The 144179-nt window shown below is 40.4% G+C and overlaps 3 protein-coding genes and 1 long non-coding RNA gene across 15 annotated transcripts in view; 3 read left to right on the forward strand and 1 right to left on the reverse strand.

Moving 5' to 3' along the window:
• Positions 1 to 11255: 11255 nt before the first annotated feature.
• cspg5a (chondroitin sulfate proteoglycan 5a) lies at positions 11256 to 70666 on the forward strand. 11 transcript variants are annotated; one of them, XM_037785214.1, is made up of 7 exons: positions 11263 to 11847; positions 35054 to 36044; positions 49997 to 50185; positions 58242 to 58320; positions 62737 to 62793; positions 66480 to 66581; positions 69598 to 69698. In XM_037785214.1, the coding sequence occupies exons 1-6, from the start codon at positions 11748 to 11750 to the stop codon at positions 66564 to 66566; spliced, it is 1503 nt and encodes a 500-aa protein (XP_037641142.1). In that variant the 5' UTR covers positions 11263 to 11747; the 3' UTR covers positions 66567 to 66581; positions 69598 to 69698. The 11 variants fall into 11 exon arrangements, with proteins under 11 accessions (XP_037641143.1, XP_037641146.1, XP_037641145.1 ...); XM_037785216.1 differs by lacking the exons at positions 62737 to 62793; positions 66480 to 66581 and adding an exon at positions 58508 to 58517 and having other exon boundaries at positions 11266 to 11847; XM_037785210.1 differs by lacking the exon at positions 66480 to 66581 and having other exon boundaries at positions 11268 to 11847; positions 69598 to 70666.
• LOC119497246 lies at positions 64685 to 66473 on the reverse strand. Its single transcript, XR_005208891.1, has 2 exons — positions 64878 to 66473; positions 64685 to 64827 (listed from the first exon to the last, which is right to left on the reverse strand). It is a non-coding gene; the product is annotated as an uncharacterized LOC119497246 (long non-coding RNA).
• Positions 70667 to 83428: 12762 nt separating the features above from the next.
• elp6 (elongator acetyltransferase complex subunit 6) lies at positions 83429 to 87034 on the forward strand. The gene is made up of 7 exons (XM_037783457.1): positions 83429 to 83919; positions 84057 to 84135; positions 84355 to 84425; positions 84656 to 84780; positions 85050 to 85257; positions 85523 to 85684; positions 86564 to 87034. The coding sequence occupies exons 1-7, from the start codon at positions 83866 to 83868 to the stop codon at positions 86687 to 86689; spliced, it is 825 nt and encodes a 274-aa protein (XP_037639385.1). The 5' UTR covers positions 83429 to 83865; the 3' UTR covers positions 86690 to 87034.
• An 803-nt stretch (positions 87035 to 87837) lies between these two features.
• LOC119497040 (SREBF chaperone) overlaps positions 87838 to 144179 on the forward strand; it is a 56358-nt gene continuing 16 nt past the window's right edge. Inside the window, exons 1-23 of one of the 2 annotated variants that reach the window (XM_037784819.1) lie at positions 87838 to 88343; positions 96872 to 97072; positions 100727 to 100847; positions 101285 to 101442; positions 102538 to 102758; positions 103783 to 103888; positions 104465 to 104637; positions 105664 to 105790; positions 108190 to 108302; positions 108497 to 108591; positions 109080 to 109178; positions 110434 to 110646; positions 111251 to 111639; positions 111968 to 112117; positions 124853 to 125054; positions 125563 to 125678; positions 126655 to 127201; positions 128145 to 128230; positions 128520 to 128602; positions 129118 to 129284; positions 129491 to 129571; positions 140364 to 140570; positions 140746 to 144179. The exon at positions 140746 to 144179 is cut by the window's right edge and continues 16 nt beyond it. In XM_037784819.1, coding sequence (XP_037640747.1) covers positions 96951 to 97072; positions 100727 to 100847; positions 101285 to 101442; positions 102538 to 102758; positions 103783 to 103888; positions 104465 to 104637; positions 105664 to 105790; positions 108190 to 108302; positions 108497 to 108591; positions 109080 to 109178; positions 110434 to 110646; positions 111251 to 111639; positions 111968 to 112117; positions 124853 to 125054; positions 125563 to 125678; positions 126655 to 127201; positions 128145 to 128230; positions 128520 to 128602; positions 129118 to 129284; positions 129491 to 129571; positions 140364 to 140570; positions 140746 to 140991 — 3822 coding nt within the window. In that variant the 5' untranslated portion in view covers positions 87838 to 88343; positions 96872 to 96950 and the 3' untranslated portion in view covers positions 140992 to 144179. Of the gene's footprint in view, positions 88344 to 92050; positions 92546 to 96871; positions 97073 to 100726; positions 100848 to 101284; positions 101443 to 102537; positions 102759 to 103782; positions 103889 to 104464; positions 104638 to 105663; positions 105791 to 108189; positions 108303 to 108496; positions 108592 to 109079; positions 109179 to 110433; positions 110647 to 111250; positions 111640 to 111967; positions 112118 to 124852; positions 125055 to 125562; positions 125679 to 126654; positions 127202 to 128144; positions 128231 to 128519; positions 128603 to 129117; positions 129285 to 129490; positions 129572 to 140363; positions 140571 to 140745 lie in introns of those variants that run through there. The other variant, XM_037784818.1, reaches the window with a different exon arrangement.

Genomic DNA, 144179 nt, shown 5'->3' on the forward strand with positions numbered 1-144179 from the left:
TTGAATTGCGACATGAATCACACATATGATGTTTGTCAATTTAAAAGATAATTTTACAAGTCAAGAAAGTTGCAGTTTGTCGTAGTATCGTTTAGTTTTGTGTGAAACCGCTCGGTGAATTACATCTCTCGTCTCGCATAATAAACGTCACCAACAATAGCTAGCTAACTAACTTAGCTAAGTTCCACGCAATGTTATCTTTCCTGATGTGTTTTATCCAGCGACTCCTGGTCTTTTTATCAGCCAGTAGTACGAAACACACAGGCATCATAGCTTCAGCGAGAGAGACGTCACTTACGTGACTTTTGGGTGTGTCGTCTTTCTAATTACGTATTTTCACAGTCTTATACTTCAACAGTTTTACAACAAACTGAGACTTTCTTGACTTGCAAAATGATCTTCTAAATCGACAAACGTGTTTAATTCATGGTGTAATTCAAACAGGATCAAAACAATATTTGTCTCTCTCCGTTGACTACCATTCAATAAGGTCCCATTGGGTCCACCGGAAGGGGCGGGACTTCGCCTTTCTACCAAAAAATAAGGATGCATTTGCAAGAGAGATACTTGTTATGTTGCAGTTTGTGCAGGCTTGCAGCCAAAAATGTTTTGCACACTAGTTGATAATTAGATTAACTTAATTTCTGTATTCCTCTTCTTAATTTTTCATGTTTTTGTCGACGTTAGAGACGGTAAACAACAGTTCAATTCTTAAATTCCCTCGGCTGTATTCTTTCTGGTCATTGCTCATTCCCTTACATTTTTCAGTCCTTTTGACTTCTTCATCATGCAGCCCCCCGCTGGTGTAGCGTGTAAATAAATGAACAAAGCAAAGATCATTTTTTAATAGGCTATAGCTGGGACCACACATACAACTATATAAATACAGATTCATCAGCACTCGTGGTGCTGTACGATCATTTGAGCTCTTCACCTCTTCCTCAACTAAAGACATGAATAGTTGTGACTTGATATGTTCACACGTGAGCTTGTGTGCACTCTGAGCGTGTCTGTACAGTGTGTGTGTGTGTGCGTGTGTGTGTGTGTGTGTGTGTGTGTGTGTGTGTAAGTGAACACACTCCTTCGCCAGAATGTTTTATAATTAACATGGCCGCTCCCTCCGGCCTCCCACATCTGCACTGAATCTGCCACTCCTGATGAGCTTTACACTTTACAGCTCAACCGTTCTCATGTGCCTCTTTCTCTATATTTTATCGGTCAGATCTCAACAACTCCCTCTGCTTTGTACCGTCTCTGACTCACTCACCTCCGATTTCACCTTTTCTCCTCACTTGCCTCTTCAACAAACCAATGGGTGATGTCACCGTGACTATGTCCACTTGTTATATATAATTTATATACAAACTATGGTCGTTGCTCCCAACTGAAATGTAAACTCAAAGTGCTAAAACCATGAATCCAATCTCGGCTGATAATATAAGCACCGTTTGTGTGTGTTCCACATGTAACTGTTTCTGCATTTCATCGTGTATGTGTGTGTGTCTTTTGATCCTGCAGCAGCTGAAACGCCGCAGGTCCTTGCCCTTTTGTTAGAGGAGCCTGTTGCTATAGCGATGGCTCCATAGTTACAGTTTGATGAGCCTGTGGCACCCAGCGTTCTGTCTGGCAGGTCGGTGTTCGAGGCCACTGCCTCGGTGATGATGACTGTAGATGTTTTGAAATCATAACCTCATCCACCTGCACCACCATAGAGAGTTTAACCAGAATTGTGTTGCTAGGAAACAGCTGGGTCCAATTTTGTTTCTAGCCAGCTGTTGACATTCACAAAACCTGCAAATAAAATGAACCTATTTAATGTTTATGTTGTTTATTGTTCTGTATTGGTGGCTAATAACACACAACATGTACTGTAAATATGGCAGTTTTTCCCGTTATTCCAAGACTGATTATCTCCATCGCTAGCTTTTTAGTCACACCAGTTCAATTGAAATGGTCTAAATAAGCTTTTTATTTCATGTTTCATATGTTTGTAGCAGTTTGTTAACCATTAAACAAAGTGTATAGCTCCTTTATGAATAGCTGAATTGATTGAATCAGTGTTATATTTTATGTCGATGTGCCAGTGTGGTGGCTTTGCAGAGATTTTGTCACCGCCTTGTGGACACGTTTGCACAGAAGGTATATTGCCAAGAAGTGAAAGTTCGTTCCATTGCAACATCAGCTCCCGTCAGCAAAGCTACGCTTCCGCCATTTTGGACTGAAAACGACTACCGGACGCCAGTGAAACGTCCGCCTAAAAAGTGCTGTCCAAAAGTAAAACTAAAACTACTGTAATGCCTATTTCTCACCTCAAATGTTTTCAGAAACATCTTGTAGTGTACTGTAGCACTGTAAAATGAGAAAGTTTGCTCCGGCTGGGTACATATAGAATATTAAATATATGTATATATATATATCACATGTATCGTACACCTGCACAGAGAGCTGACTCTGCGAAATACTGTTTTAATATGTCAATATTGCAGGTTGTGTGTGGTCATGCATGTTCTCATAGTTGACATTTCACTGCTGTGTATGCATGCTTATGAGGGCATGAATGTGTGTGTGTGTGTGTGTGTGTGTGTGTGTGTGCACGTCGCACTGACAGGTTGCAGTCTTACCTCGCTGCATTGTGATGGCTGTGTGTGTGTTCAGTGCTTATAAATGTGTGTGCGTCAATAAGTGAGTGTGTGTGTGTGTGTGTGTGTGTCATAAAAAATGGAGAAGGCTAAAGTAGGCCAGCGGTTCACAGCATCACATGGGCTTGAAGGAGCCGTGCAAAGACATCTTCCTTCCCTCCCACGCTGTCTTCCTCTTTGTCCTCCTCTTCTGCCTCCTTCTTCCATCCCTCCTCGCCTCCCATCCTATCCTCTTGGCTCCTCACCTCTCTCCTCGTCTCCCCTCCTCCTCGAAGCCATTGTTCCCTCATTGTCCTTTGTCTGACTCGTTCGGCAGTACAGTGAGCAGCAAGGACCAAAAAAGACGACATTACACTCTAAAAGCACAATGATGTCCGTTATCATAAATAAAATCACAGTTTACAACAATAATGAACCTGATATATCTGTTTTGTGATTTATTCTTTGCTCTGAGATGAAATAAGACATCTGATTAATGGTGACAACGATGATGGTCGTCATGATAATGATGATGATAATAGTGACAAAGATGATGATGGTGATTATGATGATTGAAATAATGACGAATAATAATCACTAACCTTTTATCTATTGTGGTTCAGCGATGTAATAGATCCTTAAGAATAGATTTACACAATCATAGGGTCATCTCTGCATGAGTTATCCAAAGTGAGGCTGTAAATAAACTGGGAAAAAAAGTTTGGAAACTTGTGTTTGGTGGATTATTGCTCTGTTGTTACAATGCTAATTGGCATTGTATTTTATATCGTTGGAAAGCCTCTTTATTTACCTTCACAATGATGTCCAACTTGTAAGGATCATGCATTTGTTGGATGAGCAATAATTATTGTTTTAAACAATAATAATTGTTTAAAACAATAACCTAAAAGAGACGGAAAGGCTCTGTATAGCTGCAGGGGTTTGGCACCATGACTGACCCTTTCACATTAATAAAAATATTGATTACTGCAGGTTTAAAGTAGTCTGAATACAGACATTGTTAGGGGGATAGTTTGGATTGTTTGAAGTGGGGTTGTATGAGGTACTTATCCATAGCTAGTGTATTACCTACAGTAGATGGCGGCCGGCACAGAAGCAGAATCAATATCAGTTTAAGTGTATGCTATATTTAGAATATTCCCTCCGCTTTACGTTGTCGTCAGACATCCCTTTGTGACGGGGAACTGGAGCCGTTATCTATGCTCTCTTCAAAGGCACCAGACTCCTTTGACAAAAACAGTAATTTTACCTCACAGAACACGGGGGTTGCTGGTCTACCGCTGCCATGATCTGTTCATTTGTTTGTGCTATTGTGTCACTTTGGTGACTCCGAACTAACCCTTTAAAACACCAAAGTCACATAGACATAGAGCATAGATAATGTTCCTCATCAGAAAGGGCTGTCTGACAGCAAGGTAAAGCAGTGAAAATATTCTCAATAATAGTGTTCACTTAAACTGATATTGATTCTTTTAGGTGGCTAAAATACATGTTGGTGCTGCCCCCCATCCACAGCAGTACATTGCTTTGCTTCTGTGCAGCTTAGTACCTCATACAACCCCACGTCAAAATATCCGAACTATCCCTTTAAGTCACGGTCGCAGAAGAAGCAGTTTTTGGAAACTCTTTGGCTCTCATGTAGTCTGGCTTTGAGAAACATAGACTGGATTAGACTTGGACAAATATTAACGAGAGCAAAGTTTGGATATATTTTGGCCTCTATGGAGCAGTGGTGGTAAAACCAGTCCTGAAGACAGGGTGAAAACCTGCCCTCATTAATGCCAGCACGACAGAACTCATCACAGAGTCCACCTTTGACTGATGGGACAGTATTAGACATCAACAAATATTAACATGCTCACAGTTGGGCTTTATTTTGAGCTACAAATTTGAGAAGAAGCTGTCGAGGACGTGTCTGGTCAGATGTCAGAGAAAGAGAAAGAAATGTGTGTCGTTTTTGAGACACTTGTATTGCATTAGGAAAACGGGAAATAACAACAGGCTATGTATTTTGTGAGACTGTATGTGTTTAGCAAGGTTTTTTGAGGGAGTGGGAGGAAGCCTAATATTTAAGGGAGACAGAAATGGGAGGGGTTGATTATGAAGTCGGGGGACAAACAGTTTATTTCTGCTCTGGTTAGCAAACACAGCAGCCTGCAGCCTCTGAGACAAGAAAAGACAGTAAAAAAGAGACGAGATGAAGGGATATTCATGGGAAAAGGGTGGAGGAATGGAGGAAGAATGAGAATGGAGGAATGAAAAAAGATAAAAGAGGGAATAATGGATCTATAAAAGACAGTCATTGTTTGAACAAGACTTAAAGTACAAGCCAAGCTAGTGTTATAGGCTTTTCCTAAATGACAAGTCAAAATGTTTGCTGTGAAAAAGGCTTATTGTGACACTTGGCTCAACTGTCATCAGGTGCCTCAGGTGTATGCTAAATGACTACATGCTACTGTACATGTGGGTTGGTGCTCGCCATATAGAGATCTCCATGGTGTATTTTTGTAGGCCAACCAGGAAGTTTTGGATTATTGCAGGAAATAAGCTTTTGCTAAGAACAAAACGTTAAAATTTCTTAAACTTGTGTTAACCACAAACCTTATTTCAGGCATCTGACTAAAAACCCATTCAAGAAACTCAATGACTTCGAGGCGAGGGAACTGGAAGTGCTAAAATGCTAACTCATTTACGGGTTTTAGGACTCATTCCTGTAGCTCTCTATTCTAATGTGATATTTAGACTTTTTAAGTGGAAAGTTATTTAATTATTTACAGTAGGCCTATATCTTATTTTTTATTTTTTTGGTCTACTACTTAAAGCAAAGGCAACAAGACAAAGTCAACTTAACTTCCCATGAAGCCTCATTAATTTGAAGACACCTGATGTAGCATTTAGCATGTTAGCATGGCTCAGCTTTCATTGATGCCAGTGTACTTTTGTCAGCCTCAGGTATGCTAACATCATGGTAACATATAAGTTAGCATGCTTATATGCAAATGCCACATTTATGGAATTTGACTTTTGTGTGTGTCGTCTTTCTCTGTAGTCTTATTCTTCAACAGTTTGACGACAAACTGAGACTTTATTAACTTGCCAAATTATATTTGAAATTGACACACATCATATGTGTGATTCATGGCACAATTCAAACGGGATCAAAAAAATGATTTGTCTTTCGCCTTTAACGACATGTTTTTAGTTTTTTTTCCAAAATAAGATGCCTTGGTGGTCGACCAGTAGGGGAGGGACTTTGCCTCGCTATAATTAGGATTCATCTCATTGGACTGTGAATGGCCTTTTACACATTTTTAACAATCACTGTAGGAAAAGCACAGGTGTAAATAATAAAAAGGATAATGGCTGAATTACATGCAGCTGCTTCAGTTTCTGGGTCCTGGTGTTGTTGTGCACGCTGGTTCACTGTCACACTGTTTAACTTCAACAGACACCGTTAGTGTTATTAGTAACACCTGTGTGTGTTTCCTACCACAACAACTCCAAACGTCTGCTGTGAAAAGGTCTACTCAGGGGCATTTTACATTAATAAGACTCATTTTACAACATACCTACCTTATTTGGCCGACTCAGACTGTCGAGGACTCACGTTAGCTTTGGCTTTGGCTCGCAGCCAGTATGGAGAGGAAGAATGACTACAGCAACCGGTAACTCTGCCAATGAACATAAGGGCATGTGAGTAAAATCTGAACCTATATCTTTTAATTTAACAATAAACCAGGGCACAACATCTCATTTCCATATGTGCAGCAAACAAGCTCCAAGGCCAGATTGTGTTCTCGTTACCACGTATTTGTTCACTAATTAGACTTGATACAATTTCTGCTGCACGTATAGAGATATAGGTCATAAAATGACCCCAGGTCTGCTGGTACCCCCTTGCAGACTGGCTGTATGTGTTGGTTCCAGGGAGTTTCAGTTGTTTGAACTGTGAATGATGAAACGACATTGAATTTACACTAGTGAGCAATTTGACTTGTGCACGGGTCACTCTATTCAGTTCTAAGAGGTTTTAATTGCATCTATCCTGTACAGCTGCTAACATAAACTGGCAAACTAAGGCTGTGTCTCAATTCACGTTCTTGCTGTTTTGAGTGCGTAAGTGTGTTCACACTGACAAGTATGGCAAAATGCAGTATGAGTACCCGGATGGTGTACTCATAACAGTCAAAAAGTTGAGCGAGGAACGCTGAACACTTCTCACCCTGAATGTTCGCCATCTTGGCTACATAGCGGAAGGGGAGGGGCCACCAAACTTGTGAAAATGGCGGCGTATTTTCCACCGCGCATGAAACAGGGGGTACACACACACGCAGGTAAAAGTAAAATCACTTTAATTTGTATTCAGTTTTAATACAATTGTCAAGTGAGCAAACAAGCAGGCAGATATTTTGGCGGGCGACAATCGCGGTCAAATGGCGGCAGTAATGCTCCGTTTGGTTGCAATTTTAAAAAGAAGAAGCAATCTAATAAGTAAGCAAGTAAGTACACAGCATAGACTGTATTAAAGAAGTGGATGTAGTCAGCCGAATGCTGAATAAGACATTTCTAGGCGACCAAAAAGGTTCTTATTAACTTTCATGAACTGAATCCTCTCTGTGAAAGGGTTAAAGTTCTACGACAAAAACATGGACAACTCCCAGACCGGACAATGCTGTGGTAGCGACCTGTCAATCACAAGGTGGCCACGACCTAAAGCATCCCCTGCTTTATGGTCTATTTGACTCTAAATGGGACATAATTTACTAAATGAACATCATGCTGTATTGAAGAAGACTTGAAACTAGCGACTGAGACCATAAACTCATGTTTACAATGTTTACTGAAATAATAAATCAAGAGAGAAGTAGGCTCATTTTCTCATAGACTTCTATACAATCGGACTTCTTTTTGCAACCAGAGGAGTCGCCCCCTGCTGGATATTAGAAAGAATGCAAGTTGAAGGCACTTCAGCATTTGTTTCACTTTTCAGACCCTGGAGTTGCCCACTAGTATATAGTGTACACATTGTACTATATGGATGTTGGAAGTATCCAAAATGAAACACAGCATATGTTCTTGCTGCTCTAGTGTTGCCTTTCACACCCAACCATTCACTTGTTCCCTAATTTCTCAGAAAAGGAAATTTGGAAAGCTGTTCGTCGCTGTAACTTTTTATTCCTTTTCACACTTCCTGTGGAAAACAATGAAATTGCATTTGTAGGAAAACAAAATCACAGAAATTTGATTGTTTATATTGTTTGACTATGACGGGTGCAGCTGTAGCCAAATGTGGGATCCCTTGTTTGTTCAACTTTATTGGAAATTTTTTATTATAGTGCTTGCAGTATGAAGTATGCAGTAGAGGAGAGAAGGTACCGGAGTGGGTGATGAGGGATGTAATAAGTGTTTATTATGCTCAAGGTGGCATATCATGCTTATTCTCTCTGAGATGCAGGGAGGGGGGGGGGGGGTCTTTATGTATTGGAGGTGAACAAGAGGGATTAAATGGACCCTAATCCACACTGTCCCCTATGTAATATCACTATAGCATTTGGCCTGGACTGTCACAACAACAGCATGTGACCCTCAATCGGACATGATAGCTGCTAGAAGAATTAACCTCAAAATACTGGAAGACCCCATGCTGCCAGACAGAACTAGGCTGAGGTGTGCGTGTGTGTGTACAGGGAACACAGGGAGAATAAAAACATAACCATTTCCAATGTTTTTGAACTCCAAATTATATAAATTGATGATGATTGATAGTAATGAATGATGCTGCTATATTACAGTAATGAATAGGGCTGGGTTTCAGTAATCGATACCTTTTAAGGTACCGAAATATCCCAGTACTAAGTAGTATCTTTCCAGTCAAACCATGCTAAGCATTGATTGTGAGTTTAATTATGATGATTCACCTGAGATGAGACGACAGTTCAGTTGAGTCCGAATAAGCAGAAACAACAGTGAGACAAAATGAGGACATGAAAAGACAAATATCCCACTTTATTAGATTTGGTGGATTGGAAGATACGACGGAAAGAAATGTGCCTGAAAATTTTAAGTTCATAACAGATGGGATGTCTTTTGTTATTGTCCCCCTGTCCAACACTGCTGTCAGCTCATATTGGCATCACACAGTGGAACAGATCAAATCAGTCGTCCAGTGAAATCAGGAAAGGTCGGTAGTGTGAATGTAATCTTATTGTGCTCATAACGAATACACTGATGGTTGTGTGGATCTGTGAAAGGAGGCAGAAAGACAGAGAAGTGACAGGTGCTTAGTACTCATTCAACATTGTTTTTGGCAAAACATTTTTGGTAGGATGCACATTGTTCATATAGAGTGTCCCCAAAAAAATGTCTCTGCCAGAAAGGGACCATATTTTATAAGATTTAAATGGAAGCCACCAAAATGTCCACTTGACCTACTTTTCATAATTCACCAAACACATTTTCTATTCCACTAAACATTTTGGATTTCATTTCATTGGCATTGCTACTGCTTTCACATGCACACGTACACATAAACAACCAACTGCAGACACACACATGCACACACACACACACACACACACACACGCACACACACACACACACACACATACACACACACACACACACACACATACAAAACATCTCCTGTTGCCCAGCCCCTCTCTCTTTATGCTTTTTTTGTGTGTGTGGAAGAATGCCCACGACCCCCCACCACCACCACCATTACCCCCGGGGCCCTTGGGCATTCATCACCGTGTGCATCCCCCCATCTACCCCTCCAACACACCCTCCTTTCACCCAGACACCCCCACGCCTCCCCTCCTCCTCCTCCTCCTCCTCCTCCTGATCCTCCCCCCTTTTGTTTGCTTCTCTGTGTCACACCATTAAACAAAGCTGGTTGTTTTGACGGCATCAAACACCACACTTATTTTTTTATTTTTTTACATAATCTCAAACTGCTTCATCCTCTCCGACACACACACACACACACACACACACACACACACACACACACATGCAGAACGATGAAGGGAAGTTAAGCTCCTTCGACCGATTTCCCTTGAGGAGAAAAAAAAAGTGTCCAGAGCAGAGTGTGCACTCCTATTGAGATCCAACACTCTCGGCTGAATAGCAAATAACTGAGAGCTTTGGGAAAGAGAGCGAGGAGGAGGAGGAGGAAGAGGAGGAAAAGTTTTAGGAAAGGAAAATAGGAAGTGGAAAAGTCTCTCAAAAGTTGGAGTCTGAGAGGAGGAGGAAGAAGAGGGAGTACTCCTTGGGTTGCATGTTGAGGAAGGAAGAAGAGGAGGAGGGGGAATGTGTTTCCAGAAAGGAAGAGGAGGAATGTTTTTAGGGAAAGAATAAAGTGGAAGAAGACAAGGATGGGAGGAGGGGAAGTAAAGGAGGAGGAAAAGGAAGGAAAACCTCTTTGGAGAGAGAGGACAAAAGGTTTTCTGGAAACAAAAAAGGAAAAGTAGGAAGTCTTGGAAGATTAAGGAATAAGTGAAGAGGAAGAGGAATGTCTATGGGAAAGAGGAAGAAGAGGGAAGAAAATAAAAGAAGAAAAAAGTTTTACGAAAAAAAGGAAGGATGATAGAGGAGGGAGGGAGGATGATAGAGGAGGGAGGGAAGTGTCTTGGGAAGGGGAGGCAGGGAATAGTTAGAGGAGGAACAGTTTTGGGAGATGGGGACAGATATGAAGATTTGAGATGAGAAAATGATTGGAAACATCTTTTACGAGGTGCAAGAGAGGACAAAACGTTTTGTGGAAGAAAAACAAAAGAACATTTTGGAAAGTGAAGCGGAAGAAGAGGAGGAGAAACGTGAACACTTTGAGGGACGACAAAGTAGGAAAAAAGAAAGAAAAAGTAGGAATATGGGAATTTGAGAGGAGGGTAAGGAAGGGAAACATCTTTGGAAAAGAGGACAAGGAGGTTAAAAGTCATGGAAGATGAAGAAAGTGAAAGATAAATGTCTGGGAAAGAGAGAAGAGGACAAAAAGTCTACTGGAAGAGGAAAGATGTGGACGCTTTGAACGACAAAAAATGGGAAAAAGTTTGAGGGAAAAAGGAAGGAGGATAGAGGAGGGAGGGAAGTGTCTTGGGAAGGGCAGGCAGGGAATAGTTAGAGGAGGAACAGTTTTGGGAGGATGGAAAGAAAGGATGGAAGATGGGGACAGATAAGAAGATTTGAGATGAGAAAATGATTGGAAACATCTTTGACGAGGTGCAAGAGAGGACAAAACAGTTTGTGGAAGAAAAACAAAAGAACATTTTGGGAAGTGAAGCAGAAGAAGAGGAGGAGAAACGTGGATACTTTGAAGGATGACAAAAGTAGGAAAAAAGAAAGAAAAAGTAGGAATATGGGAATTTTAGAGGAGGGTAAGGAAAGGAAACATCTTTGGAAACATCTTTGGAAAAGAGGACAAGGAGGTTAAAAGTCATGGAAGATGAAGGAAAGTGAAAAAGATAAATGTCTGGAAAAGAGAGGAGGAAAGATGTGGATGACAAAAAATGACAAAAAATGGGAAAAAGTTTTAGGAAAAGGAAGGATGGATGGAGATGGAGAAGGGAGGAGGAGGGAAGCGTCTTAGGAAAGGGGGGAGGAGGGATGAAGAGGAGGAGGAGGAGTGGTGTGGGGGGCATCAACAACCCTCTTTCTCCTCCTCTGATGATGTGAAGGCTGCAGAGCGCGCTGCACTCCGCCGTGCGTTTGTTTCCCAAAAGCACCGATCTGTTCCGAGCCCAAACCAAACCAAGCTGACCCAAGCCAAACCACGGCGTGCGTCTGCGCCTCCACAACACCTCCTCCTCCACCACCACCCCACCCTCGCCTCGCCGTCTCCAGACCGCCGTTTCTGTGGCAATGGAGCCGTAAACCAACCAAACCTCAGTGTGTTTTAAACTGAGCCGAGCAGCGTGTGAAACAGCAGCGAGGATCCGAGGAGAGACAGCTGAGAGACCAAGCGGCTATGGAGGAGAAGCGCAGGGAGGCTGGAGTCTAGACTGCAAATCAACACCAACACCACCAGGATTACTTTTTTTTTGCAACATTTTTTTGAACTCTTAATATCTCTATTTTCCCCTCATCTTATTCTCTCATTACACGGTGAGGATGCAGAGGAAGGAGGCGAGCTTCTTCTGCACAGGATGCTGGAGAGTAGTGCTGCTGTCGTGCGTAATGGCTCTGCACTTGATCCCACTGTCTGTCCACGGTAAGAAAGAAAACTGTCCTTTTTCACTGTGCACTTTAATAATCATGCAAAAAACAAAAAACAAAAAAAACGCCCACTTTTATTTTGCTTAATTTTCATTTTTGCTGCAGCAGCATGTCTGTCTGTGTGGATTCAGGGTACCTTTAAACACACTCCCACAGGGGCAGCCAGAAAGGAGGTCAGAAACTGTCCTTTTCCACTGTGCACTTTAATAATCATGCAAAAAAAAAAAAAACGCCCACTTTTATTTGCTTAATTTCTTTTTAATTTCTGCAGCAGCAGCATGTCTGTCTGTTTCTGTGGATTCAGGGTACCTTTAAACACACTCCCACAGGGCAGCCAGAAAGGAGGTCAGTGAGGCTCGGATTGTAGGTTATGGAGGCACTCAACTGGTATTGATAGACTCATGGTTAGTGCAATTTTGGTGACATCATTCCACACATTATATTGGTTTTGACATTTCCCAATCTGTGCAATAGACTGGAATAATAAATTGGATTTAGGAGAATCTGTCCTTAAAAAAAAATCTGAATAATACACATTTTTGTATGAATAGTAGAGCAAATATCACTTAATATCACACAGTAGTAATATCAAATTTCATAGGAGTCTTGTATAGATGCCTACAGGGGACATTATTGAACACTATGTCCCTGCCGGAGTATTTTAGAGATGTCACAGGAGACAAAACCGAAATTAGGTCACACTAAAGACACAAGTAGACAATATGAATACTATAGAGACACAAGGAGGCAACAATGAGGTCAACGTATACTCATTGGACACCATAGCCACACTGCAAGACAGAATATTAGGACATTGATTGCAAATATTGGACTAATATAGAGATATGTTAAGATATGAACATACAATAAGGTCGAGCACAATGCTGAGTATTGCAGACATTTAACTTACTCCATACATTAAAGGAGCACTAGTGGCATTTTAGAAGCAGCAAAATCAGGTCACTGAAATCAACACTCGTAGTATTGCAGGCGCATTATTGGAGAAATCACAGAGATGTGTGACAGTGACAGCGTCCAGCCGATGCAGTAAACCAGATCCCTGGAGGCGCACTGGCACTACAGCGACACAAAGGCGAGGATTAGGGCTGGGGGACTTTATGAATAATTCATGAAGGGATCTGGACGGACATTCTGATACACACAGAGAGAGAGAAAAAACACACCAGAGTAAACATTAAAAAAAAAGACACAGAGGCTCTCTTTCTGTCTCTTTGTCTGAGATTCATTGCGCGCGACGGGCTACGTTTTACCGTCAGATTAATAATGCAGGAGCGTGCACGAGACGAAATCAGTCTGGCGTTATAATCCAATATAATCTGGCGGATTCTTTTCATCGCACTGGCTGAAATTCATGGAGAGTGATTTCAAGGTGAAGTCCCCCCTCCAAAAAAAGATGTGTGTTTTATTTGGAGCGCAAAAATCTGTCTGGACGTCTTCTAAAGAGGAACATCCAAGAGCAATGCTCCCTGTCAGCTGCACACATCAGCCAAATATATAATGATTTATAGCACACAGACCAATTTGTGTCCTTTCAATCATCAGCCTTTGCTTCAGTTTTCCCTTCAAATTGAACACATGAGGGTTTCTTCTTTTCTTTTTAAAGGGGCAAGTGCATTTGTTCACAAGTTACACCCCTAATGCCTTTAATGCCTTATGTAACATATGAGAGCATCTAACCAATTTGTAAAGGACTCTATGTAAGAATCAGAAATTGCTTGTTAACAGTGACACCTGGCTGTTGAGCCAACAACAGTCAGTGTCCTGTTGATGGCGTCCGCGCTTGTGTTCGCATTACGTAGACGCGATCAAGCGCTGGTTGAAACAGTGAGGCGACACACACAAGACTGAACGTGATTGACAGCTTCACTAGATATTTTTTTGTGTTGCCATGGAGTTTGTGTTGGAGTCTGAGTTGTGGTGATGGCTGGTTGTTTGTCGTAGTTAGCAGACTCTATTTCTAACAGAACGTTAGCTATGGTTGCACACTGTAGGCCCTGAAGCGGAGCTGAAAATAAAAGCACTCGTGAGCACGCATGACGTCACATCTGTTGGATTTTCCCGGAAAAAAACGGCCCACATTCTTCACATTAAGATTGAAACCCAGAAAGTAGCGGAAGGTCTCATTTCATAGGTTAGGTTACAACCTGATTCACACATTGGAAATAAAGAACAATTAAAAAACGTTTATACGTGTAAAAACTTACATACAGTCCCTTTAAAAGGCTTGTCCTGGCAGTGTAATGCATATGATGCATATAATAACACTGTGTAGATTATTTCCCTTTAAGCAATAGTTTGACATCTAACACTCATGTCTGTAGGTTAAATATGAAGCTATAGCCAGAAGGCGGTTAGCTTAGCTTGGAAGCAGGGGCAAATAGCTAGCATGGAGTGAAAAAACATGCAAAGAACATGCAAAAACAGGACCAAACCAGCAGAGATCAGGCTTCAGACTTCATCTGATGAGAACAACCGACACCAATTCCATAAAAAAAAAAAAAAAATCCACCTACTACTACCTTTAAATGTGACTTATTAACATGTAGATTATATCTTGGTAGTTGGGGTGGTGTAGTTGTTAGTGCTGTCGCCTCACAGCAGGAAGGCTTAGGGTTTGAACCTGCCGGCAGGCTGTGTGGCTTTCCTCCAGGTGCTCTGGCTTCCTCCAGTCCAAAAACATGCAGGTTAGCTTAAATGGTGGCTCTAAGTTGTCTGTAGGTTGGTTGTCTTTCTCTATAACATTTCAGGCAATGCTTGTAATTTTCTCTAGTCACTGACATCATGGCGATGCTGGAATAGATGGGGCAAGGGACAGTCCAGTGGTAATGCAAAACTTATGGATGCCAACGGCCATAAAACTCCACAGAAGAAGAAGAAGACATTTCTTATTATTTTCAGGAGCTGTTTTTGTCAGGTGCCAATATTCTTGTAATGTATTTAATATTCAACAAGTTTGTGAGACAAGTCAAATCAGCTGCGAAAGCATCGGCATAAATACAAAACAAGTTGCATCAGCGGAGTCTTGTGATTCAAAGGCATCTTTCGTCAGACGGACGTAGCCCTTTACGTGCTCGTCCCTGCAATGTTACCGCTTTCATTCACAACTCAGCCGTACCGGCATTTTCCCTCAAATGTTACGAGGTCTTGAGGTGGGAAATTGGCGGTACAGATTTCCCTGAATATCGATCCCTGCTCCCTTTCACACATAACCCCATGCAGGAAATGTTCCTGAACATTTCAGGGATGGACTGCATGTGTGAAAGAGACTCATGTGTCACCCCTGTGATTGACTGGTGACCTGTCCAGGGTGTAACCCGCCTCTCTGGACCAAACTGGTTGACCAACCGACAGACATTGCCTTCCATAGAGCCATGCGGCTATATTGGCTAAACTGTGAGAAAAAAGATGGAGATTTTTGCAGTATTTGGTAGATCAATACAGGATATTAAAACCATTAAATATCATATCTTAATCAGGGCTGTCAAAGTTTAACGCAAATTTGTTTTAACGCCACTAATTTCGTTAACACATTAGAGCAACTTGTGATTTTTAGGTTGTAGCGGGCTCAGTTTTAAAGCTAGAGTATCATATGAAAGTAGAAAACATAAGGAAACCAACGGTACCAACCATGTTGTTACAAGCTTGTTGCGAAGGACGCTAAATAATGCTCCAAACTTGTGTCTAAATTTTGGCGAGGAAAAACTGGCATGGCTGTTTTTCAAAGGGGTCCCTGCAGCTGTTGCTGCCTGTTGGGCTTGAGTTTGCCATGTTTTTTTTTCTAAATGCAGTACCTGTGAGGGTTTCTGGACAATATTTGTCATTGTTTTGTGTGGTTAATTGCTTTCCAATAATAATTATATACATACATTTGCATGAATCAAGCATATTTGCCCACTCCCATGTTGATAAGAGTATTAAATACAAATCCTTTTAAGGTACATTTTGAACAGATAAAAAAAAAAGTGCGATTAATTACGATTAACTGTGATGAAACAATCATGCAATTAATCGTGATTAAATATTTTATCGATTGACAGCCCTACTACTCACCTTTGAGCACTAATAAGCACTTCATAACTCTCCTTCAGGAATATTTGTGTCACTTCTCATCAATGCTGCAGCAGGGAGTTTTGTGTCAACTTGAACTCAGGTGGATATTTAACAAAAAGAGGTTGGCAGATCTGGTGCAGACGCCTTAAAACAACCTTGGGCTAACCCTCCTCCTCCTCCTCCTCCTCCTCCATCCACTTCACACACACACACACATCTTCTCGCTTCACCGGTGAAGTGTGGAGGCGGCAGCTTGCCCCACATCTGTGAATGATGCTCAGACGACCAAGGCCAACCGCCCCGAACTGACAATAGCCGACCAGAATACCGTCAGTCATTTCCCGTCGCCTTTTTCTCCGGTGGCCATTTGCAACCCTCCTCCTTCTGTGTGTTTAATACAGATGATATGCCGCCGTCCCTCCCGTCCTCCCCTCCTGTCCTCCCCTCCCCCCCATGCACGGTTAAGCTGGTAGATAGGTGATTGACGGACTAATGGTGTCTGCACTGAAACTCATAGCCTCTTCTATGTCCTTCTCCTCCCTTCCTCCTCCTCCTCCTCTCCTCTGGCCTGCTGACACATATCTGCTTGCTGGCAGATTATCTTTGATGTGCAGTGGGTTAATCTTCAAGCCAAATTCCCCCCTCCATGACTCCACTAACCCAATCCAGCCTTTTTTTTATAGCAGCATGCGGGAGGAAAAAGAAAGAAAAAAAAAAGTCATGAAGATTTATGCCGTCTACAGCTCTGGTTATTGGTGAACAATGGCTTTGCAGTCTCTCCTTTGCATCTTCTCTGTCGCCACGGAAACCACCCACCATCCACTGACACCGGCTGGCAGACGAGTGTGTTCGTGTCGCCGCCATAATGTGTTCACGCCTTGAATTTCATTAGGGCTCAAAATGTTGGTTGGATTTTTGCACACGCTGAAATGTCTTGCCAAGTCTGGTGGCTCTACGCCTGCTGACCATGCGTGTGTGTGTGTGTGTGTGTGTGTGTGTGTGTGTGTGTGTGTGTGCGCGTGTCCAAACCAACTGGCAATGGGTGTAGTCCATCATTACCAGCTCTAATTTGTAGATGATATCATTATTTGTACTGGTGTATTCATTATTTCTGTAATATGATTTCATGTGCGGCATACTGTGTTTGTGATCTTCAGCAGATGTAATGTGCACATTTCACTGTTGGCAGTGCAAACATCAGCGTTCTGACTCTGATTTTAATGAAAGGAGAAAAGATGTAAGCATGTTCAGAGAAAATCTGTCAACGTCGGTATACTCATAATTTTTTTTTTGTGCATTTTCAACCTGATGTCATGGGAAGGCGTATAAATAGCACGACATTACAAGGACATTCCGCCATTCATGATGATGCATTTTAGTAGAGATGTTTCGATTACATTTTTTCCTTCCCGATACCTATTCCGATACCTGAACTTGCGGTATCGGCCGATACAGAGTACCAATTCGATGTGATAAAGCGTGATCTAGTTATTTTTATTATTATTATTATTATTATTATTATTAAACAGCTGTTTACTACTGACCATGTATGGATATATGATTACTATCTTTGTTGTATGGCCTGGCTCAGGTTAAACCCCTTGTAAAAACATGGACAACGCGAGCGAGCGTCAGTGACAAAGACATCGCATTGTTTTCTATTGGAATGAACTAACTTGCTGCAAGCTACGAAGTGTTGTGCAGCGTGCCATTTTGAGCTGAACTTTTGTCCGACGCTCTGTTTCTATTTATTCCTGTCGATTGTTTTGAAAGCGCTGCAACGGACAAGGAACGGCTGATTGGTGAAGTTGAAGGAGTTATAAACGATACCTCCTCATTTCACTACAAACACCTAAATAAGGTGACAGCAGGCTGGAGGGATTGCCAGGAGCTTGAAAGTTTACTTAGGCTACTGTTGGCTGTATTGTTTGTCATTTTCAGTAAATATCGCAGTATAAAACCTGTGTCTTCTGTTTAAAAAACAAAGGTCAGAAGAGAGCAAGTAGCCTACTTCTCACCCATCTTTTAAGTGGTTACGTCAGCACTAAATTGGGATCTGTAGTGGCTATTATGTCCCTCATCCCAGATAAATCTGTTTGTTGGAAACCTACGTGATCCTAATCTCATTTGTGACATCCCCCCACCTGGATCTGCCTGCAGGCCAACTTTAGAATACTTATGTGGCCACAGGCTTGACCCAACCAGCTGCTGGCTTCTACTCTGTTTTAAAACAAAAACAATCTCCAACCAAGACAAGAGTTTTAGGGCCATTTGAGAAATAACCTCCGTCCATACTACCACGCCTGAAAATGCATATCACATGACCATCCACGTACACTGGGCATGTGCGTGCCGGTGTAAACGGGAAGCAACGTTGGACACAGGAATTGGAATTGCAAAGCGCTCAAATAATATCTCCCCTCCTGCGTATGTAGGCAGTAGTAACATTATAAAACGCAGAATTTAACTGCAGAACAGCTGATAGCAGAGACAACAAGGTCAGCAACGCTTGTAACTCGTTATCCATGTTGAAATTAACCACTGGTGGTCGAGGCTGATGTCGTTTGTTTTCTTCCGGAAAAGGTTCACGTATTGGGACGTGACGGATCTGGGAAGGACACGTCATAACTGATGAGACACAATCAAGAAAAAAAGCAACCCCGGAGTTTTAAAACTAAAACGGGGTCAGCAGCTTTTTCAAACGTCTCCGTTTTAGCGGCTCAAACATTGACGCTAGGCATAAACGTAGCAAAAGTTCGGCGTTTTTAAACCAAAACGTATGTGGATGTAGCCTTTCCTATACTGTACGTGTGTGAGTGTGTGTTTAGCCTCCTCTGAGGTGCAAATGTCCTCATATAACAAAGTTGTAGTTTATTTTTCATTATCTGGAATATGTGATGACAGAAATGAGCAGGATTTGTTAACAGAGCTATAGCTCAGAGGTTTTACTTAGTGTGCATCGTTATCACATAAAAGCACTGCAGCCAGTCGGAGTGGTCTCCACCTGAGGATCCTCTCCAACAACACCGACAGAAAACCTACAATCAGATGTGATTTTCCATCTCTTTAGTCATTAACGCTACCTCTTAGTTGAAAAGTTTTCATGTATCTTAGAGCTTCTCTACCAGTCAGTTAATTTCTTCCTCCTTCGAACAGCTGTTAACCCTAAAAAAAAATCTAATTATCCTGCGTTTCAGTGGGAGATTTTAGTGCCCCATTATGGTCCAATGTAGTGTGGCTGACTAACACACTGATTGCATAGGAAGCTTTGAATGATCAGTAATAATGATCCCCTTGATCAATTTATGGATTGATTTTATTTGATGATTTAAAAACTGCAAACACGGCAGTATACAGTCATTGAGGATTAAAACACGATGGAGCCTTGTGACATGTTTCCATTGCGGTCCAACAAACAACAACAACATATTAAGGCCGTGTGGCAAATCGTTCTCTTCTCTCTTTGTGGTTTAAAACATCTGCTACAAATTACTTTATTTATTCTCTACTACTCGACTACGATGTAACTCAAGTTGAGGACACACTCAGGCAATCCGCAGACAATGATCAAAAAACAGGATATGGTGTTAACAGCCACAGTGTCCCTGTTTTTTATCAGAGTAGTCCAGTAGTACTGGCAGTAGGGCGTATTTAGGTCTCTAAAACTACAATATGATGTTCACATGTGCTAACACATAACTGAGACAACTTTGAGAAAGTCAGCAAAAGAAAATGTCAATGAATGCTTGTTTTTATCCACTTCCATTATGTGATTATTAGGAGTTGGTTCCTAGAGATGAGCAGTTGGAAAGCCATTGTACCATTGCAGAAGAAGAGGGTGCAACACGGTGATGTCATTAAAAGAGCACCAGTCGAACCTCAAACTGCGAAAAGGAGGAAAAGGAAGGTTACATCAGATCTGTGTGGAGCGATGAGGAGACTGTTCTTCGTCTCGTCAGCAGAGCGGAAGCTTCAGTGGACGTTGAAGTCACATGCTTCATATACGTCATCGCTTATTTGCTAAATCTGTTTCCGTTGAATAATTCAAGATTTTTTGGGCATTTTCTGCGTTTCCGCTCAGGTTTTTTTATGTGCAAAGTGAAAATGCGCACAAAAAAAGGTGGATGAAAACGTACCTGGTGTCACTCTTCTGACATATATAAGATTCAGTCAAACATGCACACCGTACAGCGTCTGTCATCCTAGTGTTTGCAGTGTCTCCCACTCTGTTGGCATTAGTCTGCCAGTGTCGGAGGCTTTTTGGCCGATTCAGCATGTTGAATCGGCGGCGGAGCCCATCGCTGAGAGAAATCACTCTGATTGGCTGCTCAGCTTAAATGAATCGGTGCACGAGAAGAGAAATGGAAGTGAGGAAAGCAAGACAACGAGTAAAGTCAAGAGGGCACACACAGAAGGATCTTCTCATTCATCATCTTCATCTCATCTGATCATTATAACACACAGATATTTTCAAATTTTCAAGTAGCGAGTGTGAGTGGTGTGAAAATGTTCGGCAAACGCCGCTTCGTTTCATGTACGTATCATAACAACGGCTTGTATATCCGCAGTCCTCCGTCTTCTGGTTTCCCTTTTTGAATGTCGAATACAGACTACCGCAAACTGCTGGTCTCACACAGGCGCAGAACGTACGTGGTAGTTGTCCGTTGGCTGTACTCTTTGCGTTGTGTTCGAGTGCAACATTTTTGGCCAAGACAAAGGCGACCTGAGCCAACGCAACACTCGGCCTCCGTCGCCGCTAGTTCTTTGATGTCGGCTTGGTGTGTCTGGGCCTTTAGCATAAAAATAATCTATATATCTTACAAGATAAAAAAAAGTCAGTAGCAGCCTTCTAAAACTCACTTAAGCACATTGTAATTTAAGAAGTAAGTGTCCCTTCGCGCCGGTGTTTCTCATCGTCCTTGTCAGCGTCCAGGTGTTTTTCGCTGCCGCTCTGACTCACAGGTGTGACAGTTGTTGAGGATGTCATTGTCGCCGTCCTCGGCGGTGGTCGTCCAGAAGTTTTTGCCGCAGGTGGAGAAGGTCATCGCCAAAGTTTCATGAGCAGCCTGACAGTGAAGGGCTCCTTCTGTCCTTCCTGCTCAAAGACGAAACAATTAGTGTACAGTAGTGTGTGTTTTTTTTTAGCAGTGCTGAGTTGGCGTTGTTCTCAAACTCTGGGTGCCCTTGAACAGTAATTTACATGTTTGTGTGCGTGTTCATGTAGGCGGTATGTGAGAGAGACATGGTGAGAAAAAGATGGAAGATGCAATAAAAGCATATATTTCTGTTTGTGCGTAGGCTTGCACCTGTCTCTCTCTGTGTGTGTGCTACAGTACGGCTGCTTTAGACTTGTCTCTGAATCAGTGTGTCCTTGGTAAAGCGAGTCATTGAGTTCATAATCGTGCACGAGCTCCCCTCTCCTCTCCGGCTGGCGCTGCACGTTCCACGTTCCTCCCCAGCCCTCTTCTTCTGCTGCAGACTGTCATATTAGCATTCAGACCGCCCATCACATGCTTATGCGCACATACACACACACACACACACACACACCTCTCATGGCACCAAACCAGGTTCAGCAGAAAGAAATTAGAGAAGAGGATTTATTTGGTTTGTGTGTTTGATGTTTTCTCTTGCGGGATGCGTTTGCTTCAAAGATTATGTTCAGATTTGCACAATAGAGCGAAATCGACTACAAAAAAAACAGTCGGAGCTATAATGATTCGTCGATTGATTAGTCAATCGAGAGAAATGCTTCTCAAATGTGAATATTTTGTGGTGTACTTTTAGTCTTTTATGATAGTAAACTCAATGTCTTTGGGTTTTGACTGTTGGTCGTAGGAACGAGTCATTTCAGAAAGTCAACTTGGGCTTTTGGAAATTGTGATGGGCATTTTTTTTCATTTGTTTTTTGACATATACTAACTGATTAATCGAGAAAAACTTTGACACCTGAGACCTTTTTCTCATCTATTTCAAGCAATTTATGTGTGAATAACCAAGTGCAACACTATGAAGGTCTCCCAGGGAAGACTGTCTGAAAGTGTTTGACATTGCCACCATATTTAAAACAAATATTGTATGTCAAGTCCGTTCAGGACAGCTATAAACACTTTTGCTGTCCGACAACCCGTCGAATGATCTTTTACTAACCAACCCGTTACCATAACGATGTCAGGTCAGTAAACGTTCAGTAAAGAGTCATTGTAACCATTTTGAGAAGCACAGACAAACGATGTCGTCCTACTGATTAGAAAACATTCTGGATCACAATTACAAACCAGTGCGGTGTTTACACTTGTGTTTTCAATGAAACTTTTATGATCGGATGCGCCAGATTGTGTCCACACGTGTGTACGCACTTGACCCCTCAATGCGACCTGCCTGATTGGAGATATTTTGTGGTCAAAGGAGCGGCTGTAAAACGGTGGATAAACACATTTAATTTCCTATAAATTCTTCATAATAAATGCCTCCCGTTATTTTTACTGCTTACTCCTTCTCCATTTTTGAGGCAGTAAAATCAGGAAATGTTGGGTGTTCATCAGCAGCAACTGAACACGAGTCAGACAGCGGGTCACAGCTGTGCTCCAGAGGAACTCCCGTGTGGGGGGGGGGAGATGATGCAAGATGATATACGTCTGATATATTGTCCGGATTGCGCCCACATGCTGTCCACACCTCACTTGGAACCGAACTCAATGCGAGCCAGGCCACCTCGGCATGTGGTCTGGCTGATCGTATCCCATTGCGAGCAAGATCCGATCTCGAAGCGTACAGACTTGACCGTCCTGGCATGATCGGATGACAAAAGTGTAACCACAGCCAATGTATCTTTCATTTAAGTTGGAGGAAGACTTGTATATGAGGCATATTGTTTATAGTCATTTTTACAATTTTACATTTTTACCAATTTTCACTGAAAGATTTTTTTAAAAGGAGCATATTTATTCAAACAATTTTCACCCAGATTTCATGTCTCCACACATCCAAAGGCTGTCAGCTGTTTGCTGCAAGAAGATGCTGACCTCCACCATTTCTGTTATAGTAAAGTCCTCTTGAGATTAGCACGGCCGATTATTATGCATGAGTCCCTTTGAATGGTTGGGTTGGGGATAGTATTTTCAAAAAACTATTTATCTCGGATTCAAGTATTTTTTTCCATCCAATTGTTACCCGTTCGTGTTCAAACTAAACGCCGATCATTTTAAAATAGAAACGGAAAATAATGAGCGCGACGTGTAGCCTACTGTAGATGTCAGACTAACTACTTAAAGATCAGTTGTAGTGTAAGAGGGGAGATGGGAAGAGAGAGTGTGTGTGGGTGTGTTTTCACAGCCATACATACATGCTTATGCACTTAAATTTTAATTGACTGACCGTTCAAAATCAGGTCACAGGGGAGGAAAAAAACAGGCTGTGTAGATGCGTGGATGCACACATACAGTATGCATGCACTTAACATACACACACGCACACACACTCACAAAGCTGATCAGTGTGGCCTCATACACGTGCATGCATGCACACGTGCCCACAGGAATTGCACAGTATCACATTTTTCAACCTCATAAAAGCGCAGTTCTTCAAAGATAACCACATTATTATTAGGTGTGTGTGTGTGTGTGTGTGTGTGTGTGCACGAGTGTGTGCGGATGCAGATCTTGTCGGGTTTTGCAGCGCCGCATCGGCTCTAGCGAGGCCGAGGCAGAGAGCGTTTCCATGGCAACACATCCTTCCTCCATCCCACCACCTGTGGAGTCAGAAAATGAAAGGATTTATGTGATGGAAGGAGACAACAGAGAAAGAGGAGGGGAGAAACAGAGACAGAAAATGCTTGGAGAAAAAAGAGAAGATGAGGATTGAAAGGATTTATTTGACGAGACGGATGAGATGACAAGACAGGGAGAACAAGAAAGAAAGAAAAGATGAATGAAAGAAGGAGAGATTTAGGAGGAGTGAGAGCGGCTGGTATAAAATCGATGGAGAGGTTTTCAATTAGAGCTGAATGAAGATCTGTGCATTTCCTCTTTATATCGATGTTAATGAGCAGCGTTGAGTAAAGATGAAAAAGCCTCATGTCTTATTCATTAGTGAGTGAGTGTGGGAACGAGAAACGAGCGTGTGTGTGTGTGTGTGTGTGTGTGTGTGTGTGGGGTTCTCTTGAGGTTCAGGTATTTGAAGCTAAAATCAATGAGAATGACTTGAAGAGGCTCTCTCTCGCTCTGCTTCATCTCCGTTCACTCAGCTTCGCCGGTCCGCACAAAACGGCCATTTTCATAAACGTTAATTAAATCATCCCTCCTGTGTGTTTTAATGTCCCCACACTGCAAGAAATACAGGAAACTGTCACACTCAAGTCAGTTGTTCAGTTTAATAAGCAGAGAAGGCTGAACCAACACTAATCGTTGATGCCTAGTCTCCAGATCAAATGTTTCTATCACATTATATGAATGTGTTCATTTGCAAATATTTGAGTGAATATTGACGATTCTTTATTCAACTGATTTGGTTTATTAATTTGCACAAATAAGAAAACTGTTACTAATACCTACTAAAAATAGATTATAGTGAAAAAGCATCTCACCCAGAAAGAAATAAAACAGTAATTTTTAAATGAGATTTTATCAATAATGAAAGTGACATTACTAAAGTTGGCTGTTGCCAACTAAAGGACGGGGAATGCTTGAAAGTATCTAGTTCGTACACTGTGTCATCTTGCCGTATTTAAAGACAAAAAGGTTTATATCTGATCTGAATGGCCACAGTTCAAGGCAGGGTGAAAAGTCCATCTTATACCCTTTTCCCACCAAAATTAGTGCGTATATGCAGGTTTTTTAAACACAGGAAAACCCGCTAGAAATCGAAACTCGTCAAATACCGCCACTTGGTCAGTGCCCCTCGGCATGGGAGACCGACACACGGGGTACCCCTATTGCATTACTTTTGGATGGACCAGGGACGGCTTGTCAATATATGCTCGTTACATGCATAGTGTCCTCTCAAAAATACACTCCCGTTCACTTCCTTCACAGGAAGTTAGGTTGAGGCAACACAACCACTTAGTTAGGGTTAGGAAACGGTCATGGTTGACGTTAACTTCACTGACTAGCGACTCACGTCACTGATGATATGTGACTCACGAGACTGACGATACGAATAAGTCACGTGGCTATAGACTGACTTGACAAAATAAGTCGACATTACTTTTAGTTTCACACGGGACACAAACAGCGGCCTCCTGGTTGAAAGTCTTGTGTTTGTTTAGCCGATCTATCTTCTCCTCCCACCCACCCTATTTGGAATTTCTCACTCTACATCAGTTGCACTGAGCGTTTAATAATGACGTGGTTGGGTTTACATTGGAGTTAGTTTAAATCCTGATGCATCTCATACAGATGCTCGATGCGTCGGGATCAGACGCCGACGGGCACTGACCACACAAACGTCGGTATTTGAAGAGTTGGGAGTGAAAACAGGTTGTGTAAATAGTGGAAAGTGCATATTTGAATACTTAATAGATCATTTGAGATATGACGCCATATTGAAATGAGATTTTACCCGTAATGTAATCAGTGAAATTAAAACACATTTATGGAGATTTCACCGCCGCGTCGTACAAGACAGAACCTCCATATTGTTTCTACGGGAAGCTTTTGTTTGTTTGCCATTCAGTGTCCAACCTTTCCCCATCTCTTTCCAGTCTGGGTCAGCAAATTGGCTGGCGGGCCCTAACTGTCACGACCAATCAGGTTCCTCTTTACAGTCTGTCACAGCCAGTCAGGGTACCCCGGGTCTGTGGGTCGCTTTAGTGGCTTCCCCTCTCCAAGCTGATCTGGGGTGAACAAAAGGCGAGGCCTGAGGGTCGGCGGCTCGCCAGCGAAGGCTAACAAGCCTTGGCCTTGAGGCATCATCACCCCCAAACAATCAGTCTGACTGTTACGTTCCCACCCCTCCCCCCGTTTAAGGTCCAGGGGATGGAGGGAGTAACAATACATTTTAACCCCAAGAATGAGAGAGACTGGCAACGGATTGTGTGCAAAACAATTATACAATTTATTAACAAAAAATGAAAAGTGTAGAAAACACCAACTTAAAACTACTGCTCCACAGAGGCAGCGAACAATCAGGGAGGCACCTGAGGAGACAGAGGAGAGGGCACAAAAACACAGCACGGCACGTAACACCGACACACACACCCACACACAAGAAGACAAGAAGACAAGCCAAACTCTTCTCATTATGACCATCCACACCCTTCAACAGAGGAGCTGGAAGCCACCCCAATTACCAGTGGGTTATACTGGCAAAGAGACAACACACACACACACACACACACGCAAATATAAACAAACACACAGACATGCAGTTTGAGGAATCTCCTTATGTAAGACTGTTTGATTATCTCATGTTGAGTGGGAGGGAAACAAACAAAGACTCTTTTATTCCTTTAGTTTTGTCTCATTTAAGCCTCAGTCTGTCCTCAGTCTGTCCTGGACCCAGACTGAGACTGAAACCCTGAACCAACTCGTCCTGATTCAACCCGACCCCGACCCGCCAGCTGGTGTCTAGTCTGCCAGGTCTGTGGCTCAAATAGGGTCAAAGACTCTGGTCATTGTTGGTTTAAACAACCTGTTTTACGGACTCATTTATTGAGTCCTAGATTGTTATTTTGTTTAGAATAGTCAAAGAAGCTACCACAAAGTTGAGCTTATGCTGCGTACGACTCTGCTGGACTCGACTCACTTTTTGGTACCTGTACTTTTCTCGATGCTGTGTTATTAATGTATATTAATTTTCCTATTTTTTCTGATCCTTTTATCTTATCTCCAACACTGTAGTGTGTCAGTAACCAGCAGAAATCTCTCTTCAGAACAGGCTTTTTATGAATTACAGTATGTGAGTTTCACAACACATGGGACCTTGAATTCATTTAAAACCCCGCTGTACAGTATAATTTCACAGACACAAGGGCTTTAATGAGATAGGGCATTTGTTTACTTTGTGTACTACTTAAAATTATCTGAATTCAAAAAACACAACTGAATTTCCAATCATCATAAACCATCTTAAACTTGTGATTCATCTCCTCTTATATATAATATTATTATTGTACAGAACCTAGAGAAATATAGGAACATTTTTCAGATGCATTAATAATTTAGTTGGTACGACTCGTGGCACCTTTAATAAATTTGACAAACAATAATTGACAGACGGACATCACTTCATTCTGTATGGACTGTATATTTTCTACCGTAACTATAGAGCATCAAATCGATCTGTTGTGTAACAGTGTGATGCAGAATTTACTTTCTCGAGCTGCCACAGAGCCGCCACGCTGCTCCTAAACCAGCTGTCTGTCAGAATGTTCCTTCTCGTTAATCCAATTAGGCTAACGAGGCAGTGAAAGGGAGACAACCCCACTTAATTGGAGCTCCATCCAGAGATGCACAGTGAGGCTTCTGGCACACTGACACCGCTGTGGTCTCCTCCAGCAGACCACCTGAGTTCTGATGAGTGTGAATGTGTGTACGTACCCGTGTACTGTATGTGTGGAAAGTTTGTTTTACAAGACATGTCAGGGCAGTGAGAGACTGAGGACATCTCTAGCTCATAATACATATTTTACAGATCTTATTTTTTTTATTTGCTCCTGGTTAATGATGGTGGGAATATGGATTCACTGTTGTTGTGATGGGTTTAGTTTCCTTGACTAGACTAATGAGTCTACAGACAGGTTAGCAGCTCTGTGAGGCTGCACTACTGAATGCGGTAAAACTTTTACAGGTCCGCAAATGCCATGATAATTAGGTGATAATTAGCAAGTTTGGAATTACAACCTTTTTTTGGTATCTACTTTACTTACTTACTGTTTTTTTTACACGGTACTGCTACATTTACTTTAGTCAAGATCTGAATACTTCTTCCACTACTGTGAATATGCATGTAAACATAGTGTAGTACACTCAGCAGTTCATCTTGAGGATTTGGTGTTAAAGATGTTGAACATGCAGACTCCTCTTGCAGATTGAGAAGCCTGTGTTGACGTCTGCAAGCCACATTTTGGATGCTTGCATTAAACCAGAGTCATGCATTGACTTTTAGCAAATGTTGCCTCTTGTACCAGGAGCATCATACTGTAATATAACCCGGCTGAAGCGGCGTGAGATTTGAGGCCACTGATAATAGAGGCAGTACACAGAGGATTGAAGATCTCTGTAGTGTTCCCCCTCAGGTCCAGACAGACTGGTAGAGTGGGAGTAAGTGTCCAAAAGTCTTTCATGGATCATGAAAGCGTCTCCCTTCCTCTCTGTCACTCTTTGTCACCGTCTCTCTCCGTCCCTCACTTTGTCACATCCTCTCTCAGTTTTTCTCTCTGGCTTTTCTTCTCTCTGTCACAATGTGTCACTTCTCCCTGTTCCCTCGTTACCATCTCTCCTCATCACCCCCTGTCATTCGCTCTGGTTGTGCGGCAGCCATTACTGTCACTTTTCCAGTCTGTGCAGTTTGTATTCATCAGGCTTGTTTGCAGCAGCAGCAGGAGGAGGAGGTAGTTGTGTTGCGCTCATCCGGACAAACTGTCACCTAATGAGTGTATTGCTGTCAGGTGTGAGGGTGTGTGTGTGTGTGTGTGTGTCGTCGTGAAAACACAAGACGAAGGCGAGTGTTACGTGCCTAAGAGAGAGGCGGACGTTCACGGTCTGAAATCTTGATTTCCTGGTGAGCATCAAGCATTCAGTGTGTAAAATGCTTATGTGTAGTTATAGTAAAGCCTGTGTGTGTGTGTGTGTGTGTGAGCGTGGTTTTGGCACATCATCCTTAGGCTGCTCAGTAGATGTGTTAAACAGCAGTGGATTGTGGGACTGCCGGAAGGATTAGCCCGAGAATGACCCCGGCTTCAAAGACGCAGCTCGTTGTTGCTGCAACAGAAAACCAAACTCTTCCACCTGTCAAGCGCCTCGTGGCTAAAGTGACAGCCTCACGCCTAACGATGACAGGAAGGTTTTCATGAAACCATAACATGCATGCATTCATAAGGAATCTCTACTGATCTAGTGTTTATTCAGGAAATATTACAGGCACACTGACATAAAGAACTATATGATCCTCTTCTCTGGGAAGAGGAGCAGCCACTGGTAGGGAATAATATGCAGACCGCAGCAGAAGTATTTTGTTTTATACAATGAGTTATCGCACTGAAACGCAGAATTCATTTCTTTAAAATGGAAAATAGAAGCTGAGCCAATATCTCCTGTATGAGTATTACACAGACCATAATGCTTCTATGGTGCTAAATCTTGAGTTTCTGGTAAGGCTGCACAATTAATCGAAATTTGATTGAAATCTACTGCAGTTTTCAAACTGCAAGAAGCACAATATTTGTTGAAGGTGAAATGTGTGTATACAAATGAAACATCTTTGTTACAGATCCCTGCAAAAATCACAGCATACTTATGTAAGGGATAATGTACAGCTAGTGGGTCATTTTGTGAAAGAAAACCCGACAGGGCGATGCCGCACCTGACGCGAAGCGGAGGGGTCTCTCATCGCCCTGAAGGGGTTTCTTTCACAACAATGACCTGCTAGCTGTACATTATCCCGCTTATTACATGGCTACTTACTGAAGAAATCAATAATTTGACACAAATACGGTCCGCCAGAGTCCAATATCAGTACTGCGCCCATAGCAACGGTCTGCTGTAAAGAAATAACAGACCGCAGAACCGTGATTAACCAATCAGAATCTAACTAAAAAAGGCAAATTGTGTTAATGCGTTAAAGAAATTAGTGGCGTTAAAACGAATTTACGTTAACGCGTTATCACGTAAACTTTGACAGGCCTAATATCAATGTTAGTGTTTTAACTGCTTGTGGTGCTTTTGCCGTTACGAAAGTACTTTCTCAATTACGTTTAGACAACGAAATTACTTGGTTTGGTTAGTAAAAGATCGTGTTTTGGGTTAAAATAAGTACGTAACCTTTGGTTAAGTAACTTTTGGTTAAGTTGTACTTTTGGTTTCAACTTATGGACACAAACACCGTCCTGTGTTTGATCCACCCACCCCCACCTCCTCCCTATGTGGACATACGTAGACTTTGATTCAACATATTTGTGATACGTCAACTACAAATATAATCCAAGAGAAAATATGTTCCCTCAAAACGTAATTGACAATGCAGTTTTGTTGTATGGGAACGCCATTTTTAGGAGACCAGGCTGGTGATAAGCGTATGTTAGGAGTTTTTTCTTGTTTTATTGGGCTGGTTGAGAATTCTGTTAAACCCATTAAGACATTGTATATATTGGGCTACACAAGTAAAGTTGAGTTTATTTGACATCAGTGATTAAAGGTCAGGTATGTGATCTATGGGCCATCTTCACTAACTGGTTTCCTGATTGTTCTGCTGCAGTTTAATAAGTGATGAAGTCATTAGCTGCCTGACTCGTTACTATTTGAGGGTGTGTACCTTGTTTGCTCTCAAATCAGACATCACGTCATGTAAGACATAAAACTTTGGTGGAAGTCATAATAAATGATGAACTACTGCCTGTGTAAATGGAGCCTCACTGGGAGTTGCAGAGACATTAAGAGATGGACAGATTAAAATCTCAGAGGGTCGGGATCAGAGCTTATCTTCCGTCAGCAAAGATCCTCACAGATATCCTCACATATGCCATTTGGTGGAGGCTGTTTACCAAAGCTCCTTATACGACCACAAGTACACTCATTTATTGACCGTGGGTGATCAGGTTGGCGGTTGACCCCCAACCCAGAAGACATGTTGTCTGAAACAAAACGTATAAATTTAATGTGAACCCTTTTCATGAGCGTAGATGACATTGATGAGGCCACTGACTGTATATAAAATGATGGGTTAATTTATCATTTTATTATTAAAGATAAGTTGATAAGATTTCTCTGCTGATTAATGCTGTCACCTTTTTACTAAATGCATCCTGGGATATGCAGTAGTAGTGTCAACCGAGGTCTGATATGGAGCCACTTTCTGGTTGGCGATGCACTGACCCGACCTGGTTTCACTCCCACGGCGTCAAATACCGACCTTGGTCAGTCCCCCTCGGCGTCTCATACCAACGCACTGAGGCGCACTTCTCACACTTCTCACACTTCACATACAACTCCAATGTAAACCCATCCACATCATTATTAGACGCTGAGAACAACTGACGTAGTATAAAGAACGAGGAAGTCCGCTAACGGCAGGAGGTCGGGGAGGTGGATGGGTCAAACAAGCACAGGGCTTTCACTCAGGGGACCAGCGTTCGTGTTACGTTAGGTCAAGTGACTTTACCTCACTGAGTCACATGAGTAGCCTGTATATCAGAAGTGGACATAGTCACCGTGACGTCACCCATTGGTTTGTGGACTGCAGTTTTGAAGCCTCAAGTTTGGCGTTTTGGTTGTCGCCATCTTGGTTTTTGCAACCACAAGTGACACGAGAGGGTGGAGCTAAGTACAACCAAACCAAACACTGAATAAGAAATTTTAGACGACCAAAAAGGTTACAGTTAACTTTCATGAACTGAAAACACACAAAGGGTTAAAGTTCTAAGACGAAAAACATGGACATCTCCCAGACCAGACAACGTTGTGGATCAAGACTACTTTGAGCTCAGCGTTCAGGACCTTTACTTGAACATTATCAGCAGTTGCATGTTCCATGCGTGACTCGTTACACTTCGGCCCCACGCCGAGCCTGACCCAGAAATATATTGAGCCCGCCCCATGACATCCTCCACACGTCACACGACAAGCTGATTACATTACACCACAGTAGCGACCTGTCAATCACAAGGTAGCCAGGCCCTAAAGCATACCCTGCTTTATGGTCTATTTGACTCTAAATGGGACCATCATTTTCTAAATGAACATCATGCTGTATTGAAGAAGACTTGAAAGTATTGATTGAGACCATTACATCTGTAACTCAAGTTACGTAACACATACTAGTACTTATTTTAACCCACACCATGATGTTTCTTATAACCTTAACCAAGCCTAATCGAGCTGTGTTTCACAATGTTAACCACGCGTGAACCCTTCGCATCAATATACAATGCCGGGGGCTGCTGCCCAAGCGGGTAAAATATGACAAGTAGGGATGAGATCACGTTGACAATGCAGTCATGGAGTTGTTTCAGCATAAAGTACACTCACTGTGTTGGTGACAATGAAACAACCCAATGCAGCAGTTTCTTATGTGGATTTCTGTTAGTGCGATAATCAGGCTGAATTGTCATTCAGTCTTACGTCGTTTATTTTGCTCTAGCCAATCAGTGGTGACCGGCATATCCGTCCCTTCAACATCAATGTCAGTCTACACTGAAATTGCAGTAGTGGTTGCTAGGGGCAACTAAACGTTTGTCATGTCGGTCAAATAAATATTTCAATTTAAGAGTTGTTATTTCTGTAAATGAACTTATAACAACCTCTATAGCCGTATCGATCTCATCCAAGCTTGTCGCCATGTTTATATCCATTTTTCTGTGCTCTCCATAACCCAAAAACCAATAGTGACAGTTTGAGCCAAGTGGGCGAGGTTTCCCCTCCAACAAACAACACAGACTAACAAACACATATTTCTCTTGGCTGGTAGTGGCTGAATCCAAATGGAACAAGGTACTGTAGTGTTTCTGCCATCACAAAGTGAAATTACAGTTTACCACCACTACCTACTGCTCGATTATCAGCAGATAGAGCTTTAACGTCATACCTGCTGCTTCATATACCGCCTTCAGTCCAGCCAACTGGGGTGCAGCTATTGAAAACAACACCAGGCCTGTTGATTGCTGAAAAAATGTAGGAGATTCAGCCATTCAGAAGTCTGGAACCGGGCCAGATATCTGTGGCATAACGGTATATAGTAGCTGGCTTTGGGTACACAGACTTGTTAGCAGGATAGATACAGTTTTAGTCTGTTAAGAGAAACTTTTGATGATGATAAAAAGAAAAAAACTCAACAAATTGTTTGTTTAATTTGTAGATAAAAACAACATTAGTGTTATTGTAAAGTTTATTTCAGCTCAGGCTTGTCTCTCCTTCAGAAAAAAACAGTTTTCATGATGAACAGTCTCTTCTTCATCTTCACATATTTAAAGCTTTCTTACAATTATCGGGACGCTGTCTTGTCTGCGTCTCCTCATGATCATCACCTCCCCCCCTGCAGGGCACCCCCGACATCTCCCAAATCCCTCCTTCTCAAACCCCATAATCCGTAATCCCTGCTCCTCGCCATTCAAGTACATTAGTGTATTATTCCTTTAATCCAAAGGGGGAGCAACCGTAAAGCAGCTCTTTGCATGAGTCAACCATCCGCCCTCGGATGAAGTAATCGACCGGAGGATAAGTACACGGCCAATCACGTCTCGTTTTAATTTGTTTCACCCATCGGGTTCAGTGCCAGACTCCTTGAGCCCAATTTGTCCGTCACATAATGCAGAAAGACGTCAGTTTGTGATGTCATTGTGTGGCAATGGACCACTGGTGTGTCTTTGGAAATAGTGACCTAAACAAGTTGGTGATTGTATGTGTATGTTTGTATTTAAAGATCCTTTTTGGGGGATAAATTTGCATTCAATATATACCACTGAGATTAAATGAGATGTCTTTACTTCTGGGAACTGACAGCAAGCCTTACAGAAGATGCTGTTTTCACCACTCTGTCGCCACCCAGTTTATTTTCAACCCCTCGATTGTTGAATTTTTCATAGTAATGGTTGCTGCATCTTCTGATGTCATGGTGCGTTGTCTAGGATCAGCATTTTTTTCTACTGCTGGCTGCGCAGAGGGACATTTTTTCGACAGTTAAAGCTGTGTACATGTTTCCTGAGCAGTTTGATTTGTCATACACATGTTTTAGATTCAGTGTCACTTACACTTTCCAAGGATATCATTATCTCCGATATCCATTGGGAAAAAAATTCCATAAAATCACAAGAAGAGAGAAATCATACATATATTGACAGGCAAATTGACATTACAGGACAAAATCACCTTGAGATTATACATATACGTACGAAAATAAAATGTAGGCCTACATCTAAACCATTAAATACAGAAATCCCTATTAAGATAGTCAATAACTGATGTCCATCTTCTTAGAAAAATAGGCATTTTTAGTTGTAGCTGGGCAGTCATGAGTTCCAGCATGTAAACATGTTTGACTTTTTGTATCCATTGATCCATTCATTCAATTAATAGTAATTATTTTTCCTACAACCATCAACAAAATATGTAATATATAACAATCCGAACAATAGCGGGTACAGGGGAATGTCCAGAATATTCTCTATTTCTTCATTGATGTTCTAGCATCACGTTTTAAAAATTCTCTTCAGTACTGAAGTAATCCAGTGATAGTTGTCTGTACATCCATGGGTACTTTGCAAAAAGGAGCTGCTAATAGCTAATTCGAAATACGTTTAATGGCAAATGATACTTCATGTTGTTACCTCCAAATTATGGGAAATGTAGTTTCAAAACTTAGAGTATGATTATCCGCCAAATAGAAGTAAGACAAAGAATAATAACTTGTTCATCGGTGGTGCCCAATTGAGGACATTCAGTAGCTGCATTCACGACAAATACAATGTGAACAAAGCGAAATACTTGTTTTTTTTTTATTTCATAGATATTTTATATATATCCAGGAGTATTTTCTGTCTATTTTATAGATACAATCTCTCAGAGTCAGTATTTAACAATGTTGGTGCTTTAAATCAAACCAATTACTTTCTCCCTAATGAGCCCAACAACACTCCGGTTACTGGAGAGCATTAAAGAGCTTAAAGTTTTTCCTGAGCTGATCGATACAAACTGAGCTCTGTTTTTCTCTGTTTTGTCTAAGTGAAACCATTTTCACCTCATTAAATTTGCTGAAGTTCTGTGTTTCCTCTACTGAGAGGAAAAAAATCTGGCTTTATAATCAGTCCGTGGGGCTTGGTGAAAGGTTTACAAAGATAACACCTTCATGGTTTAATGGGAACGATTTAGATTTTGGTGTATGGGATTGATTACAAAGCTAGTGTTTTCCTTTGAAAACTTTAAAACAAATCACTTTTCATTTGTTATATTTGTACTAAGAAACTTTTTTGTGTGTGTCTGTAGGAAACGTGGGGACCAATACCACCGAACCGGACAGTGTGGCCAATGTTACCTCCCTGCTTAGCGAGGAGGAGGGGCCTGTCAAGGTCAATGAGGTCGTCGTCGCGGTAACCGGGATAAGCACCTCAGCCAGTCCAGACACTGTGACCCAGAGGGCGGGCCGGATCCCCCGTGCCGGCGAGGAGGACGAGCAGAGCAGCGGCATGTTCGGTGAAACGGTGGTCCCTGCGTTGGAGGAAGTGGGCGTGGCAGCCCCGCCCCAGCTCAGCCCTGATTCGGCTGAGACGGAGCACCTGCTGCCGAGCAACCCACGCGGATCGGACGTCATGGACGTCAGCGAGGAGGAGGAGGAGGATGAGGAGCGTCTGCCGCACACCGACCCGCCTTGGATCCACGCCAAGGACACAGCCGTGTTTGACCTGGATCGCCTCTTCACCACCACCGCCCAGCCCTCGGCCCCCACCAACCCCTCCAACCCCGACGTCCTCCACGTGGACTTCTTCGACCCCTCCTCTCGTGGTCGCGGCCTTGACCTAGCCCCGCCCTCTCCTTCATCACTGGCCCATGAGCTGCAGGGAGGCGACCCGACCTCCTGGGCGATGCCGGACAACTACGACTACCTCACACCCTACGAGGATGGCGTGTCCCCCACCGCTGACGAGTACACCTACAGCACCACGACCGACGCCTACGAGAGCGACGAAGACCTCCGGCTCTCCGCTGGGTCTCCGGCTCGCTCCAAGCCCCGGGGCCCAGGGTCTGGCCCCCTCATCCCTGGGGCGGCACTTCCTGGTGCGGGAGCTCCGGTACCAAACGTCCCTGTGGCGGCTCCTCCAGTGGCCTCACCGGTGGACGGGTCAGACGGGATGGGCGGATGTCGCGTGGGCTACCAGATGGTGAACGGAAGTTGCCGCTCGCCCTGCGACATGCTGCCCAACTACTGCTTCAACGGGGGACAGTGTTACCTGCTGGAGGGCATGGGAGTCTTCTGCAGGTACGACGCCACATAAACACAAACACAAAGAATATAATGCACAGTTCATTCACAACACAAGCCAATACCACTCAGCAGTCCTCCAAGTTGCACTATTCTAACTAAATCATATAAAAAACAGTACTCAGGCCAAAATGCATAACTTGAAGCTTCAAAACGTAAGTCCACAAACCATTGGGTGACGTCATGGTGACTACGTCCACTTCTTATATACAGTACAGTCTATACAAACCTATATATCATATGTCTAGAAACATATTTACAAAACATGTAGTGACTTACTAAGACTGTAAATGAAAGGAGTAAGAAAACAAGCACAAACAGCCTACAGTTCAAAGGGTTAATCAAGAAAAAGCAGAAAAAAATCAGTCATTTTTGTTGAAAGATGTACACTTTACAAAATGTTAAAAAACCAAAGGGTTGCAGCTGCGTAAGGCTTCACCGGGGTCAATCATTTGCATGTATAATCAATGATAAATATACTCTGCAGCATCCACAATGGGTTCCACACAGCAATCAGACACCAGTGTTTAAAATAAAATGTTCTGTCATCCGATGAACGAGGCACCATGAAACTCTAGATTTATAGAGTTATTCTAGTGTTGTGCTGTCCTGGTCAACAACATGTGGAAAAGCTCAAGTGCAGAATAGAACCCAGTGTGTTATTGCTCTTTTTAACAAGAGAGTTTTATGAGGAAATGTTCTTCTGCCAGGCTGTATGCTGAGATTCGGTTTTGCTTTGTGAGGCTTTGGTTTTTCTTTGTCATGCAAACTGTACACACAAAAACACACATCACAGTATGAGCACATACATGAACGGAGCACAACACGCTGTCTCATTACTATATGACCGGCCTTCCAGGCATTAGCCGCAAACTGCAGTAATGACTTTCCCTCGATACTCGATCCAATAGGGTTGCCGCGGTGATGAATCTAGGTGGAGGTCAAGAGTCAAACGGATTAAGAGAATCATTTATGGAAATATGGTGTAAGCCACAGAGTAGTTCCAGCTCAATGTGAGTCCTCTGGCAGTGCATCTGAAAGTCAACAATCATCTGCGGATCAAAACGTCCTGATCTGTGATGAGAACAGCTACACTTGAGTTTCAGAAAAAACAACACATCACATCAGCATGCCGGGTTCAGGATTAGAGCTGCTGCAGATGGGGGACGGATGATGTGAGCTTCGTCCTATAGCTTTCCTGATTTCTAATACTGTGTAATCGCGGAACTGATGTTGTTTATGATATATATTAAAGGGAATATGAAGGGATCAATACCAAACCTGTGTTTAGAAGCTGCAGTCATGCCGAATCACTCCTTGTCTGCCTTTAGATGAAAATGTATTAAATTACATTTATTTACCCTTGAAACGTTTCTCTTCCCTGATCCTCTGTTTCTGTTCCCTCTGGTATTCTCTTAAGGGAGAGACACCAATCAAATGAGGCATTATCATATTAAATATGGGCTAATTCTCATACATTTCCAGAACAGAAATCTGAACATTGGATAAAGCTTCATTTTGTTAGAATATTAGAGTTAAATGTGTTTACAGAGGAGATTATGGATATCTCTTTTTATCACTCTATAAATCCTTAAAAGCCATAAAAAATAACTATTTTCACCATGTTTTTAGGAATTAAATGTTGTATAAATCAGGCTATAAATGATATATGAACAAACCCCTTGGTAGAAACTATCAGAATATAGATAGGAATGAAACTGGAAAGTTTGGTGGATGTAAGTGCTAGTGAAGTGGAGAGTCGGCCGTATGTATTGTACATTTCCATACATTTTGAAGAATGTTTAACAAATAAATATCACCATGAAACTTATCCAGTTGATAACTTACATTAAGACAATTAGTTTTCAGTGTTTTTGGAAATTTTAGAATAAATTAAATTAAATTAAATTAAATGAGGCATCATTTAGAGTCAAATAGACCATAAAGCAGGGTATGCTTTAGGGCGTGGCTACCTTGGGATTGACAGGTCGCTACCACGGCGATGTCACGGTGACTACATCCACTTCTTATATACAGTCTTGAGTAAATCTTGAAAATACAGCTTCTGTCTGGCAGCCCAACAATGTAATACATTTTTTATTCAATTTAATTTTTATTTTTTTTAGAAAGAAAATGTTATAAATATCTAGAATTACCAGTAACTGAACAGGAAGCAGAGATCCTCACTTTTCTGTATCCAAACTGCAGATTACGAGTGTTTATTGACTGAGAGGGAAATGGAGCAAAGCTCACACAGCGATGTTGAAAAAAAAAAAACTTTTGCTAAGCGGACAACATGATCCAGATATTTAGGGCAGATTTTAGGCCTCCGTCAGCAGATAGTAGCAGTGATGAACCTCCTGAGAGTGAGTCAGGCGAGAGACTGAGAGGCGTTTGACTGCTGGGCAAAAGTGTAATATGGGTCAATGGAGCGCTGGCACAGATGAGGACCAATATGTTCCTCTGTATGTGTGTGTGTTTTTGTGTGTTTAGACATGATTGTGTGTCTGATTACACGTGTGACTGAGTCTGAGTGTGTTTAGTGAAACTGTATATTTGAGTGCTTGTGTTCCGGTGCGTGCAGCTGAACTGGAGCAGCTTCATACATCAAGCCAATTCAATTACAGCGGGATGAATGTTTGGACCTTTTAGCCCTCTGCTGTAAAACACATGACCCTTTGAAGTGCTGTGTACTGACCTCAGACCGGCCTGTCGTATCTCTTTCCTACAAGCAGAAATATGTACCCGCAGGCCGGGAAGCTCCGTGTAACTGATTACATGTTACCGATTACCTGCCGCGACACTTTTCAAAGCTGAAAATGCATCCGTTCGAGTTGAAAATGTTTCAATAGGAACAAGAGATGTGTTTTTATCCTGAAGTTAAAGGACACAAAGCGTGTACGGAGCAGAGGAGGATACCTGAAAGCCACACTTGAGTAAAAGTACAGATATCTAACCAGAACATGACTTTAGTAGAAGTCAAAATCACCTATTTGAATATTACTTGAGTAAAAGTCTTAAAGTGTTTGTTATTTACTATACTTAAGTATCAAAAGTAGGGCTGTCAGTCGATTAAAATAATGAATCCAGATTAATCGCAAATTAATCACACATTTTTTATCTGTTCAAAATGTACATGTACTCAAGCCCAACAGGCAACAACAGCTGTCAGTGTGTCAGTGTGAGCACTTCAATTGCACTCGTCCATAACGTGAATGATGTAACTTGCAAGCTGTAGGACCAATGATTCACCAAACCCGCTTGCTTGCAGTAGCAACGAAGATGCTTAGGAGAAATGTATCGGAGTAAAAGTACACATTTTATTCAGGAAAAGTGAAAGTTGACAGAAGTATAAAAACTAGGGCTGCCAAAGTCAATGTGATAATAACGCGTTAACGCAAAAATCATTTTAACACCGCTAATTTCCTTAACACATTAACGCAACTTGTACTGATATCATATGAAACTAGAAAACCTAAGGAATCTATTGGTACTAACCATGTCATACTAGCTTGTCAGAAAGGAGGCTAAATAATGCTCCAAACTTGCGCTACATTTTGGTGAGGAAAAACTGTTATGGCCATTTTCAAAGGGGTCCTTTGACCTCTGACCTCAAGATATGTGAATAGAAATGGGTTCTATGGGTACCCACGAGTCTCCCCTTTACAGACATGTCCACTTTATGATAATCACATGCAGTTTGGGGCAAGTCATAGTCAAGTCTGCACACTGACACACTGACAGCTGTTGTTGCCTGTTGGGCTGCAGTTTGCCATATTATGATCTGAGCATATTTTCTATGCTAAATGCAGTACCTGTGAGGGTTTCTGGACAATATTTGTAATTGTTTTGTGTTGTTAATTGAATTCCAATCATAAATATATACTTATATTTGCATAATGCAAGCATATTTGCCCACTCCCATGTTGATAAGAGTATTAAATACTTGACAAATCTCCCTTTAAGGTAAATTCTGAACAGATAAAAGATGTGATTAATTTTTGATTAATTATTTTAAGTGATTGACAGCCCTAATAAAAAGTCATGTAAAGTACAGATACTCCCAAAAAATACATTAATATTATTACTTTGTTACATTACACCACTGGTTGCTAGTCTTCCAGAATCAAAACACACCTGTATGACTGCTTTCATTTTGTAAGATTTGAACTCTAAACTTCAGTGAGTCTGTACAAACACACTGATCTCTTTTTTTTTAAGCTATCTGCGGCATCTCCGGCACTGGCTCCCCTGTCCCTCTGACTAATGGGAACTGACTGCGTTGGCCTCGTAAATCGCTTCCTCCTCTGGAGCTGCACGACTGAGGACCATATTCGGAGAAACAGATGAGAAAACAGAGGAAGGGAAGGAACGAGGGTGTGTGAAAGAGAGGAAAAAAGATGAGGGTCTCTGTGGCAGAAAAAGTTACCTGTTGAGAGGAAAAGAAAGCGAGGAAAATTTAAAACAAAAAAAAAAGGAGTGAAAGAGTGATGGGGAGAAAAATGAGAGTAAGAAGCTATCAACAGGAAATAGATTGAGAGACAGAAAAGAGTGAGAGGTGGAGGAGAAACAGAGTGAGTCAGAACCTTCTAACGCTTGCCAGTATGGAAACGACTCGGGAGAGCCAGGTCGAATTTACTGGTGTGTGTGTGTGTGCGTGTGTGTGTGTGTGTGTGTCCTGCAGCTTGATGTAATTAAGGAATCTTTGAGCACCAACAGCAGTTTGTATCCATTTTAGATTTCATGATCACATCATGGAAACACACTCATATACACATTTATATACACACATTCACACACAAATACCCCACCCCTCACTGGGTGAAGGAGGGATCACTTCCAAGTCAAAGACTGTGGGGTCGTGGAATCAGGCCAGAGGTCAAACACACAGGAGATTTACGACTGTAGAGGAGGTCGGGACAAAAGACAGACGCACGCACGCACGCACGCACGCACGCACGCACTCACACACACACACACACACACACACACACACACACACACACACACACACACACACACACACACACACACGCAGTCAGGAGATAGTTAGCTTAGCATAAAGACTGAAAGCAGGAGGAAACATCTAACCATGGCATCAATCCAACATTTTAAAATACACAAAACCTCTAAAAGCTCACTGATTTTAATGGACACCTGCCAGCCAATCAGAAAGAACTGTTTTTTTCTGTAGCTATGTTACACAAACCTGAATATAACATAATATCACATGCAGAAATAAAGAAACAGAGTGGGTTTAGTTTGCTTAGCAACAATGCAAATGTACAGTATGTGTCAAAAGTCACCAATGTGATTGCACTGATTGGATTGGGATTCCGTTGAAATGAAATCATTTCAGGCGTAAATCACTGTTATAAAGGCTGCTGTGATTGAAGACTGATTTGTCCACCAAACTTAAATCTATTCACCAAACTTTGTAGAAATCTACAAGCAAATAAACTGACACAAGCTCTTCGGTGGAGTTAACCGCCAACATCCATTTTGCTTTTCATAATTTAGTGCATGAAGATGACTCCATGTGTCAGTCTTCCTGAGGGCAACACGAGCAGCTTTAGTGTATTCCTGGCCAATGGTTGTGGTAACTGGCTGTGAGGAAGGGACACATCTGCATACCAGTAATTGGTTTGCAGTTTATGGTATTGTGAATGCTCTCTGGGGACGCAGCGGTTTATTCTAATAGCTTTTTGGTCACAGATGTACCCAGAGATCCATGCTGATTGAGTCATTTCTGGTGTTAACCAGCCTCTGTTTATATGTGATAGCATGAAGGTTAGTTAGTCAGAGTCTGTTGACAGCAGAGACAGACAGCTCTGCAGAAAATCTAATGTAAATGTGACAAGCAAACAGAAATGTACTGAATTATGTGTTAATATTTTGCTCACCAGAGATAAGAAAATGTTTGTTTTGGATGGTGCAATGGAAGCTTTTATTGGACTATAGAAACCGCAGTATCACGCTCATACAAGACATATTGAAATACAGGGTAATTTGTTCAGAGCTATTTGGTGTAGCTCTCTTCTCATCTTCCCACTTGGCCTAAATCCTGGAAAAATAACTATTTAACTCGTCAAAATGTCTGAAAACATTTTTACCATGGTTTGAATCGGGCGGATTCTTCTAATGCCAACTAGAGAACACTGATTATGTCGTCATGTTTTCAAATTGAGAGATTTAGCATTACTGGGCTGATTGGATGGGGCAGTTTTCTCCCCACTGTGGTCGAGGTTATAATGGTTCCATCTGCGTACTGGAAGCCGATGCAGTGATATTTAATTAAAGCTGGTTTGTTTTGAATGTGGTGCAGAGGACCGGATGCCTCGGGAAATACCAGGAGGATAGCTGATGAAAGACAGAACGCATGTGACCTAAAATAACACAGTAATGAGTGTGTTTTTAGATGGATGGCCTTGTATACGATCAATATCTTTTTGTTCACTTATCTATTTTATTAGTTTGTCTAAGTTGCCAGATCTTTCACACATCGTGAACACGTCGCAGCACAGACCTCCAGTATTCATAATTTGTTTTTATTTATCATCGTCTCTCTACCATCTGATGAATGTGTCACATGCTCTCAGACAGCAGCACATCAACACATTCACAGTGAAAGACCGACTGTAGCAGCAGGGTGTCAGTATTCTGCTCAGTGTATGAAGTAAACAACAACTTATAGAAACAATGGAAAGTATTTTTATTTATTTATTTAATCTTTATTTAATCAGGCAGTCTCGTTGAGATTAAGATCTCTTTTCCTAGAGAGACCTGAGAACAAGAAGCATTAAAAGAACACAATCAATATACATATAAATTCAAAATTCAAAACCTGCCTAAGTAATTGAGTCAGTTCAATCATAATAAACTGGTGCTGGTTTAGATGCTGATAGGAAATCAGCATACAGGCAGTAATATGAACTAAAGAATTAAGTAAAAAAAAAAGGGTCTCTTAAAGAATAAAAGTGTACAGTGGAGAATTGTCTTTAGCTCACCCAAACATACAACAAAAGCAGCACAAGAACATGCAACATAGGACAATCAGAATCCCCAGAAAAGAGGTTTGGGAAACACTGATGTAGCGGGTGAAATCATCCAGTGAGGTCTCTGGTCAGGCATCTTTATCTTGTTGCAACAAAACAAAAGCAAATCTACTTTTATCCTCCGTCTTGCTTCATTAAACTCCACATTAAGTCATCTAATCAGATGAGATCACTCTCTCCCGCTCCTTCTCTGTCAGCATTTTAAAATCAAATCCAGTTTTTAATCCTGCCTTCAGTCTGACCAGTGCTCGTCCCTCCCCTCCCAAAGCCCTCAGCGTAATGAGAAAGTTTGCTTTTATTCATCAGAGAAACACAAATGAGGTTTTGTTTCAGAGCCAGTATCAGTAGCAGATGTTTTGTCGTCCAAACTCGTGATAGAAATTTAGTTCCCAGAGGCACCGAGAAGAACCTTCTTCCTGTCCTCTGCTGGCCTTTTATTTCTTTCTGGGTGTTGCAGATTTGACTCACTTTTTCCTTCCTTCTTCCTTCTTCCACTCTCTGCAGTTATTGCATGAGAAAATATGTATCGCTTCAAGGAAGAAATGTTTAAAAATAGTGTTATTTTAATGCAAATACAGGATTTATGCTAAAATATTCAGTAAACACCCCGCCGTGCCCTCTCCTGTCAGTCCACATCCAGCTCTTTTAGGTTCCGGCCTTCTGTTTGCTTGTTCTCCCTCTAACCTTCCAAAGACCTTGTTGAAATACATTTCTCCGTCCATGACGCAAAAGAACATTTGCTTTCCCTTTACATATTTGTCTATTTGTTTGCGTCATACTGTTTCCATCCTACATCTTCTAGATGTGATATTTTTTTCAGTTGAGAAAGTAACTTAGATTGAATGTGTAGTCGATCCATCAAAAATAATGGCTTCTACATTTCGGAGCCCGAGCCGTCTTGTCTTGGTAAGCTCTTTGGTAATTTAGTGGTGAACATAACATTAATATATCATCACCTTTTAAAGGACCAGTGTGTAGGATTTGATGGCAACTAGTGGTGTGGTTGCAGATTGCAACCAACTGAATACCAATCCACTCACTCCTCCCTTTCCAAGCTTGTGATAACGTGAGGCGACAAGAGCAAAACCGTGGTAATGCCGTTCTCCTCACTCAGAGGTCATCCTTACCTTAATAACACTACTTAAGGAGTAACGGAAGTCAGACGTTGGCTGGGGGTACCACGGTTTTGCACTTGCGGCTCACATTACCGCAGTTTCACCAGCGTGCCGGAGAACTACGGTGGTCTTCAGGTAATGTAAAGGCGCGAAAGGCTGCTCTCTCTAGACCCAGTGTTTGGTTTGTCTGTTCTGGGCTACTGTAGAAACATAGTGGACTCCGTGAAGAGGAGCCGCTGCCTATGTCGATATGGAGGGCTCATTCTAAAATAACGAAAACACAACGATTCTTAGTTTCAGGTGATTTTACACTAATGAACACACTGTTATTTTAAGATGATATGGTGAACTTGTTAGCAAGCAGTTGCTTATTTACACATCTAGCAGTTAAAGTCAATATGTTTTAGCTCTGTTTTTGGTCTCCATCAACTCTGCAAATATATGTAAATATATATATATGAAATTTGACAAGTAGGTTCCTGGATATGTATAAATTAATTATACTTACACTTAAGTGGCAATCGGCAATTAAAATAACGGCAAAAAAAAAGAAAGTGCGTCAGACTGGATATGCCCAAACCAAGCCAATAGTGGTGAGCGTCATCCAAACCAGGAAACAGAGACGCTAAGGCTGTAGTGACAAAACCTCTGAGTGTATTAGATTGAGAAATGTCATTCAATCTCGCTTTAAGCAGCAGTATTGACTCTTTGGGTTGGAGCTGATATCAGTATTTTCAGTTTCCAAAAATACACACCCCTGTCTGTTCTCTGGTGGCCTTTAGCCGTAAACCGACTGACCCGTCTGTCTTTAATTGGACTTTCACACTCTCCTACCGCCCCCCTCGTCTCTCACCCTCCATTACTCCTCATCAAAACCAGCAGGGGGTCTTATTAGAGGGCCACAACCCCACCTGCACCATTGTCACCCTCTCTACAGTTAAATTAAAGACTCTCTTTCTTGCCCCAGTGGGCCAGCTTAATCAGGTAAATATTGAGAGGAATTGTTAGCTCTTTGTCATGTGGCTAGTGCCGCCCTGACGCAAATTTAGCTGTATTCCTGCCGGGCTGCCGCAGCTCTTTAAATGCGGCTGTGGTGAGCCGCAGCGATGGAGATAATGATGGGTTGGGGAGGGAAAAAAAACTCTGCTGTGGGACACAAAGGGAAGGTCTGTGGGACACGTGGGAGGTTTTATAGAGGGAGGTAGTGGGAATGGGGGGGGGGGGGCTGGTCGACACATCTCAGCCAGAGAGGGATCGTGCTTTTAACGTTGAAAAGAGGTTTGACAGTAGAAGTTATTTTGTCCCTGATGAGGAGCCATTTCCAATTAGATTTCTGCTCTGTGCAGCTGCCCTGGACGTGAGACTTTTCCTGAGAAGGAAATCCAATCCTAAAGATTGTCTTCGAAATTCAGCCAAGAGCCGTTTCCTCTCGTGTTAGCTTCTTAAACTATGTTCCAAATCTTAATGGATAAGGCCAGTGTCATTCTGTGCTTTTCTTACCGTCAACAGATCCGACAAAAAGACCAGAATCAAAAATGTGTTGGCACTGTCACCAAAAGTCACTCAAACAGGAGTAAATAGTGCATTTGCTGGGGACTATTTTCAGCTGCAGATTAACACATGTTCGGTGCCCTATAGCCCTAACAGCATGGCTATCTGCAGGAACTTTGACATTTCAGTCACAAATCTGATCATCTGCACCATCGTTGATCCAGTATGATCCTGAATCAGGAGTGCTTTAGTGAGTATTTACAGCAGCAGGATGGTGTATGTGAGATTGACTCAATATAAACTACATTGTGTGTTTTCATGGTAATGAAGGAACACAGTGTGGGTCACTGATGTGCTTTTAGCCCTGCTAGAGGCATACAGTAGCTCTGGGGATGATGGTCGGTCCGCCACTTTGGTCCAGGCTGAAATAGCTCAACAATCATTAGATGGATTATGATGAATTTTTGTACAGACGTTCATGGTGCTTAGAGGATGAATCCTTTTGACTTTGGTGATCCCCCCGACATTACATCTAGCGTCACCGACAGCTACGAAACCTTCCAAAATAAAATATAAATCAATAAATCAATAAATGACTTGATAAATAAATAAATGTCATTAAATGTAGAAAAAATTATATTAAAAATAAATGTGCTTAATTGATGAAATGTGAACATAAATAAATAAAAAATAAATGAATTAATACATAAATAAATAAAAGGCAAATTAAAACAGAAATATCAATTTATGTCACATTTTACCAATTAATTAATGGCTACATTTATTTTTAGTATTATTTTTGCTATATTTAGTGATGTATTTTTTTATTTATTTATCGAGTCATTTCTTTATTGATTGATTGATTTTTGATTGATCACAGAGCCACTAGCATGACTGCAGACTCTTAGTATTTTTGGACAACAATGGAGCTCTACAGTATATGGCTTATGGGAATAACATGCATCAGGCTTTGGGTACACAGGCAGTACTTGATAGTACAGTTCAGTTGATTTGTGTTTTCTAAATCATTTTCTCATTTCTTTACAATTATAAACCGAACCAGAACATTCACCTGTTTCCTCCTCTTGTCAAAGAAGGAGAAAAAAAATCAGTTGCACGAACTGAAAGCAGAGACATGATTCAGCTGGAGGCGCTCTGTAAAGTGCAGGAGGGAGGAGGAGGAAAGAGAGATGGGAGGGAGGGTAAGATGGGGAGGTAAAGAGCCAGTGAACAAGAAAAGAGATTTTCAAGAAGACTAGCAGCGGGAGAGAAGAGGGAGGAGGGGAGGAGGGGAGGGAGGGAAATAGAGAGGAAGAAAGAAAAGAAAATGGGAACTAGCCGCTAAAGAACGACTGTGTCCCTGTGGACGGCTGAGCGAGGATGCGTGCGTGTGATGGAATGACATGTCAGCGCCGCATCTGCTCCGTTTTGCCGCTCAGCTGGGTTGCTATGACGACCAGCACATCCTCGCTCGCTCGCCTGCTTTTCCTCATGCATCCCTCCCTCCCTCCATCCAACTCTATCTTACATAAACCTCCTCTTTGTATGAGCGCAGAATTGCTCGCAGGTTCAGTGCATTGAAGTCTCCCTGAAAATGTGATATCGGGCATCATCCCTCTCTCTCTCTTTTTCTCTCTTTCTCACATATGCCCACACTCAAAATGTCTCCTGGCTCATTGCCAGCGTTTTCCCTTCAGCTGGCAAAATAAAAGCGTCGAGGATTCAGGAAGGATACGGGAAGTGGGTCGTTGAAAAGAGCCTGTTTAGCATGTAGGGAACGTAGCCGGAGCGGCCATATACGCCCCGACACCTCCATTCACTTTATACTCCCTCATGTGTGTGTGTGTGTTGATTTGATGTCCACATGTGACAAAGAGAAGAAAAGGAGAACAGTTAATTGCTCTGTCATTCGTTAATTAAAGCTGTTCTGTGCACAGCTTCGGTGGTCATTTTGGTTCCATGACCCCGGGAAGCTCTGATAAATATGAAAAATACATGAGTAAGAAAATGAGCACCGTTTCCTTCACGCTTGAAAACCTCCCTCTGGCAGTTTTGTGTTTTTACTCTGTGTTTGTGTCAGACACTCTGACAGGCCTGTGGTCAAAAACAACCAAAAGGAAAAAAGACTTTCTTTACCAAACAACGCTTCCATTACCTCAAACTGGATGTCCTCTTTGACAATATGACTGCTCATATGAAAGTAATATTGACACGTTGGAGAAATACTCACCAAGAATAATCCTTTAAAACACCGGATAATGAGAAATCGTATAGATTTAGTTATTCAGCTTCCGCCGCCATGGAGTTGGTCGGTGCGTCCAGATGGAAATGTCTTAATTAATACAGATGAAATTCAGCTCATGATGCCCAGAAAATCTATCCTAATGAGCGGCTGTGACTCAGAAGGAAGAACGGTTGGTGGTCATTGGTTCGATCCCAGGCCCCTGCTGTCTACATGTCAAAGTGTCCTTGGGAAAGATACTGAATCCCAAATTCCTCCTGTGAGTGTGTGTGTGTGAGTGTGAATGGGTGAATGCTGGCTTGCAGGTCGCTAAGACTGGAAAAGTGCTATATAAATGCAGTCCATTTAATGACTTTGATCAGGGGTCACAGGGTCTAGAAGTTCACCTGTACTTCACTGCAGCAAGGTGAAAAGCACTGGAGCTCAGTAAAAACGATTTTCTGGGAGTGTCAAATTACTCTACTGAGGCATAAATCTAGTATTTTTAATAGAAACAGGTCCTGTGGTCACACCCACAGACAGAATAATGCACAGTCTTCCACTCATGTGACAGTGAAACAGCGTTAAAGTCTCGTTAAGTGGTGAAATAGATTTGCAATTTTACACGCCAAACAGTGTGTAGACAAAGCCATCTGCTTTTAGGTCCCTAGGCGGACGCCACTCTCTGCCAAACGGCTACGGAGGGAATCTGGGCCTCGGATGGCGGCCGTGTGTGTTTTCGTGCGTGCGATCACATACAGTATGTGCCCGTATCCACACATGGATGGCGATATGCATTGTGTAAGATCTTATAAACACAAATGTCTTTTATGATGATGTTTGACAGACTGTGTTTGTGTGTGTGTGACAGCAAGTGTGTCTTCATAGCTGGAAAATGCCCCGGGCTCTTTTTCATTTTCACTCTCTATTTTCAGACACACAAAGTGATATTATCCTTTTTGAATACAGCAAAGCTCAAACCCCGCCAGCGAATCTTCCATCCTGCTAACACGCCTGCGGTCGATTACTCCACAATACCACTACAGACTTACGTAACATGTTGTGAAACATTTGAAGTTTGACTGCACACCAAAGTAGTTAAATATAATCAGGAACAGAGAGGAAATCCTGAATGTTCACAAACACACTAAACTGGAATGGAGAAGGTGCTCAAAGCCACCATGACTAATATAAAAATCGTACTTAGACCTGCAGTATATTTAGAAAGTTTTTTGTTTTCCTTTCAGCATATTAAAGTGTTCTGAGAGAAAGACTTCTGCACCTCCTCATGGCTCTGTTTTCAGGCTTTAAAAAGCTAGACTTTGGCCAATCACAGGTCATATCAGAGAGAGAGCGTTCCTATTGGCTGTTCATTAGATGGAGGCAGCTGTCAATCACTCTTGAATCCTGATCAAACTAGGCAGCGCTGATCAAATATGAATCAATATTCTGTTACTGTAATACCTATTTCTCGCCTCAAATGTTTTCAGAAACATCTTGTAGTGTACTGTTTAGCTGTAAAATGAGAAAGTTTGCTCCGGCTGGTGGGCGGTGCTTGGTATTTCCTCAACTGATCTCAACATGGCTGCCGGGTCACAAACTCAGTTGGTTGTTTTCCTCCGGTCTGTGAAATCTTGCAGATGCCATTAGGAGCATCGGAGGACACTGGAGGACACAGAGGCACATGGTTTTTTCAGATTACTTGTCTCATGCACTACTGTTAGGATATAGTGACCATTTTATAAAAATAGTTTTATTTATCATATTTGCTCCAACCTACCTACTGCTGCTTTAAAAGCCAAAAGCAGAAACTGACATGCTAACACACAATTCCCTGAGTCTGATCATCTCATGGAATCACTAAGGTGTGGTGTTACCCAACTAACCATTTCCTCTTTTGTTCTTTATTTTCTTTCCTTTCTGTCTGTCTGCTCACTACTCATCTTATTTCACACCTCTCATCTTTTTCTTCCTCTCTGATTCCTCTCTGCCACGTCTCTGTATTTCAAAACCCTTCTTCCATCTTTATCCCTCTATTCCCTCTCTTCTCTCGCTGTCTCTTTTTAGATGTAACGTCCAGGATTACATCTGGCACAAGGGTGCTCGCTGCGAGTCGGTGGTGACCGAGTTCCAGGTGATGTGTCTGGCTGTGGGCGCCTCGGCTCTGGTGGTCCTGCTGCTCTTCATGATCATCGTCTGCTTCGCCAAGAAGCTCCACGTGCTCAAGACGGAGAACAAGAAGCTGCGCAAGCGCAGGTGAGGCTCCACCAAGAGTCTGAGATATTCACACTGATATCATTTTAAAATATGGGAAAAAGACCTGGCTCATTGGAAGCATGATTCAATCCAGTTTTAACAGAAATGCATGCACATTTATGGTTACTTAGTCTTATTTTTGGGACTCATACTCCCTAGATTTATATTCAGTAATGCTAACAAGATCTCAGAGAAAAAGAAAAGATGTAAGATCTCTGTTCCCCATAAAGTAGCACGTTTCTGATGAAGAAATATACAAACCCAAGTGAAACTCCATCCGTCAAGATCTCCTTTTAGTTTGCGCGATGTGTCCCGCAGGCTCAGTGGGTTCATTTGTCTAAGTTTAAAAGATCAATCAAACAAAACTAAAAAGTGAAGTCTTTAGTGCCTTGCTCAAAGGCATTTTGGCGCAGCAGATTTATTATCCGTTACCCAGCAGACACTGAGTCTCGGCTGCGGTACATTAACTCCCATCAATGTTAAAGATTGAAGGAGAAAGCTTTGTTTCTGCAGCTCCTCTGGGCCAAACTGCTGCCCCGGCTAGTGTTAAAGTTTAGAGAATGACAGAGACAGACCGATCGATAGTAAGAGAGAGAGAGAGAAAGAGAGAGAGCAACGGGGGAAGAAATTTGGTAGAAATAAAATCTAAAGGCTAAGCAGAACAACCAACATCTTTAAACATTCACTGAAATTCAATCAATGTCAGTGATGTCTAGAAATAAGTCTTAGAGAGTATTTAATTAAGTATTAATAAACATGTGGCTCATATTTGTGTTGTGTAATGTGTTGATCAGGTCAAAATCTCATGTTGATTGAGCATGTAGTATGAGCATTTTTCTGATGTGGCATCATCAGAAATATCAGAATTAGAATCCGGTTTATTGCTGAATAGGTTTTCACATACAAGGAGTTTGCTTTGGTGTATTATTGCATAGACAAGAAACATACTGTATATATATATATATATATATATAAAATTACAATACAAGTATTAAAAAATATTATTTCAAAATTAAGAAATATATACATTGTAACATTTTAAAAAGAAAGAGCAAGGCAGGAATGTGCAAGAATATATTATAGGGGATGTGCAAAGCTTCACAGTATCATCTTGTATTTGGGCTACTACACCGTTTGTAAAGTGATGCACTGTGATTCGTATATATTCCACAAAATCAATTTGCATGTAATCTGCGTAATCGTGAACCAGGAAGTATAAAGAGCGATACAGTCCGCATAGGGAGGAGGTCGGGGTGGATTGGTGGGTCTCAAAACACATGACTTTCACCCAGGAGACCGGCGCTTGTGTCCTGTGTGAAACCAGAAGTCAATGTTGATTTGGTTGTCACATAACATCTGTACTTAAGTAACGCCTCTTCCGAAGTTATTTTAACCCAAACCACGATCTTTTCCTAAACCTAACCAGTTTCCTCGGAAGATGGATGTTTATTTTGAAAAGACTGTATGCATGTAACGAGTGAAAATTGACATGTGTTGCTGGACATTCGAAGGAAAACACGAAAAATGTTTCGTAAGATCATACGAACTGTTGTATGAGGACACGTTGAATACAGTAACTATACGTCACACTATGTCCTGCTTTGCTGCTGAACATAAATACGGGCTGTTTTACGTGCTTGAACAAATGACAGAAGCTGTTGCTTATTTCTCTTATGGACTATCTCTGAAACTTCCCTCAGATCTGCATGAGGCAGTGGCCCCAACTGATAGATAATTGGAAATCACAAAAAAATTGTTCTTAATTCTTGAACAAACATGTCTTTGTCCTCCTCCTCCTTTTCTTCTTCGTCTTTGGAAGGGTTGAGATTTGGAAAGAAAAATATATTTTCTCGTGATGGAGCTCAGACTCACTGAAGATTTGCGTTTCTCTCTAAAGATACCAACTGATAGAATTTCAAGTAGAGCCTGAGGGATACATCAGCAATACTGCAGTGGGGAAATAATCCAGTATTTCAAAAGCAAAAAGCGATAGGTTAGGTCTTTTTTTATACTTTTAATAATCTTGTGACCCCTTCAGATTTATCTTGTGTTGGGAATCACTGATCTCAGTTTGGTTATAGAAATAAAGAAAGTCATCACATAGACGAAAAAAAGGCAAAAAAAGCCTTTGAATTAGATTAATTACTCCTTGTATCTTCTGATCAATGAAGTTCATCTTATTTTAACATTCAACACATTCATACACAGATACAAGTAGAAGCTGTAAAGGTGACGCTGAAATTTAAATCATCCCACATTTGAGTCAGTGAAAAGTGAAGTGGATGAGAGGAAGAGGAGGATGAGGAGGGTCTGTGAGACAGAGGAGGATGGGGATGATGGGCGACAAAGAAAAAGAGATAGAGACTGTATGTGGGAGGGAGAGGGGATAGGATAGATCTGCTGAAAAAAAGGAAGCGAACAAGTGAGGAAGACAATGAAGGAATGCAGGAGGAGAAGAAGAAGGAGGGAGGGGCGGCATGGAGAGCTGATGGCGAGCAGCCGGCAGAAAACCAGATGACAGAACAGATGAGGGAGGCAGCGGGAAGAGGAAGAGAAGCCGGTGTACACTCTCAGGAAAGGGGGCTCTGTGAAGGACCAGGAAAGGGTTTTGGTAGAGGTGTTTTTGATTCATTAAGGATATTTATTGTGCAGGATCAAGCTCAGATGCTATTAGTTTTGCTTTGAGTATCTTCAAATGTTTTCATATCCCTAAAATCTGTACAACCTAAGCAAGAAACTGACATGGTTCAGAATATGATGTTAATGATGCTACAGAATCGTTAAACGAAGTATGAAATCCTCCAAAATCATTTTCTTTTCTTTCCATAATGCACTTTATAGTCTTAATATTGTAGAGCGGGGCAGCATGCACAACAACACGATCAAATATGATTAATGAAGGGAAAAAATGGATTTAAGCAGACGTCGAGTTCTTGCCGTTGCTGTGCTATTGAATTATATAGTTCATTAAATACAGTTAATATCAACCTTTTTTCTGTATTTGCCATTGTCCCACTGTTCGTACCTCATCTACCGGCATCAAAAGAGGAAGGAAGTAGTAACGTAGTAAACCCCGCCTCTTCCTTGATTTGATTGGCCTGACATTGACGAGCTGAATTAAACTGAAAAGTTGAGAATATTTTAACTTTTATGCGCTTCTAAAAACTGCTGGAAAAGCGTGACGCGCAGCGCAAGATAAGATAAGATAAGATAAGATAAGATAAGATATCAGGTGAGATTAAAAAAAAAAAAAATGAGAGCCAGTATATCAGCAAATTCTTTATACTTGTTTTAAGAAAATCTGACTTTTAGGACTAAAGAAATAGTCATAAATGATGACATAAGATGGAGATAATCTGACTTTTAGGACTAAAGAAATAGTCATAAATGATGACATAAGATGGAGATATTTTGCTGTGTAAATGTAGAGGTGGAAACATGAAACTCCAGAAATTCATTTTCTTTATGATTTATATTTTTCAACCCTCATCTTAAAAAGAATAAATAAACAAGTCCTGCTTTTATCGAACTATTCATCACAGCAAGCATTGCATGATGATCGACAAAAAGGTTGCAAACTGTTAATTAACAGTCATGTATATAATGAGATATTCTAATTTGATCAAAGACTCAAAAGGAACCTTCATAGGAACCTTCATAGGAACCTTAAAGAACCTTTGAAGAACCCTGAAAACACACATTTTTGTGTAAAATATACGGAGAGAGAAAAAGACTCCGAGGGAGGTGGACTGAGTACAAACTGAAGGAGAGAACGAGAGTGACAGACGGATTGAAGGACTGGATTGAATACAAAACGGAGTGGGGGGTGTCTTTGGTTCTGTGTTTTAGTGTTGATCTCCCTAGCAACAGAGCTTGTCGTGGATGAGCAGCAGCCCGGCGATCGAGCGCCGCGGATGCAAATGTGAACCGAAGGACCAACCTTCCACACCAGATCCCACGCTATGGGGACTATTTTTAGCTCGACGGAGAAGGTTGTCATGCTAGTCATGGTGAGGAGGAGATTATGGAAGATGAAGATGATGGTGCGGAGGAAAAGTGGTGCAGCCAGTAGCAGCCTTAACACTAGCTAGCAGATATTTAAAAAAGGGGGAGAAGAGGGTGATGTCATTGGTACTCTGGATCCAGCTGAAAGTAGGGCAGTCTGAACAGGAGGGGGGGAGGGAGGGAAAAACAGGGGGAGGCGGGGTTGACCTACATACAGCTGTGCGACCTGAGGGGTGTGTGTGTGTGTGTGTAGCATGAAAGAGACAACACAGCCTCATCAAGTGGTCGGCTAAAAGAAATCGAAGAGGAGCGAGGAGGAGGAGGAGGAGGAGGAGGAGGGTGACAGAAAAGAGGAGTAAAAAAGGAGGGCAGGATGAAATAGGGGAGGAGGGGGCCGTGAAGGAGAAACTGTTGCAGGAGAGAAGAGAAGGAAAGAGAAAGTGAAAGAAAAAGAGAGAAAAAGAAATATGAGAGGGAGCGGTTACAGAGAAAAAAAACTCAGCATGACACATTCAGAGGAGAGTGTGTGTGTGTGTGTGTGTGTGTGTGTGTGTGTGTGTGTGTGTGTGTGTGTGTGCGAGCGAGCACGCTCTGCTGACAAGGCTGATGAATACATGAGACTCCCACACTCCCCCATCTGCTGTGGGTAATCGCAGTCGCAGTGTTTCTCTGCCGCAGTCGAGATCAGACTCAACATCCTGGTCAAAGATGGAGAGAGATAGATGAAAAGAAAAGATGGATGACATGGAGACATTTTCTGAATCTGTATCATTCCTGAATTCATTATAAAGTAAAGACATGTTGGTATCCTCCTTTAGGTAAATGTTCAGTACTCTGGAGCGACACATGGTGTTTTTTGATCCAACGTCCGTATCAGTAGGATGATATCTTTTGTCTGTGCCTTTAAAAATGTGTTCCAAATCACTACTGAGATAACAACGCTGTGGTTCAGGTTTGGTTAGGTTTAGGGAAAGATCATGGTTTGGGTTCAAATTGGGGCTGTCAATCGATTACCTCGCCATCAGACAGCCCATCCCGATGCGGAACTGAAGCTTATACAGTATATCGCCTCTCTTCAAAGCCACCAGACTACATTCACATAAACAGTAATTTTACCTCATAGAACACGGGAGTATACATACAACCCCACTTCAGATTATTATTATTATTCATTATTGATTAGCTTTGATTAGCTTACTTACGTCACCGAGTGGGTGTTTCCATTTAAAAAAAACAAAAAAAAAACAGAATGCAGATGGACCCGCCCTTTAAAGTTGGATGTTTTGCTGTCATTGTTATTGGGAGAACAGTTATGAAAGTTACAGAAAGAGTTGCAAAGCAGTATTTGGTGTCTGGGGCCATGATGCATGAAACTCCGAAATGTGCACACACATTCTTTTTGTCAAATTAATATAAAGCTGTGGTATGCATGGTCCTCAACTATGTTATCTTTCATCTCGACAATTGCAAGGTAAACAATAGAAATGCAGCACTACAAATGAATCTACCAGACGTGTGCTTGTAGGTATTTAATTGGCTAATGCAGCACCTTGACAGATGATGTTGTTGCGTTGTAGTTCAAGTTTTTTTGCCTGCGTTGTTTTACCGCAGCTCACTGTGTTGGTAGCCACACTGCGTCGACGGACTGACAAATGATACGATGCGTGGGACTATTTATTGGTAGCTTGTATCGGTCGAGGCAGATGGCCTCCCACTTAGAGCCCGGTTCTGTCTGAGGTTTCCTCCTAGAGGGAAGTTCTTCCCGCCGTCGCCCAAATGCTTGCTCATGGAGGAATGTTGGATCTCTGTAAATTAAAGAGTACGGTCTAGACCTCCTCTATGAAATGTGCCATTAGATAACTTCTGTTGTGATTTGACGCCATAGAGATAAAATTGACTTGACTTGTTTCCACAGAAATAAAGCAGAGTGAGAGGTCCACAGCTGGTTTCTGGTGCTAGACATTGAGATCACAAGTGATGATAGGAGAACATTATCTCTGTCTGTCTCTCTCTCATCATAACCTCGTCTTTGATTGTCCTGTCACGGCGTTCATGAAATATAAATACGGAAGCTCGCATGAGGATCAGAGAGTCGGGTGCTTTTTGGCAGGAAGTAGATCACAGCCTCTTTAACTATGGATATGATGGGGGAGTGAAGAGATGAGAAGGAAAAACACAGCGAGAGTAAAGGTTTGGGTGCGGGGCAAATGACAAGTCGTTTCATATATGAGAAGGAAGATTTGTGTGAGAGAGAGGAGACAAAACTGTGACACTCTTGTCAAAGTTAGCATTTCATTTGGTCCCCGAGACAAACATCTCTTCACTTTGACAAGTCGGAGTCGAAAGAAGAAATAATAAAGAGGATGAAATTCAAAGAGTTCAGTCAAAAGGGAACTCCCAAAGTTTACCGCTTCCCCGACAAGATGAAAGGGAAGTCTGTGTTTATCTGCGTCGAGTAATATCTCATCCTAGTGGATGTGATTATTATGCTTTTATTTTAGGTATTTGTAAGGGACTTGGAGCAATATTAAACAGATAATGTGCTATTTGATGTGTCACTCCAGAGTTATCTTAAAGTCAACTTAAAGAAATAGTTTGCCATTTTTAAAATATTAAATTATGCACAGCATCACTTATCACACTGTACCAACAAGACGTTTATATTAAGTTAAAAACAAGGGAAGGTGTGCACTATAAAAACAAATACAATGCAGAGTCAGTTCGTTTTTTAGCCAAAGATTTATTTTTGTGTTATTTTTTTTGTGTTTTCATCTGGTAGAGCGTTCCATTAACTGAAAATGCTAAAAAGCAATGGATATTTTATTTGCGCAAATGCCAAAATGGGCATGTTACTCACTTCTTGGGGCAGACAATTATTGTTGAATGCTTTCAGCAGGTTCATGCAATGTTTCAGTGTTTATTCCACAACCATTTTAGGTGAACTAATCTGTAATCTGTAGTCCCTAGACACATTAGTTACATAGTCTACCTGGAAACTACCAGACCTGACATAATATCAGGTCTGGTAGATTATGTGCATATATCATTAGAGAGGAGTGTATGTCTTTGTAGACAATTAGAATCAAAACCTGTGTGTTGTTTAAAGCAGAAACAGTCTGTTTTTGTCTCCCTGGTGCCTCCCTGTTAGATACTGGGTCAAATGTGAGTCAAAGTTTAGCCTCTGTGACGACTTGAGGGAGAACCAGGTAAATCTGATGAACAAAAATGAAACATGTTATTCTCAGTTTGTTGCATCACAGACAAAATGTTTTTTTTTGTTTTTTTCTTCTGTTTGCCGATTGACAAACAGAAGACGTAAACTTTCTGTCTGACTAATGCTGCTTTCTTGCTTTTTTTCCTCCCCACTTCCTTTTTTCTTTCTGTCTGTCTTTCCTTCAACAATGTAATCTTTGTCCTAAATATTTCCTTTTTCTTACCCCGTTTGTCCTCTTTCTTCTCCGTTTGTTCCATTTTGTTTCGCTGTCTCTCCATTTGTCTGTTTTCATCTTCCTCGTCTTTGCTCGACTGTCTTTTTTCTCCTGCTCGCACCTTCTGGATCACCTCCTGTAAATGACACTTTGTCCACCCATCTCTTCCTCCCTCTTCCTTTTCCTCTTCTTGGATCCTTTTCAAATTCTCAAATTGTTGTGTACTCTTATTATCTTTCCACAACTCGTTTTCATTATCTGGACTCTCTGTACCCTCCTCCTTTTTCCCTTGGCTTGTCTCTCTTCTCATGCAATCCTCTGTTTTCCATCTTCCTTGCCAAAACTGATCTTAATTTCTCCACATCTTCTCTCCTCCTTTTTCCCGACATCTTTCCCCTCCTCTCATCATCTTTTCCTTCACCTCTCAATATCATCTCAATCTTTTCCTCCTTCTCTTCACCTCCTCACAATCTCTTTATTTCTTTCCTCTCTGTTACCTCTTCTCCAACCATTTCCCCCAAACTCTGTTCCTCCTCATACCATATTTATTTTGCTCCACCTTTCACCCATCTTCCTCTCCACCCCTTTCCCACCATCACCCCCCTCCATCCTCCGACACCCAGCAGTAAGTACCGGCCTTCATCGGAGCAGCACAATGATAATTTCTCGCTGTCCACCATCGCTGAGGGCTCCCACCCAAATGTAAGGAAACTGTGCGACACCCCTCCTAACGTCCCTCATGCCCGTGCATTGGCTTACTATGATAACATTATCTGTCAGGTAACGTGGTTCTCGCCTCTCTCTCTCACCCCTTTTTCTGCATCTCCCCCGCAAATCCTGCCCGGGCCCCCTGACTCCCCTCCTAATGCATGGGCATGAGTATTCTCAGATACTCCGAGGTGTGCAACGCTAAGGAGGGGGATGGGCGTGGGTCGACGTGCGAGGAAGGACAGTGGGAGTTTTCTCAAGGGGGCGAATATGAATCCAAAGGGTTGAGAAGGAAAAACTACAGGATGCACATAGAGGCATACACATTCTAGACATGACTGTCATGCTTTTTGATTGGGGTTTTATACCGTTTCATAAACCTTCTTCAGAATTCATAGAACTTTTTCAATCTACAGCCTAGAGCTTTATATATTTTCAGGGTAGTAGTTTAGTAAATTTACCACAAATCACTACTAGAATATATACAGTATACATATAGACCCTTTTACGGACGATGTCATGATTACGTCACAGTGTTAGCTGGAGGCAAAACAAAGGAAAGACTGGAGGCAAACACGAATCAACTCAGAGTAGTGGGCTAAAGTTATACATCAAAACCGTCATCTTGCTGTGTTGTTGGCTGCCAGAATTGATATCACACATACAAGTACATATAAACGAACAAACTACACAAGTTTACACAACGAGGCTGTAAAGGCGGACAAGTCGGCTTGATGACATTAAGTAGTTTCATTTAGCCACTTGTTAGTAACCGCCTTTTTTAAGACACAAAAATTCACGAGTGGGATATTTATTGGTGTATTTTATGTCGTAGAAATTTTTTTTTAAATCTCTTTAGCTTGTGTTAACCACAGACCTTATTTCAGGCATCTAACTAAAAACCCATTTAAAAAGCCCATTGACTTCCAGACGAGGGAACTGGAAGGGCTGAAACGCTAACTCATATGCGGGTTTTAGGACTCATTGATGTAGCACTCTATATATACATAGGCCTATATATAAAATGCCACAGGTGCAAGCAGTGTCTGAGCCCCTGCAGCATGTTACCATGGCAACACGATGGCTGTCAAGTCTTATTGATTTAGTTCCACTGGTTTATTGCTTATTGATCCTATTATAAAGGTGACGGCAACACACACACACACACACACACACAAACGCATAAGATATAACAAAAAGTAAAGAGAGTTCATGTAGAGGTGAGAATGTCTGTAAAAAACAAGTCTTAAGCCATAACTTATTATTTTAGGCATGTTACACAACACCCCAGCAATTAATTTTCACTGAACGACATCCAAGGAACGCTTAGTTGCATACTGACAAAGAGAAGATGCAGCATGAATCAGCTCAGGGCACAAACACAGCTGAAGGTTAGAGGTTAAATTCCCCTTGAAACCATGCAGACTGAACATTTATGGACGGTCCCCACAGTGCAGCTATAACAAACCGGCCCTGGCTTTAACTTGCCCCCTTTAAGAGAGAACTCCCACAATCCTTCGCTGCGACCCCTCCCCACCCCGTCTCTTTCTAACCTGCTCTCTCTCTGATCACCTCTTGCATCAGTGTGTCATGGCATTTTCTGCTCTGTCGCTAACATGCGCCACCCGGTGGCCATGTCAGCCACTGCAGCTCTGCTTCGCTATCTGTTTACAAATCTGTAATAACACAATGTCTGCTTTACTTGTTTATCCTGAAAGTGGGTGGGTGGGTTGGGAGGGACTGTTATGATTGGTTTAATCTCTTTTTTTCTGGGGGGAGGCAGGGGAAGGATTGGTGTCACAAACAGGTAAGATAAAGGTGTGGGATTTTTTTGTGAGAAATGGTCGTGGGTTATCAGGATAAACATCTGAGATGCAACGCCTCGCGGCTGCCTGCAGGCGGCAGCAGAGAGCCGACAGGTGCCTCGCTAACTGACGCATGGGTAGCTAGTGGCGGCTATGCCATCGTTGTAGCAGCATGGGTAGTTCTAGTGCTACAACTGAGGTAGTTTTGTTTTGTTTCCATTTGAGTCTTTTTAAGATGTGGTACCACCCTCTAACAACTCCATCAGTAGTTTTGTTCCCTTGTAAACCTACAGCAACTAGTCGTTTCTCTATAACTCTCATTTCTTTCATGCTAGTTCAACAGTTTAGTGTCTCACACACTCATTTTAACCACAAATCAAATACCATTTTCACTACCTCAACAGACAAGAAATCCCAAAAGAGTGATAAAAAAACCCATCTATCATCATCTCCTTAACAATATCTCTAAAATGTCAACTTCCTAACTCAACACCACCTACATATCACAATCCCCCCAAATCCCCTCTCCTCCACTGGATTGAATAGTATTTGGAAATACTTTAAATGGTTTGTTTTAGCACGCTTAAAGGTAACCTGGTGAAGTTTTGAACGGGGAATGCACCTGCAGGCGTCGAGCATTTGTGCAAGTCAATAGAGAGGCGAATTCCCTCCCCTTCCAGTGGACCCCATGGGACCTTATTTTGGAAAAAAAATATGAACGGTAGTCAACGGTGAGAGACACAATTTTTTTTGGTCCCTTTAGAATTGCGCCACAAATCACACATATGATGTTTGTGCATTTAAAAGAGAATTTTTCAAGTCAAGAAAGTCACAGTCTCTTTTTATCAGCCGGGGAGCGAAGGAACGAGCGAGACCTGTTGCTGGTGTGAGTACATCCTGGTACGAAACATACAGGCATCGTAGCTTCAGCGAGAGAGACGTCATTACGCGACTTTAGGATGTGTCGTCTATCTAATTACGTATTTTCACAGTCTGACACTTCAACAGTTTTACAACAAACTGCGACTTTCTTGACGTGCAAAATTATCTTCTAAATCGACAAACGTGTTTAATTCATGGTGCAATTCAAATGGGATGAAGGAGATTAATTATATGCACATCCCGTAATAGGTGCGAGGCTATCAGAACAGCGTCAGTAAAGAAAAAGGTAACACCTGCACACTACGCCATGAGGCAATCCAAACGGTATAAAAAAAATATTTGTCTCTCCCCGTTGACTGCCGTTCATATTTTCAATAAGGTCCCATGGTGGTCCACCAGAAGGGGCGAGAGTTTGTCTCTCTATACATATCTACGCTACCATCCCACTGATTGACATTCAGTGGCAGTAATGCACCAGAAAAGGCAGGGAAGATTGCAAGCTAACAAACAATGCAGGTTTAAAAAAAAACATTACCAATCAGCTTTGCAAATGTTAAATGAGGAAGAAAATGCACTCAGCGTGTTTGTTAGGCATCAAGGATACTCTGTTTGTTTGGTGAGAAACAGTGAATGTGAACTTTGTTTACATGGAAACTGCACAGGGTACCTTTAAGTAACAAATAGGGTTGGTTCTGATACGTGGTTTACCTATTTGGATCTGGTTTCAGGTTGGAAAAATCTCCAAATTTGCTAAACTCTGAGACTAAAATAATCTGTTAACAAATCTGTTGTCTTGCTTTTTTTTTTATTAGCAAAAAGTAATATGCAGAACATTTGCGTAGCTGTATTCTCATTTTTAGTTGACACTGCTTTCACTGGTAACATATTAGCAGTAACCGATTAACATTAATTCCAGTACCATTCCAGTAACTTTTTAAAATATCGAAATTAAGTTTGGCTACTTTATTTGGCGGTGTCTGTATTCTGTTTAAGATTGTTTGCAAAAAAAAGAAGCATCACTCTGTTGCACCACTCTGCGATCACTAGCGGACTGTGTGTTTTTGCAAGGGTCCATATGAGGCACACTCTGCCCCTGTGTGTCCATCCATTCAGTCTAAAACAAACAGAACAGATTTCCAACTACTATTCAACCCAGGTTTATTCTCTAACACATGTTCCAACCACATACAAAACTCACTTAGACATACATAGTAGGCTTCCCCAAACCAAAACTCAACAATTTCCCCCAAAACACACCCACTAATAAATCAAATAACCTCAATTCCCTTCCACACTAATAGCCCAGTGTCTGTGTCACGACGGTGGAAGACCTCACCAGAAATATCCAAACCTGTATTTACTGTGCTAATACAGAATAACAGCACCAGAGAGTCTGTGTTTGAGCAGAGTCGGTGTCTACCTCAGAGATACTGTAGCCAGCTGGGAATATCAGCTGACGTCTGAGAGGAAGTCTCTCCTACTGTTGGTCTCTGTCTCCAACACTCGATCTCTCTCTGTCTATTTTATCTGTCTGCTTCTATCTCTTCCTGTCTGCCTCCTCTAATCTCTCTGTATCGTCTCCCACTCGTCCTCTCTCTTTCTGTCCTCTTTCGATCAGTCCTCTCTCTCTCTCTCTCTCTGTCCGTCTCTGCCTGTCTTTCTCTGAGGATGCCTTGTATGGTTTTGAGGAGTATAACCCTTTGCCCCATCCCCCTCCCCTCAGAAAACCATGAGCAGATACACCTGGGAGTGTAAGACCAAAGAGGAGTCCGACTGTGAGGTAAGACCAAATCCCAAATGTCAGATAGTCCCGACCCCCTCTCTCACCTTCCCAAACAGCTCTCTCATTGTTACTGTGGCCCTGTCAATCACCCTCTCTCAACTCTCAGTGGATCAATCGTACCCCCTCCCACCAAAAAAAATAAAAACAAAAAGTATATCATCAGTCAGGAAAACATGACAAGAGACAGATCCACACACACAAAATATCACCTGTTAACGTACTTCATTACCTAACTAAACGTATGAAATCCGGTTTACCAACACTTTCTGGCAGACATTTAGTAAATATATAAAAGAGAGTATATGAGCTCCAGTTGATGTTTATAATGGAAGCAAACAAGTGCAGAAAAATTATTAATTTATGCTTAAAAAAACTGTGTAAAATTAACCTGTACTTGATCCAGTTTGTGTTTGCAATGAAACCCGTCACCCAAAAAGACACAGAGTTAAGGCCTGTACACACTGGGGCATTCTTTTGCGTGTGATTATAGCCCTGTTTCCACCGCAGGAACTTACCCCCGGAACTAAGAACCTTTTAAGGAACTAATTGCATTTCGACTAATTTGCCAGCAAAACATTTTTTGTTACAAGGTTGATTTTTCTGAACTTTCGTACAGCGAATAAAGGCATCAACCAATCACGTTGTGCGGAACTTGCACATTCAAAACGTACACTGTAGTGTACAACAACACGGAGGCTACGTAGTCCAAACCAAGACGGCAAACTTTATTCCTCCTTTGAACGTTGACAAAAGCAGCGCAGACCAGATACACTCCTACCATTCATTAACAATAAAAGCCCTACACATATACACTGTGTAACTGTATACCAGAGGCAAGGTCACTTAGAGCATTTTACTAAAAAGGAAACTCAATAAAATAGCTTATAGTAGTTTAGGCTACATAATAATTTAGCTCAGACAGACGGCCAGATGCTGCTTTTTGAACAAGTGTTACAACTGTCGCAAATTTGCATCACTGCCGGTATGAAAGGTTTTGATGTGAAATATTCGCAGACGTTGTTTATTCGTCACGCCCCCGGTGTGTAAAGGCCTTTACATGCAAGCCGAGGTAAAACCATGAAAATTGTGTGAAATCGCCCTTTAACACACATTAAAGATGCAGAGCCTGAGGTAAAATCCAATCCCAATCACAAACAGACATAAAAAAACTGCATTGGCAGGAAACCTTGTTGACCTTGTGAGGACCTTGTTACACGTCCAGACAGACGGCACACCTCCTCCGCCACACACACACACACAAACACACACACACACTCACAAAATGCTGCATTTACAGAGAAATTGAACCATACAAACACAGAAAGATGACCATGTAAAAAAACATGTGCACACAGACATTTCGCATACAGCCAAGACACACATACACACTCACTGAACAATAACACAAAAAGCACTTATGTTTCCCTGCAGTAATAGAGCGCTTTGTGTTTCATTCACTGCAGTAGATTGAACCCTCTTGTCCTCAATCTTCCCTCCACAGTAATTCAGCAGACTCCGGCCACACGGTTTCCTCTGCAGCAAACGCTGAAATGGAATTGTTTCTTGTCAATACTAAATAAATTCAACACAGAAAATGAATTGACCGGGTAGAGCTGGCCGCAATGTCTACCACAATTTAATTTCCATCGACTGAATCTGCTCTCAGACTGACTGATCAACACTCAATTGACCCTAAAGTCCAAAAGCTACAGGCATGTAGTAGAATTGTATATTTTAAAACTAAGTATATTGTCCTTTTAATTTGAGTATGATCATATGATCCTTTATGCGGTTATTTATAATATTTTATTCTTCAACACAGGCCATTTCGGTAGAATATGACAATAGAATAGAAATAATTTAGTTTTTCTTTTGTAAGGCACTTTTTAGGCGGACGTTTTACTGGCATCCGTTAGTTGCTTTCAATCCAAAATGACGGAAGCATAGCTTTGCGGATGGGCGCTGATGTTTCAGTGAACAATAGATTTTCACTTCATGGCAATATACGTTCTTTGGTTGATGTTAACTTTACTGACTAACAACTGACGTGATTCACGGGACTGACGATACCAATGAGTCACGTGACTAACGACTGACGTGACAAAATAAGTCAACGTTACTTTTAGTTTCACACAGGACATGAACATCGGTCTCCTGGTTGAAAGTCAACTAATGACCAGTCCTCCTTGTCTCCTTATTCCTCGGCACTCCATACAAACACAGACATGCACACAAACCTGACACTCTTGAATGCAAACACAAATGTAGACACATGCTGTATATACTCAGAGAAAAGAGACAGTCAGTAAACACAAACAAATCACAAATAAGTATGTAAACACACAAACGGAGAGAGGAGCACGTACAGGCTAATATTAACTCTCTCTCTCACACACACACACACACATACCAATAAGAATATTTTAATCTGAAGTTTATGAGCCCAATCGTAACAAACACACAAGATGTACTGACTCTCAAACAATGTAAATTCAAAACATATTTAATCAGCTGCAGCGAGAGCTGAAGAAAAATACTGACAGACAAAAAACATAAACACCTGCCTGCACTTTGAATCCAACCAGAGACACTCACCACTGTTTTTGCCCTCACAACCTTTTAAAAGTGACTTTAATCACATAAAATCAAGTGCGTTAACATGTTGGAAAGGTATTTTCCCATCTGGTATAAGTTCCAAAAGCTTCTGTTGTGTCTGTGGACGGAACAGCAACTCCTTTCAGCAGAGATGATAATTCTACCAGTATCTTTAAATGAACATGAAATTAATTTTGCTGATGCTGAAGTAGGTCATGTAGCACCTTAAAGGAATACTTCACCCCGAAAATGACCATTTGTTTATCCAACTCGATCTCACAGGAAGGCGTATAAATAGCCCGACATTACAAGGTCATGTCATGAGGACGCATTTTAGCCTTTTTGCGTGTCATTTGTACGCCACGCAACAAAACTATGGTGACGTCCGCAGTTAGGTTTAGGCAACAAAACCACTCACTTAGGTTTAGGAAAATATCATGGTTGGGTTTAAAATAATTACAGAAAATGAAGTACAACACATAGGAAAACACGTCACAAACATAACTTACATAATAAAAAACGTGTGTGTTTGTTGGACCCATCCACCTCCCCTTCCGCCCGCCATAAGCGGTCTTTCTCACTTTTTATTCTACGTCACAAGCTCTGAGCATAGCATATTTACGCAGATGCATTTACATTGCAGTCAGTACAGGAGTACATGCTGTACAAATGACACACCAAAAGCAAGAACGGCATTCTTATTGCACGTTTTTTGCCTTGCGCAATATCATGTCATTAATAATCCTTTTCATGCGACCAGGCTGCAATTCCTCCCCGCATATGAGAAAAACAAAGTTTTCTTCAAGAATTCAATGTAACACGGGGGGAGTAATTTGTGGGTGAAGTATTCCTTTAAAGCAAACGTACAGTCCTCTCTCACCAGCCCACTAAAAGGACATCAGGAACTGTCCATGTGCGTCCATCATCATCATCATCAGAACCCTGTTTATCTCTGTTCCTACTCCCCCCAAAATGACACCCGCTCTAAAGTCCTCGTGACTCTGTGCCTCCCACCCACTGCCCGCCCGCCTCCCCCCTCTCCACCCATGCACAACAATGAAATCCAACAAACGAAAAACATTTTCCAGTTTCACGCTGACGGGAGGACAGAGGGCCCCTATCCCGTAACCATGGAAGTGACGTATCCACACGTCCTGCCTGAAGTTACTATCTAGGCCAGCAGCCAGCGGGTAAATGCTCTCACTGCTCTTCCTTTCTAAAAGTGCCATTGAATTCAAACATTCAATTAGGGTGTGTTTAGTTAATGGCTCAGGCCTCAGGGTCTGGGATTTGATGTGTGTTTGTGTGTGAATCTGCCAACCTGTGTGTCTGAATGAATGTGTCCATCCCATCAGCTTGTGTGTGTGTGTGTGTGACGAAGAGGCGCAGTCGGGCGCCCCCAGGATGCCTCGGCACAGCAGGGTCGATGATGCCATGCAATATTAATGGGGATAAGAGGCTGGAAAAACAGAGCTAAAATGGACTCCGCAAATCAATGTGTTCCCTCTGACCTTAATTAAATTCAGATGAATTAAATTGAACTCTCTTAAAAACACGCCGTTTTTCCCCCCCCAGTGACTGCTTGGGTATGTATGACGGTGGTACCCACAGATAATCAGCCAGAGTGGAGGGTTTATTTGTCTCTTTGTTTTTTTGTTTTGGGACAATAAATGCGAAGGAGGAGGTGAAACAGGAGGAGACGGGGCGTTCTGCATGAGCGATCATTGCTGCACACGGGGGCATATTGTAAGGGTCTTGCATGTGGATGTGCATGTGCTTCCTGGGTTGCTTGAAGAGGGGCGGGGGGGATGTCGCTCATGCAGCTCACCTCACTGTCTCCTCAACCAAACATGACATGCCAGTCGAGCATGATGATTATCAAACCAATGAAACAGCTGCTACTGAGACTGGTTTTGCTTGAAGCAACAGTACAATGATTTTGTTGAATATTTGATGGTATTTTTTCTGCATTCCGGCAGTCTCTAAAGGATCATACCAGTGTTTTTAGCCCTTTTACTACAAATCAAATAAACTACATCATCAAACAATACTGCTGTTTTAGAAAGTTGGATTTTCAACTATTCCAGGTATCCACTGGCTTCTCTTCTTTGCTGTACAATTTGAAAATCTGTTAGCCGACTCTTGAAACTTGCTTGAGTTGTGTAACCCATCAGAAGCAACATCAAGTCTGCATTCCTTTTCGTTACACTTGTGACGACCCTCTCCGAGCAGGCCTCTCCGGCCAGGAGCCTGCAAGGCGGAGTCGAGTCATCAGGGAGATTCAGTTCACCTGCTCTGGCTGCCAGACTATATATAAGCTGGTGGAAGTCAGTCAGTCAGTCTCTCTATCTCCCCTGGCTTCCACCCTGTTTGGTTTTGTCACATTTAGTTTATCATTACATTTTGGTTATGTAAAATAAACTCCTTTTTAGTTGTAACTCATATGTGGTCTTCCCTCCTTTGTCCAGCCTTGACCTGGGTTGTGACACACTATTTATCATCATCTATTTGATTTGGTGGATTTCTGGAGTTATTTTAAGCCAAACCACAATATTTTCCTAAACCTAACTATACTATGTACTATATTATTCTTGACATAACCTAAGGAATTGGTTCCTTTGAAAACAGAAGTTTATTTTGAAAAGACTATATGCATGTAATGAGCGGAAATTGACACGTATGTCTGGACATTCATAGGAAAACGAACAAAAAAGAAGGAATAACTTTTTCGTAAGATATCATACAAACTGTTGTATGAGGATAAGTTGTACTTAATGTCTGCTGTGAAAAAGGCCTTTATCTTTAATTACAAAATGCAAGCAAGTTTCAAGAGTCTGCTTATTAACCTTCACACTGTATAGAAATTAATGGAAACCAATAGCTACCTGGAATAATAGATCCACAAATCTAAAACTGTAAAGCGAGTGTTCTGAAAAGGTATTTGTAGTTAGGTAAAGTATTTGTAGTTAAGGAGCTAAAACTTGCGAACACACTGGTATGGTCCTTTAAAGCATGGTGGTGGAACATTGCAGTGCATGAAATAAAAAGACAAATCCAAAGCTCTGGGATTCTTCAAAAGCATATTGAGCCTGAGTTCATCTTTGTTTTCTTCAACCATATCAGAACTTCAATGTTGTACGATTCTGCAAAACACTGGATTACGTTCACTGACAACAATTTTTATGTCTCATGTTAACGTACGTAAAGTTCTGGCTTTCTACAATATCTGCACAAGGTTTGGAAAAGCACATGGTTATGGTAATTAAACAATGTTTACAGTATGGTTAGGGTTAGGCAACTAAAACGTTAATGTTAGAGAAACATTGTGGAAACGGTTAATAAAATGATAAATGTTAATTGCAGGGCTGTGACGGGATGTGAACTTTGGTATTCTGCATGAAAACCAGACCTTTACCTTCTGCCTCGCTCCATAGAAGACAGACTTCTTCCTGAATTGTTGCTGAATGTTGGCGTTGGACGTAAATTGTGCAACACATTCTCATTCCCAACTCGTCAAATACTGCCACTTGGTCAGTGCCCCTTGGCATCGGAAACCGACTCATGGTGCTCTTTACATGCATAGTGTCCTTTCAAAATACACTTCTGTTTTCACAGGAAGTTAGGTTTAGACAACACAACCACTTAGTTAGGATTAGGAAATGGGAAGGAAACTCACGTGACAAAATAAGTCAACGTTACTTTTAGTTTCACACGGGACGACGAACACCGTTCTCCTGGTTGAAAATCCTGAGCAGACTCTTACGTTATTAATACTACGTCGCTTGCTCCGACCGTCGAATAACGCCATAGGTGGGTTTAGATTGGGGTTAGTTGAAAGCCCAGTTCGTCACTTACTGACGCTTAAGTGTGCCTCTGTGCGTTGGTTTCCGATGCCAAGTGGCGCTGCCCAATTGGCTGTATTTGACGAGCTGAGAGTGAGAATGGGCTGACTTGTGAGGTGCAGAATCGTCCAATATGGACATAATTCCTTATAAAGGGATAAAGGGCTGATTTCCTTTGCCTTTAACAAAGATGAACGTGGTCTTTGAGGGAATACAGTGCTGATGGTTTGGTCAGAATTTGCTGCAGAGTTCTTAAAAAGAATTCAAAAGTAAAGTTTTCCACCAATTGGCGGGGTCAAAGTTGCACCTGAACATGATAACTGTGGTTCTAACTGTCCTTTCTGCCCCGCCCCTCCCTGGGTAGGATGATCCTAATTCCCAGAACAAGCTGGAGGACCCGGTGAAGGCCCCGCCCAAGGAGGACGACTCCCTCAACATCCACAACTCTCTGACCCCCAAACACGAGAACCACAAGGTCCTGGGCGAGGAGAACTCCTCGGAGGTAAACTCACTGCAGAACAACATGATGTGAAAACAAAACAAAAACAAAACCACCCCAGCAACCTGACAACACGAAAACGACGAAAACGACAAGGTGCGCCGGCAACGGGAGCACCCAAATCCCTCCCTGCTCTCAGCCCGTCCGCTGCCGAGTGCGCCTAACCGGTCAACCAACCAACCAACCAGCCTGCCAACGTACCAGCGAACCAACCCAGTCTGCGACCGTCTCCAACACGGCAACACTGCCACCAAGCGGCCCGGGCCGCTGCAAAAAACGTACACCACCACCGCCGCCGCCATTGCCCCTGCTGAGAGTAAACCCCCTCCCACCGACCTCACCCTGCCGCCGCCCTTGCAACCCCCTCCTACATCCACTCACACCCCTGTTTCGCAGCCCCGCCCCCCTTGTTGCTTTCACACTACTCTCCTTTATCTCTCTTATCTTGCACACATGCACACACACACACACACACACACAATCGAAGCACACACACACACACACACACACACACACACACACACACACACAGTGAAAAGATGAAGACATAAACATGCTTATATGTATACACACACATAAACACACCTTCCCCTGCCTGCATTGGTGTATTTTGTAAAAAGAAAGAAATCATACAGAAGTTTAAAACGTACGTAAAACGTCATTGTAAAAAAAAAAAAAAAGTTAAGATAAAGCTACTGAGAGGTTTTGATGTTTGTCTGACTAATCCAGTGAGTATGTATAAATATTGGAAAAAAAAATTGCTTGGATTGATTTAAAAAGAAGCAACACAATGTGTCTTGGTTTTCATTGATGTGATTTCTAATCCTTTGATGTACTTGTTTTTTTTGTTTTTTTTTGTACTTTTTTGGGACTTCAAACAGAGAATAAACAAACAAGATTCAGACAGTTGTTGAAATAAACCTTTTTAACATGACCTCTGTGGATCCTGTGTTTTCCTCGGCGTAGCCTCCCCCTTTTCCCCCCCTGAACTCTGCATGGCTTTGAACGCAGCTTCTTAGATCCTTGTCATAAATGTGCCTCCCTGCTTACACAGACACACACACACACACACACACACACACACACACGCACACACACACACACACACACACACACACACACACATTCATTCAACCTTTATTTATACTTGAGAGAGGAAAACAAAACAACAACAAGGAGATATACCATCAACTCCATATAAAGATGGACGACATGGCAGTTCCCCAAAAGCGAAGCCAAAACATCTTGATCGCCCCCTGGTGGCTGGTTGCAGTATAGGTCATAAAGCCTGCCTCCTCTATAGTGGATGGGGGATGAGATATCATGATTGGCAGCTGGGGGTCAATGATTGGTTAGGGCGGGTGACCAAGATACCGCGGCTCCACCACCCAATCACTACTGCGTAGACTCTGGCTCCAAATGACGTTAAAATCAAGATAGCAGCTCCCGTATCCGGGATATTTTGGCTTCACTTCTGTACAGTGGGAGGAAGTGGAGACATGTCGTCCCTCTTTATATACAGTCTATGGGATATAAACAGAAGAGGCAATATTATTATAAAAGTAGAAAAAGCCCTTTTCGATTAGGGGACAACCGTTAGTTTTAATGTTATTACCACACCAGCAACAAGTTGTTTTTAAAAGATTCTATTGCTATTAAATCACTGATTCCAGGTTATCGGCATATAGACTTTCATATGAGCTTGAAGGTTCATTATTGATCTTAAAAATAGCAGTTATTTGGCTTTTCTGTAGCTTTCAGCCACATCTCATGGCCTTCATCTGCAGATGGAGTTGTCATGGCCACAATGACAAACTTAGGTTACATGATAACAACAAAACCAATCTCTGTGACAACTGAGCCAACTTCATCTGCTGATTAAGGCCAAGAGATGTGGCTGAAAGCTCTGGGATAACCGAACAAGTGGATCTAAATGATGAATATGGATTTACACATGTGAAAATCTAAATGGACCTGAAATGCAAAAACTGTGCGCATTTGTACCACGGTTGAACCATTTAGTTGATGTCTATATCTAGAGGAAAAGAAGCCTGTTGGTGAAAATCTCATAACCCTAACTAATGATCTTTGTCTCATGATAGGCCTTTTTGACGGAAGACATTTTGACTTGACACAGCAGGGAAAGCACAGGTAAAGGGCAAAGTGTGCAAATGCCCTGGGACCCCAAAACTCCAGGCTTTATGTGTCCATCTGACATGATAAAGGCGGTTCCTGCTTCATTTTCTAATCTGGAGGGCCCTGTTTTCTGCTAACACGTTGCATATAACACATAGTGTTTTAGCACAGATAAACTGGGAGCCCCAGGGAGGTTAATTGTCCCTTGCTGAGGTGAGAAAAGTATATAACTCCTGGGTTTGTGAAACCAAAACATTCATGACAGCAAAAATATGATGAAGGAATTTTAGAACTACAAGGTTTTGACCACACTAGAGCAATTTGGTATATTACATCAGAAAGTTTCACATACAGTAAGATAGATAGATAGATCAATAGATAGATAGATAGATAGATAGATAGATAGATAGATAGATAGATGTACTTTAAATTTAAGTTCTTACATCAACAACATTATAGGGAATAATAACCGGGAGGCCAAAGGTCAGCATGTCTCAAATATATGCCTCTGTGGGACTGAGTTTTACCATCTCCAGAGTCGACAGCTGCTCTACTGTTAGAAAATTCGTCTTCACGGCACATAAATCATGGCGGCTAACTCCAGGTACCAGTCTGCTGCTTCTGCATGTTTCCTGCCTCCAGAGACGCTTCCCTGTTTCCATCTGAACGCATGCACACAGCAGACTGCAGACACACTTGCAAATAAATAACACTTACAGATGCACATATACTGTAGCATATGTACAGTGAATAATGTTCTATAGACACACATATTAACAACCTACCAACACATGCAAACGCAGTCATACATAAAGTGCCTATAAAGTTAATTTACAGCACAAACTGAAAACAACACAGTGTTACAGATTTATTTAAATAGTTTATTTAAGGAACTGCAGGTGACAAAACTCATTGGTTGATAAAGACATGTAGAGAAACTGTCTGTTGCACCCTAAACAGGTGAGTGGGAAAATTAAATCACGTGAATTAAAAAGGTTGAATTCCCACACACTGTCAGCACTTAATTTATCATAGATGCAACGTTTCTGTCATGGACCTTCGTCAGCTATCAAATTCACAATATAACATATTATTATATATAATATAATATAATATAACAAACAATATAAAATCAATGGAATACAACTGGGAAGGCACTGTGAGAGGTTGTATAGAGTTAGTGGCTCTGGTGTAAAGATGTTTGATTCTGAGAATTTGATGCCTGATGAATGTCCAGAACAGAGATGATGTGTCTGTTGTAAACTGTTTGCAGGAATTCAACCTTTTTCTGTTAAATGGACGTATAGAAATGAACCCTGCATATTGGTCCTTGCATGCTGACACACGGCCACACACACACACACACCTCCTACACATATTTCAGCTCTGCTCAATAGAACTTTTTGTTCCATTCAGGATGCTGAACTGGCACAATAGAGCACACACACACACACACACACACACACACATACACATATATGCACACTTACATTCATACATGCTCAAAGCATCTGTCAGCTTCCCATGCTCACCACTACTCTCCTTCTCACACACACACACACACACACACACACATTTATGCTTCTATACTTGTGAGGACCCTCTCTGACATTATGTATTTACTAGGGCTGCCAATTGATTTAGATATTAATTTGTAAATGAATTGCACATTTTCTATCTGTTTAAAATGTACCTTAAAGGGAGATTTGTCAAGTATTTAATACTCTTATCAACATGGGAGTGGGCAAATATGCTTTTTTATGCAAATGTATGTATATAATTATTATTGTAAATCAATTAACAACACAACACAATGACAAATATTGTCCAGAAACCCTCACATGTACTGCATTTAGCATAAAAAATATGCTCAAATCATAACATGGCAAACTCAAGACCAACAGGCAACAACAGCTGTCAGTGTGTCAGTGTGCTGACTTGACTAAGACTTGCCCCAAACTGCATGTTATTATCATAAAGTAGACATGTCTGTAAAGGGGAGACTCGTGGGTACCCATAGAACCCATTTTCATTCACATATCTTGAGGTCAGAGGTCAAGGTACCTCTTTGAAAATGGTCATGCCAGTTTTTCCTCGCCAACATTTAGCTTAACTTTGTAGCATTATTTAGCCTCCTTCCCAACAAACTAGTGTGACGTGGTTGCTGCCAATGGATTCCTTAGGTTTTGTAGTTTCATATGATGCCAGTATCTTCACTCCAATTTATTTATTATATCATTATTTAAAAATCGCAAGTTGCGTTAATGCGTTGAAAGAAATTAGTGTCATCCTCAAGTCACTCCAGACAAGTTCAAATCAAGTTTTAAGTCACGTCTCAAGTGATTCAAGACCAAGTCCAGTCTTGAATCAATTCGGGATAACTCCAAGTCGAGCCTTAGTAATTAAAAGTCGTCATTCTTTGAATGTTTTTACCTTCAGCTCTCAAGTGTCTTAAAGCAGTCAAGTTTATGTCAAGTCTCAATTCCCAATTTTTGTGGCTTAGTCTCAAGTCTACAGCTGTAAGTTTAACCTTAACCCTTCAGACAGATCCTAGCCCTTTTGTGCAAAGGCTGACTCTAAAAGTAAAAAACTCAAATTGGTTCCCACAAGGATAGAAGTGCAACAGCAACACACACACACACACTCGTTCACCAGTGTGATAAACAGCCCTGAATGGGTCTCAGATGAGGCCGCCGTGTTGCTGTGCCTTTGTCGGGTTTCTCCTTTGGATCAGTGAGAAAAGCGACGGGTTAAACAGTGTTATTGTGGGGGATCCTTCCCAGGGTGGAGGGGTGCTGATGGATGGAGGGTGGGGGAAGGTCTGGGTGCACTTCTCTTTCTTCAAATAAATAGAGACGGGGGTAAGAGAGCATTTCAGCCAACAGAAGGGTGGAGAAAGGACTTTTTTTATCCAGAATAAGAAATAGCAGCAGGCAAGCCACGAAAACAGCAGTAACAGTGATTATTACCCGCTTTATTCCTGTCAGCCTCTCTCTCGCTCTCTCACACACACACATACACACTTGTGGAAGTTGGCACATGCAGTAGCACATGACTGCACATGCTCAAACACACCCACACACACACCCACACTAAAGGAGGGTCCTCTGAATTGAAACAAGTGAGGCCAGAAGTACCAGTGGACGCCATGGCAACAAGTGGGCATTACATTACCAACAGCGAGCAGTGCAGCAAGATGGGGGAGGTGCCGTCATCCCTCTGAGAGTAACACTGTGGCACAGTGAACAGAGGAAAGCAAGTTTCATTAATTTACAGCCACTAAAACACATTTTAAAAAGGATTATAAATTATTAAAATGCACCGGAAGGTGTAGCAGCTATAAGTGGAAATCTGCCTCTTGCCTCCATCTTTGGTGTGAAGCGCTCATCACTGTGGTGTCTCGCCTTTTCAGGGATCAGCTGTCAATCAAAGCTTCGTGGGAGAGACAGCACCGCCTGTTTCTTTTAATGTTCTGGGCCAAATCCAGATACTTTACAAAGCACCATTTTCTCAATTTCATTTTCATCCACACTTTGTTATTTTCCACTCCCGAAAGTTATTTTTCTAAAATAGTCAATACAATATTGCAGATATGTCCAATTCAAATTTAAACGAACGTTAGCTAGACTAGTAGACGTCTTCCCTTCAAAATGTAACGTTGCGGCATACCGGAGTGAGCTTTCCTCCGCCGTAGTCACGTAACGTTACAACAATGTAGAGCCATAACGAAGTCTCGCATCACTTTTAAGTTTAAAGGCATAGTCGCTAAATATATATAATTAATTCCTTAGAGTGTGGGTCGATCACCCTGTTGCTGATCAGTTCATTTTTATCGATCTGTGGAGCATGACAGCTCGCCATGACCACCTGCTGCTTTGCTAGCGCTGTGTGACGAGAATGCTTTCGCCCTTCAGGCCTGGACCCTTAATCTCCTTGTGTTTTTAGCAAAGGCATGTGATCCTCTCTGAATATTAAACATATTCAGTCCATCTTTTCTGCGGTTGGTGTAGTTTACTGCACAACAACTCCTTGTCATCTCTGCTTTGGAGCTTGGCTCTGCTAGACATGCCATCCTTTCTGCCCCCTAGCTGCGCGCGCATCTCTGTGATGATGTTGCACAGAAACCCGTCTATAATCTTTAAAATAAAAAATTACAGTAAATGAATCATGTAAAGTTCAGATGGCACTGACAATTTGGAAATGTTGTGTTGTACGTTCAATGCTTTAGGCTCTAGGAATTAGATAATGAGGTCAAGGTCAGAGCTGCAACATATTCCACAAGGCATCCTTGTGACTGTGAAAGATGATAATGAGAGCTTAGAGGAATTTAAAGAAACTGATGTTAACCAACAACATGGATCCCTCAGAGTAAAGCAGCAACTGGTTGATCCGCATTTATTACAGCAGTAAAAGGACACATTAACCCTCTTTGAGTGTGTGTGTGTGTGTGTTTTCCATGTCCGCTGACCTTTCCAACATTTTTCACCACATCACCCTCTCTATCTCCTCTCTCTCTCTATCTTTCACTCACACTTATCTATGCTGGCGGCGATTTCATGCATCTTCAGACAGAAGGGGGCGTTGTTGCCATGGAAACCCATTCTGATGCTACAGTCTGAGCAGACGAGATCCAAACTCAGTGACCTCCGGGTTCCTCTGCCTTCACACAAACACACACACACACATACACACACACAGATGGACGAGGCAGATTAAGTGACTCTTATGCAGCTTTACTGTCATCTAGTAACAAACTGAAGCATATCAGAGCATTAAAACGACTCTCCACTTCACATCCTTTAGTCTCTGCATTTAACCCATCCTAGTATTAGGAGCGATGGGCAGCTACTATATAGTGCTCGAGGAGCAGTTTGGGGATCCGGTGCCTTGCTCAAGGACACCTCGGCAGTCCCCAGGAGGCTACCATTTCATAGTCTGTACTTAGTCTTTGCGGGGACTTGAACCGGCGAGCCAAGTCCCCACGGACAGAGCTACTGCCGCCCAAATATCTGCATTTGGGCTGTATGCAATCCTCTGCATTTAACCCATCCTCAGGTGCAGTGGGCTGCTGTAAAGCGCCCGGGGAGCAACTTCGGGTTCAGTGTCTCAATCAAGGACACTTCGACATGCAGACAGTATGAACCATATGCACTCTATGTTACACAACTAGCATGTTACCAATGTTAGCTAAATATGCCTTTGAACTTTTCAAATCTATAAATTTGACTCGTCAAATGTTAGTCTGGAAAAACAGAAAGATACTCGTAGATATAAAAACCCTGTTTTATATCTATGTAGTAACTTCCATATCTGTGGTGGTGTTTCTATCTATCCGTAAAGAGATGCATTTCCTTTGCGTTGAGCACTGGGTGTCGTAATCCGTATACTATACGGATTTACGGACACAAAAACTGTGTGGAAACGAGGCGTGGCGACTATTAGAAAACTATTCACTATTTCACAGCAAAATATAAAAAAATATGATATATTTTTCTTCTTTCCATCCCATTTAACATCTCATGACCCCTAACATTTATCGTTTGATCCCTTGGAGTGGATTTGATGTTGGGAACCATTTGGTTGTGCAAATGCCAGACAAATGTATTGCAGTAAAAAGTACAATATTTCCCTCTGAAATGTAGTGAAATAGAAGTAGAAAGTAGCATAAAATGGAGATGCTCATGTAAATTAGAACAAGTAGTGAAATACAAGAGCCTCAAAATTATAGTTACTTTCATTTTCATCTGATTTAAAATCACGCAGCCCTGCTCTCATTACAGCAGGACTTGAAGGAGACAAAGAGCTCTGGGGTATAAAATGTGTGTGGAGAGGGTAATGAGGGTATAAGAACTGGGAGAGAACATGGTGGAGGCATGTCAAGATTTTTTTTTCTCTCTCTCTCTGCTGTTCCGAGTCAAACCTGCTGGGACTTGGGATTCATCAGCAGCCTGTGATTGGCTGACGATGTGGTGGAATGATGGTGTTAGGATCCTGGAGGGGCCGTCGTGATTGGCTGTTGCAGGCGCACACACACATAGTAGTGCATGATGATGGAGGCAAACATGCACACACAAAGTCATGCATGTATGTATGCTGCAAAAACACACATTAAAAATGCTCAAATTAACACAAAATGTCCACATTTCAATGCACATGCATGCACAAAACAAAACACATAGCGACACATATGTATGTTCTTAACATAGAATTACATGCGTGCACGCACACAAGCACACAGTGTGCCTCACAAAGAAGAGATTGAAAGCAAAAGGAAAGAAGAGAGAAGCGAGGGGGGGGTGTAAAGTCTAAATGAATCGTTCTGGCACCGTCTAGTTTACTAATGAGGCTCTGAGGAATGCTGCTGATCAGAACAGGACCCTTTGGCTTCTTTTCTGATGGAAATGTAGGGATACATTACCAGTCTAAAGCGAAGTAACCCCCCCTTTCTCTGTCCTGCAATACATGTGAATGAGTGAGTGGTTTGGCAGCAGGGTAGTGTGATGACTTCACAGGGCTGAGAGTAATGTGACCCAACTGTTCGCTTCAGGAAATGATGATAATGCCCTTTAATCCGCAGCAAAATGGGTCTTGATTTGTATATATTCTGTTAGTATATCTATGTCAGTTTACTACTTTTATACGTCAGTAACCAGTCTATTCCTGCATTGTAAGGTGACCATCGATTTGGAGCTCCACCTCGCCAAAAGGACTAAGTTCAAGTCTTCCAGGGGTCCTTTTGCCCACTACGACGTCTACCTCTACAAGGCGCCCAAAACCAAACCCCGGATCCCCAACGGGCCCCGTGTCAAGACTGTTAATGGCCCTAGCCGAGCTAAGGGCCGAATCCTGCGATGGGAAGACGACACGTACCCTCCTTCTCCCCCCTGTTCTATCTGCAGCCCCGACAGGGCTCGCTTGCTGCCGGCCTCCATGATCACCGAGCTTCAGCGGTCCAGACCGTGGACTCTGAGCCCCTACACCGCCCAATGAACTGTTCCTCATATCTTGTTGTCTTGGCTGTCATCTTGAAAATCGTTCTGTGAATGTACATTATATGTTGTATTTTTGTAGGCGTTTACCAGAAGAAAACTTTGTAAAGAATTTGTACGGGATTTTGCTTACGTAGTTTGACATACTGTCAAGTTGAAACAGGAAGTTGGAGCATATAGAGGTATTTAAAGTGTCTCTTGAACCAGGACAATAGAGAGGGAAAGTCCCGCCCCTTCTTGACTTGCAAAATTATGTTTTAAATTGACAAACATTTGTGTGATTCATGCCACAATTCAAACGGGATCAAAAAATGATTCTCTCTCGCCGTTGACTACCATTCATATTTTGTCTGACATGGGGTCCACTGGAAGGGGCGGGACTTCTCCTCTCTATACAGTCTATGGGACATGACCCAGACGAAGTGGATGCTTGCATGTATTTTGCTGTAGACGACCACTGGCCTCCTCTGGCAGCTGTCAAAAATTCAGAAATGTTCGCAACTGGGAATGTTTATATGTATGGTGTCTTCAGGGAATAAATACCCAGTAATTGTTATGTTGCAGATTTAATGGCAACGGTTGTGGCATGTAAAAAAAAATGTATGATGTTATTTTTTGTTTTAATTTTATTCTATCTTCATATTCTGTGTCTGCTACTGCGCAGTGACATAAACATAAACATTTAGCTGTTTTCTAGGAAGGTATTTGTATTCTGAAAAAAGTAGGAAAATAATGCTTTTACCATTTATTTTTTATCTATTTTCAATTTATTGATTATTAACTGATATGGACAATTAAACCATACTGCGTTGTGAAAGTATTGAACCTTGGTGTCTTGCTCAGTAACATTTCAGGGACCGTAGGAATCAGGAAAGTGTCTAACCACACAGGCTGCTGATAACCTCCGCAGAGACAGAAACACAAGCATTATTTCTACTTATACGTTTGAGTGTCTGTGCCAACAGTTATACCAGAACAAGCAGGCAGTTTGCCAAACGACAAATCAATGAAAGCTCATTGGATCGTTCTATATTACTCTGCTCATATGACACAGCGTCTGTGCTGCGATCATAAACGTCTGACTCAGTAGCGTAAAATAATACTGATGTCTGTATACACGTGTTAAAATATTAATTATGTGACACTTTGTGGTTCCCTGCTGGAAGAATCTGTTTTTACTTGCAGAAAATGTTGCAGAAAAGTAGACCATCTTGATTACTTGATTTGCCAAAGATTTTCATTCGGAGAACTTGAACTTGATAAACTCGAATGTTTTGTTTTTAGCATGATTCTTATTTTTTTTTGGCTCAGTCTCACCGCTCTCATCAACTTTCTTTCCAGAGGATAAACTGATAAACTCGCTGTACACCACTTGCCCAGAACCAAACAGCAGACAGACAAATTTAAGACACCAGCTGGTGAACACAGTGAAGCATTTAGCAGCTAAAATGCCAGATATTTTCTTTCCTAGGAGTTTGTAGACACCACCAGCAAAGTTAAAAGAAGAGTGACTGTCGTACTTATATTCATCAGGTGGACACAAACACGACTCTGAACGCTGATGTTGTTTCAAATCTGCTGGATGTGTAAAAGTTTCCTCAAACGCCTGAACAACTTTATAAGGTGATATGTTAGTGTCGTGTTTACAGATTGTTCTGCTGCCCCCAAATGGCCAAAATTAAAACTATTAAAGCAGCTTTAATTTATCATTTTGGATTATGATATTTAAAAAGATAGATTTGAGAAACAAATTATTCGACTAAAGCAAACAACAAAGAGCCAAAAATGCTTTTGGTGTGACAAATATAAGGTTTGGTGAATTGACTACAAAAGAAACAGTGAAAATAGAAAGGATTCAGTCATGTGAAATTACTGATAACATGTGAGCTACAGTGCAGTGCAGCAGCTCAGTGATGGTATTGTTCTGCCTGCGACCTTTAGGAGAGCTATGTTATTAGTAGGGCAATATGAATTTAAAGATTAAAATGCAGATTCATTGCATTTGTAGTCTTGATGTGTTTGATATTGAGCTGCTGGAGAGCTACACACTGCCATCTGCTGATTCAAAACATGATCAGCTGCTAATAATCTATCTCCCATTTTACTTGAAGGTGTCTTATTCAGCTGTTCTGCATGAACCACGAGTATAAGATGGATGACGTACATTAACCATCCTACATTCAATCATACTTGAATAAAAATGGTATGCAGGTTTTCTGTTTTTCTATTCAACGCAGAGCCACACATACCTTTTGTTGGCATCGATCTTCAGGAATGATCTTCAGCAGTGGATGATAAAATAGCCATCTTTAGCAGCTAAATAGATAATAATAACTTTATTATAGAGCGCATTTCATACAAGAAATGTAGCTCAAAGTGCTTCACAAAAATAAAATGCAACACATTCAAACAATGGCTCCACTATGTCCACGAGCTAACTGTGTCTGTCTGTCGTTTGGTGCTGAGCAGGTAGTGTAGAGTGGCTTTTTAGAGGTTTTTCCTCAGCTTCCTGCTGCGGCCGAAATTATGAGAGTGGTGAGAGTGAACGAGAACAGTAAAGTTGTGGGCTGGACACATAAACAATGAACTGAAACTCACTATAAAGCTCTGTAAAGCCGAGGGGAGCTGCAGATTTGGGTGCTAATCACCTTTCACCTGTCACATTTGTCATTTGATACATTGTTATTATAAAAAAAAATCTATTATAGCAGCTTTAATGTCTCTTTTCTCCTTTCAAATAACCCCTGATAGTGCTGGATTAAAGTATTCTGTATTATACACTTGAAAATTATAATGTGCACCCCTGATTTTACTTGATGTTTGTGCAAAAAGAACTACAACAAAAGAAAACAAAAATATCACATAAAGTGCGTCTTCATAAAAAGCATCTTCTACTTCACTAATGACTTGATGCTAAATTCACTTGGAAAATAAAAACTCATATTTCTAAACAGAAAGAAGAAGAGCTTTGTGACTGGGGCCATAATCCAGAGGGTTGATAGTTTGAAACAAGCGTAGGGTAAATATTCCTTTGTTACATTTCAAAATGTTTAATTAAAAATTAAAAGCATATCTATGCATATCTGTTATTCCACTCAGATACATGTAGTGGAGTAAAACGTACAATAGCCTATTTGCCTCTGAGATATAGTGGAGCAGAAGTGTAAATTAGCAGAAAATTTAAAGGTCCCATATCGTGCTCATTTTCAGGTTCATACTTGTATTTTGTGTTTCTACTAGAACATGTTTACAGGCTGTAATGTTAAAAAAAAAACTTTATTTTCCTCATACTGTCTGCCTGAATATACTTGTATTTACTTTCTGTCTGAAACGCTCCGTTTTAGTGCATTTCAACGGAATTGCAACAGAATTGCATTTGCTAGGCAACAGTTTGGGTCCATGTTTACTTCCTGTCAGCTGATGTTATTTAAATACACTGCAACAGGTAATAAACTGGGACACATTTAGAACGTTTATGTTTAAAACCGTGTAATGGTCTAAATATTGTATTATTTGTGACATCACAAATGAACAGAAATCCTAACGGCTTCTTTCAAACGCACAATTTCTGAATACGGGCTGTGTATTCCTCCGTATATTGAGCATTTTGATAGTTTAACAGTATTTATAAAGCACTTAAACCTGTTTTATAATATAAAAGACACGAAAATCTCACTTTTTATAATATGGGACCTTTAAATTCTCAGACTCCCACGGAGTCTGAGAATTTCAGAGACCCTCAATCAGAGATCCTCAATCACGCCTTCATCACCTCCCGTCTGGACTACCTTAATGTAGTCCTGTCCGGGGTACCCAGCAAAGCCCTGGACAGGCTCCAGTATGTCCAGAACTCAGCTGCCAGGGTTCTCACCTGCACTAGGCCCTGGCAGCACATCACCCTTACACTCATCCACCTTCACTGGCTTCCAGCAAAATCAACTATAAACTCCTCATTCTCACATAGAAATCCCTCCATGCCCTCGCCCCTCAGTACCTAACCGACCGTCTCCGCCCCTACACTCCATCCCGGAAACTACGATCCTCTGACACTGGTCTGCTCTCCATCCCCCACACCCGGCTGAGAACATTCGGCGACAGAGCCTTCAGCGTCGCGTCCTCAACCACCTCAAACACCAGCTGTTCATCAAGACCTATGATCTCAGCTGACTCTTCCTACACATCACTCTTTTAATTACCTAGCTATAGTTTCTCCTCTGTGTTATTTATTAGTATGATTTAGTGTGCCCCCTTTGTAAAGCGTCCTTGGGTTTCTGAAAGGCGCTATATAAGTCCAATTTATTATTATTATTATTATAAATACAATTAAGCTACCTCCAAATTGTACTTGTACAGCACTTGAGTAAACATTAGTTACTTCTCTCACAACTACCACTACTACTCATTAACACGGTACTACCAACAGGAGGCGGTGTCTTCAATCTAATAAGGACACAAACACACAGAAGAAGTCAGACCCACAGTTTCAGTACGCATGCGCGAGTTCCACACCCACCATGTGCAAACAAAGGTCGTCTATTAAGACAGCTGTGCTAAACTGTCACCATGGAGACCATTATTCTGTCACAGACCTGAGGTAGTTGGACCTGAGGTAAACCCTCCCATGTAAACTTTCCAATTCAGACTTCAAACTTAAGATTCTGTTTTTGTGTAGTCATCTAAAATCAATAAAACTCTCAAAACATAATTAAGAAATAACGTAAGATATTAATTTAGCAGTCCGTGGTCCAAAAGATTTTTCCGCCAGATGCAGAGTGAGACCTCCTGTTTGGTTTTTACCCCGTCTTCGATAACTGGCATGCTACTTGACGTTAGCACAGCAGCTAGCTGGTAGTATCTTTGTTTATACTTATTAAACCTACGAATTCACAAGACACGTTTTGAGATTAATTTCTGTGTCACCACTCCTATTTCGTAACGTTGTTTTAGCTCCTCTTACAGCCCGTTTAGCTTGTATTATTCACAGTTAGGTTATCTAGTAGCATTAGCTATGTTTACAGAGCTCAACAGCATCTTGAACACAACTCCAGACAGCTTCACACAGGTGAGGACTTAACATTTAATATAATGTAATATGCACATTACACGTTGCTTTATTAAGCTGTAGCACATTATTCTACATGTTAACGTTACTATGGTTGAGTTAAACCATTCTAAAGTTTGTAACTTTGTACTCTGCAGGGAGAGTTTGTGTTGCTCTCAGACAGACAGAGTGATGCCTCCTTCCTCATTCACCACTTCCTCTCTTTGTACCTACGAGGTGAGTTATCATCACCTGTCAATGTCAACATGAGAGAAACTGTTCATTCATGTCTGATATTTAGCTTGTTCTGAACCACAGTCTCTCTGTGATTGACATAACATTTTGGATGGTTGTCTGGATGTTGTCTGTGTGTGTTTGTGGGGTAAGCTGTGAATTCAATTGCCCTTCTTGGGATCAATAAAGGTGTCTGAATCTGAATCTCTTTTTTTATTTCAGCACGCTGCAAAGTGTGTTTTGTGGGTCTGGTGCAGTCCTTCAATCATTACAGTGCAATCAGTCAGAGACTGGTGAGTCTACACTGTTTACATCCTTGTGCTGTATTCTGATTTCACATGTACAACATGTAAGAGAGCTTTAATCTTTTGGCTTTTAGTTTTAGGTACAGTATGAGAATAAAGCTTCTCTAGTTAATTTGTAAAATACATATTGATTGTACTTGCTAGCCCTGTATATTTTAGCTTGGTGCCATCATAAGTGATGACACTGAATTTGTGTGTGTCTGTGTGTGAATCCTCAGGGTGTAAGCCTAGCCCAAGCAAAGGAAAAAGGTCAGCTTGTTTTCCTAGAGGGACTGAAGGAGTCGCTGTCTGTTTTGATTCCTCAAGAAAGCGACTCCGGTAGTCAAGCTATGGACTTCTTCAGGTAAAAACCAAATGATCACTCACTTTTTGGTAGGGTTTTGTCACTTTATTTTCTTACCTGTACAGACTTATATATTTTATCGTCATATGGCATCACGGTTTATTTGTAACCCCCATGTAAATGAACTTAACTATAATCATAAACTATTTATATGAGTTTGTCTATCTGGATTACCAATCCAACAGTATTACATTTACACTAGGGCTGTCAATCTCTCTCTCTCTCTCTCTCTCTCTCTCTCTCTTTCTCTTTCATGTCTCTGTCTTCAGGGATCCTGCTGTTGGCCTGAAGAGTCTGTATGAGTTTGTCCGGTCCAGTTTGACCAGTTCTAGTGGCGGGGAAGAGGAAGCAGAGGAGTGGGGACCCCCGGTGTTGCTGGTGGATGACCTCAGTGTGCTGCTGAGTCTGGGTGTGAGCGTTGGAGCCGTGCAGGACTTCAGCCACTACTGCCGAGCCACAGTCTGCTCCCAGCTACAGGTTAGATTCATTCTTGTTGTAGAATCAGGATTTATTTGAGATGTATACCGTTGAATCCCAACCAGTCACCCCTGGTTGTGCCGACTGATGTATATCAGTCGGCACAACCAGGGGTGACTGGTTGTGATTTAAAATGGCATTTGCAGTTGTATGTATCCATAACCTGTATTTACTTGCTGTATGTTCAATAAGGGGGTTAAGATGAAGTGAACAGCTCTAATAAAAACTCTATGTCTTATCACCATAACTTTGACTGTGACTGCAGGGCAATGTGGTGATGCTGGTACGCTGTGATGGGGAAGAAGAGGAGGACGACGGAGACGATGAAGGCTCAGAGAGACTTCTGAAGGGCCTGACCCACCAGTGTAGCCTCACTCTTCATGTACAGGGTCTCCCCACTGGCTACTGCAGGGACATACACGGGCAGGTGAGTGTGTTTGTCCGTACGGTTTTTCTGATTTTACATTTTACAACACTTCATAGATATGCTTAAAGTCCAAGTGTATTGCATTCAGGTGAGGACAGTGCTGCGACTAAAGATTATTTTCATTACTGAGTAATCTGCCAATTATTAGGGGTTGCGCAGCTCAACTGCTGGTCTCTCTTGTTTTTGTCAAAATTATTATTATTATTATTATTAATACTACTAATAATAATAATAATAATATTAGGGGCCGGGAAGCTAAACTTTGAAAATTCATAACAAATCAGCCGTACGTGCTACAACTTTGCAGCTTCCACCAAAATGTAGCCCAAGTGTGCAGAAATGTTGATATGCTTCAACCTGGCAGGAATCATGAAGTTCATCACTCTGTTTTTCTCAAAAACTGTAAAACTAATTAAACCTATCTCCTCCCACATTTTTTGCTTAATTGACAACAAACTTTCCACAAACCATCATTTTTGAATTATCAGAAATTGAGCCCACAGTGCCTCAAATCGTTTTAGTGTAAACAGTACTGTACACAGCTACTGCAAATTCTTGCTAAATAAAGCTCCAATGTTCATGAAAATAAATATCAAAATTGAGATTTTTGTTTTGTTTTTAGAAATATTACTGTATAATGATAAACCTAGATTCATGGTGGGGAGACCATTTTTGTTTTAGTTGTTTGATTGTACCTTTTTAATGTATTAATATATGAGGGAAATCAATGCACATACAGTATCAATAACTTGAAAGTGACAGAAATGGTGATACACATGGCATAAGGTCTGTAAGAGGTCACATATCTACAGTATAGCAAGGGAAAAGTGCAAGACACAATAAACATGTAAGTAAATCAATGGTGTTGTTTGTTTTCAGGTGGAAGTGTGTTGGAGGAGGAAACAAGGTGATGGGCAGCACACACAGAAGAAACTCTTTCAGTACAAGGTCCATGATAAAGGAGCCTCCTTCTTCGCTCCTGGGACATCCAGCGCTGTTCTCTAGTTCCACCTTTCAACATCCTTGTTTGCCACTTGTCTCTTTTACATGCGACAACCGACTTATATTTTAATATCACCAGACAATACAAATGTTGAGTGTTTAGCTGCCAAAGTGGTTGGCCAGGCTTTACGTTTGGATGCTCGCTAGTGTCAACGACCTAGCCTGGACCCCCGGCTGGCTGTCTGGAGGAAGGACACTGTGATCCTGCCAGCTGATAGCCTGATTCCAGACCTCTGAATCGCTGCACACTTCTCCGATTTGTTTCCACAACTATTCAAATGAGTGAAGTGAAAATAAAATGACACTTCAGTCAGATTATCAGGCTGGTTTGCTGAAGGTATGACCACAGAATTATGCTATTGTCAATATTTGGTTACTAGTTTGAATCAGTTTTTGTGTGTTGACATGCATGCATGCTATGAATGCAGACCGTTTTACATTTGGGATGGATAGCGGACATTAATGGACAATGGACTGACTGATACTGTAGATCAGGGGTCAGCATCCTGCGGCTCCGGAGCCACATGCGGCTCTTTAATCCCTCTCCAGTGGCTCCCTGTGGATTTTTAAAAATGGAAATGAATAATAAATACATTTTTTGTTTACATTTTCATTTTAATTTATCATTGTTGTAGGTCTATGGTACGACGGTACGTCTGAGTATTAGGGCCACATTGAGGAAAAAAAAAAAATCGGAGATTTCGAGAATAAAGTGATAATAATATAAAGTAGTAATTTTACGTGCTATTTTCTTTTTTTCTGGTAAAGTCATGACTTTATTCTCGTAATGTTAACACTTTTTTTCTCGTAAGGTTCCGACTTTATTTTCGTAATATTACGACTATTTTTCCCGTAAACTTCTGACTTTATTCTCGTAATATTATGACTTTTTTTCTGTTAAAGTTATGACTTTATTCTCGTAATATTAAAAAAAAATTCTGGTAAAGTTATGACTTTATTCTCGTAATATTAAAAAAAAATTCTGGTAAAGTTATGACTTTATTCTCGTAATGTTACCACTTTTTTTCTCGTAAGGTTACGACTTTATTCTGGAAATCTCTGGAAATATTTTTTCCCTCAATGTGGCCCTAATATATTTGCTCTTTGTCCCTCACTGCATTAGACTTATATACTATATACTTAGACTATAAACTGTGTTACCTTCATCACAATGCTCAAATGTTTTGCGGCCTAAAATGTCTCTTTTGATAGTAAAGGTTGCTGACCCCTGCTGTAGACCAATAAATAAAACACATTAATCACAGGGTCTGCTGACATTTGGCTGAGAGAATAACAAGATGATTATTTCCAACCCAAATGCCCCTGAATGCATTTTGATTGAATAAAATCTAATAAAAATGGTGTAAAACATCATTATCCATATGCACACTAGAGGTCGCCCTTGTCCTTTGCTCTGCACACACTCTGCAGGGTGAGAGGTCGAAGTGGAGAGGTCTCTCTCTCTCTCTGGAATTTGACAACCAGTAGATGTGAAACACTTGCTCCTCCTTGCATGTCAGCATCCTCGACTCGAGGCACACAAGATAGCCTTTAGCTAATCTCCAAAAACAAAGGACTAACACGTCGAGCTGCTCGTCTGTTTCTCCAGTAAACCCACAGCAGCAACTACATCTGAGGATCTCTGAAGTTTGTGCAGGCAAGTGTGTGAAAGATATAACCCTGTTAGCATTAGCATGGAGAAAGCATGTGGAGCTGCTGCATTGTTTAATCCCTCCACAATGTTAGTGAATGAGCTTTAAAGCCACAGCTGCAAGGTTGTAGTTGTTGGGCTCAGTTTTGTGTTGTAAAACCAGTCATGAACCCTGGACAAACCATATTGTGCAGCTCAACGTCGTCACTATGCTAATAAACAAGCTAACGAGCGTTAATGTGTATCAGGCTGAAAACTGCTCTCTTAGTTTCACACAATGACTGCCATGTTAATAAGGTGTTGGTAACACCTACCCCTGGTGGTATGGATGACCCCAGTTTTTCAATATATTCTGGTTAATTCGTGGAAATAACACATTGAGGAGCTAACATAGCTAGACGCTAGCATGCTATGTGTGCCAAGGCCTATAGAAGAAGGTTAGGTCACATGGTATTGGGGTGTTGTGTATGACGCATGCGCAGTGTGACTGAAGCTGCGGTCGTGCTTTGTGATTGGCTCAAAAGATTCTACTGCGCATGTGCACATATGACACATGTTCAAGCCTCCTGTTGTGCCTTGTAATTTTGTCTACTTAATGATAGAAGTTAAACTACTCTTTTACTCTATTTATTTGAGGACACATCCTAGATAGCAGGTTGACACTTAACAGCAGCAGGTCCCTGAAAAGGAATTCATTTATGAAACTACCTTGAGCCCATTCAGGACAAATAGAGAGGCACATATGTGTGTTATCTTCTTTCTTTTGAGTAGCATTAATAAATTAGGACATTATTTGCATGTGCACAGCTCAGTGGGTTTTACACCTTCTCATGTCAAACTATAGAGGTGTTGGTTGAGGTGTTGCTAGAGATCTAATAATGAACATACTGATCTGACAAAGGTTTAATGTGAGGTAGATGTGGTGTAAAGAGCTTTTACTGAAGGATAAACCTGTGGTGGATTACTCAATCTTAGATGAATCCTGTTCTGCCTTGTAATTTTGTCAAAGTCTACTTAATATTAAAAGTTAAACTACTCTTTTCCTCTATTTATTTGAGGACCATCCTAGAATAACCTTGTTTGTGACCCCCTGGGCACATATAGGCTTACATGTGTGTTATCATCTTTCTTTTGAGTATCATTAATAAATTAGGACATAATTTGCATGTGCACAGCTCAGTGGGTTTTGACACCTTCTCATGTCAAACTGTAGAGTTGTTGACAAAATACCATGGGCTGTTTGTTGGTTGAGGTGTTGCTAGAGATCTAATAATGAACATGCTGATCTGACAAAGGTTTAATGTGAGGTAGATGTGGTGTAAAGAGCTTTTACTGAAGGATAAACCTGTGGTGGATTACTCAATCCTAGGTGAATCCTGTTCTGCCTTGTCATTTTGTCTACTTAATGATAAATGTTAAACTACTCTTTTCCTCTATTTATTTGAGGACCATCCTAGAATGATCTTGTGTGTGACCCCCTGGGCACATATAGGCTTACATGTGTGTTATCATCTTTCTTTTGAGTAGCATTAATAAATTAGGACATAATTTGCATGTGCACAGCTCAGTGGGTTTTTACACCTTCTCATGTCAAACTGTAGAGTTGTTGACAAAATACCATGGGCTGTTTGTTGGTTGAGGTGTTGCTAGAAACCTAAGAGATAAGATAAGATATTCCTTTATTAGTCCCGCAGTGGGGAAAAGTGGGATAGTGCAAAAAACAAGATGCATCAGCTAACACAGTAGAAAAAAGAGCAAAACAAAGTGTAACAAAATATGAACCCTTTAAATAGAAGGAAGTATAGAAATAGGAGCAGTATATACAGTATTGACAATAAACAGACTATTAACAATATTGCACAAGTGGAAAATGATATTGCACAGTGAGAATGAATGAATGAATGAATGAAATTCCACCTAACAGTGAACATACTGATCTGACATGGGTTTAATGTGGATGAGGTAGATGTGGTGTAAAGAGCTTTTACTGAAGGATTACTCAATTTTAAGTGAATCCTGTTTTGCCTTGTAATTTTGTCAAAGTCTACTTAATATTAAAAGTTAAACTACACTTTTACTCTATTTATTTGAGGACACATCCTAGAATAACCTTGTTTGTGACCCCCGGGGCATCCTTGTGGTCCTGGCTTTGTGTTAACCACTGTGCTAGTGGCAGGTGATGTTGCCACAGGGTTGCATCAGCCCCGATCATCCCTGCATGTGCGTTCACTGTCTTGCGGTTGTGATAGCTATTTCACCATTTTAGCAAGTTTATCTTGATCTAGCTTGTAAAGACAGGTGCATGTGCTGGACAAAGATGACATTTGAACACTTTACTAAGTGTAATATTGTGTTTATATCTACAGTATATTTGATTAATTATATAGCTGCGGATAAAATTAATCAAAAAGTAAAACTTTTGTGTCCTCATTGTCTTCTTCCTCTTAATAATTTGTCAGAAATACAGAAAATCCTTGTGCGGAAATGGAGACTGCCTGTTACACATCATTCCCTATTACATTATGGTTACTGATTGACAGAGCATTTCCCTCTTTTGCCATCAGCCCTGGTTGTAAAAGGCTGTGTTGCAGTAATCTTCTGCTCATCCACGTCGAGCTGGCCTTTACAGCAGGACTAATGGGCGTCACTGATCAGAGGAGCATGCTTTCACATTATGCAACTATGGGATTGAATGTGGATGCAGTTATGTTACGGAGAATGGACACAGCCTAATGCTTTCTGGAATGCTCTGGGTATTGGTGTAGTTTTTGGCCTACAGTAATTCACTTGAAGATATTTGATAAGGCTCGTAAATGCATTGCATGATACAGAAGATGGCTGATATGCTATGGGAATCTATAAACCCAGGAGATGCCTTCAAACTAGGTATTTTAGGGTGTGTTGAAAAGAGGTAAGCTGGTATTTTTACTTTTTTTCCCTAAATCTCCCAAGTACTATCTTAGTTTTTAAATAGTTTTAATCCAGTTCATCCATAAATTTAGTGCATCATTTTGCTCACAGTAATCTTGTAGGCATGTGGCTTTATAAATCTACCTTAATCTGCAAGCCACCTAATTAAGCTGCGGAGACACACAATGATCTCCCTAACTGAATTTGCGCTTGCAATGTGAAACACTGTGAAGCCTGTCGCTGTGTTTTTGTTTGCAAGTAAGAGTGCTGGCTCCTCACGTGAGAGGCATATAGACTGTTCTTTGTCAGACTATTAGTTGTCCAGCACGTATGCGCTAAAGCACAGGGTTATTTACACAGAGACATTTTCCATGGTGTTGTCATGAAGATGTATTTGTGGTTTGTTGGGTTTAAGCAGAAATTGTATTTTTTATTCCCTCAGCCATAGTAGCTGGTATTTCCCAACAAACACCATCCAGCCAGACAAAATAGGATTTCCAAACAATTGCTGGTCACCTGCCAAAGTGGCTGAAGAGATCACAAACTCACGAGCCTGAAACAACAGTTTACAAGCACCCAGTCTGTGGCTGGTATTCATTTTGTGCCCTGGTTGGGAAGTTTTGGTTTTAAAGCCTCCGTCTAACTTGTCATGCTTTTGAGATGTGAGCGTCTTGGCGTGCTGGCTCCATACAGGATAGGCTGTCAACAGAGGAGGAGGAGGGAGGCAGCAGGGGGTGGCCATAGGCCCTGAGCCCTGCTCGTTGAGTTTCCGATCGGCTCAGTCCCGGATTAGTTCACTGACGGAGATGCTGCTGAGCCTTTGCCAAATCAGGTCTCGCTTCCACACTCATGTAACCCCACGGCACGCAGTGAACTGGACATACAGCCGAGAGATGGAGGCATTCAGTGAAAGTTTTCACTTGCGAGAAAGTGAGCAGCACCAGAGCCTGGCTGAGAGTCGACTTTCCTACAGAAACGGAGAGCAGAAAGGCTTTAATTCAAAGGCTGTTTTGACCTTTGCAGAACCCATTGTGCAAGCTTACCGGGACACTGCTGTTTTTACTGTATAGGGTATTTATAACAGCAGATCAAGAGACTCCTGAGGCAAATTCCTCCCAGGGAATGTTTCCGTTGCTCCCGGGGGGACGAGCCGAGCAGTCGCACACTCTGCCTGAATCAAGAAGGGAGCACGCCGTTAACCACAAGGCACTGTTTAAGCTCCAAAAACCCAGTGCTGCTGCTTTCAGGGGACGTAAACGGCTGCGAGCCAGAGAGATCACCTGGTGTCCCATTAGCAGGTACGGTCTCAGAACAGTTCAAGGCTTGTAGATGGATACAGGACAGAGCTGTGTTGTTGTGTTTTGGCATGGTTGACAAATAACACAATGCTGAGGCTTAACAGTCAGTAGAATGAGACGCTGTACAAATCCAGCTGCAGCATGTGTGCCAGGGCAGCCGGTTAAACATTTGTAATAGAGCAGTGTGTAACTACAAACACTCGATAGGCAGCGCTGAACCGGTCTGCTGAGTAAACAGAGAGAGACGAGCCGAGATTGGGCAGAGAAGTCAACAGGAGGAGATTGGGTTGAAATGGGAAACTGAAAGAACTGATTTTATTTGAACTTGTGAGGTGAACCACCCGTAAGGCAAAGATTTCACTAATTGTTTGTACTTGGATCTTGTTAACCTGAAATCAGTGCTCAGACTGCTGACAATCACAAAACCATGATCATGTGTGTAGATATATATATAGTTTTGAGTCTGCCTGCGAAACTTATTTTAAATTATCAATTTAATAACTTTCAGTGGAATCTCATTGTGGCGGTTAGAACACACAAATTTCTATGAATCGATTATTCAAAGCATATTGTAATTTAAAAGTAGCCAAATGAGTCATGCAAGTTTTTTGATTTACATATTTGAATAACTGTGTCTAATACAATACACAGTAGTGACACACAGTTCATTGCAGTAAGCATACATTTTAGGTGTTTAAATGTTGCTGGAACCAAATGGATTTGTGGAATTTTTCCATTAAAAACATACTTTAAAGATTATTTGATTAATGAACAGATTCATTTTGGAATAATTTGATTATTCTGAGTGATTTTGTGTACGTTTGCCCAAACATTATGAAAAATTAAATCAGATAAATGTTCTTTCTAACATTGTGATATAGAGTTCAGTCATATTATCCATTCCTACAAGCTTTGAGTGAACTGACTTCAAGCTGTAGTATCACTGAAACCATTTAATGCATAATATTGCTGCCATCGCTGAGGAGCTGGCGGATTGGCTGGTGTCACGAAACATTCAGCTGCAGCAACTATTCACCATCACTAATGAGGAATCAAGATTAGGGCGATTATAATGGTTTCGTTATCTATTAATCTGTTGATTATTTTCTCCATTAGTTGATGAGTCGTTTATAAAATGTCCAAAAATAGTTAAAAATGGCCATCACCAATTCCTAAAGCCCATAGAGGAATCATCAAATGTTTTGTTTTGTCCAGCCAACAGACCAAAACCAAAAGCTAATCAGTTTACAGTGATATTAAACACAGAAAAGCATCAAATCCTCACATCATAAAACCTGGCAACATGACTGTTTTGATAACTTAGACGATTAATCGATTGGCGTAATAGTTGCCGAACTTGCTGATTAATTTTCTGTCGATCAACTGAATGATCAATCAACTCATTCTTTCTGCTCTAAACAGAATAATTGTGTCGAACATTGTTCCAGAGCTTCCTATTGTGAAAAGAATACACTTTAAAGCATCTGTTTCTTGAGTTTATAGGTTTGTAAATATTAGGGCTGCAACTGACTATTACTCAAGATTCATGGTTCAAGATTCAAGATGTTTATTGTCACTCCGTTTAGTACAATCGTGTGAAATGCTTTCGCTGGGAGGCTCCATAAAAGAAAGAAAATAAATAATAAATATAAAAAAGACATATAAAATATAATACAATAAAATAATATAAGTATAAAATATCCATTTAAGAAAAAAACAAATATACAGACAAATTGCGTATTTCACAGGGGTTGGATTGCACTTTGTGTGTGTGTGTGTTATTCATTTAGTAGACTTATGGCTCATGTTTGAAGATTGTGAAAAATGCTCATCACAAGTTAGAAGAGCTAAAGTTGATACCATTCAATCTTTTTTTAATTTGTCCAACAAATGGCAAAAGATAGTCAATTTGCAATGATATAAATAATAGAGTGCAGAAAAGTCTCATATTTTAGATGTGTGTATGTGGATATTTCCTCCCTAATAATGATTTCTAAAATAGTTGTCAATGAATTTGAATCTATGAATCTACTAATCGTTTCAGCTTCCAGCTTATCCCTCTGTGCTTTCCTACCTGAGTGGAAGTGGAATTTACCCACTATCCAATAACAAAAGGCTGTTGTCAGCTGAACCTGGCGTTTTTTTTTTTACCCAGGTGTGATCGACGAGACATGAACATCTGTTTGCTTCAGTCTAGCTGCTCAGCCGGAGTTGCGTGTTTTCTACTGGTGGGAATGTGTCCACACCTTTTTGGCTGCTGAATGAGCTGTATGTTTCAGTGTTGTCTAGCATGTGACCCCAGTATGAGCTAGTCTGAAGGAAAACACACCGTGCCTTTAGTCAGCAGCATGTGTGCCAAAACCTGGAGTAGCATGTAACTAATTAGGTGTTCAGGACAGAGCTCCACTTTAAGAGCTGTCCTCTGTGTGTGTGTGTGTCCGGGGAGATGTACCACAGGATTTACCCCCATGAGATACAAGTAGGAATGCCACTATACCAGAAATTCGATACCAATACCAGTGAACTTCCGTGTTTCTCAATACCCAAATCTACCACGGTAAAAAAGAAAAACAAAACAATAAATCCCATGCACTTCAACATACGCTCCTTTATTACCATTTTCATAGGTTTTTCAAATTTATTATCAATCCTTGATGATCCGCCTGAAGTTTCTCACCAAAAACAAAATATTTTACAAGATTACATTTGAACTAGGGATGTCTTCCACCAAAGAAATTCTTAGTCGACTAATACTTTTGTCGACCAAATTACTAGTCATTTTAATCGACAGATCTGTAAAACTGGGTTTCTCCATAAAGAATCACACAAAAAAGCACCACTTTAAATCTCGTGTTTACCAGAGATGTGCTCATTAGTTTCTTAGAAATGAGACACTCAAGCATAAAAAATGACGACTAAATTATCGACTAAAGAAATAAAAAATGCACTGTGCTGATTGATTTGTTAATTGATTTTTCTGGTCCTTAATCTCAAAACTGCCATGACAGACTTTTTTCTGCCACAGGACAATCTTTGAGGGGAACATCTACAGGCTTAATGAAAATCACTCAGTCAGCGAGTACAATGAATGGACAGCAGCATACTGACACACATAAGAAAAAGCCTTTGTGTGGTCTGCAATGAGACAGTGATTTATGGTGCCTTCAAATGGGGTCGTGTTTACAAGATGAGTCCATATGGACGCCCCCCTCTTGTGGTATTCACAACCTCGTAAGTGGAAAGTTTCTGAAAGCTGCGAGTTCACGAGTTGTGAGGTGTTTGTTGACGTTGTGAGAAATGGCAGCGCCCATGGAAATACATTTTTTGGTGCATAATAACTTAATATATTGTAATTTTAGTCGTACTGTATATTGTTTTTCTTGGTAATTTTATAATATGTCTGATGAAAATATTGATATTCCAATGGCCATTATGCTAAATTGTTAGCCTCTGTGGCTTGTAGATGCAGACAGTAACGTTAATATTGCTGTTGCTTAGCAGTGGGGTTCTTCACGACTTAACCACTTGAACGCCAAGCATATCGTGCACACGACTTCTCATGATATAAACACAAGCTCATGAGTTTCATTTGAAGGCACCATTACTCTGGAGGGTAGGCTAACCTGTGAATTTTGTCAATGTACGATGACATTATCAGCTTTCCAAATTTGTAATCACACACGCCTCCAAGCCGAGTGCCTGTTGAAAAATGATCCAGATGTGGAGTTATTATTGTATTAAAATTGATTTGTTTGAGAACAATAACTTCTGATGTTTGAGATCAAGTCTTAGTATTTCTATATTATCTGGAGGAGAGATAGGGAGGGTGTGGTGATAAAGTATTTTCTGAGTCACTGTTACTGATCACTTTCCACACGGACAGTGTATTGTCATTTTTACATATTGATTCACATATGTATTTATTAACCCCGAACCTTCAGGAAGCACACTAGAAAACTAGAAGGCAGCCAGAGATTACATACATTATCTTTGCCAGAGCTGCACAGCACTCTACATTTATAGTTTTTAATAGTAGAAAGTGAACAATTTTCAGCATTTCGATACAAATCTGAATTAAAATATTCACACATATATATGGACAGTTATGCAGCAACTATTTGAATTTTAATAGATACATTTTCAACACACACCTTCGTCCTCAAATAGATTTTACACTATACCACAGACCTTTCTTGTCTGCGAGCTGATTCTGTGTGTGTGGGGAAACAAAACAGTCATTTGAATACATTGCGGTAGCTTCTACAATGTGCAAGGCAAACCAACAAATGTCTATCCGTTAAACTATCGTCTCTCTCGCTCCTCCAGGTCCCTGGATGCCCCACGGCGCACCGTCCTCGGCCGCGCAGTGCTTCCAAATGGCCGGGAGTTGACCCCACCCACCAGGATGACGCTGCGCGAGCAGCTGAGAGAGAAGATCTCGGCGGCTTTCTACCGCCACGGGCTGCTATGTGCCTCCTACCCAGTACCCATCATCCTCTTCACCTCCGCCAGCATCCTCACCTGCTGGTAGGTGTTCTGTCTGGGGTTTACGTTCAAATGTTTCTATGCTCAAAACTTAAATGAAATTCTGTTTGTTTGACGCTAGACATTTGGAGCATCAGTATAAATACGGGTAGTAGTAGTTTGTTATTGTGTGTCTCGCTTGGAGAAGACATGGAAGTATTGTATTTATGTTGACGAGAAATGGCCGGCTTCCAACAGCTAACGTTTCGAACACTCATCCTGTTGATTTCAACACAGATTTGTTCACAGTGAACCATTGTCAGGTAAAAATAGGGTGCGTCCCCTCAGGTTTAGTAGTGCCATGCTGTTGAGCGCTTTTTTGAGCCGTGATTCCAGTCCCAAACAAACTGAAACATGATACGGTGTGCGTATGTGCCATTGTGCAAGCGTTACTGTCGGTAAGCATCAATTAGAGGACTCAATAGTCACAGAGGCATGAGATGCCAAGAACGCGGACAACTACGCTTCTCTATTCCCATCACTAGCATTTTCCCTGCATGCCAAAGTGGCGGATGTCCTGATGATTTCGCCCGCCACTGCCAACAATTTACCCACATTTGGCGGGTGCTAATTTCAGATGTATGACTAAACATCTTAGTATTGCCTTCTTCTTAGTGCAGACTCCATTAAAACATGAGAGAAAAGCAATTCAGTGTAGACAGACTGAATTGAAGAGAAAGTGATTGGACAGACGAGTAACCGGCTCAGCTCCTCTGAACCGGCCATCTGCACACACACATAACAGCCCCCCGCCGACACTGCGACACAAGCATTCATTTAACGCACGCACATTTCTACTCTTGCTAAATCTCTGGTCAAAAGAGAGGACATAGGTCACAGAGTTGGCCTGGCTTCATCAGCAAAGGCATTGTAAAACAATCTCAGCAATCTGAAACACAAACATGCACCTGCTGCGAGCTGTCCTCGCAGCACCTTGCAGCAGGGGTGCAGAGCAAACGGGCGGCTGACCACCACCCGGGGCGAAGTGAAAGAAAAGAGCTTGACGACGGGGATGTTAAAGGCAGGACACCGAGCAGAGGGCTGTGAGAAAATGGCCCTGTGAGAATGGGAGGCCTGTCCCTCCATCTGCCTGTCAGGATGGGGGCTGGTTCCACACAAAAGAGGCCTTTGTGGAGGTACAGTGACCTTGCAGAGTGGGGGAGGCATGGAGGGAGGAAAACCAAGAGACAGAAGAGAGGTTTCTATCCAAACTGACAGGCAATTTGTAAAAGGGAAATTTCTTACTTACAGCATAAAATGACAATACATTGTCCGTGTGGAAGGTAATAATGTTACTGATCAATAACGGTGACTCAGCAAATACCAGGCCCTCCCATCTCTCCTCCAGATAATACAGAAATACTAAGACTTGATCAGAAGTTGTTATTGTTCTCAAACAAATGTATTTTCTTCAACATAATAACTCAGATCATTTTTCAACAGGTACTCCACTTGGAGTCTTGTATGATTTACAAATTTGTAAAGCTGATAATGTCATCATACATTATCATAAATTCACACACATTTAATGTATTCACGATAGATAGCCTTCCCACCAGAGTAAATCACTGTCTCATTGCAGAACACACAAAGGCCTCTTCTTATGTGTGCCAGTATGCTGCTGCCCACTCATTGTACTTGGTGACTTAGGGATATAGGTGATTTTCATTAAGCCTGTAAATGTTCCCCTCAAAGATTTTTCTGTGGCAATCAACTAGAGCTGCAATGATTAATAGATAAATTGATTAGTTGTCAACTATTAAATAAATCACCAACTATTTTGATAATTGATTCATCAGTTTGAGTACTTTTTTAAGAAAAAAATAAATAAATTCTCTGATTCCAGCTTTTTAAATGTGAATATTTTCTAGTTTCTTTACTCCTCTATGACAGTAAACTGAATATCTTTGAGTTGTGGACAAAACAAAACATTTGAGGACGTCATCTTGGGCTTTGGGAAACACTGATCAACATTTTTCACCATTTTATAGACCAAACAAGTTATCGATTAATCAAGAAAATAATCAACAGATTAATTGACTACAATCAACAAAACAATCAGCACAGTGCATTTGCAGCCTTAAAAGTAACCGGAGCAAACAGGCAGTAAATAGAAACTGTATCATTGTGTGTAGTTCTCTGGTTTATCAGTGAAGTACACTGCAGACTGGACTGAACTCTTTGCTAACTTTATACAAGTCCAGCGCAGGTCAAGCACACATTGAGTAGACCTGCATCTTAAAGGGGTATTACACAGCTGCAATCCTCCTCTTTTTGCATGTGCCATTTTATATATAAAATTTTAAAGGCTCTTAATACTTAAATAGTGCAAGACCTCAGTCTTTACTGTTGTATAAAAAAAAAACGGACTAGCTGCTAATATAAATTCAAGCTTGGTCTTGACGACAGCCCATGTGGCCAGCTTTTCTTGAGGGGCTCTATCTCGACTCGACCGCCTACTGTAAAAGCTGATATATTGACATCATACTTGACTAATGTCAGTCTGACACCTTAGCTTAGTAATGCTTGAGTGCTGAACGTTTTCTCTCCCACGATTGTGGTTTTACAAGGATTTAAATTAGCTGTGCTTTTGTTAAAGGATCTATAAAGGAAATTCAGAGTCTGGGCCAGGATTGCCTACACACGGCTCTCACCTCTGACGTCACAGCAAACATGGAGGGTTCGACGTTAATGTTTTTTTTTTAATTCTTCAAAAATCTACTTGCCCAAGATCAATTTTTACTTGCCCCTACACAAATTGTTTTATTTATTAGTGATTATCAAATAAAGTTATTTGTCATGTTTTATCCGCCTAGCTCTCAAACTTTCTGCAAACTGCTCAATACATAGTTGGAGTTTTGCCCACATCCTCTCCAACGCCACCCAACTAAACTCCTGTTTCCAGGATAACTGGAATGATCACTTGCGCTTCAGCTCATAAACTTTGTCTTTACCGCATTTTCTCGCAAGTGTCTGATACTGTGCATGTGCAACTCTCAACAGAGAGGAGAAGGGAGTGAGATGGCTCAAGTTTCAAGTTTTGTTTATTTATAGAGCACATTTAAAAACAACAAAAGTTGACCAAAGTGCTCTACAGTGGTAAAACAACAAAATAATATATAAAAACTCCTTAGCTACTTTTCTTTTTTACCACTTGCCCGATCCACCTCTCCTACCGCCACTGAAAGCTCATCTGTCAGCTATATCACTGAGTTGCCCAACACCACCATTTTAAAGTGAACTTGTCGGCCCTACACACACAAACAGGACAAGAAATTAGTGGTTTGGTGCTCAGAGGGAACTTGTTCCATAAGGACCCACCCATTTCCAGGAGGAATAGGGAGGGGGTCTCTCCAGGTAACACTTAATCCTGCAAGAAAAGCCGGAGGCCGTGGTGTCATGTCCTCTGACGGTGTTGCATAGTGAACACACACACAACACGTGTGTATCAAGTATCTGCTGGGTATAAGCAATTTTGCAGCTTCACAAATACTAAGACGTGATCTGGTTCTGCATTTCATATCAGAAAACATTGTAGCTGCTCATCAGTCTGAGAAAGAAATAGTTATTTGTTGTAACTACTGCCTAAACAATGGATTTATGTCAAAAAATTAAACTGTACCCTGTCACCCCCTCCCCCACCTCTCCCTCTCTCAGCTATCCGTTATTGAGGCTTCCCCTGCCTGGGACGGGTCCTGTGGAGTTCACCACAGGGGTGCGAGACTACAGCGTCCCTTCCCATGAGCCTCAGGGAGACCTCGGAGAACGGCCCGACTGGGTAGGAGAAGAGAAAGCACGCACACATTTATATGCATCCTAGAATTTGTCCTTATTCTTAGATTTCCTTAACTTTGAATCCTAAGCTTCATCTTAACCTACAACTAATTATAATCTTAAATCAGAATCCTAACCCTAAAATCAACAACATTGTCCTCACTCTGAAAGTGTAAAACAAGTTCTCCAACCCAGACAAAGAAGTTACAAAGTAAAGATGGAGGCTCATAAATAATGAAAGACAAACACAAAGCGATGGCTCTCTTGATTGTCAGCGGTAGTTTTAATTTACAGCAAGCCTTTGAGGCAGGAAACTTTACAGCATTGACAGAAGACTTTCACTGTCTTGAGTTCTCGTTTAAAAAAATAAATCATTAAACTTGCTAATGTGTCTGGATCAGTGGACAAACTGATTGTGTCCTGTTTGTGTGTTTGCTGTAGTACCGGGGTCCTCCGGTTGCCTACATCCAGCAGGTGTTGGTGAAGGCGGCGGTGTCTCCGTGGGACAGCAGCCTGGTGCCGGTGGACGTGTTTCGGTCGCCGCTGGGTCGAGCTTTCAGCCTGCTGGAGGAGATCCGCAACCACGTCCACTCTGACAGGTAAACACACACCTACATACTGGTAGAGGACAAACCAGATGTTCATTCTTTTCAGTAGAAGGATGTCAATACCTGTATACTATGGAGGATGGAACCTGCCAAAATAAAAATAAATAAATTGATAAATAAATAAATGTCATTAAATGTAGCAAAAAGAATATAATAAAAATACATGTAGCCATTAATTAATTGATAAAATGTGACATCAATGCATTGCTTCTTTATTTATCTTTGTATTAATTCCCTGATGTATCTACTCCTCTGTTTAATTCCCTTTTATTTATTTAAGTATTTATTTGTATTCATTTTAAAATGTATTTATTTATTTTTGCATTTATTTTTTATTTATTTTATATTTATTTTTAAATGTGTGTATTTATTTATGTATTCATGCATTTATTTAACTCTGCATGTCCCAAAACTAAGGCTGCAACTATTATTTACTCAATTGATTAATCTACTGCTTACCTTCTTGATTAACCAATTAAAAAATATTCATCTCAAAATGTAAGAGCAGAAGTTGTCGTTTTCAAATCGCTTTTGTCTGAACAACTGTCCAAAACCCCAAAATATGTATTTTTTCTTGATTAATTTGTTATCAAAAAAGTGCAAATTAATTTGAACTAACTAACTAATTAACTATTTTGCTTTTGGTATGAGAGAATGAAAGAAAAACATCTATGACCTTCAAATAAATTGTTGACTTCCAGCGAGATAGATAGTCGGGCACGTGCTGTCTTGCAGCGCTCTGTTTGTTTGACAACTGTGCTTTACCAAGCACTGATATGAGTGCTGATTCGTAGAACAGTTTCTCATTTTGCTTGGAAGTTGCACAGTGCAGTTGATTTTCAATGTTCAAATCTAGAACTTTTCTAGAGTAAAGAGAGAAATTAATGACATGGTACCTCCCTTGTCTTATTATTGTTCAATTATGCTGTAAAATTGATAGATACTTGATAGATTAATGTTATCTTCTGTTCAGATAGTAATTACTTTAGGAGTTGTATGAGCTTTGTTAATATCAACTACTCCTCTCTTATCACCTCCTCCCGTCTGTTCCTCACCTCTGTCTTCTCCTTGTCTCTCCTCTGTCAGCTCTGGGGTTCGCAGTCTGGAGACGCTGTGTCTCCAGGTGACAGACCTGTTTCCAGGGTTACGGCGGATGCAGTCGGTGCTGCCAGAGCACGGCTGCCTGCTCGTTTCTCCCGGCAACTACTGGCAGAACCAGCGGGAGCTGTTTGACTCTGACCCCGACCTCCTCAAGACCATTCAGAAACATGAGCCGAAAGGCCTGCACACCTCAGCCACGCTGCGAGGTAGGGACGAGGAGGCTTTTTGTTTTTTTTACTTTAAACTGGCTGTAATCCATGACATGAGCTGGTAGGTCTTGTTGAGTTGGTATCCAAATGAAGCCTTCAGTTTAACTTTAGGAGTGCTGTGCTCTTCATGTTTTGAGACATTAGGCGGCCTAGATTACTCACCATATCCAGTCTGAAAGGAAAGGGCATTTTACTCTCTAATCGAGGCTGCCGGTCTCAGATGGCTTATCACTGAGTGTATGCTGAGCATCTTTGATATAACAATTTGGCTCTTATCTTGACTATCTTGTCGGCTTATCAATGTAATGGTTTGTATGTTTGTTTAAAATGCATCATGAAGTTGCAAAATAAAGGAGTGGAGTTTATTCCAACAAGGCAGTCTGCCATCATTCAACAGGGGTAATTGTAGGGAGGTAGTGAGTGGGGGATTAGTGGTATCAGAAAACTAAGAGGCTTTCATATTGACAGAGAACAAGCCGTTTCATTCCTTGAGAATTTAGTGAATTGTCTTAAAACTTTACCCACTGACACAGTGAACCAAATCACCCTCCCTGACTGGGCAAAGCCAGCTCAGCATTCTGCCTCACCTTCCAGCTCAAGCGATTTAGAGGTGGGGAGCTTATTCTGGAGCTGTAGTCAGGGACGGCGTGGCTGATGGATACAGTCAGGCTGATACTCTTGTTCACACTGAAGGCCAGCCAGACTGGCGACTAGGGCTGCACAATATATATATATATTTTTTTTTATCGTCATCGTGATGTCAACACATTCCAAATAAAATGTCTGAATATTCTTAAGAATTAAAAGTTCATTACTCTTTTAAAGGGCGTACTTGCATTATTTTGCTATTATATTGTCATTATATCAGTGGCATAAAATGGTCTTAAAATGACAATAACGGCGTTTATCGCACTTATTTCTAGGACAATATATTGTCCAACAAAGTTAGTTATCATGACAGGCCTAATGTGCTGCATTATGTTTGTTTAATAATTTGTGTCTGTGTGTTTGTACGTTTTAGACCTGCTGTTTGGCGTCCCTGGAAAGTACACTGGGGTCAGTCACTACAACAGGAAGAGGGTGGTGACATACACAATCACTGTAGTGCTGTCCAGCTATGATGCAAGGTGAGTTAGTTATGCAAACGAAGAGAAATAGAAGTGCTTTTTTACTTGAATTTTTTCTTTTTTTTTTTTACTTTTGCTCAGAAATCACACAATGGCTGTTGTTTCATCTGTTAAGAGAACATTTAGTTTAGTTTATCACACTAAGCTGAATATATATATATATATATATATATAAACTTGAAACTGACATAATGCAGAGTTTTTCAGGCACCGATAGTGATTTTCACTATTCACATAATAAATAATATAATTCCTCTAATGTATTTATTATATATATATTTTTTTATTTTTTTCGGATGTTTTTCAATGTTTTTTCCACATTTTACTAATTTTTTTTTATATTTTTCAGACCCTTTTCACATATTTTTTGTAGATATTTTTCAGACATTTTTCACATTTTCTGGGGATATTTTTCACATTCCTTTGTTCTTCAGTTTTCACTATTTGTTTCACACATTTTACTAAGAATTTGGGGATATTTTTCACACATTTTAAATATATTTTTAAAAATATTTTCACATATGAATTGGGATATCTGCAGTGCTGATGATGATCTTGATGTCTGTGTGTGTCCAGGTTCCTGGGCAGCATGCGGGCCCGACTAAAGCAGCTCCACCCGTCAGCCAACTGCAGCCTGAGAGACGACCACATGGTTCACGTCCACTTCAAAGAGGAGATCGGCATCGCTGAGCTCATCCCCCTCGTCACCACATACATCATCCTTTTTGCCTACATCTACTTCTCCACACGTTAGTCCCACTCCCTGCCTCTCTGCTCTGTCCTGTGGGACTTGTTCCACCATACTTTTTCTTTCTTTCTTTTTTCATTGTTCACACACCTCCCACCACTTAATCTTTTGAAATGTGCCAAAGATCCAGACTCGGGCCTATTGCGCCTTTGTGTGTGCACATGTGTTTGTGTGCCAAGGTTGTTCCTGTCTGGTGCAGGGATAATCCTCACACAGGAACATTGTACACTGCTGTAAGAATGCACCCGCCTAACCCTAAGCGACTTGCGTGTGCAAATATTACTTCAGAAATCAAACACACACATACTCAGCCAATTAGTTGATTCATGTTTTGCACTTTGTTAAAAATATTTCTTTCCAATTGTAATGTGCAAAATTAACTTAAAATTGTATGTTTTTAGTTTCAGATTTTTAACACAAAGTTCTTGATTCCCATTCAAAAACATTTTTTTCTTATTAGAATAATTTTTATTTTTTTTTCCCTTTTTGCTGACATAGTAGTAAATTATTCTTCCTTTTATGATAATCAATTTTAAAGAACATTATGTAGTTAGATCTTTACAATGTAAGTTTGAATGGAAAAACTTCTTAGCTTGAAAAATAGTCACATTGGTAAATGCGGAGGTGAAAACAAGAAGGTTAAAAAAGGCTTAAAATAAGATGGATTAATGTTGAAACAATTATGGATTATAAAACATAAATGCCTTTTTGAGTTCTTAAAAAAATCTTGTTTCTTGCTCCACTGTTGGCTACGTCAAGAACTTTCAAGATCATGTTTATTTTAATATCAGATTTGGTATTTTATTTCATTAATCATCTAAAATCTTGAGTTTGCAAATTTTCTTTTTATGAAAATCCTGGCGCAGAATTGATACCCTGGGTGATGAAGTAGTCTCCTCAGCAGATCATCATCATTTGTTTGAGTGACTTCATGGCTCGGGTATTAAATAATTAAAAAGTTAATGAAACAGTTATATGGATAGCTGTCGTGTCTTGCCCTCATCATATCTTCTTTTCCTCCCTACAGGTAAGATTGACATGGTGAAGTCTAAATGGGGTCTGGCTCTGGCTGCTGTGGTCACAGTCCTCAGCTCTCTGCTCATGTCTGTGGGACTGTGCACGCTGTTTGGACTGACACCCACGCTCAATGGAGGGTAGGAATGCCCACGTTTTTCTACGTGTTTCAGTTTTGGAAGATAACCAAGAAGTTTTTGTCTCCAACCTTGTGTGTTTGTTAGTTTGCCTGAAGGACAGAAACAGAGATGAATACTGAGAGTTTGTGTTAATTTTTGCCAGCAGAAAATTATTAGTTTTTACCCAAGGAATCCATTGGTACACTGGTACACTTCAGCACACTGACACACTGACAGCTGTTGTTGCCTGTTGGGCTTGAGTTTGCCATGTTATGATTTGAGCATATTTTTTATACTAAATGAAATACCTGTGAGGGTTTCTGGACAATATTTGCCATTGTTTTGTGTTAATTGATTTCCAATAATAAATATATACATACATACATTTTTATAAAGCAAGCATATTTGCCCACTCCTATGTTAAGAGCAAGCAATGTAGCATTTAAAAGGCTATTTATTAAACAGAGCCTGACAGTGCTCACTCCACATAAAACATACATTACATCACTTTCAGCAAAGTTCATGGAGGACAATGAGGGCGAAACAGCATCATCGATCTGTTTTAACTGAATATTCTCTGGTCTAGCTCAGCTAAAAACACACAATTCTTCAGCATGTTAGCTCTGTTGTTCACTACCGACAGGCTGAGCCCCGTTATGACCAACTACCTGCAAAACTAAGGAAATTCCCATCAGTCTCAGCTGTACTTCATTTTTAGTATTAATTAGCAAATATTAGGATGCTAACACGCTAAACTAAGATGGTGAGCATGATAAACATCGTACCTGCTAAACATCAGCATGTTAACGTTGTCATTGTTTGCAAGCTTAAATCAGGAACATGTATCCTACAATTTGTGTCGTACATACATTTTTTTGACAGAGGTAGTTTTATCAAGACCAGCTGCAGTGGAAACCAGACCAAAACAATTAATCTCCAGTTTATTTATGGGAGGTCACAGAAAAGTTCTCAGTTGGAACAAGTTCTGCAGCCCTTGTTATGCTCTGCTATTGACATTGAAATGTATACTGTTAATATTTACAGCCCCAAAAGGCCGTTACAGTTTCACCATTATCTCTTATCTTAGTCACAGAAAGACAAGGACACTAACACACACTTGCACACACATACACACAAACCAGCTATTGACTTCCCACTTCCTCTGCATTGACTTTACATGGATTTGCGTTAATGTTTACAGCAGGTGGGCAGGAAAAATGTGTGTGTTAGTGTGGATGAAGAAGAAGGGGACGGGGCGTGGATGTGGGTGGGACTTCACGAGGGGGCAAGGATACAGTGATATTGACATTTAATGGTTGTCCAATCATTTGAGGATTATTAGGAAGCAGACATTGTGGCGTGACAACAGCACAGTGTTGTCCAACCACTGACCAAGATCCACGCAAGTCCGCTCTGGGCTGTGCTTGAACTTTCTGTGTGTTTGCATAAACACACATCAAGGTCAACATAACTAAAGATATGAATGCACACTACACATTCTGCTTACTCATGGTTGACTCCACATACCCGGCTCTTGATATAGTGGTAGTGATAGGGAGTGTGTGTGTGTTTATTATGTACCGTGTTACTGAGTGTGTCTGATGTCACATGCAGAACTCTGTGACCCAGTTATACACTTCTACAGCACAAGCTTATCTATACTCTCAAATTAATCTCTCTGTGCATTTCAACAGAGGAGGTAATTCCCCGCAGGCACCTGCCAGGTATTGATTCATAAATGAGCGTAGTTATTATTTGCTGAAAGGTACAGTGTGTAACATTAATTAGCAGAAATGGAATATAATATTCTTCACTATCATTAGTGAATAACCATCTGAAACTAAGAATCATTGTGTTTTCGTTAGCTTAGAATGAGCCCTCCGTCCGTCCCATTCTCATGTATGCTGTATCTCCGGCATGCCTGTAGGGAAATTCATTACATCTGACACAAACATCCACTGAGACTCAAAGATAAACTGATTAGAATTTGGTGGTCAAAGGTCAAGGTCAAAAGCCGTGTTTCCATTCAATTGCGTCGCGAGTTTTAAGCGAACTTTTGAAATTTCGCAGAAAACGAAATGCAAATTAAGCCCGTTTCCATCATCTGGTTTGGAGTGAATAAACTCGGCTACAGCATAATTTCATCAGTAGCTGGCGCTATAGGCTACACATGGTTGTTATCTGCCAGTAATTCCAGCATTTGCATGCTATGGGAATATCTGAGAACACGGTCAATGTCACCTCACAAAATTAATTTGGCCATAACTGACAATTTCACACAAATGTCTAACAGGAGAAAATGATGACATTTTGGACAGACATGGATGTAAACTGCAACTTGACTGGTTGGCGGAGCCATACCAGTAATTCTAGTTTAATTTTATTCCTGTGTTTGAAGTTTCATTGTTTTCTGTGTGCAGGGAGATTTTTCCTTACCTGGTGGTGGTGATCGGCCTGGAGAACGTCTTGGTCCTAACCAAGTCTGTGGTATCAACCCCCGTCGACCTCGAGGTCAAACTCCGCATTGCTCAGGGTAAGGGTACATTTACATTTTGTAAATTCTACTATTCACCACACAGTTATCCTAAAAAATAAATCAAAGACTAGTGTATGGAAGAGCAAGAGGATGTATATCTGGGCTATTATTTTATTGATTAATTTTACAGTAAAGAGTTATTTTAATAACATTAGTAAGATATTCAACTTGACTTGTCATTATTCCTCCAGGCCTTAGTAATGAGAGCTGGTCTATCATGAAGAACATGGCCACTGAACTGTGCATCATCCTCATTGGATATTTCACTCTGGTGCCAGCTATCCAGGTAACAGAAATATGGTTGTTGCATCAGCAAAAAAAAACATTAGATATCAATAGTCATACATAAAAAAGGAAAAGGATAAAATCAAAGATTGCATAATTCATCAAAGTTTCAAGACTAAGCAGTAATACAAAAACAATTATATAAATGTACAATATACATAGAAGTTTGTTTATAAATTGAGATGCATTAAAATGAAATCCATGAAGTGTTATAAATCTTTGCTAAATGAAAACCTTTTAGGATGATTTTTGAATAACAATAATATAGATGTTGATTGATGGAAGTAGGTTGTTCCAAAGAGATGGTGCTCTGTATTTCAATGAATATTGATTAAGGGAAGTCTGACAATACGGAAGACAACTTTTCATTAAGCTGTAATAAAAAGTTAAAATACCGGATTGATTAATCAATAAACAAAGTTAGAAATGCTAACATTAACTTTGTCTGTATGCTGGTCTGATGTCTCCGCTGGTTTCTGTATGTTGTAGGAGTTCTGTCTGTTTGCTGTGGTTGGCCTGGTGTCTGACTTCTTCCTGCAGATGTTCTTCTTCACCACAGTGCTGTCTATAGACATCCGGCGCATGGAGGTGAGAACTCTCACTTGTACATACAGACATTTTCAATCATGATTACATTCAAATCACAGATAGAGGTTTCCTCAAAAGTAAATGGAAGTAAAACTCAGCAGGTTGACAATTGTTAGGATTAGGGATGTCAACGGTTAATTGGTTAAGCCTCGATTATGCTTTCCACAAGGACAGTCGCACGGACATAAGCTGGCGCGAAATGGTGACAAGGAAACGTTTGGGTCTTTTGTAGTCCGTGCGTGTTTCTCCTCACAGCAAACCGCATGGACAGGCGAAAACCTGCAGCACGGAACACCGGTGAAGGGCCGTATCTGACTGTTGAAAATGTTTCAGTTCAGAATCGATGCGTCATGTGATCGGATCTTCTCATCAGCCTTTCATAAAGTCCATGGATCAAACGATTTAGAATGAATATCAGCCAATAACGATCGGTGGTCGATCGATCGGAGCACACTCAACGTTGATCTCATCAAAATGCGGAAATGAACTTCAGGAAATCCAACAGAAAAATAAAACAAAGGGCAAGACATTTACAACACAAAATGTTAAAATTTCAGCACCTCTCAATGGATAGCGCTTCGAAATGCAGAGCCAAAGCTCATTGAGTCAATGGAGCGCCGGACTAAAAGGAAAGCACCTCCTGTATTTCACGTCATTTTGCATTTTTTTTATGCTGTCAAGAACAAAACTAAGCGAAACTGACTTCCCTAGTTACGACTGTTTTGAAGTCTGCGTGGATTTATTCTTGACAAACAGAGGCACATACCGTACAGTATCTGAATCAACCATAATAATCTCAAATGTAAACATGAAGATAACATGAAAAGCTCAAACACAGACAACCCTTTTCTCATGAGCAGATATAGGTAATAAAGGAGGTCAAATGGAAGTCACAGGCCCACATACATTCACCACATAGTTTTCAGATTACTGTTTCCACACACACACTTCCTTTTTCTTACTTACTCTCCTTTTTGCTGTCACACACATACTGAAACCTTTCATTTGTGTTTAGCTCAGTGCCCCACTAAATGAGCATTAGCACCATAAGCCTATACATTTACATACACAAAAAAATCAGCTTACTCTTAAGCTCTTAATCTTTAGAAGAATATGTGGTAAAATACGTGATACATATGGCTGCAACTAATAATTATTTTCATTATAAATTAGTCTGTTGAATTTTGTTGTTGGATTAATGGTTTAGCCTTTAACACAGTTTCCCAGATGTGTAAACCTTTCATTCCCCTCCCAGCTGGCTGATTTGAACCGCCGCCTGCCAGCCGAAGCAGGACTACCGCCACCAAAGCCCGGCCTGCTGCGTCCACGCGAGGTCCCCCCTCCCCCACGGCCCTCCCCCCACACAATCACCCTGCAGACCCCGGCCTTCAGGAACCTGAGGCTTCCCAAGAGGCTGCGTGTGGTGTACTTCCTGGCCCGCACGCGCCTGGCTCAGCGCATCATCATGGTGAGAAGATGGATTCAAAACAGACTGTAAATTTGTACTGTGTTATGTACAATCTGCTGTTTGTCATTTGTCTTACATTGTTGGCTTCCTGTGCCTGGACTTATAGCATTTTCATTGTATTAATGTCACAAAGACTGACAGGAACATTCGCTGTTAAATATTTGCTAGTTCAGTGACGCATCAGTGTGGCTGCACCCTCAAGATGACTTTATCATGTGCCATGGCTTTAAAATGGAGAAATAGCTTTGCAATTGAAACCACATTAACAGAGACTGGTAGCTTATGCTGTGTTTCATCTACGACCGACACAGCAACCGGCTACAAGTCTTTTTCAATAGAGGCAATGAAACTACAAACTGACAGCTGGTGAAAGAGAGATTAGTTATCATGACAAGTCTATATGACAAAGAACACATTATGCCTGATGATTGCACAGTGTGATATGATGTATGACTGTAAACATGAATGAATGAGAGAAATTCCTTTGTAAGGAAAAGTACTGGAGGTGGAGACGTGACTTTTTCAGGCGTCACTGAACACCAGTTTAATGAAAACAAAAGTCAGAGCAAGTCGAGCAGAAATCATTCGTTTGCTTCATCTCCAGGTTGGCACGGTGATCTGGATCGGCATCCTTGTCTACACCGACCCAGCTGGAATACGCACCTACCTTGCAGCACAGGTGTCTGAGCAAAGCCCCCTGGGAGATCCCGGAGGAGGCGGTCTGCCCCCTCACCTCGGGGTGGCCCCCGTCTTCCGTGGAGGAGATCCTACCAGCACCCTCAGCATCCACCCCCCACCAGATCCAACACCCTTACCTGAGAACCAGTCACAGGGACACCATGGCTCCGCCAGGGCGGGGCCCCTCCCCCAGGCCCCACCCCCCGCTGTACCCCAGATCACCTGGGGAGCAGAGGATGAGGAGGGCTGGAGGAGGCTCTCCTTCAGGCACTGGCCATCGCTCTTCAGCTACTACAACATCACTTTAGCCAAGAGGTGAGTAGGGCAGGAGAGTTCTTTACTCACTAAAAGGGACTTTGACTCAGAAATGGCTTGAATTCAATGATTGAGCAGATGTCATAACAGCATAAGCTCATTCATCAATTATGTAAACTGGTTAAGATATCTGACTTTATCAACCCGTTAAAATCCAATTTAATCAACAAAAAAGTGCATCCAACCCGATCATACCATTGCTCTCTGTATGATCAGGTTGGATTGGCATGTTCTTATTAGGGCCCGAGCACCGACAACATTGGTCCGAGGAAGTTACAGTCGCTATATTCTCGTGTACTACTGTTTATTATTGTCCATCCTGTTTCAGGTACATCAGCATCCTGCCTGTCATACCCGTCACCGTTCACCTGAGCCCCCAGGAGGCCATTGAGACACGTCACCCTCAGGACACGAGACACCCCCCTCCATCCATTCCCAAGGTCTCTGCAGATCTACAGACGGACCTCACCCTCTACAAGTTAGTACACACACAATTTAAGGACTGAACCAGCCTCTTAATCAGGGTGTTGACGTGACGTACACTTGAGAAACATTATTATTGTTGTTTTCTAAAGTGTACAACAAGACAAAACGTCAGACAGAGAAAGTAACCCTAGCGGTTCAATAAAATAACTCAATCCAAAGTCTGACTAAAACTAAAAGTTAACTAACAAGGTCAGTTTCAACAGCCAAGCAGATGGTTATTTGTAAAATACTCGGGTCGCAAGTGACGCAGATGGGCGGAGAAAATGGAGAAGTTTGTGTGGAGCTTTGAGAATGTCGGTTTGCCGCAAGGAGAAACCCGCACAGTATAAAAGATCCAAACGCTTCCTCGTCACTATTCCACGTCAGCTCATGTCTGTGCGTCCGTCCTTGCGAAAAGTATAACGGAGGTTTAACCCAGTATTTTGTCTACAAAAAATTGGCAAAATGCTCCCACCCAAAAAGGGGGGGAAAACGTCACGTTGCCTATAAATAAAGCACTTATATGTTAGCTTTATTTAGAAAATGTGGCAGTAGGTAGGGAAGAAATCTGATCACGTACCAGCTGCATGTAAATAATGTTTAAGCTGTTGGTTTCTTGGGCTCCTGGGTTCTTTTCTGCATGTGAATATACTCAGAATGTAAATCAAAAATGACACCTAGACTAAAATCTTGCACAATGCAATTCTTTGTTATCATTACATTTGTTTTGAGAGTTAAATAAAATCATTTTGATGACTTTATATATACTGGAAAAACAGTAAATTGATGATATGTGTTTTTTCCAGAAGTGGCTTTCTTTTTTAGACTGTCATAAATTGATCAATTTGGCAAAAGATATTTTGGAAATCTACACTTGGTTTAAAACGAAACACTCACACACAGATTAGTGTGATCTGGGGCCACAGCAGTGAAAGGTCCTTGGCCTTGGGTCCTTCCACCAGGGTGTCATTGAACTGATTGCACAGTGGATATTGAAACCTGCAGGATTCTTCATCTGGATGTAGAGCAGTAAAGTAGAATAGGTTCCAAGGTGGTCTGAAGTCAAGGTCATGTTGAGCTCACACTCATGCAACACAGGCGGGGAATAATGACAAATGTGATTTTTGTTTGTTTTTGATTAGCATTTAAATTAATATAGAAAATCTGTGTGATACTGACAAGTTTTGATCATCAAGTTGTATTACAAGTCAGAAAAAGACCATGCGAGAGCCTTCTGTTGTGGATGTTTTATAGGGTAAAATGTTTTGAAATACACAGTGTATAGGAGGCCTTTTCTTTTGCTTCTAGAAGAAAGGAATAAAGGAGAAGCTTTGTCTTATGGATGCATGAAGTGCACTGTGTCAAGTGTCACTGGACTGATTGTTAACTTATCTGAGGCGAAAATAGTGACAAAGGAAAAAGAATAAAGATATGGGAGGTTGATTGTTATCTACACGTTCAAGTTTTGTCTCTCCATGACTGGACCAACTGGTTGCTTTAAAGGTACCTGTGATGTAACAGTAGAGAGGAGGATCGTTTTTCCTGTATAGTCTGAGAAATTAAATTTGCTACTCGGTTAAATGCATTTCTTTTGCTCTGTAGCTTACATTTTAGATCTTCAAGTAATAATAATTCAAATAAAAAAGCACTTTCCAGCTCCCTCTGTTTCCCCCTCCCTCGCCAACAGCATCAGAGTCACTGTGCTGTGTAAGCCAAAGTGTTGTCACATTGACTGCCAAGTGGAAGGCTGAGCTCTTCGTTTCATCTTTGGACAGTAGATACGAAGGCTATCAGCTGGTCAGGGTCGTGACCCTCACAGCGAGGAAGTGGCAGCTGAGTTTACGGCTTGTTTAGATGACCTTGAGACAGAGAGAAGGCCAGTGTGATAAAGGTGAACATGCTGTTACAATGAGATTCAGAGCATGTTGCAACAGGTAGATTGTTTTCTAATCACTCGGAAAGATCTTTGCATGAAGAAAAAAAAAGAAATGTAACAATGGAGCATGAGTAATACAGGCAGTCATTTCACACAAATGTTCCATACTCATCGAGTCATATATGACTACGAGCTATTTCAAATTCACTGCTCACTCTGTCTGCACTAACCAACGCTGCATCATTGCTGCCCTCGTCAGAGCAAATCTTTCATCTCCCCAACCTCCACCTGTATTAGCATTTAGATTTGTTTGAACTCCCAATGGGGGGTAACGTTACAGCTCAGCCAAGGAGGACACCAATGTTTACATGTCGTGCTGTCATGAGCACAAGCCTCTCGTCCATGAGTAGATGAGTGCTTCCTTCTGTGCGGTGATACGTTTGGTAGCTGTAGTTCGGTAGAAATATAATAGTTCCTACATGAAAGTGCTCACAGCAAGGTCTGGATTATCTTGAGTAACCGGGTCATGATTTCTGGAAAGAGACATTGATGTTGAATTTTTCAAATGTATTTTTTTTTTCTAAAAAAAAGATTTTCTTAGATGTATTTCCTAGTTCCGTTATATTGGAGAGAAGGCAGACATATCTACGGTACGGGTGTAAGAAAATATTGATACACATGAGTATCGCGATATTATGTTGTGCGATACTGTATCGATTCTCCAAAACACTGTATACATTTTTAATTTACCTTTTAAAATTAAAACTGTTTTTTTCTTCAGATGCACGCAAGTAGACGGGGCCGAGTAAAATAAAATAATCATTGATCCTGCTTTTGATTTAGATGATCGAGATCGGAAGTTAACTTCAATCGATTTCAGATTTAGAATCAAAATTGTGACACCCCTGGTAGGATTGTATTACCACACAGCCACACGTTCAGCTGTTCATAACGGCACATCACAAACCTGTCGAAGACTACAAAACACTCTTTTAAGGCTTTAGGCGATACTGACCTGCTAATCTATTTAGGATTAGTGACGCTGTGTAATTTCTTTAATCATTACATAAACAAGGTGTTCCATCTGAGTTTGTCTTAAGTATCTATTTAAACTGGGAACAGCGAATACCTATCACTGTAAATATTGCAACAAACATGTACGTAATCTTTTCAGCCTCTAAAACACTAGTGAGAAATGGTGTGCGTCTTTGTGTGTTTCTCAGTAATGTTATTGCTTATCGGTAAAGAGACCAATTTTCCACATTGTTTCAAATCCCAATTTTCAACCGCTAGAATCACAATATGGCACACATTTCCCACATTCAAGTATTGAGAACAGGATATTTCCAGGCACCGTCTCAGAATCAGATTTCTGACTCTTTCTGTGTTAAACCCTGCCAAGATCAGATTTATAAAATAAAGTCTCGAGTATAAAGTGGTCTGAACACACTTGCAAAGTGCACTTTGCATGCATGCTTCCAGAGTGTTGACTTAAGTACTCAAGTACAGTTTGTTTGGATGGGCACATATCAAAGCCGTCATTAACATCTGCACCTCCGACCTCTTGTAAGAGAACAAGGAGTGAGAACACCAATCCAACAGACAACATGCGCTTTTCAGGTTGTAGCGAGCTCCGTTTTAAAGCTGTGAAGATGCAGTGGTGCATTTTGTAAGTTTATTCAAAAATATTTTTAAACATGAATGAAATGAACAAATGTAAAGGTGTCCACTGAAGGAACTGGCCTTCTGCCTCCGAGAGGTCAAGGCCCAGTTACGTGCTGGTTAATCTTGTGTGACAAAGAGATTTTCCAAACAGACGGGTTAAAGCATAATAATACAATTTATTCCGAACAATTAATGTTGCATAAGTAAAAATAAAAGAGTTTACAGATATCTGGATCCAATCAACATGTCCCTGACAACATACAGTGCATGGGTCAGTTCGCGAAGTCTGAACCCCGAGCTATCCCTGATCCAGCCTATTCATGGTTTACACAATATTAATATTCATGAGCTTATGGCACGTGATGTTTCTGCTGCATGTCTTCTTCTTCTGTTATCTCCTTCTGACTCCTTCCTCCCTTTGGCCTTGAAAAAGAAGAACAGCACCTCCCTCTCCTCTCTTTCCCCACAATTCACTCTATTCATAACAAATCCGACAGTCAGGTTATTGTAGATCATAGTAAGCACTTTTGTACATAATAAATCCAACAGACCCTCTTTTGAACTTAACTAAGTTCACCTACAGATAATGTTACATACAGATATATTTATTATAAGCATAGATAATGTTACGTACAGATGTATTAATTATAAGCATCATCACACAACCTCTTCAGGATCAACATCTTCACTATCCCCCACCATTTCCAGGAGACCCTGTCTCTCCGCTTGGAACATGGCCATCTGATAAGAAGGAGGTGCATCCGGATGCTTTCGTTGCACAGCAGAAATGATCACACGCTCAGTGAGGTGGCGAATACAAGGAATACAGCAACAACCGCATAATACTAAGCATGTACACACAGCTAGGATTGAGGAGAATAGAGATACCACCATGGACTTCCATTTCCCAAAGGTACGGTCTAACCAGTCGTGAATGGGGCTGTTGATACCTGAGTCATCGTGCATGGATTCAGACAGCGTCCGGAGCCCCTCTAGCGCCTTAGTTACAGTCCCGTCCGGCGCTGTATTGTTAGGGATGAAAATACAACATGAGTCTTGGAACATTGAGCATACACCGCCTTTCTCTGCCAGCAGCATATCTAATGCCATTCTATTTTGGATCACCATCAGTGACGTAGGAGCCATTTGTTCAGCTAGTCCGGCAATTGCATCACGGGTTAGATTAGTCAAACGGAGAACATTATAGTGGATGTAGTTAATGCGGTCAACATTTTTGTTAGGAGTGATAGGGATCAGAGCACTTATTATAGGTATGTTTTCAAAACCTGCAGCTATTTGGTCAGCTAGTTTATATTCATTAGGGAAGCTACCTCACTACATCATTCTTTATAATCTTGGTTTAGCCTTCCCCCCCTTGTAGCCCACTCCTTCCACCCTGCTTCTGAGTGAAAGCATTGTCTATTGTTAAAAAGAGTTACTTGTGATTAGCCAGTTTTAGCAGAGTGCAGAGGCGAGGATGATAAATAATGTATCTAAACTAGTACAGTCTGTGCTTTCCCAGGTTATTCAGATTTATCTGAGTACACAAACTCTACACAAGGGTCATGGTATTTTCTCTCACATTCCCTAAAACATTTAAAATACATGACAAATCACATGAAGAAAGTTTGTACAGAAGAACGAGGACAAGAGAGGTAAACACAAATGCTACAGCAAACGCTACTAGCAGTTTGCCGTACTGCATGATGCTTCTAGTTTGTTTTCCTGCGCGCAACTGAAAAACTTTTATCTGGGTGATCCTATTTTATACTGGTTTGGGAAAGGAAGTGAAATTTCTCTCTGGTGGATTCTCCCCACCCCTGGTTCCTCTTTTTATCTATTTTAGCATTTATTCTAAGCAACAAGTTTTAATACAATGTGATATATAATGTTTTTCAAAAACCACCTAGATGAGTCCACCTAAACAACCATGTTAGCCTGATTTAACTGTAAATACAGGCAAGACCTTGTAACCTTCTTTCCCTTATGTGTATCTCATCACAGTCACAGTTTATACAGTATATGAAAAATAAAAAATTATACGTGACCCTCTTTTCACGTAGCCTGGGCTCCTTGTGGGGCTGCCTCCTCTGCTTCAGGTCCTGTCCTGCTGCTGGAGCACTGTGTTAGGTGCCACCAGTTGAGTCCTTTTCCTGCGAGCTGCACAGCTGTTGCAGTTCTGGCCAGAACCTTGTGTGGGCCTGTCCAACGTGGCTCCGACCACTTCCTCTTTAACACCTTCAACCAAAGGTGTTCCGGGGGTCCGGGGTCAGGTCCTGGAACGTCCTCTGTGACAGGGGTGACAGGTTTGTCACCTGTATAGGAGAGAGCTGACACAAGAGCATTAACCTTCAAATAGTATGGTCTGTAACCGAGGTCAGGAAGGGGAGAGGGATTTTGGGACGGCCCTGGGAAAGGTCGGCCACACGTAAGCTCAAATGGTGTGAGTCCCGTTGACCGATTGACCGAGGCTCTGATGCCTATCAGTGCAATGGGCAGGGCTTCAGTCCAAGGAAGCTTAGTTGTGCGAACGATTTTTAGCAGCTTTAGCTTGATGGTCTGATTAGCACGTTCAACCTTTCCTTGCGATTCAGGGTGGTACACAGTGCCAAATTTGTGTTTTAGTCCCAGAGCCTTTTCAACAGATTGCAGGTCTTTATTTTTGAAATGTGAACCATTATCTGACCTGATCAATTTAGGAAACCCATGTTTCGGAATGTACTCATTCACCAGACATTTAATGACTGATTTTGCGTCCTCTTTTCCCGTAGGGTAGGCCTCAATCCAACGTGAAAATGCGTCCACAATTACTAGGAGGAATCTTTTCCCCCCAGCCCTTACTCCCATATCTGTAAAATCCATAAAGATTTCCTGTCCCGGGGCAGTGGGAGAAGGATGTTTTCCTGCCCTAGGAGTGATGGTCGGTCTGATGTTACATGTACTACATACGTCACACTTATTCAAGAAGTCAGTTATAGTAGCATGTTTCCGGGGAATCCACCAGTGGCGGAGATCTCGTAACATCTGTTTGTGGCTTTTATGGTCAAGTCCATGAGTCTGAGTCAGTATTGAGGACATCCAACAGGGGGGCATAACTATTTGATCTCCGTTATACCATATACCATCAAACTGTTCTATAGCTCCCTTATCTTCCCAGATGGTTCGTTCTGCTGCTGTGGCAGATTCCTGAGCTTGTATGATGGAGAAATCAGTTATCTCAGAACCGAGATCTGCTGTGGTCATGACCATCATAGTAGGTAAATACCCTGCCGCCTTTTTAGCGGCTGCATCAGCTGCTTCGTTTCCTATACTCTCTAAGTCAGTGCCCTGACTGTGTCCTTTCACTTTGATCACAGCTACCCTCTGTGGTAACTGGATTGCTTCCAACAACTCTTTCATCAACTCCTCATGAGCCATAGGTTTATTCTGACTAGTCTTAAAACCCGCTTGCACCCAGCCAGACATATCTCTGTGAATTGCATTGCACACATACGCAGAGTCTGTGAAAATATTCACTGCCTTCCCTTCCGCTAACCGCAGAGCACAAACTACAGCCGTAAGTTCTGCTGCCTGAGCAGATTGTTTCCCATCAAGAGGACCGTGATCGAGAGTACATGGTTCCTCTTTTGCTGTATTCATAGACACCACAGCATAACCTGCTTTTAACCCTTCGGTGGGATGACGGAAACAGCAACCATCTGTAAATAAGCTAAGGTCAGTTTCCGTTAAAGGGGAGTTTTCTAAGTCCAGCCTTAGTTTTACAAAGGGCAGCGATTTCTCTGCACAGAAGTGCTTCTTGCCATCGGTCATGTTGTCAGCCATATTACAGCCCTCATGTACAAAGGAGATGTGTGGTTTCGAGAGTACTTGTAAGATCTTGGTCTGTCTGAGGGGGGTGAGAGTGAAACAGGAGGAGGTGACATATGTTACAGTACTGTGAGAGGTCAGAATCTGTAGAGGATGGTGCATGACTATATGACCTACTTTGTCTACAATTTTTGCCAGAGCAGCTGCATATCTGACACAGGGGCTGGCTCTCTGTTCTTGTGTGTCTAGCAAAATGCTACAATAGTACAATACATTCCTATCTCCTCTGTGTTTCTGATATAAGACACCATGAGCTGTACTAAGCTGCTCTGAGACATCCAGATGGAATGGTTGAGAGTAATCTGGGAGAGCGAGTGCTGCGGCCTCTGCCATTTCCTGCTTGAGGCGGATAAACACCTCCTCGGCCTCTGTAGACCATTCTAACTTAGCGGTGAGATTTCTCATTCCAGCCATGGTTACCATTTGTCTGAGTAACTGAGTGTCGCCTGCATAGTTAGGGATGTATTGTCTTGAATACCCAGTCAGCCCTAAGAATGATAACATCTCTTTTACTGTCTGTGGTTTCGGATGGTGGAGTATTGAGTCACGATGAGCTGGAGACATTGCGGTGCCCTTTGCTGACACCATTCTACCTAGGAACGAAACTTGTGTGCGGCAACACTGAAGTTTTTCCTTTGAGACTTTGTAACCGTAGTTATGTAACCTCAATAACAATGCATGAGTTAGTGACAGGCATACCTCAGCCGAGGGTGCGGCCACTAACAAGTCATCTACATATTGTACAATAAAACACCCCTCAGGGAGTTCAAGGCCGGCCAAGTGATTTCTCAAAGTTTCATTAAAAATAGAGGGGGAGAGTATAAACCCCTGTGGTAACACGTTATATGTCAGCCTTTGGCCTTCATATGTAAATGAGAAAATGTCCTGTAAATGATCTGCTAAGGGCAGGCAAAAGAAGGCGTTAGCCAAATCTATACATGTGAAAGATGTATGGGCTGGGGTGAGCATCGAGAGAGCAGAGTGGGGGTTCGGTACTGGTGTAACAGGAGTCAAAACCAGGTCATTGATGGCTCTTAAATCATGAGCCATTCTGTATGAGCCGGAGGGTTTGATTACTGGCAAAATGGGAGTGTTCCACTGAGAGTAAGATTTTCTTAATACTCCCGCCTTTATCAGTCCTTCAATCGTAGGAGAGATACCCTGGGCTGCTTCCACTTTATGCTTATACTGAGGTCTCCAGATAGGGCAGTAAGTCTTCATCTCGAAAGTTACCGGTTCCATGCTGCACCTGCCAACGTCAAAGGGGCCTGTAGACCACAGTGAGGAAGGGAGAGCTGCCAACATGGAAGTGGCTCCTTCACCATCTAACATCTCCCTACCGTGGTGGCGTGTTAGTAACTCATGTTTGCAAAGACCTGACACTGCATTGTAAAAGGAGAGTCTATATATGTTAGAGGATGGTGAGATTGAAACCCCCAAAAGGGAAATGGGAACCCAGTCTGTCAGAGCGACTGCTGCTTTAACCATGGGGCCTAAGTCTTTAGCCTGATGTTTTGGAGCTATGGCTAGGGACACATGGGGAACAGCTTCTTCTGACATGCGATACCATTGTTCTTGTGCTGGGGTTAATTTTACTGCGGCTGCTACTCCTGCTGGTGCTATATAAACATCTCTTACTCCTATCCCCCAGGTTGTATCTAACAGGTTCTGTTGGAACTCATCTTGATACATAAGATCATTATTTCTGTCATAATTCAGAGTGCAGTGGAGAGGATCGGGAACAGGGAGGTAAGGGTGTAGAGCCCTAATCCATGGTTGCCACATGTTGTAAAAGTCAATCAGAGGGTTTCTGTCGGCTAGCAGGGCCCAATATATGTCCGCACAGGGTGGTGGGGCATCAGGTGAGGTATCAGGACTCAACATGCACATGCGATCAGCACTGGAGGGCGAGGAGCACACCATTTCTTCTCCTCCGGGGAAACTCACTATCACAGCTTCTGGTGAACAATGTACAGAAGCCCCCAGTGCTGCCAAAACATCTCTTCCCAGGAGATCACGTGGACAATCAGGTGCATACAAAAAGGGGTGCTCCATCACCTGTCTCCCAAGCCGGACAGGAAGGGGAACAGTAAAAGGCAGTCTTTGTTCAGTGCCGGAAAATCCCAAAACGGAAACATAGTGAGAGGAAAGGGAACACATAGGTTCAGCTAAGGTGGAGTAACGTGCTCCCGTATCCACCATGAACCATCTTCGTTTTCCGTTCACTGTCAACTGGAGACAGGGCTCTGCCAGCCCCTGTCCCTCCATCTCCGTCGGGCACCCCTATGGGAACATTCCTGGTGTATATGGACCAGGTGGAGGTCCCTGCGCAGAGTACCCGCTGTATGCCTGCATTGGAGCTAGCTGTTGGTTTGGTGGAGTCTGTATTGTTGGCTGATATGACTGCTGTGGAGGCCCTCTCATCTGCTGTTGTTGTTTCTGAAGACAGTCACGTGCCCAGTGATCCGGGCTTCCGCAGATGTAACAACTGCCTCCTCTTGGTTGGGCATACCCCCTCCCCCTGCTTCCTCCTCCTCTCCCTCTGCCTCTATTCCGGCCTTCATGATAAGGGGGCTGCTGATATGGGGCAGCTTGGTAAGGAACATGATACTGGGGTTGATATATAGCCTGTGGCGGGCCCTGCAGTGGATAAGGATTCTGTGGCGGGGCTGGAGCTGGTGTTACAATTTGAGCCATCTGGGTATCTTTCTCTTTCCCTCCCTTTTTCTTATCTGTTGCACGAGTCCGTGCATCTGCCAACTGTAATTTAGTCAACTGAGCTACCATCTCTTTTAATGACTCATTTTCCTCTTCCTCCTCCTTGGTTTCTGCATCCTGATGATGGCAGAAATGTGTTTCCCATCTTGATGATTTTGCCCCTGCCATATCTGGATTCTCTTGCATCTTTCTCTTAACTCCTTCCGGAGCATGTTTTAACAGAGCTAGTCTGAACAGAGACTGCTGTGTGTCTTTATCTGGGTTCACCCCCGTAGCCCCCACCCACTCTGTCTTTGCTCTTTCTATGAACGTGCGTCCACTCTCCCCGTTCTTAATCTTAAACACCAAGCTGTGGAGCTTGCCCGCTGGTATGGGATACTTTTGTCTAATAGCATTACCGTAGGAGGTAGCATAGGGGTTAAGGGGGCTTCTATCTGACACCTGGACTGTTCCGGCCGCTGCTTCTAATTCTTTCAGTGCCCAGTCCGAAACCGAGAAACCCAAAATAGCCCTGAGATCACCCATAGCTAAAGTCTTCCCTCGGGTCTTGTTGTACAGGCCCGTGAGCCACACTACCCCTCCCTCTTGAATTCCTGGGAGGAGCTCACTCAGTGCTTGAATGTCACCTAAAGTGAACGGCTGATACTCGTCTCTACCGTTGCTTTTGGCCACAATGGGAAACATGCCAACACACTGACTCCTCTGTTTGTCACCTTTGTCTTCGTACTTTCCATAAACTTTACGTGACCTAGTTTTGGGGGGTGTATATGGTGTCGCCTCTTCGTCCCCACCCTCCCGTCTCCAATGTATCCCTCTTTTGGAGTGCGTTCTCATGGTTCCCTCTATAGTGACAGGAATGTTTTTATCTTCATCCTCATCACTCTCCTCTACTGCTCCACCATCCTCGTCATCAGTGTCCTCATCTACCTCTCCACTAGTGGGAACATCCTGATACTCTGCACGGGATGTCTCTGTGTCTCTCTGTATCCAATCACTTATGTCTGGACTCTCTGTGTGGGGTTTAGGGGTAGGTTGAGCTCTCCTTTTTACGTCTCTATTACGCAAGTCTGGTGGTAACAAGGCTTGTCTTAACCTGAACTGTTCAGCCTGATCTCTCAGTTCTTCCCTTAGCCTGTCTATTTCTCTGGCTACATCAGACCCACTACCCGCCTCTGAGGCTGAACCTGCTCCTTGTTCTCTTTCTATTTCCTCTTCTAATTCCAAAGTACCACCTAACACTTGAAACAATGGTGCCATAACTTCGTTTGTATAATCACTGTCCTGTGGGGTTGGTACCGGACTAGGGGTAGGAGGAGGATAAGGAGGGGGGTTGTGATGTGGGCCAGGTGGGTACTGCTGATGGAGGGACATGTAATGTGGCGGCTGGCTAGTATGTGGGTTTGGTGGTGGGGGTGCGCTTGGACTGGGTGAGGGTTTCACTAGTGGTTTTGCTTCAGCGGTTTTTGCGTGGGTGGCTTTCGTCTGGCTGCCTAAGGCTGATAGTGCAGCCATCTGTATCACATTATATTTTACCAATATACTTGCCAACTCGTCTTCTTCCTTCCTCAATTTCCTCCTTACAAACATATTTCCCTTTTCTTTGTCTTCTCTTGCTTGCAGCAGCTTTCTATGAACCACCTGTATTAATGCTCTCATTACTGGCATAAATTTGGCTTCACTTCCCGTGGCTGGAAAATGCCCTTCCTTCACTGTCATGTTATACCACTCATCTAGGTCTTCAGTCTCTTTATTTCTAGTCTTGGGATCAAATGTACAGATTACATTGGTCCTGACTTTAGCCCATTGCTGTCCAAATGATAAACGGGGAGGCCCACAGCCACCCCGTTCCTCACAGTCTTTGTCAAATTCTCCGTCCATTCTGTCCAGTACTATTTCACACAGGTTTATTCAGTTTATGACAGTAACTAGATTCAGAGTAAATGGGTCGCTATGCCCCTCGCTGTGATCCTACCAACATAAGCACACGCTTCTCAATGCCGAAGATCACGTCGGGGTCACCAATTGAAGGAACTGGCCTTCTACCTCCGAGAGGTCAAGGCCCAGTTACGTGCTGGTTAATCTTGTGTGACAAAGAGATTTTCCAAACAGACGGGTTAAAGCATAATAATACAATTTATTCCGAACAATTAATGTTGCATAAGTAAAAATAAAAGAGTTTACAGATATCTGGATCCAATCAACATGTCCCTGACAACATACAGTGCATGGGTCAGTTCGCGAAGTCTGAACCCCGAGCTATCCCTGATCCAGCCTATTCATGGTTTACACAATATTAATATTCATGAGCTTATGGCACGTGATGTTTCTGCTGCATGTCTTCTTCTTCTGTTATCTCCTTCTGACTCCTTCCTCCCTTTGGCCTTGAAAAAGAAGAACAGCACCTCCCTCTCCTCTCTTTCCCCACAATTCACTCTATTCATAACAAATCCGACAGTCAGGTTATTGTAGATCATAGTAAGCACTTTTGTACATAATAAATCCAACACCACTTGAAGAATGTGGCTGTACTGAGCGGGTCCACAGTGTGAATTTGTAGAATTCAATTCAGCTGACTACAAGAAAAAAACATTTGTCTTCTCCTTTGTCCCTCCTTCCATCCAGGGTGGCAGCTCTGGGCCTGGCGGCGGGCGTCCTGCTGGTTCTGCTGCTATTCTGTCTCTACCGAGTGCTCTGTCCACGTAACTACGGCCAGAACGGTGTCTCCCACGGGCGCCGGCGCCGAGGGGACCTGCCCTGTGACGATTACGGCTACTCGCCACCGGTCAGCGAGATCTCACCGCTGCTGCTGAGGGGCCATAGTATGGTGAGCATTGGGTTGATCTTTTGGGGTAAATTTATTTGCAATGAATAGTCTGACAAAAGTCTTTTTCTTAGTTATTTAGTTAAAAACCCCTGGGACAATGATGAAGACTAGATCTTGTCAAAATGTGTCTGTTGTAGTTTGAACTACTCATGACTTTCAGTATCTGCAGATAGAGAACACTCTATGTAGCCACACTGTAGAAGAGAAAAACAACAAATCAGTAGCCAATACTCACGTCTGTTAAGATACGTGTGTGAACTGGAAAACACTGACCCCTGAGCCAGTGTTAATGAGTTCAGTTGCCATGTTACACATACTGTAATTATGAAATTGTTCTGTTTCTTGGAGGAACACTTACTGTACATGTGTGCATTTCTCCAGACGAGTCAGTTTGGAACAACAACAGTCTACCCAAAAATACAATCAGTGGAAATTAGTGATTTTCCTCCTGCAGGGTGTGGTATTTCTCAAGTTCATTTGGTTCATGCTCAGTCTTTCTGTCTCGCAGGACATCGAGTGTTTGGCCAGTGACGGGATGCTGCTGGCTAGCTGTTGCCTGGCAGGACAGATTCGGGTTTGGGACGCCCAGACTGGTGACTGTTTGACCGTCATCCCAAGCCACGGGTGAGAATGTCACAGTATTTTTGTTAGTTTTTTTTTCAGTGCTTTGAAGGTGGGGATGTCCACTAAATCTGTCCAGCACTTTTTATTTATTTTTATGCTTAAGTTAATAGTGATTTCAGTTGCTTTCTTCTGGACACGCTCATTCCTTATACTATCACAACATCACACTTCTGATTTTGTTTTCTAGAATCTAAGTTTTCAAAACTAATTATTAGGACTGTCAAAGTAAACGCGATAATAACACGTTAATGCAAATTAGTTAGAGTGAAGGTACTGGGCTTGAGTTTGCCAATTTATGATTTGAGCATATTTTTTATGCTAAATGCAGTACCTGTGAGGGTTTCTGGACAATATTTGTCACTGTTTTGTGTTGTTAATTGATTTCCAAACATAATACATTTGCATAAAGCAGCATATTTGCCCACTCCCATGTTGATAATAGTATTAAATACTTGACAAATCTCCCTTTTAAGGTACAGATAAAAAATGTGCGATTAATTTGCGATTAATCACAATAAGCTATGGACAATCATGTGATTAATTGTGATCAAATGTTTTGATGGCTGATATCTATTTGAGTTTTTAAAAAAATCTGATAGCACTATATTGAGCAGTATATTAGCCAATTGTTTTTACATAAACCCATAATATCACCTTCATTTTATAAAAAATTTTAAGAATTGTGACAAAGATATGTACTGAGCAGGACATTTTACATTTTACAGTATGAAAAATAAACGTGCCAGTGCTCTCTGGTGGTCAAACTATGTGATTTATATCACCTCATATACAGTATACTCAATAGTACAAATGTCTGTACTGCAACTGTTGTCCGACACACTGTATATGCTGATAAAGATACACATCTTAACATCCACCAATAATATCAGGCAGGCCGATTTATCTCCCTCAAAAGCTCTCAGTATAATTTGATGTTGCCTTGCAGCTAACTGACTGAGTGCTGTTTCCTCCTCAGGCTCAGACGGAGCAGCAGCAGTGGCTGCTGGGAGCAGCGGGATGGCTGGGACAACGTTAGCGGACCCGCAGACTCAGATTGTTTAGGCTCTGAAGCCTACGGCCCCTCCATCACAGGTGATGGCCTATCAGAGGAAGACGGCTACCCGCTGAGACGCCGCACCGCTCCCACGCGGCCAACGCTATTCAACGACCAGCCCGATCTCACCCCTCTCATTGACACTAACTTTGCCTCCCAGCCCCCCTCCCACCTCTGCACCCCACCCAGGGAAGGCTTTGACTTTGGAGGTTTGGTGGAGCGTGCCTACACAGAGCACGAACCCCCCTCACCCTCCGCCTACCCCTCTCCTTCCTCAGCTTCCTCCTCGCCGCCTTCAGGAGTTCAGCTCCAGAGAAGACCCAGCTTAGGGGATGCAGCCGCCTTCTTAACCCAAGATAGAGCCTCCACAGCGGCGACGCAGGCGACCGCAGACTGGGAAAGCTCTGTCTGGGCCATGGAGCTGAGAGGAAATCTAATAGCTGCTGGGAGGAGCAGCGGTAAACTGGAGGTGGGTAAAATCTATAATATGTATTCATCTTGTGCCTTTTCTGTTTGTTTTTGCACAAAGAAAAAAAATCGGGAAAAAAAAATGTCATGATGATGACCAAATGTTTTGTCTTTTAATATTTTGTTTTGCGTAAAAGACTCACTGTGAACTTTGGGTACAGATTTAATATTTTGAAAGTTACTCCCAGCTATTGGCCAATACCATTTTTCAAGTATCGAATGTGAAATGAGTTCACAAAATTCATCAGTTGCTAAGAGATGCCTTTACATGCTTAATGTTGTTTGGAAAGACTTTTTGTAGCCAAGCAGTTTAGAGCCTGTCATGTTTCTGAAAAAGGTTTTGGCTTTGAGAGATACTGAACCTCTACTTCCTCTGTCGTTCTGTATAAAACATCAACTAAAAGTAATATAATGCTGCTGTACATACGCTATACCAGGGGTCTCCAACCCTTTTTCCTCTGAGAGCTCATTTGACAAAATTAAAGTGGCTTACTTTTATGGTGTTTTTAATAGTGTTGCAGCCACCGCAGTCATCCTCTCTGTTACAATCCCACCATAGGTGAAGGGCTTTTTGTGTTTCATTAGGATGTGCGCCACTAAACGAAGCCTCTGTTGGCCTTCTTCGTCAGTTTGGTAAACAGAGATTGTTTTTTTTTTAGCGTTGTTTTCAGCTCCTTAACCTTCTCAAGGTAAAGGAGCCAAACTTGAAAGCAGCGTAACTCGTTTAATTGACAGCTGATTGGCAGGTACTCATTTTGTGTCAGAAAGGGGAGGAATGTCTGAATTTGATTTGATAGAAATTTAAACAGGTTTTACAAAGTGACTTTGTGTTATCATATTTATGTACATATTCTGGTAGCTCGTGAGCTACTTGTTGAAGACCCTTGCACTATATGATAAAAATGTAGAATTAATGTACTCTTTAAACTCATATTTGGTTACAGTTGTGGGATGCAGTGGAAGGGTCGTTACGCTGCATTAATGAAGACGGAGTCTCTGGGATCACAGCTCTAGCCTTCCTCAACAACAGGTGAAACGTGCACACAGAAAAACACGTGGGCTAAGCCAGTGCATCCACTGGGACTAATATTTACCTATATACCCTAACCCTTCTAGACAATCTAGTGGCAAGTAAGTGAATATAAAAACACAGTTCAAATGTGCCAACTTAAAACCTAAAGTGTAACACATAACATGACTCCACTATGCCCATTGACAGAACCTGGATGCAACTTCATTCTCACTTTACAATGATAAATGTTAAGTAAGACATGGCATGACTAAACTTTATCCTGAGACTCCATGTTTTTCCTCCTCAGAATCGTAGCGGCTCGGCTGAACGGGTCTCTAGATTTCTTCACTGTTGAGATACACAAACCTCTGGGTCTGCTGCAGTACAGAGGTGAGGCTCAACAACACAACTCGGATGGGTTTTATTACAGCCGAGTGGTGTTTCTACTTTGACCAGTAATCTGTTACGTATTTGTGCATTTATTTTTACAGCTTAAGTTATTGTCTTATTCAATGTTAAATTTAACTAATGTGAAGTCAATGAAAACAAATGAACAGGAGGCATGGCAACTTTATTCAATAGGGCTATTTCTCTAATAACTTATGCCCTTGTTTTTACATTCTCTTGTTTAAGGTTATCAAATGTGAAAATGATTGTTTTACCTTCTCTTGTAATAAATTATATATTTTTAGGTTTTGGACTGCTTGTCAGATAAACAAGACATTTCATGAGATCTCTGTGGGATGTAGGAAATTGGCCTTATAATAAAAAGACTAAACAATAATTAATTAATCGAGAAAATAATTGTTAGTTTAAGCCCTTATATAATCCCAGGTGATAACATTAAATAAACATTAAAGAGGAGAAAGAAATGGGCATGACTTAATGTCCTCCTCCTCCTACAGGTGCACCTGGGCGAGGCAGCATGCCTCCCTCTCCCTGTTACAGCAGCGAAGATGTGATCAGCTGCCAGCTCACACGCTCGGTACAGTGTGCTCACCAGAAGCCGATCACGGTGCTGCGAGCGGCCGCCGGGAGGGTCGTCACCGGTAGCCAGGACCACACTGTCCGGGTAACACACTGAATATTAACACGTCAGGCTGCTGTCTCATTTATGTTTCACATGTATTGGTGTTAAAATGCCAAATGTTGTACATCTTACAAACCAATTTCTCAGAAAATGTTACACAAACGTACACATGTAAAAGATTAAACATTATTAGATAAACCGTATAAACAGTTACTGTATAATCCTCATACATTCTTTCTATAAATCAGGTTTATCGTCTAGAGGACTCGTGTTGCCTCTTCACCCTGCAGGGTCACTCTGGAGGGATCACAGCCATCTACATAGACCAGGTTAGTAATACATCATAAAAATCTATACTGCTGTACCGAATAGTTCAATGCTCCGAAGCTTCATTCATAACATGTCCCATTCAGGGGCCGCACAAAATGTTTCTGTAGGCCACCATCGGCCCAGGGGGCCGCACTTTGAATACTATGTACTATGACATTTTTATGACACAATAAATACTATGACATATTTGTGACTTTTTTTTGGCATACTGTGCAATAATTTTTTTTTTGTGTGAATGACATACTATGACATTTTTTAGGCATACTATACTTTGACTTTTTTTCGACAAACTATACTATTTTTTGTTTTCTTCGACATACTATACTATGACTTTTTTTTTTTTTTTTAGACATACTATACTATGACTTTTTTTTTTTTTTTAGACATTATATTATAACTTTTTCGACAAACTATACTATTTTTTATTTTATTAACATACTATACTATGACTTTTTTATTTTTTCAACATATGTTATGACTTTTTATTTTATCGACATACTATACTCTGACTTTTTTTCAGTTTTCAGAAAATATACTGACTTTTTTTTCTTTGTTTTGACGTACTACACTATGACATTTTTCATTTTTCTTGACGACCTAAACTATTACATTTTTTCATTTTTTCGACATACTATACTATGACTTTTTTTTTCGACATACTATACTACGACTTTTTTTCGACGTACTATACTATGAAATTTTTTTTTTTTTGAAATACTGTACTATGACTTCTTTATTTTTTCTATAAACTATACTACGACTTTTTTCATTTTGTAGACATAATATACAATGACTTTTTAATTTTTTCGATATACTATACTATGCCTTTTTTTCGACATACTATCTTTTTTTTCGTCATACAATACAACACAATAAAACTTTATTGTCCGCCAGGGGGGAATTTTGTCTTCGGCTCACCAAACACAGAAAACAACAGACATTAGAAAACCAGACAGTAGTTAGTAAAAAACAGAAACATAGACAGGTTATGTTACACCTTAAAAAACAGTTCATGTCAGTGTCTGTGGCTTAGATCTTCTCAGTCCCTGTGTTGAGTTAAGAATATTGATGGCAGAGGGACTCTATAGCGCCTCCCGGAGTTCAAGAGCTCAAACTGGCTGAAGAGAGGATGGGAGCTATCCACCAGGATACTCCTCGTTTTCTTCCTTGTCCTTTCTGTAAAAAGTTGAGTCAAGAGCTTTTAGGGTTTACCAACTATTTTGCCTGTCATTGACACAATCCTAGACAGTTTATTCTTATATCTACAGTTTAGGTGACCGTACCAGGCAGGAAGGTGAAAGGTTAAAACACTCAACAATAGTTTTGTAAACTAATTCTAAAATCTACTGGCTGACATCGAGGCCACTGAGTTTCCTTAGAAGATAAAGTTGCTGTGAGCAACTCTTGAAAATATACTCTGTATTATCTGAGAAGCTCATACCATACTATGACTTTTTTTATTTTATCGATATACTATACTGTAACTTTTTTTATTTTTTAAACATACTATAATATGACTTTCTTTTATTTCATCGACTTACTATGCTGATTTTTTTTTTGACATACTATACTATGACTTTTTTATCTTTTCGACATGAACAAGGCATAGTATATGTCGAAAAATTTCATGAAAAAAGTCATAATATAGCATGTTGAAAAATAAAAAAGAAACAGTATTGCATGTCGAAAAAAAAGTCATGGTATATTATGTCGAAAAATTTCATGAAAAAAAGTCATAGTTTGGTACGTTGAAAAATTTTATGAAAAAAAAGTTCTAGTACAGTATGTCGAAATTTTTTTACCAAGTCATAGTATCATATGTCGAAAAATTTCCTGAAAAAAAGTCATAGTATGGTATGTCGAAAATGTCATGAAAAAAGTCATAGTTGAAAAATGTAATGACAAAGTCAGTTGAAAATTGTCATGAAAAAAAGTCATAGTTGAAAAATGTCATGAAAAAAGTCATAGTTGAAAAATGTCATGAAAAAAGTCAGTTGAAAATTGTCATGAAAAAAAGTCATAGTTGAAAAATGTCATGAAAAAAGTCAGTTGAAAAATGTCATGAAAAAAGTCAGTTGAAAAATGTCATGAAAAAAGTCATAGTTGAAAAATGTCATGAAAAAAGTCATAGTTGAAAAATGTCATGAAAAAAAGTCAGTTGAAAAATTTCATGAAAAAATTCAGTTGAAAAATGTCATGAAAAAAAGTCATAGTTGAAAAATTTCATGAAAAAAATTCAGTTGAAAAATGTCATGAAAAAAGTCATAGTTGAAAAATGTCATGAAAAAAGTCATAGTTGAAAAATGTCATGGAAAAAGGTTATAGTTGAAAAATGTCATGAAAAAAAGTCAGTTGAAAAATTTCATGAAAAGTCATAGTTGAAAAATGTCATGGAAAAAAGTCAGTTGAAAAATTTCATGAAAAAAAGTCATAGTTGAAAAATTTCATGAAAAAAAGTCATAGTTGAAAAATGTCATGAAAAAAGTCATAGTTGAAAAATTTCATGAAAAAAGTCATAGTTGAAAAATGTCATGAAAAAAGTCATAGTTGAAAAATGTCATGAAAAAAGTCATAGGTGAAAAATGTCATGAAAAAAAGTCAGTTGAAAAATTTCATGAAAAAAAGTCAGTTGAAAAATGTCATGAAAAAAAGTCAGTTGAAAAATGTCATGAAAAAAAGTCAGTTGAAAAATTTCATGAAAATGTCATAGTTTAGTACGTTGAAAAATGTCATGAAAAAAAGTCATTGTTGAAAAATGTCATGAAAAAAGTCATAGTTGAAAAATGTCATGAAAAAAGTCATAGTTGAAAAATGTCATGAAAAAAAGTCAGTTGAAAAATTTCATGAAAAAAGTCATAGTTGAAAAATGTCATGAAAAAAAGTCATAGTTGAAAAATTTCATGAAAAAAAGTCAGTTGAAAAATGTCATGAAAAAAGTCATAGTTGAAAAATGTCATGAAAAAAGTCATAGTTGAAAAATGTCATGGAAAAAGGTTATAGTTGAAAAATGTCATGAAAAGTCATAGTTGAAAAATGTCATGAAAAAAAGTCAGTTGAAAAATTTCATGAAAAAAAGTCATAGTTGAAAAATGTCATGAAAAAGTCATAGTTGAAAAATTTCATGAAAAAGTCAGTTGAAAAATTTCATGAAAAAAAGTCATAGTTGAAAAATGTCATGAAAAAAGTCATAGTTGAAAAATGTCATGAAAAAAAGTCATAGTTGAAAAATGTCATGAAAAAATTCATAGTTGAAAAATTTCATGAAAAAATTCATAGTTGAAAAATGTCATGAAAAAAGTCATAGTTGAAAAATGTCATGGAAAAAAGTCAGTTGAAAAATGTCATGAAAAAAGTTATAGTTGAAAAATTTCATGAAAAAAAGTCATAGTTGAAAAATGTCATGAAAAAAGTCAGTTGAAAAAAGTTATAGTTGAAAAATTTCATGAAAAAAGTCATAGTTGAAAAATTTCATGAAAAAATTCATAGTTGAAAAATGTCATGAAAAAAAGTCATAGTTGAAAAATGTCATGAAAAAATTCATAGTTGAAAAATTTCATGAAAAAAGTCATAGTTGAAAAATGTCATGGAAAAAAGTCATAGTTGAAAAATGTCATGAAAAAGTCAGTTGAAAAATTTCATGAAAAAAGTCAGTTGAAAAATGTCATGAAAAAAGTCAGTTGAAAAATGTCATGAAAAAAAGTCATAGTTGAAAAATGTCATGAAAAAAAGTCATAGTTGAAAAATGTCATGAAAAAAAGTCATAGTTGAAAAATGTCATGAAAAAAAGTCAGTTGAAAAATGTCATGAAAAAAAGTCATAGTTGAAAAAAGTCAGTTGAAAAATGTCATGGAAAAAGGTTATAGTTGAAAAATGTCATGGAAAAAAGTCATAGTTGAAAAATGTCATGGAAAAAAGTCAGTTGAAAAATGTCATGGAAAAAAGTCATAGTTGAAAAATGTCATGGAAAAAAGTCAGTTGAAAAATGTCATGGAAAAAAGTCATAGTTGAAAAATGTCATGAAAAAAAGTCAGTTGAAAAATGTCATGAAAAAAGTCATAGTTGAAAAATGTCATGAAAAAAAGTCAGTTGAAAAATTTCATGAAAAAAAGTCAGTTGAAAAATGTCATGAAAAAAAGTCATAGTTGAAAAATGTCATGGAAAAAAGTCAGTTGAAAAATGTCATGAAAAAAAGTCATAGTTGAAAAATGTCATGAAAAAAAGTCAGTTGAAAAATGTCATGAAAAAAGTCATAGTTGAAAAATGTCATGAAAAAAAGTCAGTTGAAAAATTTCATGAAAAAAAGTCATAGTTGAAAAATGTCATGAAAAAAGTCAGTTGAAAAATGTCATGGAAAAAAGTCAGTTGAAAAATGTCATGAAAAAAGTCATAGTTGAAAAATGTCATGAAAAAAAGTCAGTTGAAAAATTTCATGAAAAAAAGTCAGTTGAAAAATGTCATGAAAAAAGTCATAGTTGAAAAATGTCATGAAAAAAGTCAGTTGAAAAATGTCATGAAAAAAGTCAGTTGAAAAATGTCATGAAAAAAAGTCAGTTGAAAAATGTCATGGAAAAAAGTCAGTTGAAAAATTTCATGAAAAAAGTCGTAGTTGAAAAATGTCATGAAAAAAGTCAGTTGAAAAATGTCATGGAAAAAAGTCAGTTGAAAAATTTCATGAAAAAGTCATAGTTGAAAAATGTCATGAAAAAAAGTCAGTTGAAAAATGTCATGAAAAAAGTCATAGTTGAAAAATTTCATGAAAAAAGTTATAGTTGAAAAATGTCATAGTTGAAAAATGTCATGAAAAAAAGTCAGTTGAAAAATGTCATGGAAAAAAGTCAGTTGAAAAATGTCATGAAAAAAAGTCATAGTTGAAAAATGTCGAAAAAAAGTCAGTTGAAAAATGTCATGAAAAAAGTCAGTTGAAAAATGTCATGAAAAAAAGTCAGTTGAAAAATGTCATGAAAAAAAGTCATAGTTGAAAAATGTCATGAAAAAAAGTCATAGTTGAAAAATGTCATGGAAAAAAGTCAGTTGAAAAATGTCATGAAAAAAAGTCATAGTTGAAAAATGTCATGAAAAAAAGTCAGTTGAAAAATGTCATGAAAAAAGTCATAGTTGAAAAATGTCATGAAAAAAAGTCAGTTGAAAAATTTCATGAAAAAAAGTCAGTTGAAAAATTTCATGAAAAAAAGTCATAGTTGAAAAATGTCATGAAAAAAAGTCATAGTTGAAAAATGTCATGGAAAAAAGTCAGTTGAAAAATGTCATGAAAAAAAGTCAGTTGAAAAATTTCATGAAAAAAAGTCATAGTTGAAAAATGTCATGAAAAAAGTCAGTTGAAAAATGTCATGGAAAAAAGTCAGTTGAAAAATGTCATGGAAAAAAGTCATAGTTGAAAAATGTCATGAAAAAAAGTCAGTTGAAAAATTTCATGAAAAAAAGTCATAGTTGAAAAATGTCATGAAAAAAGTCATAGTTGAAAAATGTCATGAAAAAAGTCAGTTGAAAAATGTCATGAAAAAAAGTCAGTTGAAAAATTTCATGAAAAAAAGTCATAGTTGAAAAATGTCATGAAAAAAGTCATAGTTGAAAAATGTCATGAAAAAAGTCAGTTGAAAAATGTCATGAAAAAAGTCAGTTGAAAAATGTCATGAAAAAAAGTCAGTTGAAAAATGTCATGGAAAAAAGTCAGTTGAAAAATTTCATGAAAAAAGTCATAGTTGAAAAATGTCATGAAAAAAGTCAGTTGAAAAATGTCATGGAAAAAAGTCAGTTGAAAAATTTCATGAAAAAGTCATAGTTGAAAAATGTCATGAAAAAAGTCATAGTTGAAAAATTTCATGAAAAAAGTTATAGTTGAAAAATGTCATAGTTGAAAAATGTCATGAAAAAAAGTCAGTTGAAAAATGTCATGAAAAAAGTCATAGTTGAAAAATGTCATGAAAAAAAGTCATAGTTGAAAAATGTCATGAAAAAAAGTCATAGTTGAAAAATGTCATGGAAAAAAGTCAGTTGAAAAATGTCATGAAAAAAAGTCAGTTGAAAAATTTCATGAAAAAAAGTCATAGTTGAAAAATGTCATGAAAAAAGTCAGTTGAAAAATGTCATGGAAAAAAGTCAGTTGAAAAATGTCATGAAAAAAGTCATAGTTGAAAAATGTCATGAAAAAAAGTCAGTTGAAAAATTTCATGAAAAAAAGTCATAGTTGAAAAATGTCATGAAAAAAGTCAGTTGAAAAATGTCATGGAAAAAAGTCAGTTGAAAAATATCATGAAAAAAGTCATAGTTGAAAAATGTCATGAAAAAAGTCATAGTTGAAAAATGTCATGAAAAAAGTCAGTTGAAAAATGTCATGAAAAAAGTCAGTTGAAAAATGTCATGAAAAAAAGTCATAGTTGAAAAATGTCATGAAAAAAGTCAGTTGAAAAATGTCATGGAAAAAGGTTATAGTTGAAAAATGTCATGGAAAAAAGTCATAGTTGAAAAATGTCATGAAAAAAAGTCAGTTGAAAAATTTCATGAAAAAAGTCATAGTTGAAAAATGTCATGAAAAAAAGTCAGTTGAAAAATTTCATGAAAAAAAGTCAGTTGAAAAATGTCATGAAAAAAAGTCATACTTGAAAAATGTCATGAAAAAAAGTCAGTTGAAAAATGTCATGAAAAAAAGTCAGTTGAAAAATGTCATGAAAAAAGTCAGTTGAAAAATGTCATGAAAAAAGTCATAGTTGAAAAATGTCATGAAAAAAAGTCATAGTTGAAAAATGTCATGAAAAAAGTCATAGTTGAAAAATGTCATGAAAAAAAGTCATAGTTGAAAAATGTCATGAAAAAAGTCATAGTTGAAAAATGTCATGAAAAAAAGTCAGTTGAAAAATGTCATGAAAAAAAGTCAGTTGAAAAATGGCATGAAAAAAAGTCAGTTGAAAAATGTCATGAAAAAAGTCATAGTTGAAAAATGTCATGGAAAAAGGTTATAGTTGAAAAATGTCATGAAAAAAAGTCAGTTGAAAAATTTCATGAAAAGTCATAGTTGAAAAATGTCATGAAAAAAAGTCAGTTGAAAAATGTCATGAAAAAATTCATAGTTGAAAAATTTCATGAAAAAATGTCATGAAAAAAGTCAGTTGAAAAATGTCATGGAAAAAAGTCATAGTTGAAAAATGTCATGAAAAAAGTCATAGTTGAAAAATTTCATGAAAAAAAGTCATAGTTGAAAAATGTCATGAAAAAAGTCAGTTGAAAAATGTCATGGAAAAAAGTCAGTTGAAAAATGTCATGAAAAAAAGTCATAGTTGAAAAATGTCATGAAAAAAGTCATAGTTGAAAAATTTCATGAAAAAAAGTCATAGTTGAAAAATGTCATGAAAAAAGTCAGTTGAAAAAAGTTATAGTTGAAAAATTTCATGAAAAAAGTCATAGTTGAAAAATTTCATGAAAAAATTCATAGTTGAAAAATGTCATGAAAAAAAGTCATAGTTGAAAAATGTCATGAAAAAATTCATAGTTGAAAAATTTCATGAAAAAAGTCATAGTTGAAAAATGTCATGGAAAAAGGTTATAGTTGAAAAATGTCATGAAAAAAAGTCATAGTTGAAAAATGTCATGAAAAAGTCAGTTGAAAAATTTCATGAAAAAAGTCAGTTGAAAAATGTCATGAAAAAAGTCAGTTGAAAAATGTCATGAAAAAAAGTCATAGTTGAAAAATGTCATGAAAAAAAGTCATAGTTGAAAAATGTCATGAAAAAAAGTCAGTTGAAAAATGTCATGAAAAAAAGTCATAGTTGAAAAATGTCATGAAAAAAAGTCATAGTTGAAAAAAGTCAGTTGAAAAATGTCATGGAAAAAGGTTATAGTTGAAAAATGTCATGGAAAAAAGTCATAGTTGAAAAATGTCATGGAAAAAAGTCAGTTGAAAAATGTCATGAAAAAAAGTCATAGTTGAAAAATGTCATGAAAAAAAGTCAGTTGAAAAATGTCATGAAAAAAGTCATAGTTGAAAAATGTCATGAAAAAAAGTCAGTTGAAAAATGTCATGAAAAAAAGTCATAGTTGAAAAAAGTCAGTTGAAAAATGTCATGGAAAAAGGTTATAGTTGAAAAATGTCATGGAAAAAAGTCATAGTTGAAAAATGTCATGGAAAAAAGTCAGTTGAAAAATGTCATGAAAAAAAGTCATAGTTGAAAAATGTCATGAAAAAAAGTCAGTTGAAAAATGTCATGAAAAAAGTCATAGTTGAAAAATGTCATGAAAAAAAGTCAGTCGAAAAATTTCATGAAAAAAAAGTCATAGTTGAAAAATGTCATGAAAAAAAGTCATAGTTGAAAAATGTCATGAAAAAAAGTCAGTTGAAAAATGTCATGAAAAAAGTCATAGTTGAAAAATGTCATGAAAAAAAGTCATAGTTGAAAAATGTCATGAAAAAAGTCAGTTGAAAAATGTCATGGAAAAAAGTCAGTTGAAAAATGTCATGAAAAAAGTCATAGTTGAAAAATGTCATGAAAAAAAGTCAGTTGAAAAATTTCATGAAAAAAAGTCATAGTTGAAAAATGTCATGAAAAAAGTCATAGTTGAAAAATGTCATGAAAAAAAGTCAGTTGAAAAATGTCATGAAAAAAGTCATAGTTGAAAAATGTCATGAAAAAAAGTCAGTCGAAAAATTTCATGAAAAAAAGTCATAGTTGAAAAATGTCATGAAAAAAAGTCATAGTTGAAAAATGTCATGAAAAAAAGTCAGTTGAAAAATGTCATGAAAAAAGTCATAGTTGAAAAATGTCATGAAAAAAAGTCATAGTTGAAAAATGTCATGAAAAAAGTCAGTTGAAAAATGTCATGGAAAAAAGTCAGTTGAAAAATGTCATGAAAAAAGTCATAGTTGAAAAATGTCATGAAAAAAAGTCAGTTGAAAAATTTCATGAAAAAAAGTCATAGTTGAAAAATGTCATGAAAAAAGTCATAGTTGAAAAATGTCATGAAAAAAAGTCAGTTGAAAAATGTCATGAAAAAAGTCATAGTTGAAAAATGTCATGAAAAAAAGTCAGTTGAAAAATGTCATGAAAAAAAGTCATAGTTGAAAAAAGTCAGTTGAAAAATGTCATGGAAAAAGGTTATAGTTGAAAAATGTCATGGAAAAAAGTCATAGTTGAAAAATGTCATGGAAAAAAGTCATAGTTGAAAAAAGTCAGTTGAAAAATGTCATGGAAAAAGGTTATAGTTGAAAAATGTCATGGAAAAAAGTCATAGTTGAAAAATGTCATGGAAAAAAGTCAGTTGAAAAATGTCATGAAAAAAAGTCATAGTTGAAAAATGTCATGAAAAAAAGTCAGTTGAAAAATGTCATGAAAAAAGTCATAGTTGAAAAATGTCATGAAAAAAAGTCAGTTGAAAAATTTCATGAAAAAAAGTCATAGTTGAAAAATGTCATGAAAAAAAGTCATAGTTGAAAAATGTCATGAAAAAAAGTCAGTTGAAAAATGTCATGAAAAAAGTCATAGTTGAAAAATGTCATGAAAAAAAGTCAGTTGAAAAATTTCATGAAAAAAAGTCATAGTTGAAAAATGTCATGAAAAAAGTCAGTTGAAAAATGTCATGGAAAAAAGTCAGTTGAAAAATGTCATGAAAAAAGTCATAGTTGAAAAATGTCATGAAAAAAAGTCAGTTGAAAAATGTCATGAAAAAAAGTCATAGTTGAAAAATGTCAGTTGAAAAATTTCATGAAAAAAGTCATAGTTGAAAAATGTCATGAAAAAATTCAGTTGAAAAATGTCATGGAAAAAGTCAGTTGAAAAATTTCATGAAAAAAGTCAGTTGAAAAATTTCATGAAAAAAGTCATAGTTTAAAAATTTCATGAAAAAAGTCATAGTTGAAAAATTTCATGAAAAAAGTCATAGTTGAAAAATGTCATAGTTGAAAAATGTCATGGAAAAAAGTCAGTTGAAAAATTTCATGAAAAAGTCAGAGTTGAAAAATTTCATGAAAAAAGTCATATTTGAAAAATGTCATGGAAAAAGGTTATAGTTGAAAAATGTCATGGAAAAAAGTCAGTTGAAAAATTTCATGAAAAAGTCAGAGTTGAAAAATTTCATGAAAAAAGTCATATTTGAAAAATGTCATAGTTGAAAAATGTCATGAAAAAAAGTCAGTTGAAAAATGTCATGGAAAAAGGTTATAGTTGAAAAATGTCATGGAAAAAAGTCAGTTGAAAAATTTCATGAAAAAAGTCATAGTTGAAAAATTTCATGAAAAAAAGTCAGTTGAAAAATTTCATGAAAAAAGTCATAGTTGAAAAATGTCATGAAAAAAGTCAGTTGAAAAATGTCATGAAAAAAGGTTATAGTTGAAAAATGTCATGGAAAAAAGTCAGTTGAAAAATTTCATGAAAAAAAGTTCTAGTCAGTATAATGTCAGAAAAAAGCCATATGTCGAAAGAAAAGTCATGGTATATTATGTCGAAAAAAAAGTCATAGTATAGAATGTCGAAAAAAAGTAATAAATTCACAGTATTGTATTTAAAAAAAAAACAGTCATAGTATAGTAATTCAATAAAAAAAGTCATAGAATAGTATGTCGAAGAGTCCTGAAAAAGTAATAATATAGCATGTCGAAAAAAAGTTGTAAAAAAAAGTCATTGTATAGTATGCCATAGAAAGTAATATACTGTGTGTACACACACACACACACACACACACACACATAATAAAGACTTTTTAAATCAAATATCAAATTAGCTTATTAAACGATCAAGAAATTAGCAAAATTGTACTTACTGTGTTTCTGTGTCTCCGTCTCCTCAGACGATGGTCCTGGCGAGCGGCGGGCAAGACGGCGCCATCTGCCTGTGGGACGTCCTGACAGGGAGTCGTGTCAGCCATGTTTACGGTCACCGTGGCGACGTCACCTCACTGGTCTGCACCACCTCTTGTGTCATCAGCTCGGGACTGGATGACCTCATCTGTATTTGGGACCGAAGCACCGGGATCAAGCTCTACTCCATACAGCAGGTATAGTTTTATATCTAAAAAAAACGCACCAGTTCCTTCTTATGTTTGATCCTTTAACCTTTTTTGCTTGTGAACTAATAATAAAAAATAATCATATATATGCCGCCCAGCAAAATGTACCACTAAGTTTTTTTCCTTGGTGAGTCAGCCTAACCTCTCTCTCTCTCCTCACCAGGAGGTGGGTTGCGGGGCCAGTCTGGGAGTGATCTCCGAGTCTCTCCTGGTGACGGGGGGTCAGGGCTGCGTCTCATTCTGGGACCTGAACTTCGGCGACCTGCTGCAGACGGTGTACCTGGGCCAGAGCAGCGACGGCCAGGGCGTCCGGCAGCTGCTGGTGCTCGACAACGCCGCCATCATCTGTGACTTTGGCAGCGAGCTCAGCCTGGTGTACGTGCCCTCTGTGCTGGAGAAACTAGACTGAGGAGAAACGGCAGTCGTTGGTGTTGGTGGGAACAAAAAAAACATGCACTCAGAACATCCTTTTTTCCCCTTCATCATTTCGACTTTCCCTGTTTTTTTTTTGCTTTCTTTTGTTGTTTCTGACACCCAAAGGAGACGTGATCATAAGACTGCTTTCCATGTGCATACAAGGCTCCTTTTTTTATGTTTTAAGTACAAGCCTGGATGTAATGAGATAAAAAAGCTGAGGACTGATTGTGCAACCTGCTGCATTATATCGGAGGGGGGTGACAGACCCTTGATTCTGAATTATTGACATTTACAAGGGTCACGAGGTCCGTTCAAGAAAAGCTGGATGTTTCTCACTTAAAGAGGATCCACCAGTCACCAGTTTGTGCTTTTTTTTATGCGTGTTTGTTTTGTGGCTCTGCCCTCTATGCTGCTTATACGGGTGGGGCTTCACTGTGACCCCACCCGCCCAGAGGAAGATAAAACTGTCTCCTTATTTTTTAAATATTCCTGCTGCCTCTTTTGCTTGACGGCAAAGTGCAGCCACGGCGAGCTCTACGGCCTGTTCGGATGAGCTGCGCAGTTATAAATGTGTGTGTGTGTGTGTGTGTGTTGGAGACTGAATGAATCTAGGCCCTTTTTATGGCAAAACACTGCTGAGAACAAAAAATTATTGTGTGAAGTATGTGTGTGAGGGAGAACTGATGATTACTGTATAAAGTAAACCTCTATAGGAGGCTGTTTTTATATGTATAAATCTATTATTTATTAGCGATACATTTTTTTGGATAACAGTTTGTTTATGAATGGCTAATCCCGGTTCTTAAACGAGAATATTACAATGTGGAAATAATGACATAAATGTAAGATGGTGATTATTTGTTTGGCGGGGGTTGGGGAGTCGGTTATAAAAACGATTATTTGTAATGTTGAACTGGAAACACTGAAGTGTTTGTTGTGATGGAGTTTGGGGGCTGTAGCAAAAAAAGGTTTTCGCCCCGCCTCGGCCTCTGATTCTGGGGTTACTGATGCTGTACGAGGGGCCCCTGCCTGCGTGCTACACATTCATCAGGCTACCTCCATTTTCTAAACTGCTTGAATTTTGGATGAGAATACTGACTTTGTGTTTACATAGGCTGTCCTATTTTTTCTTTTTTTTATAAATTGTGCCCTTTAGAGATTTTTTTTTTTTTACTGTAACTGGTTCAACTTTTTTTTCAATCCTGGAGATTTTCATTTTGGCCACAAATAATAATAACAAAGCTTACTTCCAGTACATCTTGTTGCCATGTTGCTGATGCAAACTTCACTGGAGTTTGTCTTAAAACCTGTCTGCTGCTTTCTGCTGCCAGTCAGTGAAAATATGAAAAAATTGGCAGTTAATATATCCTAACCTCTTTTCAAAACGTGGCTGTTTTATGCCCCTATAAGCTACTAATACATAACAATATATACACAGATGCTCTCGTTGTGGGTATGTTTTTTAGACTATTTGAGAGAAATATCACTTTTGCCAAATTAAGTAATGGAATTGTTTAGAGCTGGCTGGTGATTAATTCATTATCCTAAAATCTGAAACTGTTTAGGACCTGATGTATTTACATTTAAACATTTCTTTGACTCTTAAAAAATTACTTTGACAGGTACACACAACCCAAAAGGTCTGTCATATCATGTCAGCACACTGTGCTCCCGCAATCATTTCTTATTCACCGTTACCGCTACTGTGCAAAGTTTTGATTAATCATAGATCTTCATGAGGCGGAAAACATTTCCACAAGCTTCACATTATATACATTACTCCAAACGCGGTTTTATACGTGGAAACTCTGTCACGGGTGACATTATTGGAGGGTGAAAGCAATATGTATACATCATGCGACGCTCGTGGAAATGCTTTGCACCTGATAAAGATCTATGTTTGATTGAAATGTAGCACAGGAACAGTGTGCTGATTGATTTTTTTTTAGGCTTCAAACTCTGATATAAATGACATTGGTTGGTTTAAAATGAATTGGGCAGATCTAAAGAATATACTGGGATTGTACTGTATAATTGATTAATTTGGTAGGATGGTTAAAAAGCCAACACTAGTGTTTCACCTTTTCATAGGTTTAACAAACAATACGATAATTTTCTCATTAAGCTATTACATTTTTTATAATCTCCACTGACCATTTCTGCATGAAATATTAATTTGCTGACCCTCACAATCAGATGTATGATGAAATGATTAATTACAATTAACTGCCACTAGTCTGTACCCAAAATCTATTACATTATTTGATAAAGTAATAAAAGTAGCAATCAATTGTGGGACATATAACCCCTTGTTTGGCTCTCTAGTCAGCGCTTGAACTTTAACTTTAACTGCTGAAAGAATGTAGTCCTTCAGGTTTAAAAGGCTTGTACCCGACACCAACAACACACAGAATGTATTTTCTCCAGATCATCCACCATCTACTGTATCTCTATCATCTACTGAATGTAGTCCCAGAAAGAGTGAAGAACAAATCCGTTAAAAAAAAATAAACTACTAAGGACTACGACTAAATATCCTTCACAGTATCGCATCGCAACACTAATTCAATGCACTTCTTCTAACCCTCTCTGTCGCACATGCTCCCACACGTTAAGCACGTGTGGACTTTAGCTAGACTTGCAGCACGAGTAGTAAACACGTACACATTGTCGAGGTCACGGAGTTACAGGTGTGGTTTAACTGGGATGCAGAGACCAAGTAGTTCCCGTTGTAAACAAAACAAGCAGCTGATGATCTTCATTGATATTATTTACTTGCATCCCTCAGAAGCCAGACTTGTGACCTGACCCTGTAACCTGTTAATTTATTAGCTTTGTGTTTTCTGTTGTTAACTGTAGTTTGAGAAGCTTTAGAAATGGTAAAATGTTTGTTTTTTTGATACTTCTGTTTTCTAACAATGTGAATTTGATTTAAAGCAAAAGTTGGACGTTTTGGGAAATATGCTTATTTGCTTTCTGGGAGAGAGTTAAATGAGAAGATGGATACCAATCTGTTTTAATATTAAGAGGTTACTTGCAGCTACCAGTCGCTTAGCTTAGCAATAAGACAGAAGGCAGGAGAAACGGCTAACCCGACTGTCAGATGGTTACAGAATCCACAAACCAGCAACTTCAAAGCTCGCTAATTAACACATTTATCTTTTGTTTCATCGATCTGTA

The sequence above is a fragment of the Sebastes umbrosus genome, chromosome 11, assembly GCF_015220745.1.
Source record: "Sebastes umbrosus isolate fSebUmb1 chromosome 11, fSebUmb1.pri, whole genome shotgun sequence".
Lineage (NCBI taxonomy): Eukaryota > Metazoa > Chordata > Actinopteri > Perciformes > Sebastidae > Sebastes > Sebastes umbrosus.

Bases quoted from the DNA above. Each gene is read 5' to 3' on its own strand.
- cspg5a (XM_037785208.1), top strand. From the start codon at position 11,748: ATGCAGAGGAAGGAGGCGAGCTTCTTCTGCACAGGATGCTGGAGAGTA. The intron at 50,186-58,241 runs GTGAGGCTCCAC...TCCGACACCCAG, and splicing joins AAGAAGCTGCGCAAGCGCAG to CAGTAAGTACCGGCCTTCAT. The intron at 58,399-69,597 runs GTAACGTGGTTC...CTCCCTGGGTAG, and splicing joins ATGATAACATTATCTGTCAG to GATGATCCTAATTCCCAGAA.
- elp6 (XM_037783457.1), top strand. From the start codon at position 83,866: ATGTTTACAGAGCTCAACAGCATCTTGAACACAACTCCAGACAGCTTC. The intron at 83,920-84,056 runs GTGAGGACTTAA...TGTACTCTGCAG, and splicing joins CTCCAGACAGCTTCACACAG to GGAGAGTTTGTGTTGCTCTC. The intron at 85,258-85,522 runs GTTAGATTCATT...CTGTGACTGCAG, and splicing joins CAGTCTGCTCCCAGCTACAG to GGCAATGTGGTGATGCTGGT.